This window comes from Aquila chrysaetos, chromosome 17 (genome assembly GCF_900496995.4).
Source record: "Aquila chrysaetos chrysaetos chromosome 17, bAquChr1.4, whole genome shotgun sequence".
In the NCBI taxonomy this organism is placed as follows: Eukaryota; Metazoa; Chordata; class Aves; order Accipitriformes; family Accipitridae; genus Aquila; species Aquila chrysaetos.
This window is the reverse complement of record NC_044020.1, coordinates 22,810,758-22,954,936: the sequence shown is the minus strand read 5'-3', so window position 1 is coordinate 22,954,936 and position 144,179 is coordinate 22,810,758. Positions and strand designations below refer to the sequence as shown.

General features: G+C 44.5%; 2 protein-coding genes and 1 long non-coding RNA gene across 5 annotated transcripts; all 3 read right to left on the bottom strand.

The window, feature by feature from the left end:
* Positions 1-23,415: 23,415 nt before the first annotated feature.
* LOC115352696 (potassium voltage-gated channel subfamily A member 1) lies at positions 23,416-33,477 on the bottom strand. Of its 3 annotated transcripts, XM_030041248.1 has the most exons (3): positions 33,122-33,477; positions 32,813-33,003; positions 23,416-32,057 (listed from the first exon to the last, which is right to left on the bottom strand). In XM_030041248.1, the coding sequence occupies exon 3, from the start codon at positions 31,589-31,591 to the stop codon at positions 30,116-30,118; it is 1,476 nt and encodes a 491-aa protein (XP_029897108.1). In that variant the 5' UTR covers positions 31,592-32,057; positions 32,813-33,003; positions 33,122-33,477; the 3' UTR covers positions 23,416-30,115. The 3 variants fall into 3 exon arrangements, with proteins under 3 accessions (XP_029897108.1, XP_029897107.1, XP_029897109.1); XM_030041247.1 differs by having other exon boundaries at positions 23,416-32,060; positions 32,813-33,477; XM_030041249.1 differs by having other exon boundaries at positions 23,416-31,891; positions 32,813-33,477.
* A 42,515-nt stretch (positions 33,478-75,992) lies between these two features.
* On the bottom strand, positions 75,993-86,830 carry LOC115352860. The gene is made up of 3 exons (XR_003927295.1): positions 86,630-86,830; positions 86,023-86,107; positions 75,993-76,149 (listed from the first exon to the last, which is right to left on the bottom strand). It is a non-coding gene; the product is annotated as an uncharacterized LOC115352860 (long non-coding RNA).
* A 17,626-nt stretch (positions 86,831-104,456) lies between these two features.
* Positions 104,457-131,222, bottom strand: LOC115352395 (potassium voltage-gated channel subfamily A member 6-like). The gene is made up of 3 exons (XM_030040512.2): positions 125,002-131,222; positions 124,607-124,693; positions 104,457-106,997 (listed from the first exon to the last, which is right to left on the bottom strand). The coding sequence occupies exon 1, from the start codon at positions 131,220-131,222 to the stop codon at positions 129,606-129,608; it is 1,617 nt and encodes a 538-aa protein (XP_029896372.1). The 3' UTR covers positions 104,457-106,997; positions 124,607-124,693; positions 125,002-129,605.
* Positions 131,223-144,179: the final 12,957 nt, after the last annotated feature.

Genomic DNA, 144,179 nt, shown 5'->3' with positions numbered 1-144,179 from the left:
AGGTTTCTTTGCTCTGCCATGCCCACAGTGCCTCAATGGGGTATTTTCAAGGCAAGCTCTCAGTCACCTTTAACACATCCCTGACTGTACTACCACCTGAAGGAATGGTCCTCACTTTTTGCCCTGCCCATAGCTTTGGGTAACTTGTTCTCCCCCCCACACCCCCAATTTGCACCAGCATCACTAACCTTCTAGCTACACAATGATCAGATCTGCAGACTGATCAAGCTGTAAAGCTAGTTTTCAGCCAAGCTCGGGGAGCTGATCTGAGTCACAGCATAGCTTCAAGAACACCCATGTAGATACAGCTTGTTGGGAGCTTTAGCTGAGCGCAGGCAGAACCGCTCCTTTTGGCAGATCATAATTCAGTCAGGATAACCTGACTGTGAAGCCACATTCTCAGTCAAACACTTCTTTTAACTCAGCTCCAGCAGCTGTAACCACAGGGCAATATACACTTAGCCAAGAGGTTGCAAAGCTCCCTGGACTAAGGACCATGTTTTCATGTATCTTTGTACTACCCCCAAAACCAAAAGGCACCCCAGCTCAAGTGACATTCTTGAGCCATCTCAGCTTTTAAACACAGTTATTATAATCACTATCCTAGATCCACATTCTTCATGCCACATCAGAATCCAGCTCTCTCCTGTGCAGAAAGCAGGCATATGTTTCACAAACATGTTTCACTCCTAAGCATACCCTGTCCCCAATAACCAAGATCTCAGTTCTTTTCCCTCTGAACCCTATTAGGGCTTTCTGCCATCTGCTACCTCTGTGACAGACACTTGTATAACTGACAGATCAAGCTAAATATAAGGTATCAACATGCCCATATGCTCCAAACATTCCAAGTATAGGCCTTGCATACAATAGGAGTACTAAATATAGTAAGAAAAAAAACATGTTTCATGTTGAAGTATTCTTCAGATTGATGACCCCTCAGCACAAGGCCTCTAATGCTTAACAGGGCAGGGAGGGGCCAACATCTCCTGAGGTTATTAGGAGATTAAAAGCATCATTTCCAACTCTGTAGCAATCCTTTCCCCCCAAATGAGGATACTTTGCCCTGACAAACAACACAGTTGAGCTTAACTATGTTTACCACCATGGGTAAAAAAAACCCAGCATGCTGTGGAAGCTCACTGTCAGAGAGCAGCACACTGCAGACAAAACCAGCCCAGCTTGGGAGGGGACCATCATGTTTTCTAGGCCTGTAGGCCAGGAGCAGATGTTCCTCATCTTGCTCAACAGAGCAAAGCTGACCTCTTTTCCCAGGCTCTGGGGACCAACATGGGTAGAAAAACTGTTCTGTTCTCCTCCCCCAAAGCCAGAAGGCTCCTATATCCTAAGTGACAGTGAAACCAGGGAAAAGAAACCCTTTGCAGACTGAAGAACACCCAGCAACCACAAAAACTACTGTTTCTGTAGAACTTTTCACCTTGAAGTAACTCAGAGCACTTTACATACTAGGAGTAGCTGCCATTTTGCCCACAACAGAAACCCAGCTACCTGTCTGGTGACAGGTGGCAGCTGCTTAAGTAGGCTATCAGGTGAAAAAAATACTGTAAGCATGGAAGTGGCACATGCCACTGAGAAATAGTATCATGAGAGCAGGAAGAGGCACATTTAAATAGGGGAATACAGATACCCACACTGGACTTCAACCAGCTACTCTGGCTTGAGAAGTCTGTTAACCACAAAGAGCCAAAACCTTCATTCTTTTTGTCTCAAAGAAACCATTGACAACACAAAGATTACACTGTTTTCTGGTACCACTGCAATGCACAGATGCAGTACTGCATCTGATGAGCCAGAGCTACCAATACCATGACCTCTTCCTCCCAGGTTTCACTCAGGAGTCTCTTGTTCAGGCACTGTTTATTTAACAAGATGACTTGTTTTATTTATTAAACTGCAACCCAAAGGTCTCACACTGTTTTGCAGTCCTGCTTACTACAAACAAAACTGCCTGGCTTCTGACTATGCATTTAAGTTCCACCGAAGACAATGACTAATCTTTGGGCGACTTCAACGAGCTTCAGAGTACACCCATATCTCCAACAACAGAGTTGGCTAAAAAGCTAGATGCTCTGCACCATCAGCCAGGAAATCTTCCCTTGCCTGCCTGTTCCTTAAACTGTAAAGCACAACCACACTGAACAAAACAGGGAGTGCACTGTACCTCTAAAGAATTACGTCTCTTACTTTGTTACAGCTTTCCCCCTTCTACATTTTGACACAAGTTAACAAGCATGAAGACATCTATACCCCATTTCTATGGGTACTCCTATGCTCAAAACAGATCATTGGTCTCAAGCACCAAGACCAAGGGCTGCACAAGCACGGAGAACAAGCTGTGAGCCAAGAGCGACTGCAACACAGGCATTGCCCTCACCAGCCAGGGCACAGTGCCATAGCACCCAAGCAGGGCCACCGTAACAACAGTGACCAGTTCTGTTGACAGTCCCATAAAATATGAGGTAAGAAGTCAGGTCTAAAGCCAATCTATGGACACCAGTCAGAAACAGCAGGAGATGTGGCCAGGGACAGGACTAGATACAAGACTACAGCATATGCATGAAGTCTGTGGTAAAGATTAAATCACCAGAGAGAGGTCTGAAGAGAAAATAGGAAACAAGTTACCTAATATATAGTTTTGAGATCCATGTAGGGGAGAGAGCCAGAGACAAACCTGCTGTCATGGTTTAAACCCAAGCAGTAGCAAAGCACCACAAAGCTGCTTGCTCACCACCCTGCCCCAGCGGGATGAGGAGAAAATATAAAGGCAGGCTCATGTGTCGAGATAAGGACAGGGAGGGATCACGCCCCACTTATGGTCACAGGCAAAAGACAGGCTCAACTTGAGGAAGAAACAAAATCAATTTAATTTACTACCAACCAAATCAAACTAAGGATATTAGGAAGTAAAACCAAACCTTAGAACACCTTCCCCCCCACCACCCCTCCCAGTTCTCTCCACCTCCTCCCCCAGCAGCACAGGGGGACAGGGAATGGGGTCAGCTCACCACACCTTGTCTCTGCCGCTCCTTCCTCCTCAGGGGGAGGACATCTCACTCGTCCCCTTCTGCACCATGGGGTCCCTCCCGCAGGAGACAGTCCTTTACAAACTTCTCCAGTGTGGGTCTTTTCCACGGGCTGCAGTCCTTCAGTCACAGCCTGCTCCACCGCGGCCTTTCCCACAGAGTCCTAGCCATCTTGGGGGGCATTCATCCCCCTGCTCCGGCATGGGCTCCTCTCTCCCCGGGCTGCAGGTGGGCATCTGCCCCCCCGCTCCCCTCCATGGGCTGGGGGGGACAGCCTGCCGTCTCACCACGGGCTGCAGGGGCATCAACCTCCTCCGGCACACCTCCTTCCTCACTGACCTTGGTATCTGCAGAGCTGTTCCTCTCCCATTCCAATCCCCCTACTCACTGCAGGTTCCCCCTCTTAAATCTGTTGTCCCAGGGGCTCTACCACCATCACTGACGGTCTCAGCCTGGGCCAGAGGCAGGTCCGACTTGGAGCTGGCAGAGTTTCTAGCAGCTTCCTGCAGGAGCCAGCCCTGTGGCCCCCACTATCAAAAAAACACATCACACAAACCCACAACACCTACCTGCAGCACATATCCAAAATCCATCCAGGAAAGCCAGGACAGCAAAAGACAAGACTACAAGCACACCTACAACATAAATCAGACTAAGCCTAGGTGCCCCCAGCCAGAGCTTAAATAGAGCTCCTGGGGCAATGGGTATCAGGTGTGTTGTGGAAGCCCCAGGTGAGTCTAATCAGGATAATTAAATCCTATTAGTGCCCTCAGGATCATGACACCAAGCACAGGAGGTAGCTGGAAATTCTAAACAAAGACAGGGAGAAAGGGCAGGCAAAATTCCTATCTCATTCAACACATCAAAACCTTCAGAATGCTGATAGCCACAGGATATAAATCCCATACCTCAAAAAGTCAACGCAGAGAGAGACAGAAGCTTCCAGAGAGCTTAAGACAGGAATGGCAATTGCATGGGGGGAAAAAGCTGGTCTGGGTATAGAGCTGGATCCAACAGTGACTTGGATAACAGCGATCTCACAGGCATCTGCTTGTTTGCTTTCTCCCCAAGTCACTCAAACTACTTAAAAGTTCCCAAATTGAAACAGCCCTGCTGTTGCTTATAATGTGACCTATCTCCAGCCTCACTCGGACATATTGAAAGCTACTTGTACTTCAAAAAACTATCAGCTGGCCAGTGTGGGTGGTAGAACATAACCCTAGTATTAGCAGCACCAAACATTACCAAAGAACTTGGGCCCCCAAAATTACTAGGAAAAGGACATAAAAATGGCTCGCCAAAATACAACTGTTTTGAGGCCAGAGTTTCAACAAGTAAGATGTGAAAAGTATCATGCTTATCCTCCATCTAAGAGGGAAAGAAGAGGACAACTGAAGTTCAGTGCTGCAGAGAGTATCTAAGTGATGCGCTGAGATAAATCATCACTGGAGAAGCTGTTACTACAAGGTGCCACAGTCAGAACAAAAGAGAACCACAGAATAATGTGGGGTGGAAGGGACCTCTGGAGGTCTACAGTTGAATCCAAAGTAGGGCTAGCTTCAGACCTAGACCACGTTGCTCAGGACCCTCAGATCTTCTCCTGTTTTGCAAACTCACATTGACATGACTTCCCAGTCATGGGAAGAAAGAGGATAGGGCTAGGTATTCCAAATTGTCACCCTCTTTTGGGTGCTTCAGTGTTAGTCACCCAGCTTGAGACACAGAGGGTGGGATTTTCATGCCTGTTCAACAGCTTGAACCCCACTCTTCTCTGAAGGTGCCAGAGGCAGCAAAGGGAGAAGATCAGGGTGAGAAGATTGTTAAAAACTCTGTCCATTAATACTATCAGAGTAAACATAGTAACAAAAACCATTGACATCACTTTGGACATTTTCACAAAAGTATTTATTTTTAGCCAAGTGAAACCCACAGAATGCTTTTTGAAAAAGAAGATGAAGGTTTTCTCTTTTTCCAGACAAGCTATCCTGCAGCAGTATCTGCTCTTCTCTAACTGATCTCACTTTATTGTTCAAACTGAATAATAAATATTTGCTAGCCTAAGGAAGTGCTGAAGATCACCGCTGTCAAACTGCATACTGCTGTAACTCCACTGAAGGATTTAATCTCAGTGCAATTTCCTTATGAAAGCACAAACTTTTCAGCAGGCAAAACAAGCTGTGAACATACTGTCAAGAAAACTTTTCAAAAGGCGTTCTTCAGAGCAGTTACAGAATGCTGACACAAATACTTGCAACAGCCTCACAGAAAGTCATGCACAGCTTTTGTGCCAATATTTTTTTCCACTGGAAAATGAAGGTATTTGATCTGTTTCAGTAGCTTTACTGATGCCTGTGTAAAACAAATTCTGTTAAAGGAGTGCTCAGCTGTTAACTGGGATGTAAATTTCTTAAGTGACCCATGCACTTTCCTTCCCCATGAATTTTATTTTATGTAAATTTTTTTTTTCCCTTGCTTTTGAAAGCAAAACAGTCAGTCCAAGAAAATCTAGTTCCCACCCAGATCAACATCTCAATAACCTCTACTGCATTTGGTCAGTAGGCACTTCTTATTATATATAGGTGTGAATCCAGGATTCATACTTCCATGACTATTGCCTGAGCTTCCCCAGGAGTAAGACTGGAGTCGGGCTTATGAACAGGTCAGGAAGAACTTCACAGTGAGTTAGTTCTTCAGAGACTTTGCATGTAATGCAACAATAATTCATACATTGTGGATTTTTAAATATCCAATTAAGACTCAGGACTGAACAGCGATTGCAGCAGGCCCTATGGGGACTATGCACATAAATGAGATAAATGAGTTTGTGTTCCCATGGTAATGTTCTAAACAAATCATTACAGTATGTCTATCAAATACTTCCAAGGACATTTGCAAATGATCATGGGGAGAATTCTTTTGGCAGAAGGAATGGATACAACATCATCTCCTTTCTACATTCTTGTGGTATCTCCATGGTATCTGGGCATCCTCCCACTGTAAACTCAGAGATGTGACTACTGTCTGCAACCTCTTTCCCAGAATGACCATAGGAGAGCAAAAGTCATCTCCTTTTCCCCAAAGGAGTCTGAGTGGGAAAACACAAAGGCTGATCAACCCCATGCATTGAAGGGCACAATTCAGAGACACTTAGAGACAGAGATGAAATGGGATAGCAAAGAAGGAAAGCACAGCTATTGGGACCGTGACAGACCTATGCTGACCCGCTCCGGTTAAGTGAACCACAGCCACTATGTTTAGCCCTTTCCACACACGGGTGAAACAGTGATTCTGCAGGCAGTGAGAACCATTTAAGCCCTCTCTGTGTTTGTGTGTATGGCGAACAGCGGTCACCTCTGCTCTGGTGGGAGTTCTTACTATAGCTGTGCTGAGAAAGAGGAGCAAGCAGGTAGAACTAAAACTGTAGGGAGACCTTTGTCTTTGGGAAGAGAGCATGGTTCTTGAAAACCCAGTCTGAATACACACAAACACAGCAGCAGTAAAATACCTGGTACCAGACCACAATCATTTTACCCAGCTCAGGAACACAAACTGCACATGCTGGAATAAAACACTGAAGCTAGAAGAAAGCAGCAGCTTCTCCCCTGTGCATGAATATGGCAGGAAGCATTGACATAGCTCTTCTATGTCATAAAAACCCTCTCTTCCTTCAGCGCTTCTACAGTCCCTGGGCTGAAGTAGTTTGCACAAACTAAGCCGCAGCCTCTCTGCACCAGAAGAGACTGGATGATGGACAGCACTGAAGTCCTCAGCATTCACCTGTCCCTTCAACCCTAGCGTTTCCTACAGCGTAATCTTTCTCCTGCAAATCATCTGCAGAGGCTGCTTTGTTACTGGCATGCAAAGGATAGGCAAAGTGATTTCTGAGCCCCAAGCTGCAGCTCCACTCATCTCAGAAGAATCTGTGTTGTCTTGCTCTCCCCTATCTCTTTTTACTCATGTAGCATCTATTCACAACACAAAAGTGTTAGCTGGAATTGACCTCTAGAGGTGCACTGAGTTTTGGCTGGGCTAGAGTTAATTTTCTTCATAGTAACTGGTATGGGGCTATGTTTTGGATTTGTGCTGAAAACAGTGTTGATGATAACCCAGGGATGTTTTCGTTACTGCTGAGCAGGGCTTACCCAGAGCCAAGGGCTTTTCTGCTTCTCCCCCCACCAGCGAGGAGGCTGGGGGGGCACAAGGAGTTGGAGGGGACACAGCCGGGACAGCTGACCCCAACTGACCCGAGGGAGATTCCAGACCATTCCATATGACATCACGCTCAGTATATAAAACTGGGGGAAGAAGAAGGAAGGGGGGATGTTTGGAGTGATGGCGTTTGTCTTCCCAAGTCACAGTTGGGCGTGATGGAGCCCTGCTGTCCTGGAGATGGCTGAACACCTGCCTGCCCAGGGGAAGTGGGGAATGAATTCCTCCTTCTGCTTTGCTTGTGTGTGTGGCTTTTCCTTTACCTATTAAACTGTCTTTATCTCAGCCCACAAATTTTCTCACTTTTAACCTTCTGATTCTCTCCCCCATCCCACTGTGGGGGAGTGAGTGAGCGGCTGTGTGGGGCTGAGCTGCCGGCTGGGGTTAAACCATGACAAGAGGTCAAGTACACCCACCTCTTGCTCAGAGCAAGATTAGTATCAATCCTAGATCAGGTCAGCTACAGCTTCATCTAGCCAAATCTTGGAAATTTCAAAGGTTGGAGTCACACCTTTCCGGGAGACTCATTCCGTTGTTAAACTACCCACCTGGTGACTTTTTTTTCTAATGTCCAACCTGAACCTCAGTAATATCACTGGAGACCACACAGAGGGATTTTTCTCCATCTAAATATCATTGCTCTTTCAGATAGCTCCCATCCTTATTCATCAAACTCCCACACTAACACACACCACCTTGCCCTTACATTTTCAAAGGTTTATATAGGAAATACAACTGTAAAGCTCATGTTAAATATGACCTAATTTCGTTCCAAGTTTAGCATTACCAGAAGGACAGTTTCAGGGATGGGAATTTCACGGGTTTGTGACTGTGCAGTCATGTGATTTTAAGAAATAGCATTCAAGTGCAACATTTTCAGTAAGGCACTGAAGAAGAGAATGTTTCCAAAGGTATTTCCAGGGGACCACTGGTTTCCAGTGTTCCTATGGTCCCAAAAGTTACCAAGGACCATTTGGCTGTCTGACACCAACACAAATTTGTGATTCTATTTCAGGCCAGCCTGCATCACAGAATTCCCACGGAGACTGTCAGACACCTTCCAAAACCTAGAGTATTATTTTAAGAGCATCACAGAGAGACCGTGCACAAGGTCAAGAGATCTGAGAACTAGGAGCATGAAGTGCAACACCAGCCCTTCCAAATTTGAAAGCAGCAAGCTGGGCAAGTCCTGCCTCTACATTCTCAGTGGAAGACAATAATCAAAGAAAACCTGCAAACTGTGAGGGTACAACTGTGCAGCTCCACTTGAAGCTAGCAGGACCTGTAATTATGAACCCACAGGAGAATATACCTCTGAGAAGATGCAGGGGTACTTACATCATTTTACTTTAGAGGAAAAAAAACCCCAAACCTCAGAATCCATGTTAGAAAGACTTGATTATGTATTCTGACAGAAGAACAAAATGAATGGGCATAAGGAGGCAGGAGATGCAGTGTAGGCGATTCTCAGCAAAGCACTTAACACTGTCTCAAAAATTATGCTTGCAATATAACTTGGACATAATAAATGGACTGAAAACCAAGTATAATCGCATAAACGAACAGTAGCAATGGGCTGCACTGTATCAGAGACCACTAACAACACACTGGAGGTGATAAGAGCTTTTTAATTACCTCAATGTAAATATCTGGATTTCAAAGGAGGGAAGCGGCTGCAGCTGGACAGCAAGAGAAATCAGAATGGTAGACAACAGCTATGAAATCCAGCTTGGAAATCCCACAAAGTAATCATGAAATCTGATTCTTCACTGACCAGTACATCAATACTAAAGGAGGCCCACAGTTTTAAAAACAATTTGGCGTAATAAAATAGTCTCGGGGGGGGGTGAGGGGAGGATCAGTTTGAATTAAAGAATGGCAGGTTGATACCGTTTCCACAGCAGTCAGTGGCAAAACTCAGTCTTCTACTGCCTTGTACACTCACACAGACTGAGAGTAAAAATAGTACCCCACCAGCACAGCCATTGGAAACATCTCATGGAGTGGGTATCAAATGACAATACAAAATATAGAGGAATTGTAAACAGAGGCTAGTAGTTTCAATGGGAGAAGGGTAGGACCACTAGAAGAAAGTGTCAAGAGACCTGGGATTAGCAATATTCGCACGGGCTGTGCATAAACTCTGTTACCTGATATGGCCAAGCTGCCAGTATCCTTTGCAGGGTTTGTCTACGCGGGGAAATGCATGAGTGGGCAGAGATACCCACTCAACCAGGGAGCCCTAGAAGCAGTTTTACAGCCACATCAGAAATGAAGTGCCCAGAAGTCAATTAACTAATTTAAGATACAGCTTCTCTGCACACATAAGGTCCATGTCTACATAGTGCTGTAAATAGCAACACGGTATGGATTCTCCAGCTGGCACTGTGTAGACATGCTGCACAGATATAGAGAGAGACTGTACCTCAAATTACTGCATTGATTTCTGGGATCATCTGTATTGAAAGCGTAGCAGCAACCTGGAACAATTCCATTCAAGTGTGACAAAAAGACTTCAAGAGCTCGATTTATGAAGAAATTATTTCTCCCCATCAGTCTGCCCGAATTTTATTCCCCCTTTTGCTTCCAGAGATCTACCCAGTCTATCTCATATGGAAAGTTACATAAAGTCCAGGTTAAAAAGCCGAGGGAAGTGACAAGACATCTGCCATGCACTTGAAAGAACCAGAGAGCAGGGTGGGGAATTAACTGTCACCGCTACAGGGAAAAGTCACAGTAAAAAGATACTGGGGAAAAGAAAATTTAGGATGTCACACTTTCCAATGATTAAACCCTTTCTGAAGATGTGTGAATGGCAAGGAAGGTTGCCGGGTTTTTTTGTCTCTCATATAAAACCAGCATAACTGGGCACCCGAAGGTCCCGTGCTCAAAGGACTGGATTTGGATCTTCTAGATGTATGAATCAGGAGTTACTCTTAGATGAGATGAAAATACTCTCTGGAATGGGCAAGCAGCAATTCATGGAGCAGTGAATTTCTTTATGCCCAATCACTATGCTGATGGGATTCCCCTTACTAGAAATTTATGGCTACAAGCCATGTAAACACTGAAAAAGTTCAAAATAATAATCATTTAGACTGACTGAAAATTATCCATCAAAGCCTTCTTCAGCAGAAAGATGGGATAAAGGTGAGTTAGCTTGTCTATAAAATGCTGAGGTTTACAGACTCGTATCAGAGTCTCTAAACCCTTTGGGTGAGTTTCAATAGGAATAAGTATTGCCTCTTGCTGCACCACATAACACAAACACAAGGCTTCCTTCAACTGCCACCAGTTTTACCGTGGAGGGACTACCTGAGCTGTTTTTATCACATACCTATAGAACCAAGACCTCCCTGTTGACCCGCCAGTAAGTTATATTCTCTCTACATGACAAGCTCTGCTCTCTCCCGCACAGCAAGCAGAGATGTAGCTGGACTGGAGCTGTAGGAGGTGGTACCCTCTGGAGAAGGTGTGCATGTGCTGCTGCAGGTCTCCACCATCCCCTTCTTTGGGAGAAGAACAGGGAGCAGTAAACATGTTAAGAATCGGTTTCACGGGTAAGGACTTGCATAAATCAGGGTGCTCACTGTAATGAAATCTGCTAAATGTGTGAAGGTTTTTTCCAGTTTTCAGCTCCCTCTCACCCTCAAAAAAAGGTAATTGTCAATAGAAGTAGAAGTAAAAATTACTTTTGGGTTTGGGGATTATTTTTTTTTTCTTTTTTGACAGCCAAATGTTTTCTTCTGGCAACAAGAGAACTCTTGGGTATTTTGCTGAAAATTTCTGGAGAAAAGAAAAAGCTTCTACTTCAAATCATGGTTTTCCATGTTTCAAAAAGCTTTCCAGCTAGTTTTTTCTAGCTGAGATTTTTATATTGTTGAAAGTAAGTAAACTGAGGAAAGGGAAAGCTCCTCTCTCCTAATTGAGCTGCTGGTTTGTGAAACCATCAATATTTCAGGAAGGGAATCTTTTAATTTCTTCCTTTAGGCTAAAGATTCATGTCTCTTCCTTCGGTCTGGTAAGCTGGGAAGTGAGCTCCGTTTGGTGACACACTCCTGCTTTGTGTGACTCCAGACCCCTTCTTTATTTTCTCTGACTCTTACACTTGCACCAGAACTTCTGCAACTGGAAAAAAGCCAACATCCTTCCTTCCACTCCTCCGGAAATTTGATTTTAGGTCAAAAGATCCCCTAAATCAGAAGAATCTAAGCATCCTTTTTTTTTTCTTTTTTTTCTGCAGAGACTGCTAGTCCCAGTTGAGGACGAAACTCCCAGCCTGTAACTCTGTCCGTGTTCCCCTACGTAGACAATGATTGACTAAAATTAAGACAAGACTGATTTATAACAATGTATTCCAGTGCAGAGTTTGCCCTTTGTCTGTGCCTGGATTTTTAACAGTGGCAGCATCTGCTTCACGCTGCCATCAACTCACAGCGATGTTTCCACTATCTCCTCAGGCTATGATGAATGTAATTTTTCAGTGTTTGCCTGAATCCCACACAGCAGTAATCAGCAATTATCAAAAACAGCAAACACAAATAATTAAGACATTTCCATGACATCCAAACACAGTCTTCCCTAGGATGTGTGCCTCACACAGCTATGGTTAGAAATGTTGTCTGAACCTCCCACGTGATATCATGAGGGAAAAAGCACCTTTACCTCCATGTCTTGAGCCCAACTCAAGCAAGTTGGACAAAACAGTGTGGATGAAGGCATCCAAGCAATCTGACATTTTTGAAGGAAACAAGGGGCTTAAAAGTGACACCCTCTGTTCAGGTTCCATAATCAGCCTCGTTAACATGGAGAAGCACAACCACTGGATTAACTCTGGCTGCGCAACAACATTAACTATCTTTAGTATCTGATGTCATTACATTTACTTTAGTATCTGATGTCATTACATGTACTGTGGCAGATCAGCCAGTGCCCTTCACTCCCTCACTACCAATTTCTCCCAAATACAGTCCAATGCCAAGAGATTTCAATCTTCATTGCACTGACACGTCTCGACACATTCCTGTTGTCTTATCTAGTTTGGGCTCCTTGGTCAGCCTCCATTTCTGTAATGCACTGCAGTCAGGAGTTCCTATAAAACTTTGACACAGAGGTTATATTTTTGCTAATGTGTAATATTTCCTACTGCTGATAACAGGGGGGAAAAAAAAGTAGGCTTTTTACATAATTTTCTAATGAAATGCATCTTCTTTTCCAAGTGAAATTGTTGGATAGGCATACAATTAGAGGGATACTAAAGAAGTATGCTTATATATTCAAGTGTACTTATCTCAAACTTAAATTCTAATGAACAATTAGTGTATATGTGTGTGCATACTGAAGGGCTAGGAACGCTGGCTGAATAACATACACACCCATCTCCCCTTTCCTCTCTCCAACTTATTTTTGCTGCTGAACTCACCAGACCAATTTACATCTGCATAACTGGCATAACTTAGTGGAAACCAATGGACCTACAGCAGTTCCCATTACCTGAGAGCTTTTATGCATACAAGGTACTTATAAACCTACCAGGTTTGATTAGACCGCTGGTCTACTGGAAGTCCAGTCCTGAGAACCTCTACTCCCAGAATTAGCATCTTTGCTCTTACGTTATCAACACCTCTGCTTTGATCTTTATGTATGTAAATCTGCACAGAATAAACTCTGTTCAAGTGAATTGAAACAGCATCAGATCAAACGGGTCTCCCCCATGTTAATAATTCCTTAAGGGACAAGAAACATGAAAGATTTTGCCTCCAGATTTTGTATTTTGTTTCTTGCCTTGACCTTCGGAGAAAGAAATATATCCAAAAGAACGTGTGTGTGTGTGTATATATGTATATCTATATATCAGGAATATTTCTCATTACTATAACTATCAGTTTAACTTTTGAAAGACACACTGAACCTCACCTTTTAGGTTTTAAAACAATCTCTATGTACCAGGAATCAGGATGAGACTGCATATGACAATATATAAGGTGATTTAGATGGTCCTACATGTATATTCTCTGGGGTTCCTGTGCAGACAGACAACTGGACTACCAGTCATACCTGCCAGAGACAGACTCCAAGCTACTAATCTGGCATGTATGTGCAGAGATGGGCCTCCAAGTGCCTCCATCTGAATTCACAGTTACTTGTGATCACACTGTTTCACTTGTGATCACACATCCCACAAAGATGATCAAAGGACTGGAGCATCTGTCATATGCTCCAGGAGACGTGGAGTGAGTTGGGACTGTTCAGCCTGAAGAAGGAAAGGCTCAGGGGGACCTCAACAATGTGTATGAATAACTGATGGGGGAGGGTGTAAAGAAGACAGAGCCAGACTCTTCTCAGTGATACCCAGTGACAGGACAAGAGGCAATGGTCACAAACTGAACCACAAGAAATTCCACCTAAACATAAGAAAACCACTTTTTTTTTAATGTGAAGGTGGTTGAACAGTGGAACACATTTCTCAGAGAGGTTGTGGAATCTCCATCCTTGGAGATATTCAAAACATGACTGGATACGGTCCTTTGCAACTGGCTCTAGGAGACTCTGCTTGGAGCATGGATGTTGGACTAGACAATCACCAGAGGTCTCTTCCAAACTCAGCATTTCTGTGATTCTGTCCTACTGCTGAGCAAACAATAACGACTTTCAATATCTGGCCCAACACAAATGAAAACAGTACTATTCCTCATCCCTGGTTTTCCTGAGAACTACACTTGCTTGTTGTTAAAGAGTGCAAAGACAATGGCAAATATCCCTTTCTGGCACTTTGTGAAGTCAGTATATTAATTCCCCTTGTATCACAAAGCTTCAAATACAGGTGACCGTGTCCTTGGAAAGCCAGTGTGAGGAAGCAGAAACACGTAAACCAGCTTTGTCTTCCCTACGTTATACTTTTCTGCTTCCTGCCATGCTACCAACCTGCATCTCTCCAGAGCAATGACCCCTCCCCACTCGCTTTGAGATTGCCATGACCCAAAACAGCTACAAGTCATCTAAATCACAGAGAAACTATGTGATTAGGCTGGAGCAAAGCCCTGCGCTTGCAGCTGGCAAAAGCCTATTGTGCCCTCTGAGAAAGGGTAAGTACCACGGGCTATGGAAATATTTGCAGATAACATCAATTCTGAACTGGGAAATCAAGGGAAGGTGAGGGGAACGGCGGGGAGGGGAGGCAAGGGGAAGGGAGGGCAAGGACCGGGATGCCCTACACAACTGTTCTTTATACCACATCATTTCTTCACCCTTCTAAGAGGACAAAACTCTGTTGATTCCATGAGCCACGCACCAAAATGTCCACGCGGCCAAGAGCTGTAAGACAAGTACCATGTTCCTTGGAAAACGGCAAAGAAGGGGAGCGCTGGGAGTGGTTTCCAGTCATCTCTCCTCTCCACCACAAAATGCGAATGGGCACAGCATTCGGTTTTGGTGGCAGCCCTTGCTGGCTTGCTCATTCTGCCATGGGAGCGAGATACAGATTACACGGCCTTGCTGCCTGCCATGTGCTGCAGTCCCATGACAAGAAGCAGGCCCACACTTCTTGCCAGCCGTATGTGATTAAAGAGACAACTAGCTGCACAGCTTTGTATCAGCAGTTAGGGAAGCCTGCTCTCTTACCCCTCATGGTGCTTCTGCCACAAAGGGCAGGCTGAAGTTCAGGAGACCGTAAGGACCGCAAGAAAATCCTGTGTGCCCTAGAGACCAGCGCATCAGGAATTTTCTATATCTCTATGGGCAAGGACTCTGCAGAGTCAGGTAGTGATGAAGGCAGTAAACTGCTAGTACCCAAGTTTTCTCGGAGCAAATTGTCACCCTGGTCATCTCTGTTGGACAGTATATTTGTGGGACATGGCTTTTTTATGTAGCTATGCATCCTAAAGACTGGGAAGGATAAAACAATTACTTGGTAGGCTGTAACTTAGTCACATTATGAATAGATTATAGTGTCTCTGTACAATATTTATGAGCAGAGAGACATTTTACCAAATCCATTTCCTAGCAGACCCATAAAAGGACTAGCATCTTACTGCTTCTACTTAGCTTTACTTCAAGTTACTCAACAGAAACCCTGAAAGAAAAAGTACAGCAAAGAACAAACCAGTCTTCTATACATCCCATAAAAAGTATTACCCTGGAAAAGCTCAAATGAATGAGAAATAGCAAGACCTTTTTTATCTCTGTTTCCCTGTCAGTCACAATCTCAGCTTCCACAGAGATCCGGTTCACACAAGTTGTAAACAAAATGAGGCAGAGAGCTTTTCTCCCATTTATCCATAAAACACCTGCCTCACTCCAGATGTTGCTGAATAGAAATAATCAGAGAGGGCTTTATTTTAAACACTAATCACCAAGATTATGAAAAAAAAAAAATCCTAGTTTTAACTCATTTTTAGTGTAGTCACACCCTGGGATCCAGAGCTCCATTTTACTTAGTGCTTCACACCAACAGTCCCTGTGTTGTGTGGGTAACAAGCATGCAAGTTTTATCCGAACTAACCGCAGAACATCATTCAAACAACAGCATCTACTGCTTTTCCACATGTCATTGTTAATATAATTCCTGCTCAGTAACATATTAAGAGGTGCTGAACTCAACAGGAATTTAGGGCACTTGGAAAGATCAGCTCGGAAATGCACGGGTATTCGCAGACAAATGCCCTCAATTGCTCTCTGCTGCCGTAAGCTGCTTTTGTACTACAATTTCATGGCTGATGCCTGCTCGTTTTCTTCACGCTGGTAATCTCGTGGGGGCACTGGCTTCCCTGGAACTCAACCCATTTAAACCAGTTGAGCATCTAAGTGGTCCTTAGCGTGCCTCCCTGCCACAGAGGCAGAGGCTTCATTCCCTCCCTTGGCACCATCCTGGAAAATGAGGAAACGCTGGCTCAGCCAATGCCTCATGCTGGGCTCAGTCAGTTTCTGACGTAACCTTCCCAGCTACAGAAGACTTACACCATGAGCCAAGTGGCCCAAACCACCCGCGCTATTCTGTGCAGCAAGGTTTCTGGTTGTTTAAAATGAATTAAGATTCCTCTGTGCCCATAAAAATTATCTGGTCAAGTTTTGTGTCTCAAGACAGCTGGCAAAAAGCTCAATCTTCTCCCACCCTGAAACCAACCCAAAAAATCCCATGAGATGTATCTAATAACTTTCTGTGAGATGTCGAGTCACATCCTACCAGCCATGACACTCTGAAAAGATCTCGCTGTTTTAATTGCTTTATCATCATCACTGCTCATCAGTGTTTCACCACAGAGTGTAGGAAGTCTTGAAGCTGGATGTAAGTTTTAGTACAGTTTAGACTGCATTGGAGAAGATTCACCTCCAAAGTGCCTGTAGGTTATGTTTGTAGAAAAAAATACTGGTATGAGTTTTTAACAATGTTCTGCGCAAAGTAAGATATAAGAGCAGATTTAAAGTATCATAGCAGAGATTTACTGTAGAGAAATAGTTACTTTCTTCCACTACACTTCTAGATAATATTTATCTGCAGGAGGTTTTAGGCTTTCTTGTAAAAGCAAATAAAGCCTGGAGCATATTAACTTCCACTACAGTAAATCACATCTTTTGATACTGCTACCTAGCTTTATCAGAGGAGTGTTAAAAAACTCTGGAGAAGAACAAGAATTAACAAGTTAACTTGCTCTGTAAATGTCTCCATGAAAGCTGAAATTTCTCCTGTATCTTAGATAATATCAAGTTAATTCTCTAGCAATCATTTATGTTTTTCATAAACTGTTTCAAATTAAGTTCAAATCTATCCACAGTGAAAGAGAAGAATTTAAGTCTTCACTAAAACAGCATCATGAGGTTATGAGGCCTATGGGCAAAATAAAGGATGTTCATGTATATATTTAATTACCTCCAAGTTTTAATTTTATTAACTTAAAGCATACATTCTGTGTGATCACAGAATAGTGTCCAGAGTCACAAAACACCAATAGATGAAAATGTACTTGCTGTCACTTTAACACATCTCTCCTTTAAAAGAGGGGTTTTTTTCCTATTTATTGTACTACAGTGGAACCTGATGGGCAAGATTCTTCCCTGTTGGCCACACAAAAGCTCTTATTTATGTAAAAAATTATCAGATATGAATAGGAAAGAAAGACCCTCAGCTGATTAGTTCAGAAGAAATAAGTTGTGTTGATTTGCACCGGGGCATTTTTCACTATATATAGGAGTAAAGAGCCGCACAAGATGCAGGTAGTGAAGTCTCAGTTCCCACGTTCTTCACATTCATTTGGGTACCCAAGTCACAGGAGTAAGAACTTAATAGGTATTACCAAAAAGAGACACAGAAGACAAAAGACCAACACCCCTCCACTCTGCTGCCTGTCTCCAAATCACAGATATTACAACCTGGGCGTGGAGTGGTTGTGTGGACATATCGATCTGTTCTGAAGCTGGTTGGAGTTGCTCTTTATGTTGGTGGATTTCAGGAGCCTTTTAAAAGTGTCATAAATGGATGAGATCACAGACATTTGAAGACCAGGAAAAATACATCACAGCCCTGTCAGACAGAATGCATGCTTTGAATATGCATTAGCAATAGTGGCTGTATACTATGCAGAGATAGCCAGCTTCCATTTACTACCTTTAATTAATAATTGAAGATATCGACTACCATAGTTTCAGATTGCTGTTTGGTATCCTCCGATATATAGATTGATACCCTATATTAACATAGCACGTGTCATCCTGAACAGCCCCCAAACCCTTTACCAATTTAATAAACCGACACACAAGCTCCCTTCCTATTTTTGAAACACAGCTAATTCTGAGACGAAACATGGCTGCTCATCAACGGCACACTGGAATGCTACCAAATGACGAGAACAGCACATGAAATATTTAGAGGGCAAACAGACACAAAGCCAAAGTAGACCAGAGCAGAACCCCGGTTCTGCCCAGGCACCAGGAAGCCATCACAGGCTTTAATGACACCAAGTTCTTATTGCATTTCTCATCCCGAGTGCCGACAGGATGCCCCTTACTGCCACGTTGGAGATCAATTCAACATTACCCCAGAAGGACTGAATCAGTGGCTTTGAAGTCTCCACACCAAACATACAGACTTGCTGGAGCATTCAGCAAAACAAATTTCGCCTAAGTTAGGGCATTCAATGGTTTTTCTGACAGACTAGCCACAGCACACAAAACACGGCAGTGTTCTGGTTCGTGCCAGTTTTATGTCTCAAACTCAGGAGGATAAACAAAAGCATAGGGGAATAAGGTGCAAAATGTTAGACCCAAAATGAGAGAAGCCAATGTGGCATGAAGTCCACTGGAAGCGGTTAGCCCATCACAATTTATTGAACAAATTTGTTCAGGACAAGCAAGTTTATATCAGACCAGTGTTTTTCTCATAGGCAAAAAGATTTCTCATTGGGTATTTGGAGCCTTAAAGTTAATTCATTCTTTTGTTGAACCATTGCCTCACTGAAGCAATGACCCAGGGTGACTTTGGGGTCTTAACCAGGCTCTCAGCTCTGTGGCCAAGAGTTCCCGTTCCATTACTACACTCCAATGACCAGTTGTGGCTGTTACTCCAGAACCGAATAGCCACCACGCTGCAGATATTACCCTCTAAACACCACACAGTTGCTGTACATACCCAGCGGCTGTTCCTGCAATATTCATACCTTACCCTCTTCAGGATTTAAATATTAAGTATCACAAGAGTTTACATTAAAGCCCCATTAGCAGTAAATGCTGTTCTCTTGGAACGCCAGCCATTTTTATCATCTAAATAATCATAACAAAGGCATGTACCCCAAGTAACAGAGAGCCTTTTTTATTTTTTTATTCCTTCTTAAATAAGTAATGTCAAGATAACTCAATTCAAGCAAAAAAAAGACAGTTTCAAAAATTCCCCCTCTTTGGGACGAAGCCATTCACACACACTTTGGGAAACATTCATTTCCCCTTTTACCTTTTCAAATTCCTGAAAAAAACAGTTTGCGACTGAAATAAACAAACTTAATGACACTAACTAAAGCTTCAGTTATCAGGGTAGTGGGAAATAAACATACCTCTGAGTATTTCAGGAACATTTGCAAGTGATTTATTTGCATCAAAAGCCATGGCAACAGTCAAAGTTCAGCAGGCTCAGCTCCTACTATCAATCCAGAACATGTAAGAAATCAAATGCTCTAAGAGTCTAGAAGATCCTTCATTCAGAATTTTATGTACTTGTGTTCAGAATGGCCAAGCAGCAATGATCTAAATATTTAATAAACTAAAAACTTATTTTTTTCCAACCTGAAAAAATAGTTCAAGTCTATATTGCGTTCTCAGTACTCATGGAAAAATAGCTGGAGAATCCTTTCATGGCTTCTCTGGAGACCTAGGGTTTCGGATGGCTGTTTTTTCTGTCTTGCTCACCACTGAATTATTCTTAATAAAGTTTAGCCTTATACTGAGCTATGGGCATAATTCAGGCCCTAGGTATCCCTTGTCAAACAGAAACAACTGTACCAAAAGTAATTGGGCAACTGTAAAAGTAGAACGTGACTCCGTGAATGTGGGTGTGTGCACCACCAGAGAGTGTAACTGTGGGCTTAGCCACTTCTTTCCCCGGTGAACCTGTCTGTACGTATCAAGGTGAAAAATATGAGGTATTTCTTACGGGGACTGAAATGACAAAGGAACCCCCCCACATATGCCCAGTATAGCAGGTACATTTGGATTGTCAAGCCCTCAGGCATTTACTCTCTTATTATTTGTGCAAATCAAAGATGTTTAACTAAATCTTTTGAAGCGACTGTAGACTGTATCAATGGTATCAGCCTAGGTAACTGTGGGACACTAAACTCCACTTCACATTGCATCTGGGTGTCACATAGCAGGCTTCTTATGTGAACTGAATACAGGTGAATCTCCTACTCCTCCCGCTCTGCTGTTAACCAAGTAGGATGGAAATGGTGACCCAGGAAACACATTTGTCCTCGACCTCTCCTCCTTTTAAGGATCATCCAGCCTTTTTTATGCAGCTTTCTCTATCACACTCAGTGATAACTGCAGGCTCCCCTTGCTCAAAAGCCAAATGTGCTAGTGTTCCTACCTAGTGAGAGGAGGTCACCAAATATATCACCTACAATTACATTTTCATCTTCTAGCTGTAAAAGCTTTCTATTCAAGAGTCATAATTGTCTTCTCATTGGAATAAAATGTGAGGTATTTTAGGAAGCTGTTAGAGAAGCTGAGTGGATTGAAGTATTGTTGTGCTAATTAAAGCTTCTTTGATTTTTGAACGCTTCATCTCAACACTTTATAAAGTGAACATTTTTATAGAAAGACCAACCATGGGATACAATGCAACTCTAAAAGTACCTGTTAGAAGCCTTGAGTACAGAACATTTCTCATCTTCTTGTCTTAGCATACCGAAAAGGAGCACAAAATCATGGTCTTTCTACAGTCCTCTGAAGTGAAAAGATACAATCCTATTTACTTCTGTGGGCTCTGGTTAACTTCAAGAGCACAACAGTTCCCTGTACATATTTGCAGAGCTTGGCTGTGGCAGTACATAGCAGCTGCTCTCAGGGATAGCACTGAATCAGACGGTCTGATTTTCTTTGGCAGTCAGGCCATCTGACTTAGACTGCTAGCCCTGAAGGCAGCTGCTCCAGATGCTTTAGAGGAAGGATAAAACTTTAACAGTGGGTAATAGCACACCTGTGAGAAAAGTTTCTTTTGGCTTTCAGAGGTAAGAGTCATTTTATGCTGTGGAGTATTAGGATTCTTATTCATTGAAGTATAAATATCTAGTTTCTGCATGGCAAGGGAGTACATATTCACACCTGAGACTCATATGTTTCCATAATGCAATTTTTTTGTAACCATTAATCAAACAGTACATGTAAGCTGAGTAACTTCCAAGACTAACTGTTAGGTAAATCAAATTCATGTTGAAATCATCAATATTATATAAAGAAGGTAACATATAAAAAGAGCACCTTGTTACTGAATGGACTGACCCTCTCTGTGTTGAAGTCTGCTGAATTAGTCTTTGCTCCCCTTATAACCTGAGTGCCAGTGCAGCTGAAGAAGAAAGAGGAGCCTATTCCATGGATCATCAACATGTCTGTTATCTAAGTTACATCTGCAGAGCCACAATTTTTTCCTCAGTGTAGGTTGCCTCAGAGAAAACCTACAAGATAAGGAGGCGGCTTGGTGTAACCAAAGGAAGGACTCAATACACAAAATTTTTTTTAATTGATGAAGCATAAAAGACAAGATAGGAGGATTTGCATTCGGGGGTGTAAAAACCCACACATCTATTTTCTTTTGAGATTAAGAAATTAACTCAGACACTCAACTAAACCCATACAAAATGTTGATTTTTTTTTTTTTTTTTAAATGGAGTCATTTTAGAGGAAAAAAACCTGTCCTAGGACCTGGTCCTGAATGTGCATAGTTTTGCTTGAAAACTTCCACTTAGCAAAACTGACCACATCACAGTAAGTATCTCAGTACAAGATGTACCAAGGGGTACAGAGACTGCACAGACTGTGGGAAAGATGAGGAATCATAAAGTATGAGATGTTATCTTGTTAGCAGCATGGCCAAAGGAAACTAGCAGAAGTATTTTCCACACAGAGGAGACAGCACAGATGGAAACAGGCAGGTCTTTCTTCAAAAAAATGTATGATTGTGATACAAGAATTGGCATTCCCTGTCCTAAGAGAAAGGAGCTTTTTGAGCCAGATCCGTGACAGGTATGATGAGACAGACCATGAAGGACCTCAGCAGTGAAGGCTCTGGGGGTAGTATTTCACAAGATGAAGTGTGGCCAAGAAGGGAGGAAACTAGCAGAGGGATACACAAATGGGTTATACGGCAAGTGAATTGTAGATTCAGGAAAACAGGTTACGCAGCAATATTACAATTTGATCCAAACAATGCAACGGGAGCTTTGCTAAGGACAAAAGGGAGAAGACTGATACTGTAGAAGTGATAAACAAGCATTTCATTTTTTTTACACAGAAAAGAAAAAAGGAAGCAGCAATGAGACTTTAGACACGCCTAGAGCCAACAAAACTCAATGACAGTGACCACACTCTTGAAGTGAGGCATGGACATGAGTACCTCGTTGAATTAAGACCACCACCACAGAGCAGCTAACAGACAAATGGCTTGGACTAGACCCATTTAAGACTGATAACGGCAAATCCTTACTGTCAGCTCAACAAAATAATTTTTGTCAATTTATAAGTGAGATTCAATAAGACTGACTAAATATACTTGAAGCTATCGATGAACAAGGATTTCATTGACGAAAGCTTTTCTTGACCAAGAAATGAAAACAAATAAGTAAATAAAACCACATGACAGACCACACAAAATGTTCTGCCTCATGTAAGGTTAGGGTATTTTCACTTCATTTCACCATAAGTAATCAGCGCTCTACCATGTATGCATCCCACTGTTACAAACCGCACCTATCTACAGAAAGACCTGGCAGTCATTATAGCTGGACTTCTAATACCTAATACCTTTGGGAGAAAATAATTAGCATTTATGTCATTGCCTTCTTTACATATAATACAATATTGATACATGGCAGGCATGACTCTAATAGACCAGTTTGCATGAAACGCACCTTGAAAAAACAAACTATTTTCCAAAGAAAACAAGACCGAGTCAGTTTGACTTGCTTACATTCAACACAAACCAAAAATTGTGATCAGTCATACAGTTGCTTGAAACCTGATTTCAAGTAAGCACTTGTATGCTAATGCTACAGGCAGCGGTTCAGATTCAGGAAGGTAGCCGTAACATGCTAATTGATACCCACAAGCCTTTGGAGAACACAATCAGTAGGCTTAACCTTATTTCCACTGTTTTTGGTGGAACTGCGTGCTGTCTCAGCAGTTAAGGCAGCAGAGTTTGGCCCCAGAACATTACTCACACGAGGCTAGATCCAAAGCCTATGGAAGCCAAACCCTTGGATTAATTGTACTGTAAAGCTTGAGTTGGCATTTACAAGCCTCTCAAAGCCCACGGCCACATTTCCCACTCACTACATCATTGCCATTTCTTATACCATTCAATAAGAAAACTATCAATGAATCAATCATTCATTTCAGATAGAACTGGCCAGTAGTGGCAGCAGAGAAACCAGACTAGAAAATAACCAGACAGAATAATCCTGGGTAAGATCCTTAAAAATTATCTTTAATTGATGCCAAGTATGAACAGATGAACAAGTACAGAAGCAGGTAAAATTGCATAGATGAAAACTATGCATTTCAAATAGTTCAAGAACTCATAACATTAGATGTTCTTAAAATGGTAAGTCAAACGATTTCACTACTGGAAGTAAAGTGAACTGTAACGTGACAATGAAGTACATACTTGACCCAAAGTGTAAGTGATTGGTAAATGGTGGAAATAAGTACAGCTGTGTCAGCTTAAATGGTTTGTTGCCCTGATGGTGCACTTTCATATGGAGACTATTCAGTTTATATATTTCACATCGGTCATATTTGATCCTTAAAATCAGAGGTATGTCTGAGAGGCCATATACAGTTCTATTGACAGCTGTTATTTATTCATTTCAAACCGACATACTGCAAAAACAATGGTTTACATGTGAAGGAAAGGAAAAAAAGATTTCATCTTAGCAGGTTATAGGTAAGGGTTTGCTGAATTTAGTCATAAAAATATCATTTTTACTTTTGTACAAAAGTAAAATATACATTTGATCCCAATTACATTATAGAAATGTCACTGAAACAATAACATGGATCAAAGACTGATGCACCTAAAGGAACTGAATGCAACGTCTTCATTTTATTATAGAAACTAGAAATGGAAAATGATTTCTTTTTGTAACTTGTAGTGACATTTGCTAGAGCCTGTGAACAGGTGAAATATACAGAATTACATAGATATTAACAGATATTTTGAGACAAATTTCAGTTAAGACCTCAGTTTCATTTTATTTCCTTTGAAAATATCAAAGCATGCTATGCCTTGACAGCATAAATTGTTGACCTCACCGGTGGCAAGTTCACCTGTACTGAGTGAAACAGTAGAACACGGAAGTTTCATTTTTGCAGATACGAATACTGACACCTTTAAGAATACTTGATAAGCATTTCAGGAAAAATAAATTCTCTACACCTGATTAAGTAAAGCCAGAACAACAGAAAACAGAAAAAGAAACTCAGCCTGAAATAAGTCCAACCAAAACTGAAATGTAGGTCCCTGGTTAAAGCATCTCCAAAAAGGAGCCTGTTTCAGACTTGTGATAGGCAGGTCTGGAACAAACTTGCCATGTTGTGCAACTGCAAGGACAGCTTTCCAATTCCGTCCAGCTCTGTGGCTATGGAGGGTAAATCACACTTTGGAGCTGGTTCTGCATTCCTGTGAGTCTGAAATTACTGTGACGATCAGTGGCATCAGGCTGCTGGAAGCCTACAGGATCAGCCCATTCCTGGAAAAGCTGCAGTACTTCCCTCTTCTTCATGTTAGGGGAAATTAATTAATCCAGAATGGCACCCCTCTAAAAACAGTTATCAAGCTAGTCTTTGGAAAGGAATATATTCTCTCCACGTATTCCACATGTATGCAGAAGATCTTACTCTAAAATACAACTTTCCATCTTTTTCTAATAAGTTTCAGATGTTCCTGTCCTGGTATTTATTTTATTTCGGCTAATATACGTGCATATAAGAAACTGCACTGTCCAAGTGTGAACTATGGAAAAGTGAAACTTGCCCTCAGTTCCTTATACATAAAAATAAGCAGGTTTTTATGTTACATTTGGGCTTCAGCTCCCTCCTAATAGAAACAAACCTTCTGTACTTCTGTCTAATGAAAACAATTGTCCCTTAGTAAAAAATTTGTCAATAAAAGTTGCCACTGCTCCAATTGTTGATTTGGGCCAATGCAGCCTCTAATGAATGATACACAGCTGATATGCTAAGGGTCTGATCCCTGAAATTCCTACTTGGGCAAAATGACTGCTGAAAACAAGAGGACTTTTGCTGAATTTTGCCCTGTTTCTAGTGCTTTGTACTGTCTTTCAAGTGCTTGTCTACGTGATGAACAGTACATCAGGTTAAGCACGTGCACAGTTAGAGACTTTGTAAGTGGAAATTAATTTCCTTGGGCCGTCATCATTGTCAACTTCCCAGAAGGCAGCAAGATTGATTCTCCTCACACCTACGGATGTGTAAACCAGGAACAAAGGAAGGAAATCACTAGAATTGTTACCAGGAACAACATGTTACCCCTCAGTAAGCCAGGCTGCGAATTTCCAGCACTCACGTACCGAGAGTTTTGTAGCACATGGCCGCGCTCTGCCCAGCCACCCCCTGCAAAGTAGGGTCAGTTCCATTACATTTAATGATTACTAAAGGCTTATCTATCTGAATGAACTTGTGAGGCAGATGAGGTAAACTGCATTAAGCCCCATTGTGTTCAGAATTAAAGCAGCCTTAATTCAATTCAGCTTACTTTCCTTCCAAAAAGAATGACTCCAAATCAGATTAAGGTTGCTTTTATACTGCAACAGAATGTCCATGCTGGACTTTAAAGCAGTTTAACAAATCTGCTTTAAATGCACACCTTTCATTAATTCAGATTAGCTTTCCTGAAGTCCCCAGTGGAGATAAGGCTTAAGAGACTCCATGCAGGGGACCTGCATGGGTTTGCTAGGATGCTGTGAACTCACACCCTGGCTTACTGCACCCTAACTTCCTCGTGAAGACAAGTAAATCCAGTTCGTTGTCTCTGCTGGAGCTGCCACGCAGAGCATTTGAGCTCTTGGCACTCTGGCAGCAGCCTCACAGTTCTGTGAAGGAAGGGGGTACGGGGCCTTTCATTTTCCCTCTCCTCCTTGCTCCTCTGCCTGTTCCCTAGTGCTCTATAGCCAAGGACGGTAGGACCAGATGGGGAATTTTGGCAGTGATACCAGCCTATGGGATTCCTGCCCGCTGCTTCTCCACTTCGTTCCTGCCTCTGCACTGCAGTGCACTGCTGCTTTGCTCCTGCCAGCTAAGTTCCCTCATCCCCTTCACCGAGTGGATGAAGAAAAGCTGTACGGGGGCAACTACGAAGCACAGAGAGGCACAGAGCAGTGGCTGGTAAAGGAGGCTTGGGTAGTGACTCCTTATGCTGGGATAGCTGCCTTGCCTCATCAAACCACAGCCCAGCTAGGACTGCCGTATCTACTGGTTTCTCTGTCCAGCGTAATGTGGGCATCGTTTCTGGGACGTCCCTACCAAATGAACGAAGGTCTCCTGACTCTTTCAGAGTTGCACTAAATTGGCCATCAGCTCATTTCCAGTCCTCATCCGCTGACATAAACAACGCCATAGAGGTCACGTGTGGCAAAAAGAAACATATACCAAAAGGGGGAGAAAAAAGAAAAAGAAAGAAAAAAGAAAAAGCAAAGAAAGAAGGAAAGAAGGAAAAAAGGAAGGAAGGAAGGAAGAAAGGAAGGAAGGAAGGAAAGAAAGAAAGAAAGAAAGAAGGAAAGAAGGAAAGAAAAGGATGCTTACTGGTAAGAACAGGCAGTTTGTTAAGTGCACCTTCAGGCCCACAAAGACATTTCAGCACTCCTGTGTAAAGGGGGTAAGAGCCTTTTTTGTCCTTGTTATTTTTTTGTGTCAAACTTGTCGAAAACGCATGCCTATGCTACACGAGGTTAATTCCTGTACTCCATATGTATTGAGATCCTTTGCAGTGAGCTATAAATGGACAAAGCAACATCCAGGCTCCCCAAAACACCCTGAGTCCTAATGATCCATCCCGGTCTCCTGACAAAGAAGAATTGCTGCATGCAGCACTTTTCTCTTTACCTGTGCGGAATGATTATCGTTCTGCTCATTAAACTAAGGTGTGCATACCCAGCTGTGGCAGAAGTTAAGTTACCAAAGTGAGGCCTCATGTCCCAGACGCTACTTTCTGATCGTCAGTCCCACAGCACTGAATTGATTATTGCTGTTTAGTTTAGTCAGTTGGTTGTTTTATAAGCTGAGTGCAGCATTCAAGTCCATTTTGACATGAGAAGTCATATCCTAGAATTCAAGAGTTTGGGAAGATCAGGACTACCAGAATTTAATGGGGAGAGAGGTGTACGATGGGCAGGGGTGTGAGTGGGGGACAGGAAGGAAGCTTTACAACATCTACCTAGAGGATGTAATGCCCTGTTTTATCTGATGCTTTGCATTTCTTGCAGGAGTTAGAGCTCCCTCAGTTCTTGATCGCCTTCTCATCATTAACATTCACAGAAGCCACACAGTGAGAAATAAAGTCAAGTCTTTCTGGAAGCCTGGCAGGTCAGGCTTGTGCGTAGCTGCAGAGTTAGGGTTGTTTTTTAAATCTAAGTGCCTTGATTTTATATATATATGTGTCTGCGTATGTGTGTGACACGCACATGCGCAGACACACACATATATATTTATACACATATATACATATATCAGAAAGATAGGGGAAGAAAGGATCTGTACAATGTGGAAGGAGAGGTGTTCAACAGCGGTTGGCCACATGCTAAGTGGAGAATGAAGATCCTCAACTTTGTCCATTTAAAAAATAAAGATTAGTGCCTACATTAGATCAGATCAAAGAGTATTATCTTCTAGGGCCCAGCAGTCAAGGCTGGCATATTGCACAAGATACCTTCTCCTAATGTTGCTTCCTTCACCAGATGATGATGGGAGTAGAGTAAGGTTAGGGACCAGAAAGTAGAATATGGCTCAAAGGATCTGTGAGGGGACTTAAGATCTGACAGCCTGCCGAAAAGGGGATGGAGGAGGCAGGGATGGGAGGGCACTGGAAAGCCTCTCCCACCTACCTGCTGGGGAATCCAAGGGAAAGGAAAGCACAGCCCTGCAGTCTGGTTGCCCGACCAGGCGATGCCGCAGTTCATGTTGGTCCCTAGTTCCTCCTGCATCCTGCCATGCTGGGACAGGCTGCCAAAAAGCCCTCTCAGGGAAAGGAAGGGCAGATACAACGATGGCAGCGATGTCTCTATAAACAGCCTAGGGAAACTTGAAGTCTTGCATAAACACAACTACGAGTTACTTGGCAGAAGCAAATGCTGAGCCCTGCAGCATCAGACTGGCTGGGGAAGGAAGGTATCCCATGGGTGCTGGTGGTCTCAGCCTGCCTCTTCTGCGTCCCTCCCACTCACACTTGCTCTTTCTTTCTTTCTCTACCTCCTTCTGTGCTGTGCCAGGAGGCAGCACAGACTGTCCTGACGGGGTCCGTGCCTTGCCCTCTCCTTCACTATCTCTGACCAGCTCAGTTCCTGGAGGCACTTTCAGCAATTTAGGGGATGTAAGATAAAGGCACTGCGCAACTACCTAAATCAATCTGTTGAGTCTCTTCAGTGAGTTTTAGGGGAATACAAAAAAGTCTCAACTAATGACTGCAAAAGAAACCAGCTGCTGCAATTTGGATGCATATAATAGATAAGTTTCATTTACATTCTGAGAATGCACCAAAAAGCATGCATCTGCACCTTTCAGCTATAAAGGATACTAGGTTTTAGGTGTTGCTATGTATAACTTGACTTCTTAATTTTCCATATAGCTGTCCCTTTAAGGGATGGGATATGTGTCTTTCCGACAACGCCTGGACAAAAGCCAACACATTTCCCTGAGCAATGCAGGAAAACAATCAGGTTTCTCTAATCAGTTCATTCAGGCCCTCAGTCTATCAAGCACTTTTTTTTATTTTGTTTTTATTGTTATTATTATTATTGTTATCATTATTATTATTATTATTATTATTACTGAATTCATGCATTAATTCAAGTTACACCTTAATCAAATAGGCCATAATGCTGAATATTTGAACATGCTTTGATCTCCAAAAGTTATTGTTCCCATTTGACTAACATACGCACTTAAATACAGTACTTTAAATTACTAGTCAACGATTTAATAAATTAAGGAGTGCACTTCTGGTGAATGCAAATCAAAAAGAAAAAGAAAAGAAAAGAAAAAAGAGAGATAAAGGACCTATTTTTAGAAGATTCAGTTCAAACGAAAGCTTATCCGCTATTGTCTGAGGTAACGTTTCAGGCATGCGATTATAAAATAAATAGTATCAAATTCAAACATGCTTATATTAAACTCTATTGTGCTATCTTGCAACAGAGGGGCTTAAAGTTTTGTATCCAGTTCTGGACAGGGAAAAGAAAAAGTGTGGTTAAATCATCTGCACGTAAGAGAACTTAGCAGCATTGCAGATGTTTTGTCTTCAGTTTTGTTTCTTATATTCCTTTTAGAACAGTTCTTCTATGGACAGCAAAAGAGACCAGGCTTAAGTATGTTTTTAATAAGGTGCTGTGTGGATCTGTAGATTGGAAGAATGGAATCTTTCACATAGGGGGTGGAAGGAAAGTTTGCGCTCCTTCATAGAAACCATGGCAAATGCTTGCTGCAGGTTTTTGCTAATCTTTTTTTTTTAATTATTATTATTATCTGATGCACTTTCTTGCAACTGTGCAGTTTTGCAGAATATTTTTACTGGAATCCATGCATATGCTTTATAGCTCTAAAAACTGTCTTGCTTAGTTTAAGTTAACTTCATCAACCAAAAAAAAAAAAAAGGGAGATGGGAGAGGAAAAGTTTAGGTCTAGCGTCATACAGCTTAAAACTAAACTAGTTCAAACGGTTATCATTTACCAGGTGGAAAATGTTTTTTAAAAATAAACAAAACCTTATCTTTCATGGATCCTGGAAGCTTCTTTATCGCTGAGCAAAAATTCGCAATGCAACAATGCATTTACGAGGTAAATAAAGCATTCAAAGACTATCAGTAAAGCATCTACAAAGTGTGACTGTGTCACTAAAGTCTTCAAGCTGTGAGTGGGGATTTTGGTTTTTTTGTTTACACATCAGTCAGCAGCTTGCTTTTGTTAACGCAGTTTTGGTTGGCTACAGTGCAGTTGCCAGTTCTGAGATTAGCCTCTCTAAAATTGTCTATGCTATTATTCATATCCTCTTCGATTTCCATGTACTCAGATTTGCTGATTGTGGAGGAGCTGCGGCGACTGAGATCACTGTCAGATGCTAAATTAGGGGAGCTAACGTGAAGTAACTGAGCCTGTTCTTCCCCTTCTGTTTCTCGGTGGTAGAAGTAGTTGAAGTTGGACACGATGACAGGTACAGGCAGGGCAATTGTCAGCACACCAGCGATGGCACACAAGGAGCCTACGATTTTGCCTCCAATTGTCACAGGGTACATGTCACCATAGCCCACAGTGGTCATGGATACCACCGCCCACCAGAAAGCATCAGGGATACTTGTGAAATGAGACTCAGGTTCTTCAGCCTCAGCAAAATACACCGCACTAGAGAACAAGATCACCCCAATGAAGAGGAAGAAGATTAGTAAACCTAGCTCTCTCATACTCGCTTTGAGGGTCTGTCCCAAAATCTGGAGGCCCTTAGAGTGCCGGGAGAGTTTGAAGATTCGAAAGACTCTTACCAGTCTGATGACTCTCAGGATGGCCAAGGAGGTGGCCTGCTCTCCTTTCTGAGTCCCCTCCCGCTCGGCCATCTCGGTGCCCAGGGTGATGAAGTAAGGGATGATGGCCACAATGTCAATGAAGTTCATGATATTCTTGAAGAATTCAGTCTTGCTGGGGCAAGCGAAGAAGCGTACCACCAGCTCGAAGGAGAACCAGATGATGCACAGGGTCTCCACAACAAAGAAGGGATCTGTGAAGATGTTGGATTTGTAGACCTGGGTGGTGTTGTCAGTGCGATGCACTGTATACTCCTTGTCCTCCTTCAGCTCAGGTAACGTCTCTAGGCAGAAGATCACGATGGAGATGAGGATCACCATGACAGAGACTATTGCAATGACCCTTGCAGGCCCAGAGCTCTCTGGGTACTCAAAGAGGAGCCATACTTGGCGCTGATACTCCCCCTCCGGCAAGGGTCTCTCCTCATCTTTGATGAATCCTTCATCTTCCCGGAACTTCTCCATGGCCTCCTCACCCAGCTCATAAAATTTGATCTCCTCAGAGAACATGTCCAAGGGCACATTGACCGGCCGGCGAAGCCGCCCCCCAGACTGATAGTAGTAGAGGATGGCATCAAAGCTGGGCCGATTCCGGTCAAAGAAGTACTCGTTGCGCAAGGGGTCAAAGTACCGCATGCGCTTCTTGGGGTTGCCCAGCAGAGTGTTGGGGAACTGGGCTAAGGTCTTCAGCTGCGTCTCAAAGCGTAGTCCAGCAATGTTTATCACTACGCGCTCACAGCACTCGTGGTCATCGTGGGCAGCGGGCTGGTAGCTATCCTGGGGGTGGCCAGGTAGCGCAGAAGTCTCATCCATGTTCTCTCCAGCCATCACGGTCATGGTGGCACACGGGAAGGGGGACCCAGGGGCAGGGGAGGAGAAGTGAGGGAGAGGGACTTGAGAGGGGGGAGGAGGGGGGAGGAGAGCAGAGAGCCCCAGGGCAGTTCGGGGGCTGGGGGGGGGGGGGGGGGGGCGAGGCTCAGAGTCCGCAGGGAGGGATGATGAGTCGGGATGGAGAGCTGGAGGAATGGATGGACAAGGAGCCTAAAGGATGGAATTATCCAAAAGGGGAAAGGAGAGGTGGGATGAAGGTAAAGGCATCAGGGATGATGGGAGGGTGAAGAAAGAGGGAAGAAGTACCTTTAGGGGGGGAAGAGGGCAGGTAAGGTGAGGGGTCCTGTCCCCCAAGCCGGCAGGCTGAAGGTCTGTGGAGTGTACCCCCAGGCTGGGGTCCCCTCCCCAGCCGTCTCCTTTTGCCTTTAACTCGATCCGTCCACTTTTCTCGCCGACTCGACCATCGCCGCGGCTGCTGTCACGAAGTTACCCACGCACGCACACACACACACACACACATACACACAAATAAATAAATAAATAAATGAATCACGGGGCGGCTGGGAGGCGAGTCCTTGCAATGCCAACTCAGCAAATTTCCATCGCCTTCCCCCCCCCCTTCCCACTGCCCCGGTCCTCTCCTCTTGTGCGCTGGGGAGGGAGGGATGGAGATACTCTGCTTTTGAAGGCATAAAGCTCACTTGCAGGATGGAGGCTGCCAGGGAGGAGAGAAACATAATAAACCAGCCCCCAAGCCCCACCACACACACACGCTCAGGCGCAATGGATTGGCTTTCACACCAGCAAGAATATCCCGCTCTGCCCACTACGGCAGCACATGCGGAACCCTACGCCTTGTTCCCACGCATCCCCGGACACGCACCGGGGCCTCCGAGGCGGGAAGGGGCCGATGTGGACCCTGCGGTGCCCTGAGCGCGTCGGGAGGGCTTCCCAGGCAACTTCAGCGGGGTCAGCTCCTGCGATAAATCTCCTGACCGCCACGCTCCCCGCTTCGCAAGGCGGTGGAGACTTAGCTGAGCGCTGACAACTTCATCACACCAACTGGGGGGATTAGGGGAGGGGGAGCAAAGCATCTCCTCTCTTGCTTTGCACCAGCTAAACACAACTGAGAGAGAGACAGGCGAGGGGAGGGAGCTCGTCATCCCAGACCCAAACTGTCCAAAATAGAGTCCAACAGCGCGGGGGGGAGAAGGGGTTTTTCCTTACCTGCTCCGAGTGAGATGCGCTGGTTAGGAGTAGGAGCCAGTGCCGGAATGCGTCAAGTCGCCTTGCAGCAGCATCCAAAAAAACCAAACCAAAACAAAAACCGCAGCGGCCAACTCAACCCTCCTCCTCCTCCTCCTCTTGCGCCCCTCTTAATAATACAGCGATCGCTTTACAGGGCTGCCTGCGAGACACTGAAATATTCATACACTGCCTTAGGCTGCACCAAGGGCGAGTGGGTTTAATTAGTTTCTGCCGAGAACCGCAGTGGGGGGGGGGGGGGGGGGGGGGGTGGAAAAGAGTGCAAAGTACCTTTTTCAAAAGGCTGGAGTTAGTAAATAAAATCAAGGAGTCCTAGAGAGCCGCTGGCTCTCCTGCTCTCTTCCCTTAAGCCAGCTGGAAAAGGAGCCGGGGCTGGAGAGATGTAAGCGAGCCGCAGTCCTGCAGCCGCATCCCCGGAGTCGGTCTTGGCTCGTCCCGGCAGCAGCAGCAGCAGCGGCAGCAGCAGGAGGAGGAGGAGGAGGAGGAGGAGGAAGAGGAGGAGGAGGCAGGAGCTGGACGCGTGTGGCAGGAGCGAGAGGGCTGCTGAATGCAGAAGAGCAAGGAGCAAACTCGAGCCATTTCTTGACGCTGCAGTATCAGCAGAAACCTGAGAGCTCTTTGGTGCAGCTCGGGGAGCGGGGCGGGGGGGGGGGGGGGACACGGGGACGGGGCCGGGACCCGGGACCGGAGGGAGGAGGGGAGGCACGTTGCCCTCCCCCCCCCCCAATCCCCTCCCCGGGGCCGGCCGCCCCCGCCGCCGCCAGCGCGGCCCCCGCCGCCGCGGTACGCTCCGCGCCGCCCCCCCCGCCTCCGTCCCCCCCCTTATTCCCCCCCCCCCCCCCCCCAGACGCAATGCAGGCTCAAGCGGGGCTTGCGGACAGCCAGCGGGTCCCCGGGGAAAGGTGATGGGGGGGGACACGACGGGACAAGCGACCGGGACAGGTTGCGCAGAGCCCCCCCCCCCCCCACCCCGGACCCCCCCTTCCCCGCAAGCCCACCGCGGCACCGGAGCGGTGCGGGGCTTTCCGCATCCCGCCCGGAGCGAGATGCTGCAGCCTGGGCTTGGGGCTTGGGGCTTGGGGCTTGGGGGGGGGGGCTGCAGTGTCCGGAGCCCCCCGTGGTACGGAACGGAACGGAACGGCTCGGTCCGGGGTCGTGGTGCTGCCGCCGGTCCCCGGTGCCGGTCCCCGGTGCCGGTCCCCGTTCCCGTGCGGGCGGTAGTGGTTGGGACTGGGCAGCCGGAGCCTGCTGGGGATAGGGGTGGAGGCTGGGTGAAATTGGGAGGGAAGAGTTAATCGGCAGGCAGTGTATTACAGGGAAATTGCCCTTTCATTGCTGCTTTATCCCACTGAATTCATTTAATTGATGAATCACATAACTTCGAGATGGAGAAGACCCATTATGTCATCAGCTTCCCTCCCCTGCCAGTGCAGGATTGTTCCCTACAGTATAGGATCATGTACATTATATAAAAGCCTGCCGCTGGCTTTGTCAGAGCGGGAGAGGTGATCAAATACAACCTGGGCCTGTGTAATTTGAAGCACTCCAGAGCTAAGTAACACCAAGTTCATGTTTAACAGACCTGGTCTCATTAGCTTTCCACTGCATAATACATTACCTTCACTTAAGATCACCACCTTGGCAATCCAAATATACTTAACCACCTGACCTCACGGACGGTTGCTGTCTCTTCTTCCCTTCGCCTTATTTATCCCCATGTTTTGTTGTTTCAGGGTGGGGGTTTTTTTGATGGTGGTTTGGGGTTTTTTGCTAGAGTACAAACCATTCTAAAATCCTCTAGCCCTAGCTGGGCTGTAATCACAGCTACTTTGCATGCTGCATTCATCAACCCCAGTGGAAACAAAAGTGCAAAGAAAAAGAAACAGATTTCCTGTCTAGCCTGGTATAGGCTTTTTTTTTTTTTTTTTCCCCCCAGTGAGTGTCACATATGCTGAAAGTTTGTGAGAAACTTCTGGTGAAGTTCTGAGCGAGAGAAAAGTCTCCTTCTGCCACTCCTGGGCAAAACAATCAAAACACTAACTAAAAAAATGAGAGAGTCTTCTCCTGGTGAAAATCACAGCCACTAATTTTCTGTCTGACAGCTTAGCAGCTCAGCATCAGCACCCAGTCTCGGACCCAGCAGCCATAGACCCTGTACAGACTAAACCCCCCCCAAAAAAGAAAGGTGGTCCCTTTGCCTAAACTAACCAGGCTGGTTTTCAACCCTTCAAGAAAGTCGGCTACAGCCTTTGACTCAACATCCTCTTATGGCAGTGAATTCCACGCCTGGATGACATGCTGCACAGAGCTGACTGCAAAGTATTCGGAGAGCTCTGCATTCAGTGCGCTTGGAACTGCTTTGCAGAAATCACTCTGTGAGCCAGCGCTCGCCCGCCTCTGGTGCAGTATTATATCCCCGTGTACCAGTTCAAAGACGAATACGTACGCTCAGGAGTGGGATGAAAACGCAGCTCTGACAATCAGAGGCCTGAGTTCAAGGTGCTGTTCTGCCCTTGGTTTCCTGCACGATTGCAGGCAAGTCCATTCGGTCTGCTTTTCTATCTGAAAAACAGGACTTAAAAGTGCTTCCTTTGCCTGTCACAACTGCTTAGGCTGTTTGTTCCTGAGGGCTGTCTTAGCACAGCAGAACCCAAACGGTCATCACAAGCTGTGGGTACACCAGTAGCAGAAAAAAAAAATTATATATATAGCGCCCTTTTTTTTTTTTTACATTACAGGGTAGGGAAAGGACAAATCGGGATATAGCTACCCCCCTCCTCATTTTGAATAGCTTTGAACTCTGTGATTTCTCATTCCAATCTAACTAACATTACTGACAAGCAATCATGCTGGAAGGTAGATATCTTTCTAAGAAAAGTGGACTATTAGCCATAGGGTCAGTGAAAATCTTGTCAAGGTACAGAGACTAATGAGCTGTAAAACTAGGGCTTGCAAAGAGGTCATACATTACACGTTACAGTGCTAAATAGCTTGAATTAAATGTTGAGGAGTGGAAGGAGACTCCAACTTGCTGCCAAATTTGAAGTCTGGCTGCTGCTATTTCATACTTTCTCTCTTACAGAAAATGGCCACCAGCAGTTGAACTGGTAACACCCCTCCCAGCAAGAGTCACACTGAGAAGTTCTGTTCAGGAACAAAAGTTGTCATAGGGAAACTACGAGTTGCAAACAATCAAAAGCCCAACTTTGTGTAGTAGTAAGTCTGGTGGTACGATGCAAACGGCGTTATCCCTCTCCGATAGCCGTTCGCTATGAGAAACACTTCCACTTGAGCTCCCCCACGGAAAGTGCATCCAGCCTGACGTGGTAGCGTGGATGAGCACGAGCAGATGGGGAAGCAGCAGGCGTTCTGCGTTGCACAGGTTGAGGAGCCCTACTGCCATCTTTGATGGCTGCTGATGTAACTTTTCATAGGCAACCAGAACTGATAGACTCCTTGTGTCAAAGGTAGGTCAGCACAGCAAAAGCAGAACCATTTCTGCAAGTCTAAAGTCTTGCCTTGTAAGGAGAGCTGCAGGTTCCTGTGTTTCAGTCTGGCAAACAAAAGATTTCCCCTGGCGAGAGAGAACAGAATTGTTATTATTTTTTTTTTAGAGACAGACAATCGAGTTGTTGATTAAAACTCGTAGTTTATTGTAAAGATTAAAGAAAAAATTGTACTGAATGAGTGTGAATCTGAAGCTGGATTAAAAAATAACCATTGGTTTTACACAGTGAAATAGGCTTTAAACACTGTCACCAGGGAACCTGAAAACTACTGACTGAAATCAATGGACACAGAAGCAGAGTGGATTTCCCAGCATGACATCATTCATGTAGATGTCACGAGTGACACTTGCAGCATGCTAAATCTCCTCGACATGAAGAGACAGTTCATGTGATAGAAACCATTGCAAAATCCAAAGTGGCAAGTGATGTCCTGGTTGTTTGAACCTTATGGATCTTCACAGGGGTTGTAGACCCAATTCATCCAAGTCTGGAGAACAACCTAGTGACATTATAGCTCCATTTAGAGCTGCATAAACCCACAAATGAGTTGTGCAGGTGTTACCACAGACATCATTTAATGGCCTTGGAGACAGAGGATGCTATGCATGAAGGGAGATGTTTTGGCCTAAATTTGCCTTGCAGAGCCTCTATCAGTCATAATGGTCTATGAGACATGGAAAGAGTCAACAGATAGAACCAAAGGTGAGCTTGTGGTGTTGGCAGTTGGTTTTTTATTCCTTGGGGGGAAACAAAGGATCTTTTAAAAGGTTTTTATCTTTTAATACTGATTTATGAGCCTTGTTACTATCCTGCAGTATTATTAGGCATTGTTATGACTGGGATAATCAAATCTTATGCTTCAAAGCATACTGATAGCTGATGGGAGATGACAATGACTTTCGTTCCCTCTTGTCATATCGTTTCATTGTTTTTCCTGCTCCTTTTTAAAGCCTTAAATATGGGCTCTCTATGATCAAAAGAGGCAATGAGTAGATCCAGTCCTGTTGCTACACAAAGGGAAGATGAGAGCTTGGGAGTGCATCCCTGTGAGGAAGAAAGCAGAAACTGCCCTTACTCACATGATAGTTTTGCTGCTAGGACCAGCCTGGAGAGAAAAGATGCCACTGCCTTGCCGCTTTTTATCCCACATCAGTGGATTGGATATGGGCAAAGTGTGGCATTGGAAGGATGGCTGGGCAGGGGAGAACAGAAAATGTGCTGTATTAGGAAAGGGTTGAGCCTGCTTTTGTCCTCCTCCAAAGCGGCTGTATAATCAAACAAAATGGAAGGGCAAAGTGCTAATCCACCCCACAGTGCCCAAGCTACACTACAGAAAATACCAAGCTCTTGTGGCCGTGTACCCATAAGAGGAACACCCTCCTACATGAAGTGTAATTTAAAATACTTAGCAACAATATTTTCATGGTTTTAATATCACTTCCTCCTTCTCTGACCTCCTTTCCTAGTCCTAGATTTTCTTTCCCAAAGTTTTGTCCAACTGGCTGCTTGCTCTTGAGAGAACCCCCTGCTCAAGCAGGCTGGTCTGGCCTGTGAAAGGAAGAGAGCATATTTTATCGAGACCTGCGCACCAAGTCTTTGAAAATAATTTCTGTTTCCCATTTTGCACGCCAAGAGCAGCACTTGGAGAAGAAGTCCTGAATGACATAGCAACAGCTTCTTCTTTCTGTGATTACCTGAGCATACTCAGGTATTTAACACACACAACTTCTTTCTTAACAGTACCCACTTCTGGCTTCCCATGACTGTATTACTTAGTATGAGACCTTATATAAGCACTGGAGCAAAACTTTGTTCAGAAATGCTGCTGGCCACGGGGTATAGAGACCAGAGAGTGAGCTTTCCCCATGTGACTAGGGGTGAGCATCACATGAAGTGCTGCTGTCAGAGAAGGGGAACACCTGAGGAGGACAGAACACCACCAGAGCAAGTACATTTCTGTAAAAGCAAAAAGCAGTTCTGGCAGTGGGTCCTTGTCATACACAACCGAGAAGTCAGCTTTGGGAACACTGAAGTTTCTCCTCTCTGAGATCATTTGCAGGATGATTCCAGTTTATAGGAAAGATGCTTCAGCAAAGCTGACACATATCTAAAGAAAGCCCACTCATATGGCATTTCTACTTGAACTGCCCAGGAAAGAACCAGAAAGTGTCCATCCTTACAGCACAACAAGCCTTGTTATGAAACCCCAAGCCTGAGGCTGAAGACCTCATGTTCATGAGGTCATCATGTGAACACGTGATGAACACAAGCATCATCATTTAGTTGAGTTTTCTGAGAAAATAAAGTATGGCTTAGTAAATCAAGGCATTTCAGGATACTCGCAGTGCTCGACTAACATACCAGTCTTACCACAGCCATAATTACAGCTATCCCACCAAATCAGAGCCAAGTTTAGTTCTAGCTGGGCTGCAAGGTCACCTGCAATAAAACCCCAGGAACACTCATTAACAGCAATATTAGACTGCAGTAATGGGACTTATAATTTACAGTGATGATTTACAATTGAGGCTATTTTGAGGCCAGTGGACAGATACAAGCTCTTGGTAAGCTGCCATGAAATATGTCACGTTATCACTTGGTCTTATGATAAAGAACACTCAAAAAGTCCATCCATTGCTAAGCAAGCAATGTGGTAAGCATAGTACACCACCAGAATATCTTCAATCTGAGAAAGCAGAGAGAGAAGTCCTCATGGGCCCCATTTAGCCTTCCCAAAAAGTGTCACCTTATGGTTTAAGGAGACTGATGCCTACCTCAAAAGCTGACTATGAACCTGACATTCAAGCTACTAAAACATGAAACTCTGTTGGCATTCTCAACGTTACTGAGGGAAAACTCTGTAAAGGAGAGGTGTCAAGAGACCTACAGAGAAAGGAGCAGAGAATTAATCAATGACAGTGGAAAAAGGAAAAACAACAGGCATCTGTGTAAGATGAGAATCTACACTGATGCCAAACCAGTGTGTACAGGATTGGAGAGAAGTCACCGGTCTTTAGCAGTAATAGAAGTCAGGCTCAATTTGATGCATCAAATTCAAAAGTATTCAGTGTTTCTTATGTGTTAGGACAGGATCTTGACCTGGATTCATGATCACCTTTATCACACTTGACAGAGGGTGAATGCTGGGAACATGATCATGATTAGAGTGTTCCCAGCAGAAACTGAAACGTGCAGTAGAGGGACTCCCAGGCCAAAGGCTGTGGCTGGTGACACTTTCTACTGTAACTGGAAGTGTTGAAGAAGAGGGAGTCCCCAGCCATGATTCCAGACTGTGGGGCCCCAAGGAGATGCTGGAATAGCATATTAGCCCAAATGCAGGTAAGCTGAAGCTTGCAGAGAACGGTGACCTGAACATTTGAGTGAATGTGAACTTTTGAGTGCTTCCAATTATACCTCAAATATCTTAGAGACACTAAGGAAATGTCCAGAGCAAAAGCAGTGAAGGATTTCTAGCAGTTCATAGAGAAGACAAACTACTAGATTCTTCTTGTTTTTCTTTCCGCCTCTCAGGACACAAGAATCATCTAAGCGGTTAACGCACACAGACACCATTTGGCAGCAGTCAGAGCCCCGTGTGATGGGGTAAAGGCAATCCAATGCAGGGAACCAGTCCCAAATTGCTATAAACCCCTGGAACAGATAGAGCCACAGAGAGCTTGGAGCCACGCTGCTGCAAAGTCAGCACCTTGAGCACTTACTGGTGGAGCCCTGACACAACTGGGATGGAGTCAGATCCGTGAGGAGCCGCTGCCCCTGCGTAGGGGGTTGGGACAATCCCATTGTGTCGCTTTGGGCCACGGCACAAAGATGCAGCGTGAGCTCCAGCGAAAAGAAAGCGTGCTGAGGAAGTGCCGAGTGCTGTCTCCTGAAAGCCGTCTGGGTCGGGTGATAAAGGCATTAAAATAGTTCGTACGCAGAGTGTGTGGCTGTACTGGAAGGAAGAAGGACCACAGGCATCGCCCGCCTTGTTACTAGGCAAAGGATTGAGTGTTGTTTGTGTGTGTGTGTGCGCGCACATGTGCAAGATGGGATTTTATTTAAAGCAGGACAAGCAGTAATCCCTGCAGATATAAGAGCTGACATCAGGAAATGAATAACTTCATACCTAGGGATAGAGGGTGCTTTATTTGAGCCAGACTGTTTCCATTGGCTAGGCACCAATGCGCGTTGCAGAGCATATATGACCCAGTGTGACGTGTGTGCAGGGTACACCTATCAGTTACGATCTTTCTGCCCCTCCAAGACACCTTTGCAAATGGTCATTTTTAAGGACAGGAGATGGACAGTCTGCTTTCTGAGGAGTGGCTCTGGAGGAAGATCTGGCAAGAACTGATCAGGAGTCGACAGCACCTTTCCACAGCATGACATGCCTAACACACTCCGCTCCGACACGACTCGTAGCACGCTGAAGCAGAATTTATGTGATTCAGCACTTAACAGGGCAGATTTCAGCACCAGATGTCTTGCCATGGGTATCAAAAATGAAAAAGAGCAAGAGCAAACAAAGTTGGCAGCATAAACAGCGCAGGGACTGATAGCACACCCAAGACAGTCAAGAAGAGATCTTTACCTGCCAATGCTGGGCCACAGCAATGCTTTTTCCCTAAGACTAGTCAGAAAGCGAGGAATGCATCTACTGAAGAAGAAAGTTTGGAGGGGAGTGGGTTGCACTCCAGCAACCAGGCTTTAGAAGCAGTTACACTAAACAAGGAGCTCACAGAAAAAAAAAGGAAGAAAAGAGACAGTCATTTGCAGCTGCTGTTCAGAGTGGAGCAGATATGAAGACTGCCAGCGAGTAGCAGCATGGGTAATGGCCAAAGGAAAGCAGCTGCAGTCTGGCAGGGATCATAGGTAATAACTACAGTGACAGGACAGTTACAAAGGAAAACTGAAGATAGCTGCAGAGCTGGGAGAAACGACTTGACACAACCTGAGTGAAGACCAGCCAAGTGCAGGACCTCACAGGAGACATCAGCACCAAGCTTCTCGTGCGGCGTAGCAGCACGAATGGGAACTGGGGAATGACCTGAAAGGTGTGGGGGAAACCAAAAGCCCTGCGGTAAGGGGCTCCATCTGCCTTGGAGGGACTCAGGATCTGCAGCCTCAGCTCTAAGTCTACAAAAAGCTTGAAAGAACCACACAAGGGCAGAAAATGCTGAGTGGACAGTTCAGGTGCCTCTGTCCATGGCACGGGACTGGAAATGCTCCCCGCTACTGTTGTGCTTCCGTGATGAAACCTCCCAGTGCAGTTGCTTTGCAGAGCTACTTTGGCAACAGGGCTTCCTCTTGCATTATTATCAGCGCGCTGGAGAGGCAAAAAATGCCTAGCAGGGTGTGTTTCAAATGTATACTTACCTTATAGCCTCAATTTAGAGTTACAGTTGTATGTCCTCTTTCAGGAATAGGATGGTTTCTTTTTGAAGTGCTTGCTGACCTGCCTGGCCAGAATGGTTGTTGTATACTGGAGAGACAGCTGAAGTGAAGCAGAAGCAATTATTTATAAAAAAAGAAGGAACTTGAATAAACAACAATACTGGCAGCTACTATGTATTAAAGTGAAAGACCCAGATGCTTTGAAGCCTTGTCCTCAGGTGATTGTAAGCGCTTCAAAATAATTCTAAGTCTTACCCAAAATGAAGGCAGCTAGGCACTCCTCAGAGACTATCAGTCCATCAATGTCCAATCTTTTCTGTGCCTTGGGCACTGCTATTGTTCTAGCTTCTCAGTCATGCTTTTTTGTGTCTTGTCCTACTTATGTCTGGGCCAGGGTCTATTTTGGACTCCAGAGGTTTATGACCTATTCTTTTTCTGCAGGACTGGAGCCTCCCCTCTTCTGTGCTGCCTATGGCAGAAGGGAATGGTCCGCTTTCCGCTGGGTGTATTTCTTAAGTGCTTTGTTAGATCCTAGCACTCAAGTTCTGAGCACCTCTTTTTATCATTTATTTTCCCTTGAAGTCTCAAAATCAAGTCTCATGATGTTTAAAATGCCACTGAGAGCTTAGTGAGCACATTGCAGTAGGGCCATTACACTTCAGACAAATCTTTCCCTCCCTACGTGGCAACTTGCTGATTTATTTACAAATTGCTTGCCTTTTGAATTTCTAAACTTTTTGCCCCATTATGTCCCACATTTCAAATCCTTGTGCATTATATAGAAAAAGAGAAAGGACATTCATCTGCATTACCTCCTGTCTGTGTCCCATTGCCTCAAAGCAATAGTCCATGAGTTAGTATTCAACACTGTACAGCAGTATTTTCTGACTTTAATACTGTCTAAGGATTGATCCCAGGATAATGATCCCATTGTACTATGCAGCAGAGAAACACATTGCTAATGCAAGACATGCCAGGAAGAGCCTTTCAACAAGGTACAGACAGCAGTAAGTATGGCAAGATGTATGTTGTAGGGCAAACATAACAGCACAGTGCAAAATGTCTTCCCAGCAGCTACTTTAAAATGTTCTGCTAATAACAGTGTATTATAAAAGGCAAAGACGCGCACTAGGATTCTCCAAATCTGAGTCAGAATATCGAACCTCTGCTCTTACTCAACCTTACCGAAGATGATCTTTTTCCTGCACTCCCCAACATGGGACTGCAGGTCCCCAACATGGGACTGCAGCAACATAATCCTGGGTAAACATCTCAGCTGCTGTGTTGTATGGCAGGAGCCAGCAAACCCACTCGTAGAAGGATGCTAGGCGTCTGCCTGAAACCTGAAGGTGACCCAGTAATTGAACTAGCAGACGTGCTGTTTGGGGAGGCACAATCCTTGTTCCATGCTCAACCCACTCACTACCTGTATTTGGACTCAGAGCCTGTCATCCAGACATAATCTTTGATTTCCCTTATCCTCATCAATACAGCTTAAAAACATAAACCTTATGCTCGCCTCTGTCCTTGTAAGCCACCACCTTGCCTACGGAGCCTTCCATGAACAGGGTGAAATGAAGGGCACCCAGCCTAGCTGCAAGAACAGATGATACTCACCACCCAGGCCTCCTGCGTCTTGGCATGTGTTATGTGGCAAATCCATCTCTTTTTTCACTGCCAATGAATATGGATTTTTTTTACCCATTTGTTTATAATTTTACAGAATTCACAAGCTACAGCTTACATAGCTATGGACAGATTTCAGGTTTCCTTATGAAAATTTTATCTAGGCCTGTATTAGGTCACTGTGCGTAGTTCTGTGAGGCCGTTTTCCTACAACGTCAAAGCAGTAGAAAAGTAATTATGACATTTTGTTTGATTAATAAAAAGAAATGGAAATATAATCATTAAGAGTTGATATCAGATGATACCCTTATCTGTAACACTAGGTCTATGTTTGGGTATCTTGTATTGTGGGGAAAAGAGCGGAGATTGAAAATGTGTTGAATATAGCAACTGAAGATGGTGAATGGTATAGAAAAAATGAAAATGTGTAAAAACAAAGTATTTCAACATAAAACAAGTCCTTCTTTAATTGGTCACTGCAATTTATTACATTTATCACAAATTGTGAGTAGTTTCAGATTAGCCACAGCTGTAAATTTTTGAGTTAACTTTATTTAAAAAAGGTCACCTTTCTAACACACAGGCACTTGTGAGTATGCAGATCTCATTGGGTTGCTACCAGCTGGAAAATCAGTGTGTGGAGCCGAACTTTGACCTTTCTGCTGCAAAATCAGAGGAAACAATCAACTGAAGGAGATAAAGGAGAATCCTTGTTAAAGAGGAAGTAGTACATGGCAATAGGGAGCAGAAATCAAATTCGCTTGTGCAAAGATACGCTTTGCCAACTACCCCAGGAAGGACAAAGGACTCTACTTATTTAGCCAGGGAGATGAAGAATCTGTGAATTGTAACTTGGAGCATTAAATTAATCAGAATACTGTTATGTGTTATTACAGCAGTTGTTTGAGGGCCCACTCAGGTGTGGAATCCTGCTTTGCTAAAACGCTGTATGAGCAGACCGGGCTGCTCTTTTACGCCAGCCAGAGGAACAACAAAGACATCCAGTGACATTAACACCAAGTAAATACAGAACAATCAAAGGAGCTATTTCTTCACATAATATGAAAGTCACCACTGTATTGAGGACAAGCACAAGTCATATGTTCCTCTTAAGTCCTACTTAATCCCTGCTTTGAGGATTTAAAGGACATTCAAGTGATTCATAAGCCCCGTGCATGTTCTCTGCACAAGAATGATTTTTACCCACCATATAGTCAGCTGAACCCTGGAAAATTCTGCAGTGGGTTGCATCAGTGGAATAATACTGCTGTGTTCAAGAAGGTCTGGCTGATGCTCTGTCTGACCGTTGCAGCTGTAGCTTTAACATCTAACACACTGATAATCAAAACTCATGGTTTATGGTGTGCGCTGATTCCCCAGAGGGTTCTGGAAGTAATGTATGTCTCTTACCGGCATCATTACATATCTGGCTGGGAAAATAAGTCGAGGAGGAGCTTTTACCAAAGCATCAGGCACCAGCCAGGAATAAAGGCAGGAGGTCTCTCCCGACAGTTCATTGATCTAATCCAGCATGGCAAACTTTCTGTTTTCCGCAAAAAAAAAAAGGATAGAAAAATGTCTGTTTGTTTGCAGAAAATATGGCCAATCGGGAAATGGGCCAACATCAGCAAGGCAGTGCCTTAACATTGCTGCTTTTGAAGGTAACAACCAAACTGCGAAAGATGGTTTCAGATACATTTTACATATTGTATGTGAATTTATTTTGCTTGGGTTTCTGGTTTATGCATCATTATGGTAATCTGTTATTGTTCCTCCTGCATATTTTTTTGCAGGCCCTTTGGCAGTGATTCTTGCATCTGTCACAGCTCAGTTTTGCAGCATGCAGCGGAAAGGAGATTATCCTGATCTATAATTCTGTAAAATGACGCTCCTTAAGATATTGTATAAGCTTATAAAGGTGAATTTACGCTTCTGGCTTTTACTTCTCTTTCTTTGTGTCTGAGCCACTTTGATGCAGAAGAATCTTTCAATAAAAGGAAATAAACACACACCCCCACCACTTGCTAGGTCCATGAGCTCTTAGAGTTTCTTTGTAGGGGGACTGATACTTTTGTTTCTCCTTTCTTAAAAGGAAAAAGAAAACACCTGAAGAATGTACATCTGACTTTAAAATTGCATCCTGATTTTGGTAACAGCTTAACAGCCAGGCGAACAGAAATTCAAACACTGAGAGATGCAGAGAAAAATTGGTAATGAAAAAGTATCAGAGACAAACTCCGGCCAGAGCAATCTTTTTTTCATCCACAGAATAAATCCGAAAGTGGGGGCAGGAGTGCAAGCTCACAGAGTTACTACTCTTCTCTGTTAGAGACACAGTGTGGTCCTTGCGAATATGAAGGAATGGCAACATGTCTGACAGCAAAAAATGCTAGATGCTGAAACCTAGATAAAGTTCTAGATGCTTGATGCTAGTGCTAGAACCCTGGTTCCCACTTCTGACCCTCAGCAGCAGTGTCAGCTTGGTCCAGACACTTTCTCTTCTTTCCCTTCCCATCTTTCCTCTTGCCTTTTCTATGTAGGCTGCAATCTCTCTGAAGGAAGAGTTTACTACATGTCCATGCCATATCTAACTCAGGTGACCCCAATCCTGTGCCAGTAGAAGAATACAAAAATCTTCAGCTTAACACTCAGCAACACGGCTGGAAAGCTGGCGAGGGACTAAGAGCACTGTTCATTCCTAATGGAGCATGACCTCTGGCTCTGTCCAACGTTGATCACTTAAGAAAAGAAAACTTTCCTAGCTCCTTTTGTACTACTTTCCCTACTGTGGTGTTCTTTTTTGTTACCGGATAGTTCCTCAGCTGCGGCAGAAACACTCACCGCTCTGTCCCTGCTGAGAGGAAAAGGTGCTTCCCTGCCATTAGAGGTGTTCTTAATGCAATTATTATAAACCAGAGGTCTCTCCCGTGCAATGAGGCATATTGCATTTACTCTAGTTATTTAGCAAGAAATGGTGATCCAAAGTTCACCGGTCCCACTGCAGCCCTCCTTTCCTTCAACACCTATCTTAAGTCCTCTCCCATGTTTTCATCCTCCAACTTGCAGCCATCTGCAGCCATGCTGGAACACCTTTTGCTTTGCAGCAGATGGCAATGCAGTACTGCCCGCTGCCAACATAAGCCGGTTCATTTTTCCATCATCTGCATCTTACTATGAAGCAGCAGAAAAAGAGGAAAAAACCCACTTGGCAGATGATCTGTGGCAGATATCTCCTGTTGTGGGGCTCTCAGCAATCTGAGCACATGGATTCAAATAACTAAGAAATAAGTAAACGAAGAAGTCTAGAGACAACATGCAGCTGGCCCTTATTATGGTTGACATAATCCTAAAGAGAAACTACAGAGTTAGTTAAAATCCCAACCCCTGATTCTTAAACAACTCTTATTTTCCCATGCTCTTGACAGGGGAGAGAGAGAGCATGTGCCCTCCACACGGTATCTGAATGGAACATTTTTCTTGAAGATCTCCAGCTAGATTTGTGGCATTGCACCTTTCATATGTGCTCTCTTCCCCCACTCTTATCACATCAAGTCTCAGCATTAGCCTGCCTTTTGCTGGATGACCGCACATGATGTTGCAGAATTAAAAACTTGAGGTTTTAACAAACAACTCTAAACAAACTTTTAGTTGTAGCAAAAACTAAAGCAGCCTTCAAATGGGGAGTCTGATGTCACAGCAAGGAGTGCACAAAATATCTATAGACAGCCTGAAAGAGTAACTCTGAAGAGGGTGAGAACTACCTTTATTAGTTCTTCAGCTACCTGTGGAAAGCCAATAATAGTGCAGAGATGTGCAAAGGGAAAAAGCAGGGGTCATTTAAGAAATTAGTTCCTCCGTGAGTCAAGGACACAAGTCAACTCTACTCAGGACACAAGTCAACTCTACTCAACATGCTCTTTGACTCAGCTTCAGATCTACATTGCCTTGTCCCTACCAGCATCCCCAAAAAGCGATGCCTGCGTCCCTTAGATGTTTCACCATTTTTCCAGTTTCTTGAGGAGCAGCTGTAGCACACCGTCAGCCTTTCCAGTTGCTGAGGCAGAGCTGGCCCAGCACGTGCATTGCTTTCACACAGACTCTAGTGAAATTACTCCACTGGATCCTTGTTTTGGCCCTGATTTTTTTGTCTGGTGAACAAGGCAGGCAATGGAGATAGCATGGTACTTCTGGGACAGGTCTCATTTAGATATCTCTTGATGAAGTTTCTGAAAATGCTGTCTAGGGTATTCTGGTACTGCCAGAGTGTCATCTGTACCAATGGTGATGCCATTTCCGACATTTTTAATAGAACATGGTATTAATCCGACTGACCTTCTGCCAACGGCAAAGCTGAGAAAGATTGATTGTGGTGGCACTGCCGTTTCATATCGATACAGCGTTTCTTAAACTTTCTCTCATCCTTCACATCCATAAGATTCTCTAGCCTGAGGATGTGATGGGACAAATGAAACAGAGAAGTGATTACAAAGTTGGGGACAGCTATCTCCTTATGGCTATCAAAACCCAAAGAAAAATAACAAGTACTTGTGGTAAATGCCTTCCCAGAACAGCTGTGAAGCTACAAATCTGACTTTTCTCTATATGGCATGGAGTTGAAAAATAAATCCTGAAAGCAAATTATGTTTTGCTGCGTGCTTATTATTTAAACACTCAGAGTCATTTCAGTTAAAAGTATCAACTAGAATTTTATTTCTCATTCCCTCTATGTGTTTTTAATCACTTAAATTAAGAAAAATCAAGAGCATTCAACTAGCTCAGGCCCACATTGTGCTCAGTTTAGTACAAACTCATATTTTCTGAAGACAGGAATTTCCAATTTCCTCTTTTGGAGCTAAGCAGCATTTCCCATGGCCCACTGAATGACTTCAAAATAACAGACCAAAGCTTCATAAATACAAACACAGCCTTCCTTGCCCTGTGAAACTCTGAATCTCTTAGAAATGGGTACTCTATGCTCCCTCAATAATAAATAGAGAGAGATGGACACTTCTAGATGATGATTCCCATTCCAAGACATGAAGAATTTCACAGAGGTCCCTGTTCCTGCTCTTCTAACCTCGGTCCCTTAGATAGGGCTTCAGCAGAAGAAGAGAGCCAGAGCCTGACTCAAGCTCTTGGTGCAGTGCAGAGCCATGGCCTCTGGTGGATTTGCTCCTCATTGAGGATCCCAGAAGGGGGAAAAAAAGGGGTCAGGTATACCTGTCCATATAGCAGGGGTTAGGATACTGGTCTCAAGGAGGAGCCTCCAGCAGCAGGCGAGTTAGCAGAGCTGAGAGACAGAGAGCAAAGTAAGGACTTACCGTATGTTGCGCTAACCTGGAGTTCGCTCAGTGTTGGCTTTATTCTATAGTGAGAGTTTCTAATGAGTATTTTAGCTGAGTGGGAGCCACCCAGGTCCCACAGAACTCAGCCATGCTCACTTGCTAGCAGTTTCTGGAGGAGAGGGTGCATGTCTGTTCCCTTTGGCATTGCCTTGGCAAAAGCAGCTCTTCACTGGCAGTGTTAAACCAATTCGCAACCTGTGGAATGGATCGCACTACAACTACATTAAAGCAATTTGGGGATCTTGGCAATCCCTTTTATAATTTTAAGGTAAAGAGTTACATTGATATTTTCAAAGGTTGATGACTGTCTTTGCACGTGTTGCAAATTTCAGCTTCCTTTTTTTTTAAATGCAATTGAACCAGGAAATCTGTGGCACAAAGCAGTACATTTCAGCTTAGTTAGAAACATCATTTTCCAGGGCGTTCGACAAAGTGTTCAAAATAAACAGATTTCTGCTACCATGTACAGTAAATGCAATGCTATATTGTAAATCAAATTAGGCAAAAGATAGCATCATTTCAGCATCTGAAATAAATATTCAAGCACTCAAAAAACCAAACAGAGAAAAATGGGAAATGCAAAGGTCACAACTAAAATGTCGATTTCAACTTCTTGTGTCAGGAACTTTTAAATTTAATTTATAATATAGATCAGCAATAACTATCCTGGTGCATACTTGTGAAACATCCAAATAAATTTTTGTTTTGACTTGAAAAGAAAAAAGACCATGCAAACTATTTCGGCTAAGTCTAAGGGATCATTTTATGTTTCCAAATACCCAGAAAACTCAAGGCACTTGCAGTCAAAAGCACTTTTCCCAACACAATGGGATTCATATAGGCTCTGCAGAATTTTCCCTGAGCTGTGCTGGAGTTTTTGACTCATGTGAATCAAGGTTGCTGTGCCTGTGCAAGTCTGTGCAAGTTGAGGATATTGTCACCTCCAGCTGGTCATCCTGCCCTCTGCCAGAGAGTTCTACCTAGATAACAGCAATAGCAGGCAGAAGTGTATACCTCGAGCAAACTCACCTACCTTAGCAGTTTAAGTTGATATCCTGGAGTACAAACCGGAGAAGTTAAGGAAAGAGAGTGTTTTCCTATGCTGCTTCTACTATGGGTGAAGCAACAGCAGAAAGTCAGGATGGACAGTTGGAGTCGTATTTCAAAGCACTGCAGTTAGACTCTCCAAAGCTTCCAGAGTCCAAAACCATTTTATTTTCCTGAGCTGCAAGAAACTGCTGGACACAGAAGTCTCTGCATGGGTGAACCCAGGCATTGGTCATCTGGATATAGACAAAAAGTGAAAATTACAGGATACCAGGCTTCAGTCATGTTGTCTTAGACAAGACTCCATGAAAACAGGAAAGTATGGATAGAAACCTGATGACTAATTCTAAAGATTTATCAATTCAGTGCATCAAAGTTTGACACAGTCCAGACACTTCGGACTCTTAGAGACAGGTATTTTCCTATATATTTAGTGGTTTTCAGACACTGAACGTCTGTCTTTAACAAGCTATTTTTCCCCCAGGGCTCTGAGTTCCTGTCCCCAAAAATGAAAATAATCACACTAAAATGTTGTACTTCCGAGGATATTTTTCTCAAACCTCCTCTGTGTATGTTTTAGGCTTAAATGAAGATCACTTAAAAATATCACCTCTTAAAGGTAAAACTAGCAATAGCTTCCATGTCAGAAGCAATTCATGCTAACTTCATGCTTTGAATGCGAGGCTATCCTTTAGGGATATGTATATACAATGGAAATGTACAGAGATGGAAATGGAAGTAGAAAAAAGCCTTGAACAGCTATTTCACACAAGCTCTTCATTTGAGCTTTCTTATCCATAGAGAGCGACGGTGTAAAGTTCAGTGGCCTAAACTGAAATTGTGCCTACTAGTATTTTGCTATATTACGTTTTCTTTCTGTGACTTTACCGAGTAGATCTTATAAATCAAAATGCAATTTCAAACACAGTTATTTGCCTCACAGTGTTATCTTTTTCTAGTCAACATTTGTTATGCTAAATGATTATCAAGGCTATCAGCACATTTGATCTTGCTAATAACCACGTTTCAAGCCAATATGAGCGAAGATATCTCTATGTGGCTGATAACTCAGTTACTTCATTGCCAGATTTACATGAACTGTGGGCACCAACCAAAAGCCCCAGGATTCAAATTTACCAAAATTGCAATCTACCGTCTTAAACTGAAATGTGAAAGATGCCTTTTAGGACGATCAAATCAAAGCAACATCTGCCTCACTCCTCCCTTCCCCCACATGCAGATACTACAAACAGCAAAGAAAATGAACTGTCGTCACGAATGCAAAACTCAGGAGCAGTACTGCAGTAGTGTTTCTGTGTGTGGAAAACACTACAATAATCTAATTTGCACATCTGTGGATCAAAAGATCCCAACCACTGGAAACTGTAATTCTGATATACTATTTGGGAATCTTCAGTGGGCAGCTTGGACTTGATTAGCTATTCTATTCCATTGAGGAGTGAGGAAGTTTGTGAGAAAGTGATTTTTTTTTCAATGTAAAAAGTTATTTCTGCAATAATCTCGGTTTTGGAGAAAACTTTATCAACATATATGTTTTGGATTATCGGGAAACCCTGAAAAAAATTTGAATTTGAACCTGGACTGAAATAAACTTCTTTGCTGGACTACTCTTACTCTTCTGTCTCAGATCAATTCAATGTTAAACTGTAGTACTCCAGAAGAAGCATTGCCTCCTGGCAATTGCAGCTTGGAAATCTCATGCCCCCATCTTCCCCAGGTTCATTCTGCACCTTCTAACGTGCAATTATTGTGGTAATACCTCGTGGCTGATACAAAGGGAGATCACTGAAGATATAGCCTGTCCAGAAAACACTGGACATACATAGAAGACAACAGTGAAAGCAGGTCTGGAGAAAATGGATAGAGAGCAGTGTGCTTTGCCTAGCCCTGAGAATGAAGAGAGGGAGCCAGGGACCGAGTGTCTCCCTGATTCTCTCTCCCGTCTCAGAAAACAAGCAGGTCCCAGAGGCCCAGATCCAAGAAACACCAGTGGAGGGTCGCTGCGCAAGAGGGCAAGATGTGCAACGGAGAATCAGATGAGCTTTTGTGGTCGATGCAAGAGAAATAAGATAGAGTGCAGATGGTGAAACTGAACTGAGGCCCGGACTCTGAGTTATAAAGAAGTGGGGATGTGAGGACATGCTAGTAGAGCACAGGCTCCATTTCTTGCCCTGCTTTACCTTTGACCAACCACACTCCATCACAGAGAAAGAAAAGCTCCAGTGTTTCTCACTTTGGGATATTAAAGTCTTTGGAGAGTGGCGGAGGGGTAGGGGCCGGGCACGTTTTCCCTAGGTAATCTTAATGCAGCCCCTGATCTACACGCTATTATTAATCAAGACTCCTGGCTTTACATCACAGAGCTGAATAAAGACCAGAAAGAGGTGTTGGCAAGAGAAGGATGAAAGTGCAGCAACATTCTCCATGAACTCAGTAAGTTCTCTGGGGAAAGCAAAAAAAAACCCCAAAGCAAGCCCTTTGAAGTTATTTAATAATGACTGTGAGATGAGCTGACTACTGGGTTGTCTTCCGAGATTTGAATGAAGAGAAGGTCCTCAATACCATCAGACACGATTGTCTCCAGCCATCAGAACTTTTCGTTCAGAGCTGCCCCTTGTTTGTTTTTTGTGGGGTTATTTTTCAAGGTTTAGATTCTGCAGTTACTGAGGCAGACAGGCTAATGCCACAGGCTAATTAGGAACTGCAAACTGACTGTGCAAAGACACTAGCTAGATATCATTGTTTTCAGGGTATATAAAGCGTCATGGATAGACACAAAATGTTAGTTTCATGCCTGTGTGCCCAAGCAGGGCACTAGTCAAGCGACATTTTCATGGGATCACAAAATGAAAGTCATACCAGGGCATCCTACTTAAAAGAGGATTACAAAATGCATCAAATAATGTTTATCCAGTCATAGCCAAAATAACACACTTTAATTACACAGAGCAACTCGCAACACCCCTATGGGATGACACACAAATGGTGAAAATGGTAACAGCAGAAAATTCATAGTGTTGTACTGGAAGAAGAAAGTAGGTTTGGTTGGGAAAACTACAACTCTTGCAATTAAGCAGTGTTATCTCTATTAACATTCTTCATGCTGTTGCATTATGGTGTCAGGCTAACCTCAGTGCTCAATGTAACTTCCCTTCAGTGCATGGAAAGAGAAAGAAATGAACTTAGACCCAAGCCAGCAGAGAAGCATTCACCCATGTAATTTTGTTGGCTTCAGAGAGGTTGAAATAGGTGGGGTACTATATACATCCAGGTATTATAGATGCACTATAATACTGAAAGTCATGTGTCCTACAGTAACCCTCAAGGAAATTTGCCTTTACATCTGGTGGAAAGAAGCCTATATATTTACAGCAGACCTGCCACCACCTCAAGCCATAATTTAGATAAAACAACACAGGCCAAACATCGCTTTAGCCTTTTGCTCTTTGGATAATATTACCAGCTCTCCCAGCCTTCAGTATAAGGAGCTTAACTCTGCAGCATTATTGTGACTAATCTCATCAGAGAATACTGTGGCAGCCAGGCTCCCCTAAGACAGCCTAGGGGAGAATCCCAGGGAACAAGTGAAAGGCAGATGGGGAAGCCCTGCATAAAGAATATGAAATAAACATTCAAGAGCTCAACAGATATCCCAGATAAAAAAAAAAAAAAAAAAAAAAAAAAAAGTCTAGTCTCCAAGCCTCTTTGGACCCAAAAATATCAAAATCCCATTTCTATTCTTTTATAGACTGATGGAAGGTAAATGTGTGTCAGAGGGATCCCGTGTGGACATGAATGTATATGGGCATTTACTACTGGGCTTCCCATTAGTTTAAGATCCATTTTACACTTCAGAAGTGCTACTATAGTAATGGCGGGTTCACCAAATAATGTGACTCCATCATCCTGAAAATTACTTCAGCCTGGACCTCAAGGCAGCACAAAGTTCCCTTATGAAGAGATTCATTGAAACAAGCCTTCCTTTTTATTTTCTTTCTCTAGGAAAAAGAAAAAAAAATCACCTGGCTGGATGGAATGGGATGATAGGAGGGGAACTCCACGTCAGGTTGTGATGGAGACCCAAACACCTAGGACTTTTCAGATTTTTCTAGGGCTTTCAAAAGAGAGCAAGACAGACACTTACATCATAGCAAGGCCCAAAGAGATAGATCCAGCTCACTGGAATAAATGGGTAGAGACCTCAGCAAGGTTATGAACCTTCAAGAGAGAAAGGTGCATTGGTGGGAATCTGCTGTAACTTTTCTCTGGCTACAAGCTTCCAGAATCATCTAAAATGTGCTGTCTCCAATGAATTTCATCCATATGCTGGGAACTCACCTGCTAAGGCAGCATTTTTTTAGTAAAAAAAAGACAATCTTATGGAAAACTTGGGTTTCTGGAGGTATGTGGGCTCTGAAAAATCAAGGTCACGGAAGACTGGACAAAACCATATCTGCTCATGATCCTGGTATACAAGCAGGCCTAACCTTTTTCAGAACTGTTGTGAGACATGTCAGAATAGGGATAGCTGGCTGGGAAAAAACATAAAAATGCATGACAGAGTAAATATCCATCTGTATCTGTCTATCCATCCATTCACTGATCTTGTACACATCCTGACAACAAGATGCTTCTAGCTTCCTTTCTTTCTCCCCTCACACATCAATCCAGGCAGTTACTGGACATCATAATTATAGTAAGCTCTTAAATCCCAATAAATACTACCAAGCTGGCTACTCAGAGGCTTCCATGCCATCAACTTTCTAACACAGTAATGATGATTAGACTATATTGCGTCTGACTGCTTTTAGAGGTTTACGCTTTGATTAGACTTGGGGGGAGGAAGAAAATACTGGCAAAAATGGGAAAGAGATATTTTAGCTTGGAAAGAGATTTAGAGGATATGTTTCCAAATTTTGACTTTAAAAAAATTTGGCAAAATAAACACGTAGACATGCCTGTTGTTAGGATCTGGTGTTCCCTCAAACACGGCAGCGACAGAGAAAATGATGCTTCCGCTGCTGTGTAAGGTCTGGGATACCAAGTGATATCAAGTGATAAACTTAGTTTATCACGGGCTGGCTCATGTCCTGCAACATGAGCTGTTTCTCACCCTGTGTTTGTCAAAAGGGCAAAAGACTTGGCTTACTATTCACATCATGATTGGGTCTAAATTGGACTGCCCAGCATCTCCAGTGGAAGTGCTCAAGGTGTTCACTACCAAGAGCAAAATCAAGAACCAGGGTGGGGGGCAGTGAAAACAGGACCAGGAATGTAGCACCTCCCGCCCTCCACCTGCACGTTGGGCAGGCATTGCCTCAGTCTCCTATTAGTCCTAGACAGTCCCAGCCTGCCTCCTTCCTCCAGCGCATCTGGTCTGCATCCCAGTCCAGAAAAATTGTACAGCTACCTCCAAGTTTGTTGTCCGTCATAGGTCACCATAAAGTCTAGGAAACACAAGCTAGTTCCTCTTCCGTCCAAAACTTAGAGAGCTCAAACATTTCCCCAGCCCCTGGGGCTCAGAGGAAAATGCCTTCTGTATCTCAAATTTCTCATGATTCAGAGCTTACTCAAAGAGACCTTCTCTCCAGCACACCTCACAAAAGGCACCATTTAGTTTTGCAGCTTTAAGATCTTTCCCTTGTGCAGCAGCAGCAGAGTAGGACCAGGATGAGAAGAGGAGGGAAACAGGCAAGATCAGTGAATGTTTGACACTCCAAATGGCTGAAAGGTGCGGGAAGGATCCTGGCACATGGTGAGTCAATAAAAACCTGGGAAGGGTTGATACAACTGCAAGTGAGAGCAGCATGCTTTGAGTGGAGGAGGGCTGAAGGGGATCAGTAGCATTGCAGGGGCTAGAAAATCTTTAGAGGGCTACGGGTGAATACAGTGGATACAGAAGGAAGCTTCAGCAGATCCTTCTCCTGAATCCAATAAATGACTCTTACAGAATCTGGATATCAACATGTACATCAGTACCAAGTCATCCACATACATTTTGGTTGCTGTTAGTGCTGTGAAGCTCTGTATGCAGCAAATGGTGATTCATAAAGGGTGTGTAAGGCCCAGCAGTCTGTGGCAAGAGTAGTGGAAACATGCCAAGGCTGTGGCAGCCTGTGTGTTCTCCATGTCACAGGACTGGAGTGACTTGCCAATAACTTTTCCTCCTCTTTTTCCGTTAAAGTTTGTCCAGATGTCCGCAAAGGGATGCCACACTTCTGGCCATAATCAAGGTTCATTGAATACCCAGGTGATTTTACACCAAGATGCAGCTTCTGGTTTGGGGCAGAATTGCTTCTGAAGAGCAAAGATAAAAAATACCAGCAGTGTTACGTGTTTCTGTCCCCGGTGCAAGTATTGCAGTAGCTGTTGTAAAGAGTGAATACGTGTGTTCACAGGCTGACATATGCATTCATCAAACACTCACCTAAGAATTTCCACAGACAGTTTTGTAAACGTTGAAGTCAATTCCAACAAAAAGAGTCTGAGTTCACTAAATATGGTCTGTGTTTCAAAATTTTTCCCAGTTCATCTCCAGTGGTTAGCACTACTTAATAGCGCTTAATAGAAATTTAGTCTCTGGTTGTGCATGACACTGAGGAGGACACAACAAGAATTTAGAGAGTTGTGTTGGCTTTAGTAGGGCATGCAGGACTTAGCCTGTAGAAGCGATGTATAGGGTTGGGCTTTATGAACCGATAGGGTAGGTGTATAAAATGGCACAATGATATGGCAGGCAGGAATAAAGGCCAGTTTAATTCAGTTCCTGGCTATGAGATGGCTTTATCAGGTGACTGCAAATGCATATGATTGGGGCAAAGTGAAAGAGGCCAAAGATACATCAGCTGAAGAGGAAGTCAGTTCAAATGGTCAGCCTGACTTTCTTCAGTAAATTGCCATTCAAAGGCTTGACCACTGAGGAAGAAAAAAGGTAGGTCTTGTTATTGAGGTTATTTTATATTCCTCATATCATTCATGACTGTTCTACAGAACGAATGTTTATGTTTCTACTACTTTGAAGTGCAATATATCTTTCAGCCCATGTTTATTTGTTGTTTATATGCCTACTCACTTCCACCGTCACTGAGTATATTTAGAAATAGCTGTCTTCATAAATTTCAGCATCTCCCTCTGTGAAAAATGGAGCCCCTTCTAGAACAGAACATGGCAGCCGTTTAGCAGCACACAACACTCCTGTGCATCGCTTCAGGCTACGAAGGACTGCAGATTACCATATCTAATTGCCATTGCAAGATGAAAGCTTAGATACTTAGGCTATAATTAACCACATTGAATTTGAGCGGTAAGCTAAGGTTAATGGTCCTACAACACTTGAGAAAAGTGTAATTGATCTCTTAGAGAGCATAAGTGATTAGGATATCAGTTTGTGTCACTGGAAAGATAGTGCTGTCAACACCACAGTGTCCACTAACAGCGTACACAGTGCACCAGTTCAGTACCAACCTAATGAAATGGATGTGCTTAATACCACATTTTCCAGCACGTTACAAGCATGGACATAGACTGACTCCATTATCTTTTGTGTTTGTCACAACCAGATGAACTGCTCAAATAGGGATTCATACATCTCAAAATAATCCTTTCCTCCACCTCCCAAGGCCAGGTGATGCTGCTGTCCCCGTTTCATTGGATATGGCATTAAGCAAAGAAGCTATGTGAGCTAAGCCTGAGACAGAGCTACGCTGTATTGCCTAAACCACAAGCGATTAGCATAACACTGCATCCGAGATGGTAAAGCCTGAGCCACAGACGATATGGCAAACTGAGATCTCTGTGTTAATGTGGACTTGCACTTACAGACTTGCCCTAACACCACAAAGAAGATAACTTGTCGGAGGAAGGAAATTAAAGACAGATCAGATGAACCCCAGGGTGAGATTCCAGCATGGAAGAATCCCTCCCTGGAAATATGAGGGAAAGAACAATAAAGAATTTTTGTATGATCAGATTCACCAGAGTTACCTTCCAGAACACTTCAGCATTTGAGGAAGAACTGTTCAACTGAAAACCTTTCCTTCCCAACAAAACAAAACAACAAAACAAAACAAAACAAAACAAAACAAAACAAAACAAAACAATGTTTATGGAAGTATGGAAGGCTCTTCCATTTCTTCACAGGTTTATTTCAATTCGCTACCTCAGTTATTCCATCACACAGACTGATTATTCCAAAGTGATTAGTGATCTTTGTAATTGCATGCCCTTTCTTAATACAGATGCGTGCCTAAATTTCCTTCTCAACAATTAGTTGTATTTCTACTTGAGCTTTTCACTGTAGAACAGAAATAGATCTTATCTGACTCCAAGTGGATTGTTAGCAATAAGCAGATTAGATAGAAAACAGATGTTGGGTCAGAAAAGATGTAGTTCTACTTGTATTTTTAATCAGAACTAGTGGTTGTCCCTAAATTAAGAAACACTGTTCACTGCAGGCAGCCAGTGTGAACCTACCCAGGGCTGAATATGCATCTAAACTGCTGCTGGTGTAATTTTGACAAGGCTACCGATTCTGCCCCAAAGATAACCTCAAAATATTTTTTCCTGTCAGTGTCTGCCTGGCAATGTCTCAGATCCCAGCAGTAATGAGTGGACAAATCAACTTCTAGAGGAGGACCAAAACTTGCGATCTTTTCTTTTGCCCCGAACCTCACTGAAGTCAACATCACACATCAGCCAGACCCTAACACTGGGGGCTGCTTCATGGACAGGCTCAACCCTACGAGTAACCCCGTTTGACTCCGTTCCTGCACTACCACGGAAAGGGTTCCTGTGGGAAAGGCCCCAACACACAACTAATGTAGGAACTCCTCTGGAAAGGTATCGTTTTCGACAGAAGCATTTTCTGCGGGTTTAGGGCTTTGCTCGTTCATGCACGCAGGACCACTATTTGTTGACTTAAAGGAGCCATTCATCAAATGCACAGAAGATACATTCCTGTTAAGAACAGTCCTCCCTCGACATTTTTCATCCTACTGCCCTTGGATTTTAAGAAGATAAAAGCATGTGTCTCTTACCAGATGGATACTGGATTCTTGCAGCGTGGGTCCAACAGTCATGCAGGTTGTACTATGCGTTTGGTCAGGTTTGCCTCGTTTCCCTGGTGTCACACATGCACCTGAATACCTCTGTAAGAAAGGGGGATGTGAAAAAGTGATATTCTTCTGTTTTCTAATAATGGAAATTTAATTTTGTGGACAAATGAAGACAGTTGAATCACAGCCACCATCTACCCATGTTGTTAGAAATTTCTCTGAAGTCATCAGTGTTATGCAGAGTAGTAGTCAATGTGGAGAATGCTTACAAAAGCTCTCAGTCAGAGCTCTGGCAGAGTGAGCTGCAGTTGGGTAAGATTTTAGCCTCCACAAATCTGTATTCCCCTTTTCTCTGCTGAGCTAAAGCATTAGGCATTAAAATGCTGACCCAAAATGTAGAATTTCTTGCAGGGTTGTGGTTTAAAGGCATATGAAATGTGGCAGTGGAGACTCAATCTCATGTTTTCTTAATGGCAAATGAAAGAGAAGAAAAAAAAAAGATTTTCAAAGATGCAGTACTGCTTGGGTTATTCAGTCAGTAGCAGAAACTTGTTAACAGAAGAGCAAACAACAATGTACACTGAATATTGGTAGCACCCACAAATTCCAGAATACCAGGTATTCCTGAATATTTTGGGGCAGTGTTTTTATTTTTAAGGCTAAAAGAAAGCTTATGACCTTGTGCTTGCATGTCCATATGACAGAGAATCTTGCCCATTAGTTCTTGCATTAAGCCTGCATCTTGCTGAACCCAGAACAACTTACATTAAATGGCAGCACAGCGACTGGGAAAGGTGCATGTTAGTATTTTGCCAATTTAGCAATAGTTCAATGCAACTTTAATCCCAGGTATGTCAGCCCAGGATGTGCTGGGCTGGGAAATCTGTTTAATATGTTTTCCATTGTTTTCCCAACACCACTTGAAATTTCATTAAAGCAGCATTTGCTTTTTCTACAGTTCATTCCTCTGCTACAAATATCTTTAACAACAGGCAGTCAAGCAGCATAAGACCACATGTGGACACCACTAGTCTTTATAGAAATGAGCACAACTCCCTTGTTTTCCATCAGTGGCGCAACCATACCAGATGGCATGGCCCTATGTATCTGAACAGATCAGCACAAGGTGCACATTGTTAACGTTCACAGTAATAGTGTTCATCTTTTCTTCATCAGTCAGCCATCCATTATAAAGGTTACAGTTAAATTTGCCGTCCCCTCTGGAACAACTGCAATTCTGAACTTGCACACCTATAACTGAGAGCTTGGTTTTAACGAAAACAACAATAATGAATGAAGCGAACACCACTATGCTGCAGAGGGAAGTTCTATCAGGCATGAAACATGTTGTCTAATGTGGTGTGATATATGAGACACCTTTTGTCCTTATGGCACTTTAATTGCTGACTGGAGCCAGCTTCAGTTTATAAAGGCTTATCGAGATCACACCTCAGGATAGGGTGGTTTCAGGACAGATGACTTTGCTATTATGTCACTTAACAATGATTTAAGACAGGGAAAAATAACTTTCAAAAATGAAAGTGGAAGTCTCATACGGGAAAGCAAGTAGCGGTTCAAGCTAGGCTTCTTTCTTGATGTATATCTAGTCAAACGAACTGAACCTCTTAGGGGCCAAAAAGAAAAAATCTGGACTATGCCTTTCTGCACCCCCATTCTCCCAAACTCCCACCACCCCACATATATACAAAACCAGCCTAAAATTTCAGCAGCAGAGGTTCAACTAGCAAATTCTTGCCTAGCTCAGTAGCTGGCCTTTAATTTAAAACAAAATACCCAAAACCTTGAGCAAGCTGCTACAATGCATACTGTGCATTGCTGTCACCGCAAGTTGATGTAACAAGCCTGGAAGTCCAAGCCTTTTCAGATGGTCACAGTTTCTAGTATTTAATTGTGCCAAAATTCACTTAGCCTTTGAAATCAGACAAGATCAAGCTTATGAAGTGTGGGAAGCTCCTCCAGCATTCATTCAGTGGCAATTTACTGTAACTCCAGTAATGAGTTCCTCCCATGAGGCACTTGCACATCTGAAGTACTATTTCCTGAGGCTGTCATGTCATTAATTTCCAGTGTTTATAGGCTAGTGGAGCTCTTGAATTTGCTGGGTGTCAAGGCTTTGAGATTATAATGCATCTACTGCAGTGCATAGTGTGTATGTCAGGTCTTCAACGCAACCTGTAGTTCCTCTTCAGAGGGCATTTGCATGGAGTTCAAGCAGCATTTAGGAAAAGAGGGAGAAGGGGAAGGGGAAAAGGAAGGAGAAGGCGAAGGAGAGGGGGAAAGCACTGAACCTTTAGTATACAAAACAAGGGCATTTACCAGAATCTTCAGCATCTTCTATTTTCTTTCTCAGAGATGGCATTTTTATGATTGACAGGCACATGGTGCATTTGATACAAGATCTGTTGAGCTGAATCTTTCCTTCAAAGGACAGTGGGAACCATAAGTGCTGGGCAGCCCACAAATCTGACTTGTCCTCAGCTCATGCAAAATTTTAGTTTCACTCTAAGAGTGGATGGCAGAACACTAGCTGTCTGCTGTGAACTAAAGCCACAAACCATATCTGCAGTCGCTTGTAATCAGGATGACAGGAAGCCCACTTTGGAATGCACTGGATGAATTCCCTGATCATATTTAAATTTGTTTTGTATGGCCTTGTTAGTTCAAACACAGATACGTGAAGACATTTGCCTTGTGCCACCATTTCCTGCTCCTCTCTCAGATGTAGCACTGCAATACTACTGAATTTCCTATCAGATTCTGCTATGCATATATTATTTCATGTGTTATGCAAAGACGAAAGGCTCTGAACACTGGCCTTTTAGCAAGATTTTGAACCCTCTGTAAAGGACTTCAAAATAACTTGTGCCCAATCCAATTCATGCTAAAGCCAGTGGGGTCCTCCTGACCTGAATCGGAACGGACTTTATCCCATAATATTGTGGTTGCAAATTAATATCATCCAAGCAGACTAAAGAAGTCCTGAGGAAACAAGAAAGTAATCAAAGGCCTCAGCTTGTTGTAGCCCAGAACAGAAAATTATTTCTAAAGATTCTTTTAAAATGACCATTTGAAACAGTCTGCAGCCATACTAATGTCCGAAGCAAGTCTCTTGGGTTGGATAAAGAAGAACTACTTGCATTCCAGCTGAGCAGGGACTCCAACAACTCAAACACTGGATGCTCTGATGTAGAGCAGATCTGAAAATGTGTCAGGTCTATGCATTCAGAAATTTTAATTATCAGCTTGAATTCCAGTGTTTAAAATCAGAGTACACATTTAGAGACGTGAATACAAATACCTTGAAGAAATGTGCTTTCAAATTATCTTTTTAGCAGACAGCTAAACACCTTCTTGTCAAAATTAATTTTTTAGTTTGAATTTTCAAATTCCCTCTAAGACAAATCAGATGGAGTGTTTTTTCTTATATTAACCCAACCCGAGTTCAAAATTCTCATTTGTTGAACCATGTGAACCATTTCAATCTGAGTAACTCTGATAAAACTGCTGCTATTTGTTGGTGCTGTAATGAAACATTTTGTTTCAGATTGGAGCATTTTATTATTTTTTTTACATTTAAAAATAATTGTTATGGCTGAGAAGATTTTTTTACCTTAGAAGTTTTTTAATCAACCGAGGAAACAAAGAATGTAGTACTCCATCACCTCTTCTATGAGTAACTACGAAGAGATTTTAAGGCATCAGCAGTCTGCCTGTGAAACTACTGATTCTGACCAGAGGAGGGAAGATGTTGAAGACAAGGCAGCAGGTTAAACAGTGGAGTAAGCAGCATGTCAGGAAACGCAAACAACAGTGTCATTTATTTTGCCCCGAAGCCTTTTCACTTGACAGAACTGAAAAATCCCATTTTATAGGAGGCACCCATAGGACTTTCAGACTTAAAGTGATCACATTTTCAGCCTGAAAAATCAGTATTTCCATTTGAATGTGTGTGTTTTGAGGAGGGATGGCAATGGCACTTAATCACACCATAGGATTTGGATCACAGCAGGAATTTATCATCAGAAAATCCCTCAAGAAGTCTAAGAAGTCCCCAGGGAACATGCGACAATGTCATTATTTGATAGCTTTGTTATCGTTTTTTCCCGTATTCCTCTCTTTATGAATCACATTTTTAGTTTCTGAAGGTGGTAAATTTTTCTTTATAGTTCTCTTTGAAATAATTACTTTTTTTTCTCACAAAACCAACAGGTTTATACCTACATCTTGTCTCGTGCAGTTTTGCCTTTTGCAGCCTGGAATATTTGTGCATTTCCATAAAATGAAGGATACAGATCACTTATCTGTTGATTTCTAATATTGCTGTAAGGTAGCAAATTTGTAATAAATTGTTTTGTGATGCCAACCAAGGCAGTCTAAATGATCTAGTAGTCCCTGCCTAAACAGTCTACAATCCAAACAGATAGAGAGGTTGTTTTATGGGAAAATGAGACATGTACCTAACATGCATATCATATGATACACACCTGAATGTTAGACACAACAGCCTGTATCTGACTTGTCTATCAGCACACAACAGTTGTGGCAGAAGCGGGAATTGGTCTCAATGTTCTTGCACAGGTGATCACATAAAAAAGAAGCGCCAATACTAGGATCCTGCAGCTATTTTAAAATAACTTTCCAAGTTAAAAAAAAACCAACATAGAGCGTTGTCTGAAAATTGACTGGAAAGACACAGAATATTTGTTGAATACAAATTTTAACCAAAATATTACTTTCCTGAAACCTGCAGTTATCCTTTTAGGCCTCTGATCGAAGTCCTCTGAGTCTTAGGAATGTCTGTTCTTCATGGAGCTTGGACAACTCACAACTTTTGTTTGTACCCTTTGATATCTGACACAGGCACCGTGCCAGACAAATGAAAGTAATTAGCCTCCTTTCTAGTCATGCTCACTTGGAGGCTGAGCTCAGCCACCCACCTACTCACAAGTCCTTGTCAGCATGTGCATTTTCATCTCTTTTGTCATCATCCTTGCATCCTGCCATTTTCAACATTTCATTAAAGTCAGTCTATATGCCTGCTGTCTTTCTTTTGCCGAAGAAAGCTCAGCACTGCAAATCTTGATAAGTGGATTTAACCTTCAGCATGACTATCAAGTCTCACATGATTCAGGCACAGAGCTAAGCTTTGCAGGATAAAGGGCTAATTAATTTAATTGTCAAACAGAAAGAGTGAACTCCTACTCAGGTTTGCCTGAAATTGTCTGTTTATTTATTTATTTATTTATTTATTTACCATTTTGGTTTGAAACCAGAAGGTAATGGAAATGTGAACAATAGTTCCCCTTCTTCCCCTTCTTCCCTTTAAATTTTGATTTGTCAGGCCAATTTTTAATCCTGTCTTTTACTGCATGTGGAAACCCCCCACACACACTTTCCTATGTTTCAGATAGAATTTCAGAGACTCTACTTATACTTTAATCAAGAAGTGATGGGATTAAACAACAATTAATACATGTTATCCTCCAGTGTGAAACCTTTGTATTGAATACGATAGAGTTAACAAATTGTTCTGTAAAAATCTGTTCTGAAATTGGATGGATTTAGCTAATCAGAGTGCAGACATGTTTAGTAGTGACTGACTCAGGATTCTGATAGCCAAGATCTTTAGAACATGCCTGATTTTAAGTAGCAGTTCAATTTATGTAATATCTGCTCAAATGGTTAAGGTTAAAAACTTGCATAATAAGAATTTGGCTGAATCAGGGCCTCAGATATAAATCTAGTTCTTGGAAAAAATGTTCCCAATTTTTTTTTTCCCTTTTCCCCCCCAGGGAGTTATTTAGGCTTTTTGCAAAATTTTTGTATTGGAATGAATGTTAATACTTTTCAACCTGTAAAATGCTCTGATTTAGCCAACAGTTATCCAAAAGTAAGTAGAAGCAAAAAATTTATCCTTTCTTCAGAATATGTTTTTCCCAGCTTTATTTTACATCCATCCTCATGATACTAAAGATCACCTTTAATGTAGAAATATCCTTTTATCATGTAATTCAGTGTGGAATTGGTCCAGCACTCATTCACTACTTCTGTCCCAGAGCAGTGAAGGACCATACTTAGTAACATATTTGCTATTAGTTTTGACCACTCTGGCATCTAATAACAGAGCTTCTGCAGCATCTTCTGGGAGAATAAAACCCATAGCAGAAGGAAAAAAGCCAACTAAGTCAATCATTCCAACTCTGCATTGGTCTTCTGTAGATTCCTTGCACCCTCATCAACTGCCTTCTTGTCCAATATTAAATGCATGAGCAATTGTGCCCATCCTCAAGACTTGTTTGAGGAATTTAAAAGCGTTCAAGCAATAACCACAGTGTAGAAAATGGTAGAGAAAAGCAAGCCAGCAGGCAGTACCCCTTGTGAGCCTTTTTTCCCCAGTAGAGGAATCTGTGGTCTCCCCCTCTGCGAAATGTCCAAATGCTGTCCCGGGATGGGAAAGGAGAGACAGAACACAATCACGCGCACCTCGTTTCTCTGGGAGATGGAGCAGCAATTAAGGTTCTAAGTGGCAATTTGGAACAAGGCTCTGTGGCGGGATACAGGACAGAGATAAGTTAGTCATGAGCACAGATGAAGAGTAATCCTGCATTAGTCACACCACAGATAATAAGAGCTGGAAAATGATGACATGTGAGCCTCATGTTAAACCCACTTATGCTTAATTCTCTGCGCTGAATATAAATTGTTCTAAAGAACAACTCATTCCTACAGAACAGTTCTTCACATAATGCCACTAACATCTCTGTCACCTTGATTTAGGCCATTTAAATGTCAGTAAGACAAGTTAAAACTGCCTGAGGGCAGCTTTGTCCTATGCACGAAAAATTTTGTTCTATCATATTCTATTTTTCTGCAGTGCCTCATGGAAAGATCTAACTTTGTCATGCAGGGATAGATTTACGAGGAGGGGAGGACAGGGGCTAGGAATGGTGATTCTCCTTTCTCTCCCTGGTATTCTTATCCAATGCAGTATGTGCTGTAATGTAAGGAATTGAGATGTAACGTGACTAGGTGCATCTCTGTCTCTGCCACCACCCTGCCCCTGCTGTATCCAGCCTGCCATGTGCAAATGCTTCCCTTGTATTACTTCCATCCCTGAATCCCTTGATTCTCCAGAGGTGTGTTTTTATGTCCCAAAATGACAACTGATCAGCCATGGATGATGAGGGCGCAAAAGTCAAGTCTTCCATGCAAATACAAGGTGCCCAGCTGCCCTCCAACAGCTTTGAATGCCAAAAGATCCACAATTTCTACACTCAGACAGGATTATTAGAAGTTGAAAACACAGAAAATACTATAAATCCACGGCAGTCTGGCAAGCTCTGTCACAGAGGAACTGGGTTTTGAAGGGCAGAATATTCCCGGGGGGAACAGAGAGTTGGTGTGTTGATTTTTGAGAATGCAAGTTCAACAAAAAAGCTGTAATGAATTTTTCTTTTGGCAAAAGTGGGTGTAGATCCTGACAGGATTAAAACCTCAGAGGTAAAGGTTTAAAACGTTAACAGATTATTAGCAGCATAAAAAAAAAAAAAGTGCAGAAAGCTTCACTGTTGAATTAATTAAGTGCTGCCCTCTCAACCGCTTGCAGCCCATTTGAAAAGAGGCTCTGAACCACCTGCCTCATGGTCTCCTGCCCTGCAGCCGTAGGGTTGCATGGCCCAGACACCGCTCGACCAGGTGCCCTCTACCTGCTGAGGTTACGAGTTTGTCCCACCTGCAGGAGAATTTCAGAGCAGGCACTCCAAGACACTTTTGAAGTTCAAAGCTCCGAGGAGAGTTAAAACACATCCTATAAACCAGCTGCCGTCGGGTCCTGCGAGGGCTGTTCCCACTTCTGCAGCTTTCTCTAACGGTAACGTGTAGCCTGAGACTTAAAGGAAATATACTTTACTGACTCTCCTGGAGAGTGAACTTCTGAAGCACTGTTACAGCATTTTTCCCTAATGACTTTGTATATTTGTCCTTGAAGAACAACAACAGCTTTGTGGCTGAGGGGAAGAGAAAAATGTTCTCTGAAGATGTTGTTTCTGGAGTTTACTTTTAGAAAGCCTGGAGTCTGCTCCCACTAAAGTCAGCAAGAAAGTTATCGCTGGCATCAGTAGGAACAAGACTACGTGTGGCAGTTTTACATTTAGACTGGATTAGGAAGCCTTTTGTTCTGGTCTCTGGTTTGCATGTCTTGTTTACGCAAGGCAGATAATGCCAATAAAAGGACTAACCACTATTAACAAACAGCTGTAATAGATAACCCAGTAAGTATGGGATGTATTGTGTTACAACAGAGAAGGGGATATTTGTAGCTAAGTGTTATATTAGGATGTTGTTTTCCCATAAGGGGAGTGAATTCTCCAGGCAGTTGAATCAAAGCAGGGGTCTAATTTATTTGCACCAAATCACTCCCATCCTTCTGCCCCCACCCTGGAGGACCCTCTCTCTGGAAACAAAGGAGCCTGAAGATACTAGTCTCCTAGCACAGGCGCCTGGCTGGTGAATATGCCGAACACTTTATCTGTAGGTTTCAAAGGCATTTCCTGACAGCAGAGGACTGATAAAACTTTTGTTCAGTCTCGTGGAGGTAAAAGTACTGTGACTGACACAATAGCATCCACCCGTTGCCTGTAAGAGCTGACCCCTGTTGCCCCACGTGCTTCCAACGTTGCCATCTTTCCTTTGCACACCCTGAATTTCTCTTTGGGCTCTTTCTCTGAGTCACAGGCTCTTCATTTAGCCATACAAAGGTTCAGCTTTGCACAGTCCATCTCTCCCCTGCACCCCCGTCTGCACCTTTCTCTCTCAATCAGTTCTCAGCCCGAGCCTTTCCCTTCCATTTCCCAGGGTCTTTATTTACCCAAATTCACCTTCCTCCCTACCCCACCCTGCTGCACACCCTCTTCCACTGTGTCCTGGCTTCCCCTTTACATTTTCATCAGATTAGCCTGCAGCCTCAGACTCCATTCCCTCCTCCTTCTCAGGGTTAAACTTAGTATACCCTGTATCCCCTTTTGCCATGACCTTTTTTGCTTACCCGCACCAATACCCTGATCTGGTATCCAACAGGTCTCCGCCAGACTGCCATTTCCAGGTACATCAAACATCAGGTTGTACAAAGCATCCCCATGAAGGTTTTGAATTGCTAAGTAGGAAATCCAAGGCAGTGCTGTGTGAACTGGGGCTGTGTTCTCTCCAACAGCATGTCTGGTACCTCAGGGTCTGGGCTCACTATCCACCATTAAAATAGATTAAAATCTACCACTAGGATGGTCAGGAAGATCTGTTTTTCTCCAATGGTCCTTTCAAGAATTGTGACTCAAAACTGGAGTACAGGGCACCCCTACCCTCAGAGAAGCCCTTTCTAGCTTTACAATCAACACATGACGAAGGTAGATCTACATTTTTTGCAGGTGTGCAGTCATCTGCTCGCTGCCAAAAGGGTCACCTCCATCTGCGGTGTTATTTGGGATCAATGAAGTTTTAAGATTGAGCCAGTTATTTCATTCCTGAGCCTCGTAAGAGTAAGCTGGCAATACTGTACTTCCATGCACTCTCTTCATTTCTCCCTGTGCCACCCCCTAAGCCCTACCCTAGCTGTCACCACCTCCTAATTCACGCTCGAGCCCTGACAATCGTCACTCCCTCCACTCTGCTGGCCCCACACACCAGGGCAGCTTCTTCTGCCGTCCTCCTCCTCACTCATTCCTACCCCAGTTCTGCTGTCCCCTTCAGCGGTGCCGGCGCTGAGGCTGAGCAAACCCATTGCGAGCCACGCTGCTGCTTGTTACTTTGCCGCCTCTTGGATTTGGGGTCCCGTAGGGTGCTTCTGCCTCACCCCCAGGCTCCCTGTGCGGGGGAGAGCGGTGACCCCCCCCCCAGGCATACCAGTCCCCGGCTGCACAGGGAGCAGGGGAACTCAAACAGAGCTGCCGGCGCCGTGGGATCTCTGGGCACTGTGGTGAGGGAGGATGGGTGCTGAGAAGTCCAGATGTAGCTCCTTCGGAGGCATGGCCAAAAAGTGCCTTGGGACGTGCCCCGTGCTGCTGCACATGTGGGTTTCATCTCCAGTGCCTCCCCCAGGGAAAAGCTCTAAAAGATTTTAGCGCCGTTTGCTAAAAGGTTTCTGTTATTTTCTGTCAACCTGCATGGAATTTCCTTCATTCTAAGTGTCGTCTGCATAACTAGTGTATCTTTCACCAATATCTTCTCTCACTAATATCTCCTTTTCCTTTCCTCACTTTCCTCTCTTCCTTCCAGCCAATTTGCAAACCTGGTGGCCGTGGTAGGACCCATGAGTCTCTCAGTTTAGACATACCAGACACACAGCTACAGCCAGACAGAAGCCATAAATGAAATGCTGGTTGTCTTTAGACAAAAGTGAACAACTCTCTGTCCTCTTTTGTCTCTTCTAAGTAGCTTTAATCCCCTGCTGCAAGTCACCACCTTTATTACAGCTGAAAACCTCTGCCCTCACTTGAAGGGGTCAGGGAGGCAGCACCCTGCTTTGCAAACGAGGTCATTACAGGCAAAGCTGGAAATTTAACCCAGTCACTGATACAACTGAGCTGACTCTCATCTGTTTTGTTTCTCGGGATGCGCCAAGTCTGTGTTTAGATGTTCTGTCTGCAACTACAGCTCTAACCCTTAAGCCATGCTCTCCTTCCAGGCACAGATACGAAGTCCAGGAGATAAAAATTGGAATCCCCTCCCTGTGCCTTCCCCGAGAAAGGATGAGGTTTCTGTTCCCTGCAGAAGGCTTTAAGCAGAGGATGGTTAGCTCATGTATGTTGCTTGCTGTTCATTAATCTGGAGTGCCAGGCTGCAGCAAGCCCTAGTTTGTATTGCTTGTTAGGTTTTCAGCAAAGGGCTTACTGTTAGAAAATGTGGGTATGACAAAAAGAAACCTTTCATGGGAGTGCTTTCAGTCAATGAAAGCTCTGGGGAGACAGAGCTCTTGGATCCAGGAGGAAAACCCTGGTAAAAAGGGGTGTGAAAGAGCATATTTTCCTTGACTAACCACATACATAACAAGGGGGTTTATTTCTCAGCACCTGGATTAGGCAGGGAACTTCAGCCTGAGTCTCCTGTCTCTCTTGTGTGCGAGCAAAAAGCCCCTCTCCCCATCCGAAGGGTACTTTCTGCCCCAGAGCAGGTCTTTCACAGTTTTCCCTGCTAGAGTGTATCTAACCTGCATAAATACTTAAACACTTGCTGAGAGAGAAGAGTGTTTTGCAAGCAATTGATTTGACAGTGCTGTTGTTCAGGCATTCACACAGGATGTGGGAAACTGAGGTTCAGGTCCCTGCCTCAATGAATATTTAATTATTTATGGAAAGTGGAGCAGCTGCAGTAGGAAGGAGTAAGAGACAGTAATGGCTCTGGGGTTGGGGCACTTACAGAGGACGCTGGAGAAGGCAGAGCAAGACCTCATCCCTGGGTCTCCCATGTCACTGGTGACTTCCCAGCCACTGCGGGCTCACTTGCTCTCGTACTTCAGGGGAAATCTTCAGAGATTGCTTCTGACCCACTGCAAAGATTTTGAAACCTCTCTGTAGCACAAATTACTCCAGTTCTGGCACGTCTCAACTTTTCAGACCTCTGTATTTCAGTGTTAATATTCCATAAAGTCTTACACTGTAAAAATATTTAAAACACAAATGAAAAGATCTCTGTCTTCCCTGTGATCTGTTAGGGAAGCAGTCTGAATAGTTTGCTGTATTTTCAGCCTGAATTCCAGGGCTTACTGATCTGGGCTTCTGAGCACTTTTGTGGCTGAGAAAAAATAATTCAAAAAAAAAAAATTAATGGGTTTTATATTTGGTTTGGACAGTCATAAGTCTTGAGGTCAGGCTTGCAGGAGCAATTTCCGTAGAGTAACACTCCCAAGCTGTGTCTTATAAAGCCTTTAAGGATCACGAAAGGAGGTTGTAAAAATAAAAAAACCTACTGTGAAGAAACATGAATGTATGTTCTCAGACCTCACCACAGAGATGCAGGCTTACCGCCTATAGGCACTATTCATAGAGTCCAGGAGCCTGGGCTCAGTATTCAACAAGAAGTCTACATGCAGGAGAAGGAGTGGAACACTGTGTGCCAAGTAGGATCAACCTCTACATTTCGTGGCATCTCTGGGCATCCATCCTAATCCTTTCACTCTCCCTCAGTTTCAGTCACCCCCTTTCTATACTTGCTGTTTACATCGTGTCAGAGAATTCCTTCCATTTATAGTGTCTCAGGACGTGAAATCCAAAAGCTTCATCTTTACTTCTCTTTACCCAGTCATCCCACGTCTTTTTTGCCTGGTCACTGTAGTCCTCAGCATGGAATTTAAGCCTGTTAGATCTAACTTTGATGCTCACATACTCGCTGCCCTCGAATATAGCTGTCTCTCTCTGCCTGACTTCAGTAAACATTGTTTTTCTTCAAAGTTTCCACCAGCTAAATGCCTTCAAACCATAAAATTCTCCTTAGAGCAAATAGATTGTACAAGCTCCCGCGGCTTCCCACACTAACTTGGAGCTCACATTCATCTTTGTGATCCGTCATCTTGGCATCATCTTTCTCCCTGAACTCTCTTTTTACCTCCATTCATTTTGCCTGCAGATCTCCCTGTCACCATCACCACAATATATCCATGTGCACTGCTGTCTCATCTTCCTAGTTGCTGAAATCCTCTTTAACTAGCTGGTAAGGAGTATAAAACTGAATGTATTGCATATCCATCAGGGACAGGGCTAATTACCCTTTGAGATAGGGAAATGACATGAGTCAGATGTGGAGACCCATGACCCACGCGCTCCCCTTCTGATCAGTGACCATAGCAGAGGGGCAGTTCTGGCTCAAAGTATCTTACGAGTGCTAAAGAAGGGCCAAGATGAGGAGGACTACTTGCTGGTAGAGTAGGAAGCAATGGCTCAGCCTTACTCATACCCGGTCCACCCAGACATCATGAAAGAGTGAGCGTGGACCTGCACGTGGACACCATGCTTGTTCTGGTTCTCCTCCTCCGGCAAGTTAGGGCAACGGTATTATAAAATATACAGTTTTAAAATGGCAGAGATTGAATGGGAGATGTTGAACAAAACCCTTCCTCAGTTTCAGACCTGATCCTTGTGGGTGGGTGAGGTACAGGAGGTTCTGACTGTTTCGCCACACTTTTGTCCTCAGATAATTTAGTTACATCTGCACTGTACAGAACCAGCAGCGTTCTCAGGCAGAGATGCCAACTGGCATGGAAGGACCTACATCTGCACTTGTAAACGATCATGTCCATCGACATGAGATGGCTGCATGCAAACTGGAGTACTAGTTAGGACAGGTCAAGTTCTTGCCTGGGTGCTTGCAAGGCTTTGCTAGCGCAGGCGGTCGCATTCCAGCACCCGGGAATGCTCCCAGACATGTGTGGGTTTACCGCAACAGACACAGCCTTTTTGTCAAATCCGGGAGGATCAAGGACCTCATTTGTCATCTTGACTCAATTCAGAAGAGCTCTAGCTTGTGTGGAAGGGTAAGATACGCCCTATTTTGCTGTTTTGTGAAAGGCCATTTAGAAATAAACATGTAGCAGAGGAGGCAAAATTTGATGCACAATCCATCACCCTGACCTTTGCAGGAAATAAAGCTCTGCTTCAGAGCTCATCAACCACAACAACTCATGGCCTGATTTACTGCTGGGGTACCCTACTATTATGCTAATGTAACTCCATTGATTTCTGTAGATTTACATTAGTATTACATAGGAGTAACACGATAATAAACATAGCACTCAGTTTGATGAAGGTACTGTGTGACAGAAAGCTTGCCTGTGTTTTCCAGTTTTATCAGCTGGCCTAATAAAAGCTACTACTTCTCCATATAGTCCTTGATGCCATCAGTCTAAGCATGGTGTTAGTTAAAAAAACATGGTAAATGACCTTCTCTTACTGACCTCTGAGTGGAAAGGTATTTGTGAATTACTGCTGGGAGGTATTTCAAGAGAAAAAAAAAAAAAAAGAGAAATTAAAATCAATTCAGCAAATCCCTCTAAGCAGCATAAATAAAGGAAGATTTGTAAATGACTGGTCCGATGCTCAGCATATCTATCACCAATAGGGATGCTCTGCATGATAATATTTGCCTGTATTTTTCCGGTTGATTTGTAACTGCCCTGGAGAACAGTGAAAGTTGGCTGAAATTCTTGCACTGCCACTTATTTATCTATTTGGGTTTTTTTGTTTATGTACTGAACACAAAGGTTCTCCTTTGGGCTTCTTGTTCTCTGACTTGTTACATGCTGAAGAAGGGAAAACATTAACCCCTTGACAGCTGCTATACTGGTTTATCATAAAGCTGCTTAAAACACATTAGAATGAAAGAAAGGCTATCGTGGAAAAAAGACACAGGACAACTTAGAGTGAAAAGATGTAATAACAACACCTTTGCAAAGCAAAGTTCAGAAAGCAGAATTTAGTGTGTGAAACAGCAAAACATATACACATGAATTTGACCATGTGACTAAGAATAAGAAGCACAAAGATTCTTCTTGCTGGGAAAAAAAGAAATCAATGGGATGTCCTCAGCTGGAAGAGCATATTCATTAAATTTCTGGCAGTGGACTCTCAGTGGGATAAAGAAATGGGTCTCATTTCTGACAGGACAAGCCACAGTGATGAGTGGCAAAAATGTGTAATTCCAAAGGGAAGAGGACAATAACTCTTTAACTGCTGGCAACAGAAGCAGAATAATTTCCAGCAGGGGAAACCTCTGGCATCACTGGCAAGGGGGTACCTAGCAGTCTGGAGTTGTGCTACTTGCTCAGTATACTCCCAAATTCTGACAAAATACAGAAAGCTGATTCCCAAAGGAATGTGAATTGTCCTGATTCCTGCAGCTTGCACTGCTGTCTGACTCTCAAATGGAAGGAAGACACATCTAGCTGGTTCTTTGTACCTTACCTTTTTTCCAGCAGCCTACTTGGGTCTGAATGTCTGGCATCTGAGACCTGCACTGATTAATTTCCACCACAAAGTCCTGTGTAGACCTTCTTTCAGGATGACATCTGTCAAAACAAAGCCATGAATTCAACCACTAACAAAAGAAGCTTGTAATATCTCATTGTGCTGCAGAGGCAGTCATATTAGCTGCTTGCAGACAAAAAGGAGTGTGTGCATATATATATATCTATATACACACACACACATAACATGCACATGCATATACACATATATCTCCAGTTCAGACTGACCTGATGTATGCAAAGACCACTGTAATCACAATCTGCTGTATCGTTTCTGTGGGCATGTCCCAGCATTTAAACTGGTCATGTATCTTTGCGTTGAATCTCAGGATGAGTTAGTGGCTGTACTACACCCTGTGTACGGAGCACCATTGAACTGTGCTACGCCCCAGCAGCGGAGGAGGGAAGAGGAAGACCCTGGCAGCTGCCAACATCAAATAATACCCTTCCCCACCTCCCTCACTCCATGGTCTAATCCTTAATGCAAACTAGAAATGAAAGCTTTGTGTTTTTTCAAAGGGAGTGTCAGGATTTTGGCAGAACTGGAATAGGACTAAGGCAAAATGGTTCCCCACAGAGCAGAAGAGGAGCTAATTTAATACTATGGGGCTAGAAAAACAGTACCACCCCATTTCTAGGGAATATTAGGTAATCAGCGACACCATTTCCACGCGAGCTCAGAAGACCAAACAGGAAAATGATCTTCTAGAGCTACTGAATTTCACTGACCAAAGCCAAAATTGGAGACTCCAGCAAGAAGGCAGCTGTGGTTAGTGCAGAGTAGTGAGGGCTGGAACTGCAGTACCAGAAGCTGTTCAAATTCAGCTAATACACTCACAGAAGCTCTGAATTACAGGTTAGTTGGTAGTCATAAAACGGATCGAGAACTGACAGTAATTCGTTATTGAGGAAATAAAGTAATGTTTTCCTAACCCTGCCTCCATCAGCTCAGGCTCCAATGGCTGGCAAGGCTGCTGAGGTACAGGCAAGGCTACCCAACTCCCAGCAGCAGGGTAGAAGTCAGCGAACAACGCAGGAGGCAGAGATTCAGTGAGGGACAGTGGAGGTCAAAACAGTATAAATCTACCAGAGACAAGCATTACTTAGGTTCCCATCCTAGGTTCCAGTTAGCCTTAGGACCTGTTGCAAAGGACCTTGTCTCTTGCCTTTCACCCAAGGAGTTCAGATGCTGCCTGTGGAATGTTTAGTTCCAGCTGAAGAAGATGGGTTAGTCCTCCAACACACGTACACGCTCTCGGTGCACTCTCAAAGGTTTTTGGTCTGCCAGACCACGAAGAGAAAGTAAATAACACACACAGGCTGGCTTCCCATTGCAAGCACCCTCTGCAGAGACTATCCGACTCTCAGACCACAACAGCAGAGTGTTGTCGGTCCCCAGCAGACAAACACGATCACCTCAACCAAGCTGGGTCCGTTCCTTGCTGCTCTCCTGGGGGTAGCTCCAGCATTAGCAGCCACTTACGTCAGCCCCCAAATCTAATCCTTCAAATCCCACTGCAAGATTTGGCAGACAGTAAGATGGGGAGTTGCCACCCCCCCAAGTAAAATGAACCCCGTATCTCTGCCTTTGGGGGCTATGACAAGAGCAGGAGCGTGGGAACTGCCAGCGGAGCTACCCTCACCCCATTTTCTCAGGCTGGAAGGAAGGAGCTGGCTAGTGATGAGCACAGCAGAATGGCTGCGGGAATCTCAGGCTGCGCTTCCCATTTCTTATTCCCTCCGGGGAGCTGGGAGACGGGCAGGGGTGAGTCTCAGGGATGGGGGAGCAGAAGGATTAGGCACAGAAAGCCTTCAGCGTAGGTGTAGGAAGCACAAGCGCTGTACAGCCGTGAATCCAGTGCTGACAGCTAGCACAGCAGGCCTGTCACGTTCATCACCCTGCCTTTAATTACCTCACTACCAGCATCTTTTCTACAAAAGCTCTTTCACACCTTCAACAAATGTGTAACAGTAAACAAACTCCCACTATGGGTAAGAAAACTCCGCCAGTGTAAGAAACCTCAAGCAGGTTTTCTTAAGCTGAGGAAAAGTGCAAAAAGTTTGTGCTGGCTTGTTAAACTGTATGTGCATAAGGACTTTGTGACCTGCTCCCACCTTTCACTAGATTTGGCCTGTCTTCCCATAGGTTTTTCACAAGTACCTTGCAAAGTATCAGTTTTACTCCCTTCAAAGTGAAACGTCTTTTCTTCTCCAGGATTTGCTCCACATCCATAGGATGACCCAGATTCCATTGCTCCTTTGATTCATTTCCAGGCACCTAGAGTGAGGCAGTTAAACATGTGAAAACAATTGGGATTTTAATCCGAGCTTTACATTGAAAATTTTCAACATTTCCTTCTTGAAACAGTAACATGCAATAAAGTACAATACATGCCTCCCGCCACTAAGCAAAAAACAGAGTCTACAAAAAACTGTATGTTTCGAGCAACTCAAATGCTGGGAGCCCTTGGGCCCAATGCAAGCAGCATGCACCTCAGTTTGTCTCTGGTTCTTCAGGGTATTTCTGTCTGAGTGTTAATGCTCGGTGGGAATTAGATCATGAAATGACCTGAAAGAAGGGTCAGAGCATCAAGGTCTCTATATTGACCAAAAAGGGGTAGAGAAACTGTTGCCATAAGAAAGTACCTCAGCCTTGCAGCTGGAGTAGAAAACAAGAAAAAAGTTTCTCAAAACTCCAAGAAAGTCCTTTACTACATAGACAGCTCAGGCTGATGCTGAGTTGAGGAGGGACGAAGGGCTAGGTGAAGACATGCACACAGGAACACCACTTGCACCGCATGGTGGTTGTATCACCTCTGCACTGCACTGCAGAGAATATCTGCACTGCAGGCAGGACCACGGTGGCAGGTTCACACACACGACTCCTACCAGTGGTCTTTGTACCGGGAAACGAAGGGCTTGGGGGCTGTCTACATGAGCTTCTCAGATCTACGTAGCAGCAGAAGTCTCATGAGAAAGAAACAGTCATTGCTTTGTGAAAGCTGGTTGCAAATACAGATTGCTAGTGCCTGGCACAACGGGTGCTGACAAAGGTACTCTTTGGAGCCAGCGCCTTGCTTTCTCCAACAAACTGTCGAGCTAAGGGCAAGATACATAAAATCGCTGCTTCTAAAAGGAGGATGTAAGCCTCCAGAAGCAGAAAGTGGGGCCACTTTCCTGAAGATTTTGGCAATCCTCTCTAGGAGCAATCCTGATATAAAACCACTCACCAGTACAAAGAAAAAGAACTGCTTGTTTTACATTTGAAAAGACACCTTCATTTGTCAGAAGGGAGCAGAAAGAGTAGAAACTGTTGAAGAAGAAAACATCTTTACTGCATTTAAGGACACTGGGGAACACTGGAGCTATGGCAGTGTTTCAGGTCTTGAAAAATGGCTGCAAGGGAAAAGGAGATAGCATTTGTTTCAGCTAGACATGGAGTGCAGAATAATTACCTGTTTTTCAAGGATTAAAAAGAATCATTAAAAACAAGCTGAAAGCAAAGACTTCCTTGACAGGCCTAAATCCACGAAAGAACAGATATAACAATGGATGGGTCATGAGGAGAGGAAAAGGATCTAGCAAGCCCCATCTGGGCAGAGGCTAAGCCTGGGACACTTCTGACAGCAACAACTCGGTGACCTAACAGACACTCACCATCATGTCAGGGAAGAGCTGGTGACTCCGCTGTCCCCCTGCCTTCCCGTGTCACACAGATGCAGGACGGGTGTGGGAAATGGGAAGAGTTTTGTTAAGGGAACTATGAGATGCCACCGTGCTTGCCTCAGAGCAGATCTCTGCAGATGTTTGAGATCTGTCCCTGTCTGAGAGGCATAAATAATGCTGTGTTTCAACTGGTCCAAGAGCAGGCAAGTTTCAGAACTCCTGCCTAGCAAACAAAAATATGAGCCCAAACTGAAGAAGTTCCTGTACAGCTAACCTATTAGGCTTCACGCACATACTTCTTTACAATCCTCTCTGTCACTGCAGACTTGAAAAAAACCAGCAGCTAGACAAAGTGTGGTTTCATCTGGAGATACTGCTTCCTAGTCCTTTCCATCCCATAGCTTAAGTTGCATTGTGAGACCATTAGATGATCATGTTAGCCTTTGCTAGGAAAACTGCAGCATAGCACACTATCTGATAAAGATATCTTCACTGAAACAATTATAATCATCACTTTTGTAATTTCAGAGTGGGACAAGCCATGTTTAATATGGCACCTGGCTGTGATTAAGTCCATGGAGGCTGTAGTGTTTAACTGCAACTGATGGCCTTGTCATCGTCTGTGGCACAGTTTAATCCTCTGGCGACTGCATACTTGACTGCAACAACTGACCATGACTCATTCCTGTCTTCACTACCCAAGAAAAAAAAAAAATCTTTTTTTTTTTAACTAATGGCTCTTCCTTAGGTAGAGTCTAGCAGAGACCAACAGGAGGCACAAAGCTTTTCGCAGTGCAACTTCAGCAGGTTATGGAATAGAGTGAGTCCTCCATTTCCATTTATTGCTTCATTTCCTTGATCTTTCTAGCACTAAATGGTTACAACTGTGTCATGCAGGTCCAGATTACAGCAGTTCTGGGAAAGAAAAAGATAATGTCGGAACAGTGAGAAGACTTTGGTTTCTCAGAAGGCTACAGCGAGTTAAATGGGCGCGCTGCTCGTGGGGACAGCATTCAGGTTTGTACACGCAGATGGGAGGATGGTGCCACTTCAATGCAGATGGTGAGCTGTGTAAACAAGAAGATCCTGTTCTGCATCAGCCTGCTGATGTGCCACTTGCAAAAGGGCATCTTCAGGCTGATCATTACCAGTTTACAGCCCACCCGTTTCCACCATTCCATCAGTGTTGCTTGTATAAACAGGGAAAAGGCACTGCACCCGGCCAGCCTCCTCTGCTCCTTCAGACCCAGGGAAGCAGGGAACCTACACATTTACTGCTCAGAAAGGCACTTTAGTGAGATGGGAAAATATTACACATAGCCATAAAAATAGTCATATCTCCTACCCTACAGCAACATTATTTCAATGTGATGGATGGCGTAAACCAAATAAAGTTATGTTCAGAGATGAACCTCAACCTTCAGGGCTCTTTATTAGATACATAAAACTTGATCCAACTGGGCTCTCAAGCAGCTGTTTAAACATGCACGTAGTCTTAATGAAGCCAACAATGCTCCTGATGTGCTTCAAGTGCTCTTTGCTGGATGCATGTCTATACAACTCAGCTCTATTGCCTTTAACCACAGAGGTATTCAATGGGCCACCTGCAGACACAGGTGCCACACGGTGGAAGTTGTTGCCAGTTCTGTCACCCAAAGGGAGATGGGTGCATGCTGTGGACCAGGTTCAGATAGCACTGGATTTTACTCAGCTTCAGTGGAGCTACTTCCACTCCAAATGTTAAGAACAGCATCAGAGTTGAGCCTCTTCCCAAAAGTTACAATGAGCTTAGCTGTTGTTCATATATTATTCACACATTCAACCGACAGCCCAGCAGGCAAAACCAGTGTAGTGCTCAAAATGGCCTACTTTACTACCGTCGCTAGTAGTAGACTGTGTGACTTATGCTGTGCATATGGTAACAATATACTTTTTGCTAGGTTATAATTCTCAGTGCAAAACTGCACACAGCCAACGGACATGCACAAGGCAGAGTATATTTTAGCCCTGGTCTTGAAAAAGGGTAGCTATAACTGGTTTTATTATATATGTGAAATTCCAGGTGCACAGCTGGCCAAAGTACCAACTAGTATTTTCAAACTACATGGGATGCCCAGCAGTGATGTTCCAAAACATCTTTCCCAGACTGCTACCAGTCTATGCAGCTCATTCTTCCTTCTTTTCATTTTTCCTTCTCTTATCAATGAGAACTGGGGCAGGCTTATATTTACACAACCTCATTTGCCATCTCAGCTGGGGAGAGATTGAGCTCAAGATGAAGACCATGCCTGTGACAGTGCCTATAATGCAGGCTGGTTCTTTAAGCTTGGTCTGCAGTTGGAGCAAATCCAGCCAGTGCAGGCTCCTGAAGCCCACTGACCCAGCTGACCACCAGCCAAAGCCTGCTTCGGACAAGCAGAACCTCTCTCTTGGCTCCATTGGCTATGAACAAGATATCCATGGCTCAGTTCAGTTGCTTAATCATGGACATCTGATGCCGTCTGAGATGGCTGAGGATGTGCCTGCTTTGACTTTTGGCTACTGCTTCAGGACAGTGCCATGTGCCATGCCTGTAAGTCCCCAGGCATGTCTGGGATACCCTAGGAAGCTCGCTGCTTATTTATTTCAAACCTTCTTGCTCTAGAAGAGATGCTGTGTGTCAATGACCAGAGGATTTTACTATGTCCTCACAAGAGAGAGGTGCCCTGTGTGACAGAACTTACCACTCATATTAACACAAGTAAGAGTAGCATTGCTTTGAAAAGAAAAATCCTGTACCAAAGAGCCCCACTGCTTCTAAAAGCTATTAGTCAAGCTCTGGTTTTAAAACTTGTGAATTAACTAATTTCTTAAAAAAAAAAGTCTAGTGGTCAGGCAGTTCAAAGAAGCAGTACATTCAAAGTGAGTCATTCACAATATCCAAAGGAAGTCCATTTTAAATGTATTGATGAGATTATTTCTTCCAGACCAGCAAGAGTCTGAGACACTCTGCAATCCAGAAACAGAACAGACTATGCAATTTATTTATCTGATCTATGCAAGCTAACGTAACTAGGATTTTAAATAGCAATTTATTGATAATCACCTATTTATGAGCACCATAGAGTCCCCTGAGATTGTGGCATACTTCTTCAGACATAAGCGGTCAGACAGTTAAGACAATCTGAAAGTAGAGAGGATGCAAACACAAGTATCCTTTCACATTATTTTTGCAAAGCAATACAGAAGGCACTGAATTAACACTAAGATCATCACTTCTGTACACAGGGCAGTCACGCAGTCACTGTCCAATGTTCTGTTCCTGGATGTGTGCCTGACCTCTAAAAAGCATTTTGATTTGCTGTACCCCAGTTTCTCCAGTGGAAAATGGCCACTCTGATGCTATGAACAAGAAACGCTATGTGAATTAAGCTAATAATCTATTATCTCTAATTCTGCCTACACTCAGTGAGGTTTGTTGGCACGGCAGACTTGTGTGGGTCAGGCAGGCATTCTGTTTGCTTGCACAGTCCTGGAATGCTAGTTTGCAGAGGTGGGTGTGTGGGTTTGCAATTATGGTGCTGTTGACTCTAATCCATCCAAAAGAAGACAGCATGATTTGTACATAGCTCTGAAAAGAGTTCTTGTCAGGCTTGCTACCATCTGGGCAGAGAGTCATTCCTTGAACAGAGCCAACCACGTCAGCTGCAGGGAACGCCAACCAGAATAAGCAAATTTTATGAGAATGAAGCACAAATAGGTGTGTTACTAGTTTCAGGACAAGGAGGCTGGCTATATAACCTGAAAAGCTACTGACGATATGCAAGGAGATAGCTGGATGTTCATTCCACTGCCTGGTCAAGGTGAAGACAGGTAGGAAGGTGGACACCGTCTTACCTGAAACTAAAACCCAGGCAAAACTGATCTCTGCTTAGATTTGATTACAAGCATGATTCTCAGGTTAGGTTCATCAAAGTTCCCGGAAATGAGCCGAGTATTGAATGAAATGACCGCTCAGATTTCCAGCAGTTCCAAGTTATGTTTAGAGTCAACCTAGGCTCCAGGGTGGAGGATCTATGGTTGCAGAAAGGAAGGTTATGAACCTAAGGGGTTCTAATCAGAAACCAGTGCAAACTAAGATCTGGAAAAGTGCTGCTTTCTGTTCTCTGTTTGGCTATATGAAGAACAAAATGGTGTCAAAATGAAAAAGGTTTTCTAGTAGAACTGCTTAAAAGTGGAGACCTGCATGATTTTCTTCTGCCTTTCCACAGATTTTGGATATGTGTTCAAGCCTTTGTTAGCATACACCGAAAATCAGAGGGGAATTCTGATTTGTTTTGTTTTGTGGGCATTGTTATGTGGCATGTGTTTGGCTGGTATCCACTTTCCAAATTTGGAAATGACATCAACATTTGCATTTTCTATTCTTGTTTTAAGCCATTCTGCTTTTAAACTCAGGCTCACTTTCAAGACTTGAGCTTGAGTTCCCTAATCCCATGTGTATTTCAAACCTAATTTTCTTTTCTTTGATGGAGTGAATTTCACTTTTTATTTTCCCTGATTACAAGAAGAAAAATGGAATATATGTCATTTTAGCAGACTCTTCCTAACTACATATACCTAGACAGAGAAGGGCGCAGAAAGGACCACGTGGGTCTAGCTCCGTCAGGATTAAAGACACCAGAAGTGCACGCATGGGAGGCAGTCTGCCAGGCGTGCTTCATGCTGTGTCTTACTCTTTGTAGCTATGTGTCAGGTCTTACGTTGACATCTGTCTCTATGTTGACATCTATGACTCTAGCAACTGAACAAACAAATTGAGTCAACAGTGCCCCCCTACAGAGATCAGCATGAATCCCATCTCTGCACTGTTTTCTGCTGCATGACATGGTATTATCAGCGCAAGAGGGATGCTAACTGTGTCAGGATACTGCTGCTCCCTTTTCCTCTGTAGCCCGTGCTCCAAGGCTCCTCCACCTTAGACTGCTGAAGCTCCTTATGCTCCCCCAGCAGCCTGTAAGAAGATGCACGGTGGCAGTGCTGTTCCTGTCAGGGGAGCAGGAAAACAGGGCTGATGTCTTTCCCCCTTGCTGCTGCAATGTCTACCCACAGTCCTACAGACGATATGCTGTGCATGTGCTAAGCAGCTACGCAAGAGCTGAACCAGCACCGCAACTGATGGGTTTCAGAAAGCACTGCTTACCTCTGAAAGGCAGCTTCTAGGGTGATCTAGTACTGGCCGAGGGAAATACAATAGGATATTAGTCAAATCCTTCTACACCTGCGACCTCAGAAGGCTTTTGGGCGAATGTATAAAACCTGATGCCTGCTGCTCATGGATCGAGCTTGTCACCTTTCATGTAGGTTGCAACAGAAGGGTTTACGCGTGCTGCCCACGTTTTGGGAACACAAGTACTCTGCACATTCTGCGGCAGTGCAGATTTTGTGGGGCTCAGCTGAAGTCAGCTGAGCTGTTCACATGTCTGATGTCAAACCATTCTTCTGCACATCGCTAGACTTGGCCTTCAGGAAACTGTGGTCTACTCAGTGGAGGACTACCTCACCAACAGGGGCTGCTTCTCTGCTTTTCTTGACTGAACTGTGCAGAGCATCTGCTGCAGTGTGGGATGGTCATTTGGCTGGAATACCACTTATTTATGCTTTTAGATCACTAGATGGCACTCGGGTCAATCTCTACAGCCAACCTCACCAGGACAAGGGCTTTGAAACATCACTACAAACTCTGCAGGGCTGGTTTTGATGTGAAGGATACAGGATGTTTCTGCTCTGGACCTCATCTGGCCCTCCACCAAGAAGCCAATCTTCAGATTGCCCTTGCTGTCCTTCCCATCTTGTTTAGTATGAAAACACCTTCCCTTCCCCCAGAGCTGTATGAGTAGAAGCTGTGAATATTGCCTGGCTCCACCCATCTTCTGTTTTTTATTTGAACAGAAATCTATCTTGGTCCTTCCAAACAAGCCAGCCTGCCTTTTCCTGAACTGTGGGAATGGCTCCAGCGAGCTGCAGGTACGTCACCTTCATCTCCCCAGAGCAGAGCAGCTCTCTGTAGCGTTGCTTTCTGGTTTCATACCACAGCTACCCTCCAAGTCAGGAGACTTGCTGGAAAGTAGGAATGGGCAGGTAAAGAGAAAGAGTCCAGCTGAGGTTGTGCCATGTCCCAGCTCACCTTCTGTTCACCTGTGTGCTGCCCTTGCTGTAAGGCAGGACGACTGGGCGGCCAGCCCCAGCATGCTGTGTTCGCTCAGCCTCGCTATGTCACGCTTTACCCAGGTCTCAGGGGCAGTGATAACGCAGCCTGCAGTTTGCAGGCTATGACTAACTTCTCTTAAAGAATAGTCCTGCCCTGGCCTCTGCCCAGCCAAGTTCCAGCCACCCTGTCTGGCTGGTGTGCCTGCTGGTGTGCTAGCACCATGTTCTTCGTGCCTGCAATCCCATTTCCATGCACACAGGACCAAGAAGGTTCTCCAGAGCCAGACCTGAGAGGACAGAGCCTCCCCGTCAGCACCACTCCCACCCCCTCTGCAGATTTGTGCTGCTGCTTCCCACCAGCAGAAGGTAAACTGGAGCACTGGAGTGCAGTGGTGTCAATGGCGTGGCAGGACAGAAGAAGACAAGGACCTAAAGACCCCCTAATGACCACAGGAGTCTGCAGCAGCCTAACTGCCTCCAGTATTTGAGGTCTTTGCCTCCTGGAAATAGTTGATAAAGACCATATAGGGACCTCTATTCTAGTTTTCATCATTTGGAAGGACAGCAGCACTGCTCTGGAAGGCAGTCTGCAAAAGATTGTGTTCTGCAGAACAAAGCCCATCCACTGAGACCAACACCAGCCAGCCAGTCTTTTATCCTCAACTAGCATCCCTTTGCCATGCAGCCTGACAGTCCTAGTAACCTATGGGCTTTTCTTTCATGCCCACAAAGCCAGGGTTGGCTGTAATTCATGCAATGTTCTTGCAGCTTCTTTCTCTGAGTCCTGTTTTCTCTAGGGGCTGCTCTCTCTATATAGGTTTGCTTTAGCAAAGATAGAATAAGGTGTAAAATTCCCACCTTCTTTCAGAGCCATTCCTGCCTTTCCATACTTTCTAATGCTTTTCTGGCTTTTCTGCACTTACCTAGCTATTACTTTTGCAGAACCCATCCCCCTTCAACACTAATTTTTTTCCCTTTTTCTTGTGGTTCCCTTTCTCAATTATTTTTTTGGCTTTTCTAATTAATCTCCCTGCAATGCTGAGATGTTAGTAAAATCAGAGGGAGAAAGGATTTTGTGGGACCCACAAATTGCTTGAAAGCTAACAACCTTGCTAAAGCAGATTTAAGAGATGTTAGGTACAGGCTTGCTCTGTGTGCAAACCTTGACTCAGCATATATGCAAACAGGCTCCAAAAATAGACTGCGCTTTCCCAATTCACATGTGATGCATGTGCCATATTTCTGTGCTGTGCTTTCCAAAAATAGCATTCACACACGATTGGTTGGTCTAAATCTGTGAGTATTTAGCTGCACGCTTTTTCAACACAGGCATCAAAGCACCGGGCTCCACAGCCTTTTCATAGAGGGATTTTTCTCATGGGCACCTCCCCCTCTATTCACAAAAATAAGGGTTATGTTCCCTCCCCTGTGCAATTGCTTAACATCCCCGTGGCAACTGCAAAAACCCCTCACGTGGCAAAGTGACATTAGGTGTTGGCTGAAATGTATTTTTAGCTTCTTTCTGTGCTCTCTAGCAGCTGGAAGCAAAGAGGTAACCCATTACCTAGAAGCTCACCAATCCCCCTGAAACACCAGCAAGGGCTCTGCAGACCAGTAACCCAGAAACTGCAATCTGACAAGCAGAGGTTGTTTGCACACAGATCTGAACAAAGAGCTTGGTTAGAGACTAAATGAAAGGCTTCTCTCCTGTAATTCAGGGGAGCAAGTGAGTTTCTGGGTTATGTGCAGATGTCGGCCAAAGAGAGACTGGAAACCAGGACTGAATGGGCAGAGCGCTGGTCTGGTCACAGGGAGCATTTCTTTGTGGAATAAAGCATCTAGGGAGCTGGGGAGCAACAGCTATGCCAGTGCTGCCACTTAAGGATGGCCCTAAATCCATGCCCCAGTGCTAGCATGTTTGCACCATCTAGCAGAGACTGTAGAACTCCAGGGCATTACAGATCAAGGGATGCCTCACAAGTTTCCAGCCACACTTCAAATGTATCTCTGATACACACCCACTATGCTACAGGCACAAGAAGAGTACATAGGAAGAATCTATACCCTGGGTAGTGACACTGCAAATTTCTTCTTAAGAATCCTGGTGCTAAAGCAAAAATGGCACAACCACATAGCAAAAGCACATAAAGTCACTATGCCCATTTGAAAGCACCCCAAAGGGTACCAGATTAACTCTGTCCCATCAAGCTTTATGTCAGAGCAGGTGCTATCCTTCTTCCTGCAACTACCATGTGTGCTATCAATAGTTCAGCAGAAACGTGATCAACATCCATACCTTGCTTCAGACCCAGCCGGTCCTGCTGGATGATCCAATACTGCACCGATCCCATATCAGCAGTCATGAATTGTGCAACCACGGCCTGAGGTGAAAAGGACAAACAGAGGTGATATATGAGTCATATCACTTAGCGGATATGGTCTTCAAATGCAGCAGTGATAAGAACAGATCTGCAGCAAAGTACACTTCATTATCTAAATCTGCCTCCCATCAGGCAGATAACACTGATGTGTCCTCCAAGTCTGAGGAAAGGAATTTAACTTGCAGGAAATCCAGCCCCTTAAAAAGAGCCTGGGCCAACCTCATTTGGGGCCAATACCGCAAGGTGCAAAGTACTTACTGACAGCATACCGCACCTCCCTTTCCCTTATCTAAATAGCCTACTACTACCACTACTTCACTTATCAAGTGCTGCTTTATACTTATTGAACTCCAACAGCTTTACTCCTAAATACACCAGCATACAAATATGCTGGCATGTCTCAGAGCTGGTACTATTGGTGGGGTTTTTTCATGTAGCAGGAACGTTTAAAGATAAAAAATAATGCAGTTACTCTAGGGGCAGAGAAAGAAATGAAGGAGCTGGCAGCTCAAATCACATTACCTGCTGGTATCTTTGCTGAGTCGTCACAGGCTCTGACCAAGGGTCCTTCACATCGGCTTCAGCACGTGGTGGAGATGCTTAGCTCTTACAAACTGACAATTTAGAGGAAACTCCCTGAGGGTTTACAGCTTTCTCTCTGTTCAGCCATCTTCACTGCAACACCAGTGTCTAACACAGTATTGTTTCCCAGGAAAATAAAGAGTGAATTATTCCTCCCTCCTGTCCCAACCCTTTGACTCCCATCCGACTTTGGGCCCCCCCCACAAATCCCTGCTTCAGAAAAGCAGTGCTACAAACTGCTGATACCCGGTTTGCAGCGGAGGTACAACAGTGACCTAGGACTGGGCACGGGTCACGAAGGACATCTAAAAGGATATGCCCAAGACGGAGGAGGCTCTGCACCATTTCAGCCCCGTTCCCCTATGAGCAGAGCAGGTTCATCTATCCATGAAACACCTCCTCTGTTCAGCAGTGCCAACAGCCCCGCCGAGCTGGCAGAGACTGTGGGGTAAAGCAGCACGAAGAGTCGGTGTGTGACAGACAGGCTGTCTCCTCCGCTCCTCGGTCATCACGTAGCGCTGGGATGTCAGTGTGCAGATGTGGGTGGGTACGTGAGCGTGCTCTCGATTGCCATTCCCTCCAAGGAAAGACAGCCGGGTTTGTGCGTAGTTCTGAATAAATTCCCTGCCAACCTCACAGCCATCTGCTATGGCAGTTGTACCCTCAAAACCAGTCAACCAGCTCAGCTGCCGAGAGCACGAACCAGAATCGGTGGCTTCTCAGAATTTGGGATATGGGGCAGAAGGCTGCTGACAAAATAACTTGAAGTCAGGCAGTTTTCTTGGGGGCTTCCAAATGATCGTTCTTTGCCCAGTGGGATTATAAGAAGAGTGTAAGGTATCTGCAATGAAATGCAAACCTAAGCAAAACTCCTCTGGTTTGGCTACAAACGCAAGTCTCGGGTTAGGTTCACAAAAGTTCACAGCTCTCCTGGTAAACTTGAGATGGGCCTTTCGTGAACCAAAACTGAATGCTAGGCAATTTAGAGCCTTCAAGTAATCAGTGAAGTCAAGTTGTGAGTGAGGAGGCAACAAATAAAGGGGCGGGTTCAAACAAGAGGAGGTGACTCTCCACATGGAAGAGCTGAGTTGTGGAACTCCTTGCTGCAAGATGTTGTGGGTGGTAATTGTTCACAAGGGTTCAGCAGGCAGCTGGACAAATTAATGGAAGAGAAATCCCTTGGAGGTTTATAATTGAAATGAATACCACCAGCTTGTGAAGCTCCTGAATGTTTCATGGTTCAGGGAAAGGACTCAGAGCAAGGACTGTGCAAATAACACAGCCATTCTTGCATACTGTACATTATTTCCTTGCCCAGCACCCATAGTGCATACCAGGGCTCAAACAAGCAAAAGTATTGATGATCTCAAATTTTACTGAAACAAGGAAGTTTAGGTTTCTAAATGCCGTTGCGATTCTGGAGAAGGGTGGCTCGCCACCTCCCATGGAGACATTCCCTCAATCCTCCCATAGCATTCACACAAGAAGCTGATTGAGGAGGTGCTCTGCACATTTCCGTGGCCTGTGAACTCGGTGCTGAAAGGCACAGCTGAGCTCTTCCAGCTCAAGGAATGACTGCACGTGGGTTGAAGTGCAGGAATTGTCCTCTTGGGCAGTGTTGTCTGCAGCAGGCAGTATGGAAGAGACATTGGCTTAAGCATCCATGAAAGAGATTTAAGATAGACATTGTCCCTCACATTTGTGAGGAGATCGGAGCACGACATGGGCAAATACTGTGTTAAGCTGATGTGTGGTAGCTTATGAAGCCACCATAGCTCACTGGTAAATCTGAGACTAGCTTCCCTCGCAGACAAATGTTCCCCCACATCAACTAGTTTGACTGACGTCGGTGGAGCAGTGCCAACTTACACCAGCAGTACATCTGCTCCCACATCTTTACATAACTGTTCCTGACTTTTTCCTTTTTTTTTTTTCCTCCCCACAGGTAAAAAGAAACTGTGCTTATTCCAGATTCGTTTGAGAAATGCCACCGAAATTGATGATATAGTGATGATTATTACTAATATTTGCTACTGTTCATATTTGAAGCCCTTCAAACTCTTCCTTACATTGCTTTCAGAGCTGGGCTGTTTAACTCATTCCCAATATAAAAGGCAAGAAAAAGAGCTTTAGAAAAACATTAAACACACTGCAAGACTTGGACCAAACCTAATTTACAGTCACTCTAGATGATCTAATAATGTACAGATCAGGTTCATGCAGCAGTGAGCAATCTGACGGTCAGACCAACGGTGTTTCAGAAAAGGGGAAAGTCATGAGGCAAGCAAAAGGATGCTCTGTGGAAATAAAGCACTTCACAGTGGGGCTGTATTTGCAAAAGCATTTTTCACATTCAACGGTAATGTTTTTCTGCTTTAAAACAATACCTATTGCAAATGCTGGATATATTTACTATGGGCACCACGTTGACACCACCCTAGAGAAAATAACAATGGTTTGGCAGCCTGCGAAGTCTTTTAAAAATAGACTGTGAAGCCCCTGAGAAAATGGCAAGCTCTAAAAATAGGACTAGAGCTGAGGGAGGGGAAAAAAAAAGAAGAAGAAAAAAAAAAAGCTTTCCTGATGCTAAAGCTTAGGGTCAGCTATAAAACGTGGGGTTCCTTCAAGGACACGCAATGAATTCATTGCAGTGCTCTGCAATGATGAAAAGCTTCCTCTCTGATTCCCTCCTGTGCTGCACTGGTCCCTCAATGAGGGGAAAAGAGAGAAAAAGGCAGAATTTTAACAAATGCAAGCAGGTGCAACCTGGGGACTTCCTCCCTTTTTACCCCAGCCCTTGATAAAAGCATCTCACAGAAGCAGCATGGATCTATCTTTGCTTCTCCCATGGTCCTCTCCCTCCACACACCCCTGCCTCTGTTTTCTAGTGCCAATGCTCCTTCATGCAAAAAGGGATTTTATGAGCACATCCTTGCTGCACTGGCACAGAGACAGACCTCGGGAGGCTGAGAAAATCATTGTAATAACCCAAATAATTTTAAGCAAGTGTCCCAGATTCTTGTTTGTTCGTGGTGCAGGAAGCTGGACATCCCATTTTCAATTTGCATGCACAAGCATTAGGATAAGGCATGAGGCTTCTGCAGGATTTTAGACCCCCTTTTTGGCCCACTACCATGGTAATTTTTAGTATCTTTCTGTCATATTTGTGAAATAAAACTGGAGCCCTCCGGTGGCCAAAACCTCACCGGTAACCTTGCTGGAGGCTAACTAGAGATGGTCTCCAAGTTAGCTGACCTACTTTACCTTGGCACTGGCCAACAAACACTGTGGAAAGGGCTCAACAGCTGAAGTTGGTGGGATATACTGGGGCAAGGAGCAGTCAGAGCAGACAGATGTGCGGACTGTGGACTCCCACAAATTAAAATCCTGGCACATCTGTCAAATCTGTGAGGTGCCCACAGATTACCCCTGGCCAGATTTCATCCTCATCACTAGTTGAGAAGGCACTAATGGAAAGGGGGAGCTACTTAAAATGGCCACGGTCACTTGTTAGAAATAACCTGATCCATCTCTCACTTAGAGAGTTGCAGGGGAGGAAAACCTAGCCTGACTTCTTGGCAGGAGTGCAGTAGAAAGGCAAGTTACTGGTACAGGAGCAGTCAGACACCCCCAGAAAAGCCACCCTGTCACCTCAGAGAATAGTCATGAGCCTCCAGGGAATTATCTTCCTTTAAGGTAGCCACAAAATTCAGCCAAATGAGGTTGCCCCTGTGCTTTTGGCAGCTGCTTTACAAACAACTGCTCACTGTAGATGTTTTGGTTGCTTGAGCACTTACCTAAATGCACTTGTCCTTTCTCGAATACACCGCGGATTTACCAGGGATTGGACTCAGCAGAAGCTGAGCCTTGCGTTGTAGGGTTTCCTAATGGTGGTTCCTGAAGGCATGACATTATTTCCTTTATGGGATTATTTTATTTCTGTGACCCTCCTTGCCAGATGGCGTCCAATGCAAAAGAAAGAAGGTTTGCTTGTCTAGAGTTTCCTTCCTTGAACTTTGATTACCCTAGTTTTGATTTTTTTGCCCAGAACCACAAGAAAATCGATGTACCTCTGGAGCCACGGAAGGGAAGTACCACGCAGCCTCCCGACCTCCCGTGATTGTCGGTGCCATCCTCGCAGGGTGGGCAGACTCTGAGCAGCAGATCCAGGCTGAAGGATGTCACGGCAGAGCCCTCGCTGACAGGCTGCTCCTCTGCAGGGCTACATAAACCTCAACCTGCCCCAACTCTCATTGCTCCTGGGAGAAACACTACAGAGCACCAGGAAACTTCACCAAGCCCGGAGCAAGCGCTCCCAGGGGAAACACCAGTTCTTTTCTTTATCTGTACCACCTAACCCTGCAGACTGTGGGCAAGGATAGGGTGACTTCACCTCCTGGGCATGCTGAATGCCATTTACCTCCCTCTCTTCTTGAGATTTATTGCCTCCAACATAACTTCATTTCAGCAAAAATATCCCAAACCCATAAAGTTGAAAACCAGTTGAGCATTTCACTGGTCACTTGTGTCACCTTGCAGCAGAGTGATCCTTCTCCAGCAGGTCCACAGGCACCTGCGGTTCCCCAGAGAGCTCCAGCCCACTGTTTCCTTGCCCACTAATAGGTGTCAATAGCGAAGGAACGCTCCATTCTGAAGAGCTTCCAGCCACGAGGATGGTATTCCCAGCAAGCACAGTGGACTGGCACTCTTGGACACCAGAGAGAAGGTTAACATTTCAGCCCGTGTTAGATCTTCTCTCATGGATCTTCAAAATCAAGCTGAATGCGTAGATGCAAAAAATGAACACAAAACATGTCAGCTGAATTACTTCCCAGAAACCTTACTATACTTAAAAATGGCATGTAACCAAGGGGAAAACAATGTAAAATAACAGAATAACCTGTAGAAATGCAGTTTTGCTGAGTTATGAAGTCTGGTATGGTTTTTTGCAGATGAATTCCCAAACCATAAGAAGGTTGGTAAGAAGGGTCACTTGTCCATTCTTTGCTTCTCCCCCACCACAGATATCTCAGTCCTCAGAAATATTTTCCTGATGCTGCAAAATCCAAGTATTAATGTTAGGTGCTCTGCAAAAGTCCACAGCCCTAAGGACTCTAGAAACAGTGAGCAAAAGAAAGGGTTTTTTGCCCCAACAGCTATGGCCACAAATGGCATTACAATTATCCCTTCTATTCCGGGAGGGCGAGCTTACCGCAAAGGCCCTTGGACAAGGAAAAAGAATGATCTTTCACTCTGCCACAAGCAATCAGCAGAATGAAAGGGGAGTCTGCATTTGGAAGAATTCAAGGAAGCATTTGGCACAGTTTTTAAGACAAAAGAGAAGATCAAACAGGTGGGGAAGAAGAGGAAAAGGTGGAAAAAATTTTGAAGATTACAAAGGCACAGCTGGAGAAACTTCCTGAGGGTGAAAAAGTACCACAATTGGCTAGAAAAAAATGTTCAGATGTGTTATACCCTGCTTTGAGATCAAGAAGGCAGTGAGGAGAAATGAACATAATTTAACCAAGAGAGCAATTAAAGTGTCTTCAAACACCTTAAAACAAACTGTCTCACTGCAAACTGGAATTACTCCTGTTCTATAGGGAAGTATTTACTACAATCTAAGACAATAAATCACTGTTTTAAAAAGAACAGCTTGTTCACCATGCATGGAGCCAAAGTCAGTCCAGTTTAATGACTTGCAGTACACGAGCTCTAGAGACTTCTGGCTGCATTATTCAACATTGATATACAGCCCTTGGAAGAGCAGAAACAAGTCCTCATGCTAGCAGCATACAGATGATATTCAGGTGGGCAGGTATGATGACACTGAGAAACAGATAAGCAATCACTCAGGAAATCCATGTCAGCAGGACCAAGGGAAAAGGAGCATCTGCCTGACCTTGGTTGGGAAGGAAGGTCACGTTAACTTATCCATCCCAGTGTACAGCCGGTCGGCATGGAATCCTCCAGCTGCATCCCTGACCAGCCCCTGTGAAAGAAGTTATCTCCAGTCTCTAGAGGAAATTGTTTGGAGACTTTTTTTCTGGCACATATCCCATTCATGCCACTGCAGTCTGTAAAGGGAAGGCATGGACTGAAAAGACAGCCCCAGAACTAATCCTGGGCATAAGTCCTCCATGTATTGGATGAGACCAGTAGAGAGTAACTTTACCAAGACAAAGCTCTGCCATGGGTCTTAAGAGGAGATGTTTCATGTGTCCTTAAAAAATTCTTCGATTAGTAGCAAAGAACGTTGTGTTGCTCTAATTGCCAGATTAACAGCCTTTGTCAGCTTAACCATTCCCAAAAGATGCAGTTCAGACAATAACAGGATAACCATCCTCCTCACAGTCCTCCTGGTAGAACTGAGACACTACCCAGCAGGGAATGTTACTAGAGGTCAGAGAGGAATTGGTTTCCTGCATCTACCCCAATACAAGGTTTTGTGGTGAGACTGTCGGATTCGACAGCAGCACTGCTGGTGCATTTGGTGTAGACTGACTTGGCCAAGGTAAGAAAATGCTTTGACCCCTACTTGGCATGACTTTTGGAGTAAAACGCTAGCGATTTCTCGTTAGTTCCCTGAGAACTTCATCACATCATTAGACTCTTCCCTGTCTGAAATGGTTTGCTTTTTCTGGTGGAGTAAAACAATCCCTGGATCACCACAAGGCCACCATTGCATCCCCAGCACACCTCAGGAGCGAGCTCTTCAGCGAGTTTTGTGGGCTTGTTCCTCTCTCTCTGACTCTACAAGCAATGTTAGTTGGATTAAAGTCCACTTACCTGGCTTGCACCAGATCCCAGCTCTCCAGCCAGCAGAAAATCTAGAAACACCCCACCAGCCTCTTCTCTAAGCCTCTAATATGTCCTTCTCTCTGCCATACTACCTTAGCTTTTCCAGCCTCTCACCATAGGATGTGGCTGCTCCATCAGTGAGACATCGGTCCTATCTCACAGGAACCAGCCACTTTCTGACACTGAGAGCGCTACAGCTTTTAGATACAGGGAGCTCATCAGCTCAGGTTGCCGTCACTCACTGCTTCAATTTGTATGCACGGGATTCTATTCACCGAACTCCTACTGAAACCTGAAGGAAAGATTTTAGATGCACCTTAATAGCTATTCCCTCTATTCCCTCCAAATACATTTCCTTCTCCCAGCAACTGATTTCCAAGGAAGCTGAGGTTCAGGAGCTGTTTCCTACAAGCTGACAGCAGTTTGGGTGTCCCCTAGTGGCACTAAATAGAATTTCAGTCACTAAACCCTGGATCTCTGTAAGAGCTGACACCCTTCCCAGCTTAGCACGCATCCTTCCCTGACTAGTCATTATCTGCTTTGCTGTGGTCCCTTAGCATCCCCAGCCGTGGGCCACAGGACCAAATTCTGACTAACTTCATTTGTGGCAGCCACAGGAAAAGAAAAAGAGTCTCTCTTGACACCAGATACATTAAGACATGAAAGGTCCGGTTATTCTGTGCTCTCTTGCTTAATATGAGCCTGAGCCATGCTTGTGTTTGTGGCTTGTAGCAAGAATGTTCGTCTTCAAACAGCTGTGTGACTGTGGGACCAAGGACTTGTCAAATACCAGAACAAAGGTATCTGTTGCCACTGCCCTAGAGAGAAGATGCAGATCCACCACAGTGGCTGACGTCAGAGCAGGGCTTTTGTCCATGGAGCCATCCTCCACAGCTAAGAGGAATAAAGACTTCAGTGTCAAAGAAGCAGAAGAGCACCTGCTGCAAAATCTCTAGGCTACATATCTGTCTATAAGATGACATTGTATTTAATAATGAAAAAGGGTTGAGAGTATTACAGTACTGTAGTTATTTCATGTTAATACATTCCACCATGATTAATAGTAATAATAAACTAAAAATTCTAAAGTGCAATATGACAGAATATTTCTGGTTAGGAAAACTGATTTTTTTTTTTTTTTTCCCAGAGAAATTTTAAATGCCATCACTCTGCCATGAGAAAGAGCTTGGTGACAAATCTTGGTGGCGGAGTTCTCAGCCCTCTGCAGCGCAGCCCCAGCTCTGTCCACTTCACACAGGGGGAACAATCCTGCATTTCCTTGTCCATAGAGACCTTCCTTTCAGTCACCCAAAAGCATATGCTTTAGTGTTGGCAAGGTCAGCTCTATAATTACCCAAGTTCCAGAGGCTGAGTGGAAAAGGATAACCTTTCTTTAGCTTTTTTGCGTCATCCTATAACCTTTAAATTGGAACAGCTATCAAATTCAGTGGGAGATTTCATATAATTTTTTATGAGACTCATTATCTGGGGAATACATCTGCCATCAATTTTAAAGCCAGAAAGGATTTCTATGATCACGTAATGTAATGTAATTAGAAAAGGGAAGGGAACAGTGGAAGCCCAACCTACTGGCAAAGCAGCCCTGTAATGCAACTAGCTCTTCTCCCACTGTCACCCTTGCACCTTTCCTGGCCTCTAAATCCACAAGTTACCCTGAAGGAATAACCTCAGCAGGCAGACACCCCACAATTCCGTCAGCGAAGGCTTGGCACCCCACACTAGTGAGGCAAAGGACCTGCCTTTCACCACTGAAATGTAGTTAGTAAAGGAGAAGTGAATACAGCCCAAGCCTAAAAGACATGACCCTGTCATATCAACTTACTCATCCTGCTTGGGGAGTTCTAAAACAGCTGTGCCCCATAAAGACAGATGCATGGGCAGCTCAATAGACACTGCCTAATTCATGAACAGCAGAAAAAAAAAAAAAAAGCAAACAGCTACTTAGACTGTGCTAAAAAAGGGGGAAAGAAAAATCTAGAGAGTATCCTAGGGGCAGAGTCTGTAGGCATAAGTACTTACACACCTGAAATAGCACTGCAGAGGAAAAGAAGAAAATTTAAAATAAAATAAAATAAGATAAAATAAAATAAAATAAAAATCAGGCATTCAGGCTTTCTGCAGCTCACCTCTGAATGCATCCTGCGCCCTCTCCTGGAGTGCTGCCTTCATCCCAGCCAAGCCAGTGCAGAGAGAAAGGGAAACAGATCAGAAAGGATCAGAGCTGGGGAAAGGCAGGTGCCATTTAGAAGGGAGAGAGTTCAGGGGATATAATGTAATATAAGGGTTATACATGAGAGGAAAATGGAGCACTACACAACAGCTGATGTGGGTGATCTTGCTCCCTGCAGGGTGCCTAGAGGGGAGGGATGGACAAAGGGGTTTGGGGCTATTTTAGCTCATTCCACAGCAGAGTTAAGAGAGTAGGCTCCAAAATTTGGATACTACAGTGGAGCAGGCAAGCAGAAGGGGGGGTTCAGAACTCCAGATTTACTAAAAACTTGAGCAGAAGTCTCTGGCATCAATCAAAATTGTGCCAATCTATTCTCCAAACACAAGTCCAATCAGTAGTACCAATGAAGGGTGCTGCCAGCACAACTGCTAGCCTCTGGGGAAGGTTCCTCAATCAAATCAGAGCAAGATAATGAGAAATAAACCCAAATCTTAAAATACCTTACCCCTACCCCTCCCTTCTTCCCCAGGCACAACTTCACTCCTGTTTTTCTCTACCTCTTCGCCCCCAGCGGCGCAGGGGGATGGGGAATAGGGGCTGGGGTCAGTTCATCACACACTGTCTCTGCTGCTCCTTCCTCCTCAGGGGGAGGACTCCTCACAATTCCCCTGCTCCAGCGTGGGGTCCCTCTCATGGGACACAGTCCTCCATGAACTTCTCCAACGTGGGTCCTTCCCACGGGCTGCAGTTCTTCACACACTGCTCCAGCGTGGGTCCCCCACGGGGTCACAAGTCCTGCCAGCAAACCTGCTCCAGCGTGGGCTTCCCATGGGGTCACAACCTCCTTCGGGCATCCACCTGCTCCAGCGTGCGGTCATCCAAAGACTGCAGGTGGAGATCTGCTCCACCATGGACCCTCATGGGCTGCAGGGGGACAGCCTGCCTCACCATGGTCTTCCCCACAGGCTGCAGGGGAATCTCTGCTCTGGCACCTGGAGCACCTCCTCCCCTCCTTCTGCACTGACCTGGGGGTCTGCAGGGTTGCTCCTCTCACATATTCTCACTCCTCTCTCCAGCTGCAGTTGCTGTTGCACAGGTTTTTTTCCCCTTCTTAAATATATTATCCCAGTGGCCTTACCAACGTCGCTGATGGGCTCAGCCTTGGCCAGCAGTGGGTCCAAATTGGCTGTATCAGACATGGGGGAAGCCACCCCTGTAGCCCCCCCTGCTACCAAAACCTTGCCACTCTTGTTGTGCACTTCTAGAGAACCCAGGGAAGAGCAGCTGATCAGATCTTCAGCTTTTCTTTCAAAAGGTGGATTTTCCTTGGAAATCATGCTTCTCGAGACATTTCTATTAAATGAAATTCAAGCCAGTAAGCCCAAAAGATCTGAATTCACTGCAAGAAGTTCTCATTGAGTTTTATGAAGCCGCAAGAGGCATTATATTGCAGCTGGTTGGCATAAATTTCATCCAGGAGTATCACAATCAATAACGTGGTTTATGCTGGGAAGGTATGAGGCCCAAAGTCTGCCAAAACACTCTGGCCTCATGCAAACTGTTCATTTGGGGATGATCTAACTCCCAGACTCCCAGAACAGCTCCTCAAACTATTACGGAGAGTACTAGCTGTCATACGCAAAATCCACATCAGGGACCGCTGCAGTCAGTTGGTCCCAGTATCCAGCACTAGTCAATTTAATTTATTAGCACAGATGTCACCTAATCATCTTGTGGAAATAAGCCTCAGAATCCACCTTTAAAGTCACTCCAAGTGCTGTACGTTACACCGTTAAAGTGTATCGTCTTCTCTCATCGGAAGGAATGCAGAGCGGATGAACATGGTGCACAGAGCCCTGAAGATGAACCTCTGCTGCGTTGTGCCTTGAACAGTCGTTAATGCTGCTGCGGAGAAGTGAAAGGTTTCCTGATGCAGTCACATTTTCCAGGGAAAAGGCACTAAGCAGGAATCAAAACTGCAAAAAAAATTAAACCAAGACAGGCCACAGCAGATGCAGCCAAGAAAAGGTACGAAGATGTCAGCTTGCCCCCTTCCCTTTCAAATACAGGCATGCTGCTCTTGCCAACGTGACTGCAGTGCTACCCCAGCCCCACACACCAGTGTAGGCACAAGCAGAATCAGCCTGTGTATATTATCTTTTTCTTCTCATGTCTTTACTTCTTCCTGCTGCAGCGTCCCCCCCTCTATCCCATCAGTGTTTAAACTAGACCACACCAAGTAATTTAGTGTGACTGGAATCCAACGCACCCGTCTCCCTGTATACTCCAAGAAAGGAGCTCTGAGACATCTGACTTCACGTGTGAGGGCCACAGTGCATCTCACTCTCATCTGCATGAGCTATGGTCATGGCTGATACGGTCTGGATCTTTCACAACCCTGATATCAGACAGCATCACAGCACCACCAAGAATCATTAGCAGTCTCCTCCATCACCAGTCCTCAGCTCCTTGCTTGTGTCACCTCATGGATGGAGCAGTTCCCCCAAAACAGGGGAAAGTCCTCCCTACTTCTGGAGACTCTACCCATAGTTCGAGGTGTCACTGAGACTTAGACCTTCACCCCACCTATCCCTGCAGCCTGTGAGATCCACATTGCTCTCAAGGGACCCTGTTTCCCTGGCCAGGGCATGCAGAGAGCCGGTGACTCCCGACGTATGTTCTGGCACTCTGCTGGGAGAAAAGGAGTTCTGTAAGCTAGCTGGAAGGGTAAACCCCACGAGCCCTCCTCTTCCCCACTGTCACAGTGAGGAGACCAGGCACCACATCAGAAGCAACTCCAGAAGGAGGTACAGAAGCTGAATCATAGTAGGACTACAGGGTACCAAGCAGGTCCTCACAGGGCAGCAGAGAGTTGGGCCCCACACTAAAGACCCTGCAGTGTATTTGCACCTCTGCCACTTGGTGGTGCCTCCAATTTGGAACTGCAGTGCTCCCAGCTTGGTCACCATCAGGAGTGCGTGGTATGGACAGAAGTCCTAGATGCTTTCTTCCCTCCTTATGTGATACCCAGGTTTGATTCCCATATGGACATATAAAGCAACAGAAGGACTATATTGAGTATACAAAGTAATCAGAAAGTGAGCAGCTGCAGGAGGTAACCAGTATGTGGTTGATTTGGAGGAAGCTACAACTACACATCCCTATATAGTGAAGCAGTTTAGGAAAGGAGGTGACTTCCTGAAACACAATATCTCCTTAACACCTTCCCCAGATCATCACTAAACCTCTCCCAACCCAGGGATGTCCCTATGCTACCTTCAGCCCTTGCTTGACAAAGATGCATACACACAGAGCCTCCACAGACACCTCCAGCTCCCAAACAACATTCAGGTGCAAATGTAATGGCATATTTTGCGCTACTGAGCACTTAGGCTTGGATTCTCACTATTCCCAAGCTGCTTCCTACAAACCACTGGGGAAGAGGTCCTGCTGTTCTTCACCCTCATAGCTGCATGCCAAGAGGCATGCTGTGATCAAGTGATCATAGCAAAACAAGTCTTATATGAGCATTTGCTACTCCCAAAGGACTTGCTGACCCTAAGGACACCAGGCTGGGCTCACAGTCCACTCCAGGCTCTCTGACTGCAAACGTAATAGAGATCGTGGTTACATGATGCATCTTTGACTATTACAAAGTGGCTTGAAATGGTCGTTTTCTGGTCACCATCAAAACATACTTTAAAGGGTGATTTTTTTCTATTAATAACCAAGGAAATTATTGCCCTATGAGTATGCAAATTGCTACTCAGGAAATGGCCTGTGCTATTAGGAGCTATTAATGTTCACAAAATCAATACACAGGCTGATTGTCTGCTCCATTCAGAGGCAAACACACCAGTCACACTGGCTTAGATTGGTCTGGGGGATGGAATATGATTTCTTCCCTTTTAAAGGAGCAAGTGTGTGCTATACAGACCTTGTGTTACCTGATGGTGTCACCAAGAACATCATCACTTCAGCTCAATTCTTTGGAGGTGGTAACTAATGAAGACAAATTTGGCCAGATCACAAAGACAAATAGATGTGGAGCTCCCATCTTTCTCTGGAGAGCACTTCTCATCTCCCTTCTTCACAAACTTCAGCCTCTCACGGTTGTGTCTACTGACTTGCTAGTTTCCCAGGAGCAGACATTTGCTGCCTACAATAAATTTGAAAAGTAAGGATGAACTCTAGAAAGTGCAGCTAGTGTCCATCAAGCTATTGTTCAAGACTCTTTAACGGTCTGTGGACAAGTTTTAAGGAGTTCATAAAGGTCACTAAGGAAAAAACAGTTGGTTGCCAGTAAGCTGGTATTTACTGTACTGCTATTCTCATCTCCACCAACAATAATTAGGAGATCTGCAAATCAAAAAAGATTGGAAAACAGTTATCTAACTCCATCAGAGCTTGGGAAAGGTCAGATCTAGATCTGTTCGAAGGGTAAAAGCTATATAAGCCCATTTAATACCATTTACTATTGAAGTTGATCTGATTTTGGTCTAGATACAGGTTTTCTGTTTCTGCCAATCTTCTGCATGAATATTAGCAAGTCTGAAGAATGACCACAAACAGACACCTAAAGAAAAATAAGAACAGAACAAACATATATGACACTTCCCCATCTTTTAACAGTTTCTAGCTCTGGGGGGTCTACTGAACCTGATGTGTTTTGTTTATTTAGTAATCTGCAATCAATCTCTTTAACTAGAGCTTTCAGCTCTCCCCTTATTTCCATGTAAGTTTCTTGCCTCCTCACCATCCTTTGTCAATGAGATCCCCAAGTTCTGCTTCTCTTTGCATGAAGTACCGCATCCTTCTTCGTGTTTTGAACCTGGATCCCAACAGCCTCATTTGATTACTCCAAGCCTAATTACCCCAGAATAAGGGGGGGGGGGGGGGGTAACTCTTAATCCCTACTCAAGCTCTTCATGCCATTCATAATTAGACCTCTGTCATACTTTTCCCACTACCCATAGTCCCTTTTCCAGGTGGAAGAGTGCCAGCCCACTCACTCACTCCCCAAACAGAGCTGTTGCTTACATTGATGATCCTCCTTGCCTTCTCCAAACATTTTCCAGTCATGGTCTGAAGATGGGGTACCAGGACTGCAGATGGTACTCAAACTCCTAGCAGAACCTTACACTTGATTTGTTATTTAGACTGCTACTGAGTGCTGTGGTGATTTTTGATGGAGACATCTATCATAACCACGTAGTCTCATTCCTGATTGGCAAGGACCAACTCGTCCTACATTTACGTACACAGAATTTTACCTGCCTTTTCATTGAACTGTCACTCAGTCTTGTAAGGTCCTTCTGCGACTCTTTACAGTCAGTCCTTTTCCTTACTGCCCTGAAGAGCTTCGTACAATCAGCAAAGCTGATCACCTCACTGCTCACCCCCTCTTCCAGGTCATTTATGAAAGTGTGTAACGGCACAAGTCTCAGGACAGACTCCATCCAACAGTGACTTGTCTCCATTCTATCAGCTGGCCAGCGACTCTACCCACTGTTTCCCATTTTTAACCATGCCAGGTTCTTCCCTCATCCCATGGCTGTACAGTTCCCTCTAAAGCCTTCTGGAAATCTAACCTAACCAAACAGACTTACCATCAGCATTGTGCTTGTTTGCCCCTTCAAAGAAATTAGTTTTCTAAGGCAAAAACCTTTCTTAACAGAAACTGTGTTGACTTTTCCCAAGGAATTTTTTTGTATTTATCAGGCATTCATTGATTCAATTCTTTGTTATGTTGTCTATTAATTTGCCTAGTACAAATGTCAAATTTATCAGACCACAGTTCCTTAGATACCCTTGTGGAAACTTTTAAAGAATGGCACCGTGCTTGCTACTCTCCAGACTTCAGGCACCAATGGAAGTCTAAATGGATTATGCAGTGCCATAAGTAATTCCACTATTTCTCTTGAAAGTCGTGAGTGAATACCACTCAGTTCTGGCGATTTGTCAGTATTCATTCTGTATGTCTGCAACACAATTTCTGCCACAGTTATTTAATAGGAGAGATGCTAGTCTATCTTTGATTTCATTTCTTCTAATTCAATGACTCTCCAAATTGTATTCTCTACCGGGATCGCTAATTCACTTCTAGGAAAATCATTATAATAGGCCAATTATGACAGCAAATATAAATGCTGTACTCAAAATTAATAAATTTATGCTCCTCACTGCTCCTTCTTTTTCCTGCTGTTTCTTTTATACCTATACTACCCATGAATGCAGTTATGATCGCATACTCTGTGGGCTCTGTGGACCTTTATGGCAGATGTAGCTCAACTGATCAGTTAGCCTTGCACAGCTTATGCCTTCTTCAATCCTTCCTCCAAAAACAACCTCCCAAACTTACCCTGAACCCGACTGGATCAAAAAAACTCCTTGGCTCATCCATCATACAGCAGTTAGTTACACTGCAGTAAGTCACACTAAGAGGGTGTCACAGAACTTACCATCATGTTTGAGGAAATGTAGGAAGACAGATTTCTGGGGTTCACAGACTCAGTCCTGGAGTAGCTGTATCTTCCACCAGGACTTTCTGAATCCCACATTTCAGAAGGAAGCCAGGTAATAACGTCTTTTCCCCTCTGCATCACTGAAAATGAAAAGGTACCCTTCCCTTCCCTTCTTTTTGTGCAACTAGACCACTAGCCTCGATTTCTGGCTGCTTCCCTCATTAGGGTAGCAAAGATCAGATTGTGTCCATGAGCCAGGTTGCATGTCATGCTGTCCTGTTAAAAGACAGCTTGTCCTAATAGATAAGGATGTAGCATTAGGGATGGTGCTGGCATGCACGGAAGAAATGGCTAACGGTCTCATAGGCATGAATGTGAAGAGTGCAGGAAATTGTGAATCATTGATAATACAGCATCACCACACATCAGTGCAGTATGGTTCTGTGCAAAATTATGTGTTTCTATGGGGTGACTTTTTTATTCTGTAAGTATTTACAAGACTGGAGGTCAGGGCTAAGCTTACAGCCTGACTAGAAATGCTTTTATCTCCATCATCCATTTGCAGTTCTGATGACTTACCATCTACACGCAGCCTGAGAAAGATGAGATAACTGCTCCTCCCTTGGCAGTACTTCAGATATTTGTTGCTTGCTAGATAAAATGGGCATTTTCATAGGAAAAACTTTTTTTTTTTTTCCTAGGAGCATTTATCCTAGGAGCATAATTAATAAACAGAATAGGGGGAGAGGTGGTGGTGATGGGTAGATAAGGGGGTTTGCATCATTGGACATGACTAGATCTGAATTGTAACCCAAACCTGATTAATTTTAATTAATTTTTTTTTGGCTGAACAGAAGATGATTTATCTGATACTATTGCCTGTAACATACCTGGACATAACACATCCACCTGTAAAATGCTTTGGCAGTTGTGAGCAATCTCATTTCTACATGTTGCTGCAGGTTTCGACCACTGCTGATGCAGGGCTTGCAGTGATAGTATCTGTAATGATGGGAACCAAGACACATTTTGGTTCCTCAGTGGCATCTGTACTGTTCACTTTAATGTAGAGGTTTCTGGGATAGTAACTTTCCTCTTTCCTCCAAAAGAGGAGCCAAGAATCATCTGGACTGAAAGAAGCGGAAGAAATGAAGCAAGTGGGGTCAGCCTGAGACTGTGGTTTAAAATAAGGCAGCTGAGAGAACAAAGGCTTTGTAAGACAAACAAAAGATGAGTGTAAACTCAAATTTGAAAGCAGAGTCCAGGGCTCAAGGAACTAGAAAGACAGCTAAGGACCTTATATAATGGTGTGTGAGGCTGTGATTAGAGACAGTCAGGTCTTTGGATGAGTGGCAGAGAGCAGACAAACACATATACTCACTGGTAACAGCACTGTCACAGTGTCAAGCTAGAAGAAAACAAATGCTGTGTGTGAACCACTGCCCTTGCTTCATTCAGCAAGATACAGACCACTGCATCTAGTGAGGGAAACAGGGTCTGGTGTTCTCCTTGACTGTTCTCTCATCACTCTCTTACAGTGTGATCGTAAGGCAGACAGAATCCTCCCTGGTGGATAAATTCCATGGACATGGACTTACCTTTGCGGCTGCCAAGTCAAGGAGCAAGTAAAGATGTGAGGAGCAATTTGGAGATTACCATTGAGCGTTCCCAGATGCGGTGAGCTTGATGAATCAAGCTAGCTCTCCGGGGAGGTAGCAACACTTAGAGAAGTGCCTGAGTCAGCTCGATTTTGCGTAGGTTTCCAACTAGACCCAGAATCTGGGAGATGCAAAAGCACCTCAGAGGTACCTTCAAAACCATCTTTTCTTGGGCTAGGGCTGAAATGGAGCCAGACATCATACAGAGAAGGAGAAAGTCCTTTAAAACGCATGCATCCTTTGGTATCTGTAGGGCCATGAGGCGAGAAGGGGAGGGACAGAGGCAGCAGCATCAGGTGTGATGAGACACACATCCCCCCCACCAGCACTATACTGATCTCTAGCCATGAGATCACTTCAATTTGATGTAACCTTGAGCAGCCTTGGCTGCTCTGTCACCGAACGGAGGGACCACCCCTGCAGGACTAGGAGGAGGACATGCCAAGTTACCTTTGCACCTTTCCCTGTGGCAGGTGTTCAGTGCAGTACCGCAGGAATTACCTCTGAGGAGGAAAAGGTGCACTTCTGCAAGTGGCTGTGAACTGTCCTGAGAAAGCTGCACAGCTGTATAAATTCCACATCAAATATTTCACATGAACATAATAACGTCCAAGAGTGCAACCAGTCTTTTTGACATAAAAAACACACTGCACTTTAAAAAATATTGAATTTATTCATATGTCTAGCCTATTTAACAGTGGATCACACTGGTAGGAACAATCACAAATATCTAGTTACATGGTTTCATCAGGTTCTGGCCTGTGCAACGTTGGGTTTGAGTCAAGCGCATATTATGGCATCACCAATAAGGACAATGATTGCTGTTCAAAGCTCGGTTGAGTCCCATCTATTTGGTCAACTTTCAAGCCCAATAACCTCTTCTCCCACTGTGTGTGGGATTCTCTGCAAGGAACTTGTATTCTCAAAGTCTGAATCCAGCAGCCAGCCTGAAGCACATGCTCCATCTAAAAATTCTGTTTACTTCATGTCCTTTATTTGAAAGGCTTCAGGTTTTCAGTGCAACTAACAAACAAAAAAACCCTACCCCTACAATTTCTCAGAAATGTTGGACCAGACTTGTATAAATCAGCTTAGCTCCAATAAGGAAGCTGGAATTACTTATCTCACCACATGATCTGGCCTACAAATCCCAACTGCCTTCCTTGAAATAATGCACTGGAGCAAGGTTTCCCGGCAAAAGAAAAGCAATCCTGTAACTAACATCCCTGCTGTTTGTGCTGGCACACAGCATGGTCTAAAGTCTCTGACCTGCGTGCCATGTATCTGAAGGGTACCCATAGACTTCTGCAGCATATCTGCACCTTTCTAAACGCAGCCTGCACTTAAGTTGACTCTGAAGACAACTGCCCTTGCAAAAAGGGTCCATGGCAGCTCTGGCTACCCGTGGTCAGTCACACAGCCTTGCCACACGCATCAGGATACCCAGTGACTCAGAGATGTCCCACACTGCATGCTGGGCCGCACTGAGACGTAGAGTAGGCCTCTGTATTGTTTGCGCCCAAACAATATGAACGCGGAGTGAATGTTGCCTCCTGAGAACTGTGGGCTCACATCCACGCTCAGGCCTACTGAGCAGACCTGCTCCAAAAGCATCTTTGGATCTGGCACCTCAGGGTTTGTGTAAGCCCAGTCCTACAAGCCTGTTTGAGTCACAGGTAGTCGGGAAGTCACAGCTCATCAGAGGATCAGACGCTCAGCCAGCAGCTACAAGGCAGTACTACAGTCCTAGGCTGTTACAGGTGCCGAAAGCTGCCGAATTAAAGCTGCCTTCTACCTCTTTTCCCTCACACATTGACTGTGACGACTGCCAGACAGGCTAAAAGCCGTTCATGAAAATGTAGAGGGTGTTACTGATAAAGAGTCCTAGGGAAGCTGGATGCCCAGCATCCATCAGAGTACCTTCTGAAAATCCCGGTCATCACGCTCAGGGTATCCTTTACACCACTCTTCCTCTCAGTCGCTCCCTTCCCAGAGCCAATTCTTTCTACCCACTCTCCCACTCTCCTATGCAGAGAGCTGGCAACACGCACAGAGCAGTTCCACATTCGGTTCTGGACACTTGGCTGCAGGACTGACCTTTGCTGCTGCCAAAAGGAGGGGATTCCAGGCCAGAGCATCCCTCTCTGCCCTTCACTTTTCAGTGCTAATTGGGTTTTCTATCAGTTTCAGCACGGCACAGCGTGGACTTGTGGAGCTTGAAGAGCAACAGAGGTTTTTATCACAATGGTGCAACGGGAAAAGACTTCAGAGCATTTTCTGGGAACACTGCACACAATTACATTACATTTTCAGAACTGTCTGGCTATTGTGCCTTCTAAAACACATGAAGGACTACAAACAGGGCTATTTCAGTGAAGCTCTCTACAGCCACTGAAACTAAGTCACCACCTCCTTTAGAGCAGGCAGTGGACTCACATGTTCACAACAAGAATTGACTGTACATACGCTAAAGCAAGACGCTTCATAGGTAAATGAGAAATACCTCTAGTTTGGGCCCATCCCTTAGATATCAGATATTATGCATGAACAGGATGATTACTACTTGTAGAGCTATGTGGAACATCTACCATTTATCTGAGTTATTAAAACACAGTTTTAAATAGCACAGTAATCCAAGGCCAAAAGACAGGCAGACAAATGGACACTTTGGCCACTTGTTTGATTATCTAGAGAAAGCTATTTGCTCTTCTAAGGGCTGACCTTACGCATTTACCAGGACTGGATCCTCCACTTGAAAAAAGGTTTAAAAGTTTCAACAACGGAGCCTTTTGGAGGTGCCCTGTGACAATTTCCAGCTTCCCACAGGACTCGGTGCTTGTCTGGGGTTTTTGATGAACAGCTCATAAATTGTTGCTATTTAGCTACTGGCAACTGAATCCTGCTTTATTTAGTTTTCCCAGAAATGAGACACATTTGAATCTTGTATGGGATTCTCCCTGCCTCCTCCCTTCAACCCTTGTTTACATCTAGTTTCAGTTTCCTGGAACTAAGAGTGTTAACCTGTTTAAAAACAACAGCAACAAGAAAACCAGAAAGCAAGGAAACCAGTTTCCTGTCCATAAATGTTGTATTCCCCGCACACAGGGAAACTTCACCAACTCTACAGTAAGAAGATGCAACAACGTCCTTTGCAGCATCCTGACGTGACAGCCTTGCAGCATCCAGAATCCAGCCTAGCAAGAAAAAAAAAATTGTTACGTGTTAAAAAAATGCCCCAAACAAATGTATTATTTTGCACGGATCACAGTTAAGACATGTCAGCCTAAGGGTTCATTTCTTAATGAGAATGTTTGAAGGGACTGGATTTGAGATATTTTTTCAATATAACTGCAGCTGGCTACAATGGAACGTGCTACATTTCTTTGCTTACCTTGACACCTATTGGGGGGATTTGATTTGTTGGGGAATTTTCCTTACAGCTGCTGGGAATTATATGCATCACTTCTCGCATGAGATGAAATACACATATTAGAAGGTTGCAAAGTTTGATAGGATGCATTGCAGTGCTGTGCTGCTCCAAGGACGGAGACCCAAGGTCTGACCTTTACTGTAACTGGGACTTTGTTAATTCCCGTAGCCAGTTTCTTGGTGTCTAATTTTAAGTCCTTTTAAGACAGATCTATATTAACAATTTGGCTTATAAGCCTCTTCCTCCATGCCAGGGTCAGGAAAGTCAATCAGAGCAAGTGAGGGAATTTTTTTAATTATTTTTTTTTTAATCTGATCCGAAAAGATTTATTGAGGCAACAAATGGAAAATGTGTTGGAGCTGCAAGGACTTTTCTTCATTTAGAGACTTCTCCATTGTCACACTTTGATGCAGTCCATTCTAGCTGCATCTAGGTCCATCTGTGCTGGTGACACATGAAACCTAAAGGGCTATTCATAAGTTATTAAAGACATCTGCAGTCCTCCACAACAAAGGAGAGAGAAAGGGAAGACAGAAGTGACGGGAATAAATGTGGCACTTGGGCCTTCCTAAATTGGTCAAGGTCTGTTACAATCTGAAAAGTCACAAAACAGTTCCTCATAACTCAAGCAATACTTATGTTTCTTTTCCCTCTGTATATCAACAGTGCAAAGCCTCAACTCTGCTAGTCTAACATGCCCCTAAAAGTTACCTATTGCATTTTTCTTTACACAGGATGGCTTTTGTGTTCCTGTGATACTGTATTGGGTTTGCACAGCAAGGTTTTGGTAGCGGGAGAGTGCTACAGGGGTGGCTTCTGTGAGAAGCTGGTAGGAGCTTCCCCCATGTCTGACAGAGGCAAGGCCAGCCGGCTCCAAGACAGACCTGCTGCTGGCCAAGGCTGAGCCAATCAACGATGGTGGTAACCCCACTGGGATAACATATTTAAGAAGTGGGGGGAAAAAACCCTACACCTTCTGCAGCCAGGAGAGAGGAGTGAGAACATGTAAGAGAAACAGCCCTGCAGACCCCCAGGTCAGTGAAGAAGGAGGGGGAGCAGATGCTCCAGGCGCCGGAGCAGAGATTCCCCTGCAGCCCGTGGTGATGAAGACCATGGTGAGGCAGGCTGTCCCCCTGCAGCCCAGGGAGGTCCACGGTGGAGCAGATCTCCACCTGCAGCCCGGGGAGGACCCCACACCAGAGCAGGAGGATGCACCCTAAGAAGGCTGTGACCCCGTGGAAAGCCCACGCTGGAGCAGGCTCCTGGCAGGACCTGTGGACCCATGGAGAGAGGAGCCCACACTGGAGCAGGTTTTCTGGCAGGACTTGTGACCCCGTGGGGGACCCACGCTGGAGCAGTCTGTGCCTGAAGGACTGCAGCCCGGGGAAGGGACCCACACTGGAGCAGTGTGTGAAGAACTGCAGCCCATGGGAAGGACTCATGTTGGAGAAGTTCATGGAGGACTGTCTCCCGTGGGAGGGACCCCACGCTGGAGCAGGGGAAGAGTGAGGAGTCCTCCCCCTGAGGAGGAAGGAGCAGCAGAGACAACGTGTGATGAACTGACCTTAACCCCCCAGTCCCCCTGCACTGCTGGGGGGAGGAGGTAGAGCAAATGGGGAGTGAAGTTGTGCCCAGGAAGAAGGGAGGGTTGGGGGGAAGGTGCTTTAAGATTTAGTCTTTATTTCTCATTATCCTACTCTGATTTGATTTGTAATAAATTAAACTAATTTCCCCAAGTCAAGTCTGGTTTGCCCATGATGGTAGTTGGTGAGTGATCTCTCCCTGCCCTTATCTTGACCCACAAGCCTTTCGTTGTATTTTCTCTCCCCTGTCCAGCTGAGAAGGGGAGCGATAGAGCAGCTTTGGTGGGCACCTGGCACCCAGCCAGGGTCAACTCACCACAGATACATGGTTAGGATGTGATTTTAAATTAATTAGGACTCCTGAGTCCTAAACAAAACTCTGAGGTCCACACTTAATTTAATTGTGCGAGTAGTTGACAGGGCTAGTCATGAGCTTAAAGAAGTTAAGCCTGTGTCTACCTAAACGCTAAGAGTAGCTCAAGCCCTGCATTGCAAAGAATTTGCACCATTTATATTTTTATACAGTTTTTTCTACCAAGACAATTCCATTTCCCACTCTGTACAGGAGCCTGAAAGCAGCTTATTCCACCAGGAAAACCATACACTTTCTAGTCCTCGTGCTCCCGCAACTCCTGCTACTGCTTGACAATGACTTAAGTAGCCAGAAAAAGAAGAGCAGGACCAGGTTATAAAAAGAGTGTACCAGTGAGAAAGCCCTGAGCCACAAGGTAGGTTGCAACATTGCCAAAGCCCACAGGAGGAGAAAGAAGTGGGAAAAATATGAGAGACCTCTAGGGAGAAGCCTACAAACTGAACAAGATCTGTCAAGAGCTCTATCTAGATTCAGAAAGGAGTAAATGGCAGTGGTACATAAAATATTGCATGGTTATTTAAATATAAATATATATAAGCACATTCACACTCACACAGAAGCTACATATTTAAGCAATGACTATTGATATATAAGGAAGTGTAAAATATTACAAGTAAGAATTTGTAAAATGCATTCATTTTTCAAAAAGTTTTCTAAGAAAAAGCCAGCTCTATCAACAAAATGTAAAGCCCGCTTGCTTTGAGTTCATCAAAACTGTGAGAAATCTCTGATTTGCAAGCTAAATCTGTGCTGATCTTCAAAGCAAAATTCCCTCACTGAGTTTTCTTTCATGTAAGCTTTTTCCTGCAGAATTATATGTTGGAGAGGGAAGTTTTCAATCCAGGGATCACAGAGAGTGAACAAGATAGAGGTATGAAGGCTAGCTTACAGTTTTCCAAAAATTCAGAGCAACAATAACTGGATACTAGTGATTGCTTGGAGTTTAATAAGAGAGAGACCCCATCAAACAATTCACAGGCAGAGACAGATGTCTGCAACAACTGCCTTAATTGAACCTATGTCAAATCACTGGATTTTCCAGCAGGGTGAACAATCACAGTGGGGTTTGTTGGTCTGATTCTACTCTTAGTTTTATATTGATGTATCCGATGTGGATCTTCCCCAAAGTCAATAGAGATGTTCCACTGGAAAAGAGTAGAGGATGAGTCTACATATTCAATATTGGATATCTAGTATCTCCTTTTATGCATCGTGTACATTAATAATCCAACAATTGTTTAGAAATTGTAAAATATACTTCCTTATAGCTTGTTTCCTGATCTACAGGGAGAAAATCCCTGCTCCTTTATGGTTTATAAATTCACTTAGTAAAGCTCCTTAGCAGCAAACAAGACTCCTCTTGCACTGGAAGTATTGCATGGTTAAGGTATGTAATGTCATCTGCCTGTCCAAAGCAAGGATTATGCAAAACTTAAAATCAATAGCAATAGAAATGGTCCCAGTAAATAAAGACAGACATGACATAAACAGGTTTTTGAGTTTAGCATGAAAAATCTTCTTGAAGTATTTGCAAATCCAGAAGCCCAAATCTAAATTTTTCTGGACCACCTTTCATCAAATGTTGTATAAACAAAGCAACTGCAGGGATCAAACACTACAGCATTAAGCAGATGTCTGAAAACAACTCAGAAAGTATAACTGATATAACTGAAAATATTGCAAAAAAAAACCAGTTTGGCCACAGGACAGCAAAACTGCCATTTTAAATCTGTCAAATAAACAAGGGATTAGCTAGTATAATACAGCAGTAAAGGGCTGACATGAAACCAGGGTCCAGATCCAAGTTTATAATAGTGTTTGAAAGCACCATTAAAATAATGATTACTATCGCTTACACAGAGAAAGCGATAGGAAAGATTTTTGACTGGGCCAGAAGAATGGCAGATGGACTGAAGAGGATTTTTGTAAGCCTATAATTCTATAAATGTAAAAGTAATAAAGTATCTAAAAGGAACTGACATGAAGTAAGGCAACTTAAAGCATGAGATAAATGAAATACTGAAGTACTCCTTGCCAGCCTACGACTTAGTCATTACTCAGTTATTGCTTACTTACTTTTAAATACTCTTTTAATATAAAGTACAAAACTAAACCAAGAATTTCCAAAGTGGCCAGTGACATTGGACGCTCAGCTTGGCACTCTGAAGGGGCTGAATTTCAGAAAGCAGAATGCACGTCTTGTACAGGCATCCAGAAACAAAACCTACTACATTGCTGCCATTTTTTAAAAGGTGGGCCTCATATATGTGTAGAGGGATGCAAAAGATTAATTTTGGGGACCCATTTCTCTATCCCTTATTGCCCTTAATTTTGAGAATCCGATACTGATGCCTAAATTCATAGTAAATAGCTCCTAACTCTTCAGTGAGGCTTTCTGAAACCAGCGACATGAAAAAAGGGACTATGCTTTGGAATGGAATCTAAACTTGCCTGTGCAATTTTTCAACCCCGTTTACAGACACCTTCTACATTCATGATTTGAAAAGATGCAATAATCTTCATATTTAAAAAAACCTGCTGCCTCCTTCTACCATACAAGATCCTTGAATCCTTCTCAGTGATGATAGATGCAATCCCATCCAAACTATATGTGTAAAGTAAGAGGGAGATCTACACATAGGAACAAGTACTGGCAAGTTAACTGAGAATAATTTAAGGCTTTGAGTGTCTGTCACAGTTGAAAACCCTGGGGATAGCAAAAATGTAGGGAAAGTTACCTCAAGTGGATGTAACTCCACTGAAGCAAATTTTATTTGCTTCCGTTATAATAAAAAGACACATGTGGCAGCCAGGCTATTATACTGTCCAAGGATAAGGGAGAGGTGATTAAACAGACCAGATCCAATGTATTTACAGTACCCATCTAAAAACAGAGAAGCCAAAAAGAGCAACAGAATTGTGAAGCAAGCAACTGAGTTTCTAATGAGAGGATAAAGCTACAAACTCATTCCAGTGTCCTGCTGCAGCAAAGGCAAGCTGATGCAGTGGACATAAAATCAGGTGATGTTACAGTTCAGGTGAAAAGATGCAGCACTGCCTCATGTGAGATTGGTAGTTTTAGCTTGCCTGAGTGAATGAAAATATTCAGGGAAATTCCAAATACTCCATCATCCTTCCTCAAATTAAATCCCCAGTTTAACCACACAGCGCTGGCCATATGCAGCTCGCACTTCTCTCCCTAGGAGCCATCTGGAACTCCCTTGAGGAATCTCAACTTTCAAGCAAATGTTCTGTTTAATTCTGACATTAACAGTTAAAAAGACATTGTTGGATTTAATGTCTTTTATGACATTGTGCAAAGACTATATTGACTTGCTCCAGAAAATGGGTCATGTGGCCAGGTCCCACATCAATTCCCTTCTATGTGCCTAAATCCAATGTAGCGACGCTAAGTGCTTGTCCTGAGCTGCCAACAAACTCCGGAGACACAAGAACATAGAAAACACTGAATTTCTCCACATGCCTATGGCAAATGACAGTGCCACTCAGGCTGTCTTGTTCTTCAGGCCTCCCAGGCACATATCACCAGCCCATACCTTGCTATATGTATTGCTTAAAACCTTAAGCAAGAGGTCCAGCTCTGCACATGCCAACTGGCTGTACTCCACACCTAGCACCCTGACCACCGCTACCTCCTCTCCCATCACACCAGAAAGGGAAGAGCCAGAGAGGGTTCGTTGCTTCCTTTCATAAAACAGCTCAGGCGTGAGGGCTCTCATCCAGGATACCAGGCACCTTGTTTCTGTGCTCTCCTCTATTGCAGCTGCCTCCAAAGAGAACTCCAAAGCTGCAGGCATTAGCAATTTGGCCATCAGGTGCTCCCAGAGCTGCCTGTTTACGTGGTCCTTGCAAAGCGTTACAATTTCAAGATCCGCTGGCAGAATGACAAAACAAGGCAGATCCACCAAGTTGTTGGTGGGAAAGCTCTCACCCAGGAAAGAAGGAAGGAGCAAAGAGCAGGAGGTCTCATTCCTTGCTCCAAGGAGTGCTCATCCTTCCTCTTCTGCATCATTAATCCTACGTCCCACAAAGCTTCAGCAGCAAGGACAACATCCCGCTGCACCCCTAAACCAGCCGCCTCTGCTGCCTGGTGGCCAGGGGGTTCTCCTACCAGCGCGGATCCTGCACAAAAAGAAGCTGCCCTCTCTCTCACATCTTGAAAGAGCCAGTCTATGCTCAGCTTAAAAAAAAAAAAGGCTGTATCTCCGTTATCAGGGGAGGTTTCTGCCCTGCGAGTCCTGCTTCTGCACAGCCAGGGTGTAGAGCTTCATGAACGTTGCGGCGGGTTCATGGCACACCCCAGCACTGCCTACCGAGATAGCTCTCCAGTAGCAAAAGAAACCGCTTAAATACTTCAAATGCCGAGGCAGGCACCTCTCCTCATGCAAAAGGAGCCTTCATGGCCAAGCTCATCTCTGCCACAAGCTGCCAACCCCCTTTCGCAGCGCAGGTCGCCCATCCAAGCGTTGCCTTGGCAGATACCTCCACGGCCCACAGGATGGCACTGTGTCACCCCACAAACTCGTCACTGGCTTTCGGTGGCGTTTCCTGACACCAGCAGTCAGTGTAAGGCAGACTTTTTCACATCACAGGTTTGGGGTTTTTTTTCCCTTTGAATTTTCAGGCTTTTCAGAATTCAACATAACTCTGCAGATTCTCCCATGCCGGCACACCAGCTGATCCTCTGTGTCTTTGCTCAGAAAGATCACCATCTGCTTTCTGTGGGCATTTTGCTTGAATAAACAACAGTAAGCTTAACCCCCGAAAGGGTTAGCCTAGTAGCTACACAGCAACCTCCAGAACAACCGCTTCTTTTTGCTGCTGAGAAATTGTATTTGGTAAGCCTGAAACTAATTAATAACAGCTACTGCTTACAACACGCTTTATATGTTCAAAGTACTGTACAAAACCAAATTCAGTTAACAGTCTTGCTAATTACCACATCATTTGCATTCTACTGAAGATCAGCGCAAAGCTGAGTAACCTACAGCTATCAAACATGAACTGAAGAGGGCTCAAGCCTTTACACGCACATGCATGGACATACTCCACACATATGCTCCAGCTCAATTCATACAGCATCCACACAGTTTCATGACCCCCTCCCATTTATGGGTCAAAGATGGAGCCAAACCACAGACAATAAAATTTGGACTGCGCACCAGACTTCAAAGCCTTCTCAACAGTGTTTGAGGATCCTAAGACACAGGGTTTAGAATTTTCCTAGACTCACAAAGCATGCCTTCAAGAAAAATATTCTGGGACAACTGCAGAGTCAACAACTTTAAATTAAAATTCAACAAGATATGCTCGTCCTTATTAAAATTTTTGGAAAGGATCACCAAAGTCAATTATTTCAGCTTAAAGTAGCAGAGAAGATGAAGTAACTTGAGTTTTACTTGAGCCTAACCTTCCTTACCAGCTTTGGCTTCAGCTGCTAGCCCTTGCAAAAGCCTTATCTGTTTTACCTTCATTGTTGTTTTAAATGCTTTTTTGCAGTATGGATATACCCAGGGAACCAGCACACAAAATCACAACAAAATATTAGAGCTGGGTCTAAAGCAGAGGCAAAGACAACAGTTGCTAAGGACAACGGGCTGCTGGGGACACCAAAACAGCCACGGTTCCGCCGTCTGCTCTGCTTATACCCGAGCCCTGGGAAGCCAGGCTTGCGGATGCTGATGAGAAGCGTGGAAAGCGGCTTGGGGACGAGGAAACTGCTGCCATGGTTGCGGCAGTGGTAATAGTCATCTCCACTCCTTACCTCTCCCCTCCTTCCAAGGGTCTCCAGGGCCCCTCTGGCTCAGCTCTCCTTTCTCTCTCTTTCTGTTCCTCCCCAAGGCTTAACTCTGGCCCCACATATGCATCAATATATAATTTTGCCTTTGCAGCTGACACCAGCCCGGCACGGTAAAACGTGAATAAACTGAAAGCAACCACATGAATTTATCGGAAAGTTGCCACGCTTTGATGAAGTCATGGAGTTAAAAGAAAGCACGGTGAGGGAAGGCATTGCTTTGGTGGACTCCACATGTGGAGGTGTGAATGGAGGTGGCATGGTGCAGGTCATACACTCAAGGGATCACCAGGGCAACAGTCACCGGGAGACAAGGAGTGTGATCAAAAACAGCAAAGTAAATACAAGCAGCAACTTCATTTCCAGCTCGCCAGTCCCTAAGAAGTGGGTGATTTGGGTTCAAAGGATCCTTTGCTCCCGTCACTCTTTCACTGTCAAATACTAATCCAGCTTAGAGCAAGAGGCAGGATTTTCAAATGTCCTTGCTATTGGCCCAACTCTGTTTCACTAAAATCACTAGAAAAAATTCCCAATGGCCATGGTGCAGTTGGGCTTTAACAGGCTTTTTTTTTTCAATGCTATCTTCTACCAAACTTCTGTGAGCGAGACTTATCGTATCTTCTGAGTGCCTGGCTGGTCACCTGCAGACCCAGTAGTCAGGTTTATGATTATTGCTGGAAAGCACGGAAAGAGGTGTAGGGGCACAGGGAAATACAGAGGCAATGTCACTGAAGCAAGTAAGGAGGGTCAACATCCCATTTATCCTGTTTCCAGCTGCGAAAATAATGATGCCCCTTATGGAAGTTACAACCATGTGAAATCAGAAACAGGCTGACAGAGAAGCTGACTGAAGGTCCCACAGTAACCAGCTGTCCCAGCTGCAAACCTAAGTCCAACTTCCCAGCCCGGCCTCACACCACCTGCTTGTGACTCCCTGTAGGAAAAAGGGTCATTTGCATTCTCTGGAGAAAATTGAGTTTACCAATGAATACGTTGATTTTTCCTATTGATCCTTATCACTGATAAACACCCAACTGCATGCTGAGGAGAGAAAGACTTTATTTCCCTTCTACAGTTGGGGAAATCGAGGCATGGGAAAAATGAAATGTCGGATCCATACCAGATCCAGGCCCAGATTGTGCCTGTGAGCCTCAGTCTGTCCCCAGACTGTTATGGTGCTGTGGCAGACTGGATAGCCAAAATTCAAAACCATTCCAATGGGAATTTTAGTTATGCTTCAAGACACTGAATTTTCAAGATAACAGGTCTCATTTCCTAACCCTATGGAAAACTGACCAGCTGAAAACCTAAAGACTTCTAAAACATCCTGTACCACCCTGCCTAGTTGGCATCAGAAGAAAAATGTGCTGATGTACGAATACCAGCTGAGAATTTGGCTCCACTTGCCTGAAACCAACTCTCTGCATCAGTAGGGGTGTTAAAGTATTTTGGCCATCAAGAAAACACTTCATGCATCCTGGTGGGCACAGAGACATGACAACGGGCCCTCTCCAAAAATGTAAGTGACTCAGGCACCTAAATACGCTATAGGACAGGAAGGAGTTTGCAAGAGGATTCATCTGGGCCTTTTTGCCTAAGCTTGCTTCTGAATCACCAATATATAAACCATGAGGAACCATAATTGCTATTCTATGTATCCTTGTATTCCTCTGAAAGACCATAAAGGAACAAAAACTAGAAAAGCATTTATGAGGATTAGTTCTTAACAATGCCAGTGAAAATCTGTACAGAAATGATCTTGCCAGAATCAAAGTGCAGAGTTGACTGCTCAGTACCAGTGAGCTGCTAGCATCCAAATCACCTTCATGCTTGGAGAGCTAATACAAATCTATGAGAGAGATGGTGAACTCCTCCCATCTCCAGCATATTTTCTTCTGCTGCTTCAATACCTTGGTCCCTGATAGCAATTCAAGGGGTGAAAAAAGAAAAACCTGCATAAATTTACTTGTTTTGGACTAGCTGTGAAAAGTAGATGTCAGCCTCTTATCTCCATGGTGCATTCAACCGGCTTTCAATTTACCTTGCAGTAAGTCAGCTCTGGGCTTTGTCAGATATAGAAATATTTTGCACGCTTTTAATTATAAGGCAGCCTGCAAGGGAACAGAGAGTCACGAATAAGGGGGTTGCACTGAATATTTTGTGTCTGAGCCTGAAAAATAGAAATCAGATCAGCATGGCCAAAGCATTGGCCCAAAGCCAACACAGAGCTAGGTAACAGCAGGACTTGTTAGCATTTAGATATTCCGTGAGTTTCATGCGTAGGGCCAAATGATTTTCTGTGTTTGTTCGATCCTCACTGTCCATATGTTAGTTACTACTGTCATGACAGTAATACAACACGGTGTTCTTAGGGAGCAGGGTCCCCAGCTGTGCCTGACATATAGGTCTTAGGTGAGAGATGGGGCATACTCAAAAAGATCTCCCTGTCTAAATGGTTTAGGGAAGAGGAACAACTAAACAGTGTAATACTGTCCCATTTTATCAAGGCACTGAGATATGTGGGACATCCGAAGGCCATGTGACAGTACTGGGGACTGTCCTCTTGACTCCAAGTCCAATATTTAATTACAAGACTTTCCTTATTAAGTGGCCTCTTAACTAACAAAAAACCCCGATACAACCTTTTGATGCAACTTACTAATAAGCAGAAATGCCAGGGCCAGAATTACCAGCGGGTGTTTTTTCTACTACATAGGTTACATGATTGGGGGATGGAGGATGGAGAGGAAAGCTGCATCGGTCTCCAAAACCCTTCACAGCTATATCACAGCTGCAGCTGGCTTGATCAATATGTATTCAGACAAATTCTATGGAAATGTTGATTAACGGTTACTATGCAAAGAAGAGCTCACTACTCATCTTCTCTGAAATACACGTAGCTTAGTCTTAATGGCAGTTCACAAATCTGCGCAGGTTTTTTTAAAGAGCCAACGAAAAAAGGTAAGTAATGAGGTGAGCTACAGCACACTGCAGATAGCACCTTCTACTTCCATTCTTCCCAATACACCCAGAAAATTATTAGTAATAATTTATTTTTTCTTTTTTCTTTTCTTAGTACATAATCTATGAGTAAAAAGACCCTAAAAGATTAGCTGATGAGTGGAAACAGGTGGAGCTCAGAATTCATAATGACATGTTCTAGCAAGTCAAACCGTATTGTAAAAGCAGTCTGGACTCATTAAACAACTTTTTTACTTGTGTGGGTTTTTAAGAACAACTGGCTTGCCTCAGCAATAGTCAAAGCACTGGAACATCCCTTCTGTCACTACTAATACATGCGGTAGTACCCATACCATTTGGTCTGTCATTTCATCTCTTTTGGAGCATCTCAATATCACCTAACTGAATTCAAGGAAGTATTGGAGCTGACACTGGAGCCACACTGCTAGTAATCAGGAACAACCAATGGCTACCACTACATTGCTTGGAAAAACGTTTTTTAAAAATACACTCTCCTAAACCAAGGACAATCCCCTCCCTTCAGAAAAAAGAAAACAAACAAAAAACCCAAAAAAACCCCCAAAACAAATCCATATTATATCTCTCATTACAGATCAAAGTCAAAAAAGACATAAATGCAAAATTTTGTATTTTACCTTGTTTACATATATTTCCTTAAAAAAAAAATTAAAAAGCTGAAACATTCAGAACATTAAGAAAATGATCACGCACGTGACAAAATTTTCCAAACATGCATTTTCTAAAGAATACCAAAATGAGCTGAAATGAAACTCCTCTCACAAATATTGCTGAGTTTGAGGAAGAGGCATCTTTTGATGGAAATATGTCCTACAAAAATGTTTGCAATCCACTGCAGAAAACTGTAACAGATCATCAAATAACAGACTAATGGATAAGCAATAGTGAATAACCCCCAAAATGTTTCTGAAAGTCACTGTGCCACCTCCAAGGGCAGACTACAAAGATCAATTGCTTTGTGGGTATTATTTTGTAAGCATGAAAGCCCATAGTCTACAGTACTAAAAGGAACGTACCTGACAGTACTATTTCTGATACATTAAAATATGAGATAATTCAGAGCTTGAAAAATATACAATATATTCGTGGTACTTATCTAAAGAAAAAATACAGTGATAAAGTAGATGTTCTAAGTTTGTCCGCCTGACACCAAACGGGACCAATAGGTAAATATCTACTCTGTACCTTTCCATTTTAGGTACTGATGATGAAGTGGGATTCAAACACAAAGCAGGTCTGTTCCTCCATCACTGACAAGGGAGCTTGTGCACAGAGCTCCTTACTGTTTAATGACAGCACTACCCTTAAAAATACAAACCCATTATAAGAATGCAGGTGTTGACTGAGGAAGGTTTAAAACTGAAGCATGGAAAGGGCAAATAGGGTCAGAACTTGGTCACAGGTTAAGAGCATGTTAGTGTTTCACACACTGGATAGAGTGTTCTTGAGCTGCTAGCTTTGCATGCAAAGCCAAAAAAAAGAACCCGTGTAAATACTATTTATGCATAAATAAATCAGACTGGCTTGAAGATTCACAATAAATGCACCTCCCATGCTTCTTACGTATCCTCATGAATCCTCATCACTTACTTGTAGGTTTTGTCCCTGTGGTCTTTAACTCTACTCCCTGTCAAAGTCAACACCTCCTTGCTAAAAGACACGGTTGCCAGGGCCAAGAAGAAGAAGATTTGTTCTGTAGCACTAAAGGAGTCATGGGTTCTGCTCATTTAGACTCTTGCTTTCCCACCACTCTCCACAGCTAACTGTGCCTTATTCTGTTCCTACTATAAAATCAAAATGTGATGATGCTCTCTCACCATTGGAAGGTTCTTCGAGCTCCAAAGAGGACAATTTTACCCGTATAATCCCTTTGCCCTGCTTTTTGCTCTGGGTTTGTGTGGTGATTGCTGCAATAGGATCTTCACCACTAATATGTTACATGCCTCAAGACCTCTGTACACAACAGCAGTGCACGTGATATAACAACAGTAAATTAAGAAGCACATAAACATGCTGATGGTGGTGTCTTCCATCAATTTCAAAGTGAACTGAGCTCAGAAACCAGATGTGACACTGTGTTCATGGTTCAAATGAAACTCATTGGCTCACTCTATATTTGTTTTAATTCCTTTCTAATTTGGCTGACTGCTGTAACTCAAGAAACTATGCCAAGCACTTGGGACAAGCCCTTAAGACAACTTATGGACAACTGGATTTGTGTGCACCATCCTGCTAATGTCATTGATAAAGCTCAAGTGGTATCCACATTCACATGCTTTCATAATGTGCATGGTTATTCGTAAAATTTCCTTTGCTTTGCTTTTTCTTTTTTTCTACTTAAAGGAGAAAAAGCAGAGCTATTTCAAAGTTAGAGAGTAGAACTAGCTAGCCAAAATATAGATACACATCACAAGATGATGGTTTCCTCACAGAAGCGAACAAAGAGCAGCAAGAAGCTAGAAGGCTCAAGGACAAAGTATAAGGACAGATTCTTCTTGGCGCTTTTCTGACATGGAGATGGATGGATGGGTGAAGCTCCCACCTTGGTCAATGTATATTCTATCTGCTGAGCTTAAGGGGATATTTTGTGACTTTTCCACAGGATGAAATGAACTGAAAGAGGTAAGAGAGGAAACGTGAATCTTTATTCTGTCTTTGTCAGAACAGTGCCTGAAATTATTCTGCTAACGTCTTCAGGCCAGAGTGGCCATTGTTGTCAACTGCTCTGACCTTCCATTCAACAAATGTTGTTGAAGATCATGCATCTGCATCCAACTCAGATAACCTGCCTGAGCTGCAGCAGAGCTGGCTCACGGCTTTTCTCAAAATTAGCTACAATGCACTGTTCCAATGATTCCTCACGGTAGTGAGGAAATACCAGAGACCCCAGGAAGGAAGAAGATCAGCGTAGAGCTGGAGAGCTCTGGATAGGGAGAAAGGACCAGACAAGGTCAGCAGAGGTTCCAGGTTAAGGGGAAGAGCAGCGAACAGAGATCGGTGGCTTGTTAAAGGGCATGAACTTCCCCTCTGTCTCCAGACCAGCTCCTAGAGTGATCTGGTATCCCCTGCTCCATCCTACCCCACCCCTAGGACTTCTTTCTCTTCCCGCAGTCCCATGGAGAAAAAACATCTCCCAAGACTCACAGCTCCTCCCCTAGTTCTCCCTCCTACCCACACACCTCATGTATTAAATAATAAAATCACCAGGATTTAGCATTTTGTAGCTAAATGGGTGCAGTATGGCAAATGAGCTGGAGGACACAAAACATGAGGGAAGATCTTACAATTTCTCATCTATTCAGCATCTCAAATACATCCCAGGTGTAGGAGAGGATTCTAGTAGACAAAGCCACTGAACTCGTGCTATTTCATCACATGTAACTACTTCCATATTACCCCTTTCATAAATTTAAGTCCATCTGAAAAAAAAGAAAAATTTGTTTTTTGCTTTCACTTCTCCTATTCAGCCTGGAACGAGCGAGCTTTCATTTCTCCTTCTTTGTCTGTTATATTAGAAATCACCCTCTTCTTTCCAGGGTAAATATATTCATAGCCAGTTTATGCTCTATTGTTCAAACACCAACACTGCCTTTTAGCTTAAATAGCTCTTACCTCTTTTGGCTACTCTGCCCCCAGTATTTTTGTAACTATAGGTCTTGTCAATCTTTTGCTGGCCTAGAAAAGTCAGGCTCTTCCAGCTTCCTCTTGCAAAGCACTTTCCATTCACCTGATCATTCTTGCTGTTCTTCCGTGCATCCTTCCTGACCAAATTTAGGTCACCAAGAATGCACACAGCATTGCAGATGAGGCCGTACAGGATTAATATTTCCCAGGTGGGACTGAACGTGCTCCTTCTGAGACTTTCAGAGACTTGCGCCTGCAGTTTTTGTGGCTGCGTTACTCTGGTGGCTCAGTAAGTGACACCAGCACTCTGGCTGATCTTAGCACCCCCAATCTTTCTTTTTGTCTGTCTTCCCCAACTGATAAGCTTGCCACCAAAATCCCTATCGTAACTTTAATTTCTGTGCTATTTATGCAAGGATCTTGCCATTTCTTTAAGTCAATTATTGAGTCAATTAGTTCTGTGTCCTAATCCACAGTCTTGATGATGCTGCTTAGGTTGCTTCATTGCTAGATTTCATAGTCTCAGCATTACTGCTAATATTTTAAACAATCCCAGGACTAATCCTTGAGGAACTCCTTTAAGAACCTCCCTCCTGTCTCACGCTGCTTATTTATTCTGTTCTTTACTGACTCTTTTCCTTCTATTCACCCTCATCTGCCCCATCTCAAGTAGTATTTTTCCATATAGCATGCTAGTGGCTTTTATATGAAGCTTTTTGTCCATTTTCAGGGAAGGCATGACTGAGATCAGCAGAGTTAGAGCAGGAAAGGAGTAGCCCAATTTGTTTAAACTTAGTATTCCCTGAAAATGGAGACTCTGAAGCCAGCAGATGTATAGCCAACCTGCCAGGGCTGCAACAATTTTCACATAGCCATAACAGCAAAAAAACTGTAGGAGGGGTAGAGTTTGTCTCTGTGTCTACCTCTGCTACCCTTCTGTTATTATAGTACTTAAGACTTGCAATATTATATTACTTAAGACATTTCTTTAGCTTAAAAAACTCTGTCTCCTTGGAAAACATATCCAAGCAAGAGGAAGCTGATGGAAATTGGGATGGGAAAGCAGTCAAGAATCTAGGACAAGCAACTGCTCCATTCAACATGGGGAATCTGGTGACCACGCACGCCCCACAGCAGCCTGACTTCTGCTCCAGCCAGGCACGTGAGCGTGATGTCAAGGACGCAAAGAGCTGAGCACGGCACAGCAGACAAGCGCTCGCCTTCCCCTTATGGTATGGTAATGATGCACCTTCCGGAGAGCACCCTAGCAGATAAGCAAACAAAAAGACTGTGGTCCAATTCTGCTTTCACCGGGGATAAATTTGGAGTCACTTCACTGACGTCAGTGGAGTTATTCCAGAATTGCACCCATGTAAAAGAGGGCAGCATCTGCTTCCTGAAAATGGATGCCATCAAGCTAATTGAAAACAACAGATGCATCAACGAGCAGCAAGAGGAGACAGTAATGTTCCAGTTTTCTTGTAAAATACCATTTAATTTCTCTCCAGAGAATGTAAGAGAATAAACCAATATGTACTCTAAAAGCTAAATCTTCTGTTGGTGTAAAATTGTATACAACCTTTTAGGTGAATGGACCAATGTGTGTCTACAACACCTAACGAGATCAACTCTAGACATCTGCATTTACAGCCCTCTTCTTTGGGCCTGATTCTTCTCTTACCATTTCTTAAATCAGGATTCACACTGTTCATATCCATAAGGATACATTTATCTAACCTCGGGCAGACAGCTGAATCAAGACCCCTGTTTTCTTTAAACAAACAGTGGCTACAATACCAATTAAATTTGGTAATTTAATTGTTGAATTTGGTAATTAAATGGATAAATTTGTGATTTATAGCACTTTTTGACATAGGGTCCAAAACTTTACACCACTGAGTAAGTATCTTTATATTCCTTTAGTGAAAGTGAAGCCAAAGAAGGACTTACTGAACTTTCAATGATATTTTGTATGAAGACAAAGGTTTCCCCTGAGACTTGTCTCTAATGAATAGGCAACAGGGCTTCAGTATTTTAGGGTGACCATGGAAGTTGATGAGCACTTTCCCTCCTATAAATCCTTTCCTTTCTTTCACTAAGAAAAAGTTATACACAGGAAAGTTCAGTCTATTGCTTCAGCCCCTCTTAATTTCCACTACAGACAACACGGATATTTCCTGCACTGAATGTTTATCAATGAATGTTTATACTTTAGGAACGTAAAACCCACACTGATCACAGTTATGTGTTTCCCAAAGTGTAAAACTATGCTATGATATTCAAGCTCTAGTGCCAGCCAACAGAGCCCAGACAGACTTCCCTGAGCAAGTGAAAACCCAGCCAATTAGGCAAGGCACAGAGAATTAATAAGTACTAACAGCATAAGCTACACTGGAAATCAAGGTTACTGCAGTCCCTGTCTGCTTTCCCCCCAAAACATTCTTCTGGGTTCACCTCCTTGACTAGGGTCTTGCCTTACTTAGGACCTGACCCTGCACAAGAAGAGCTCCTTCTTGCAAATTGGTGGGTAATTTCATCACCGACTCTTTGGTGGCAGCTAAGGACACTCGGCATTCACCGGTTTGTTTTATCAGAGGATTAAGTCTTCTCATCCTGCAAGCACCTGCTCCCCTCCTTAACTTCATGCGTAAAGCAGATGACTGCAAGTCAGGGATTCAGCTGTGAACCTGCTGATAATATGGCTACAAATGTCTTCAGATTTGTCTAGAGTGCGAGCTCCAAAGAGCAAAGATGAAGACTGTGCTTTCGGTTACAGCAATGTCAATAGAGCTATCTTGTGCTTACAGGGCTGCAGCTGTGGGCAGAATCTCATTTAGTCTTAAACATCCCTCTGAATTTGTCTGCACATTTCCACCATTGAAAAAAAAAAATAAAATAAAATGCTATTGGTCTTACTTTTGTCAATATAAACAGAGAAAAGAGAAGCTTAACTTTGCTGATTTTGGTAGACTTACTTGGACTCAAGTCAGATGAGAGCTTTTGGGAAAGCTGTAGTTAACTCCTGCTGTAATCTGCAGATCTTTCCCTGATGTAAACAGGACCTCAAGAAAAGAACAAACAAAAATAAGCATTTTAACAAAAACTACATATGTTTTGACTTGATGCAGAAGATTGAAGTTGGAGCCCAATCTAAACCAAGGTAGTTGTACTAAATGGAGTTTTGCCAACCTGAATCAGCAGATGGTGAGGATCTGGCTCATACTATATTTTTGCAGTTTATAATTATCTTTCTTTCTTCACCTAAAACCAGATTCTCCCTTTAGGCTGCAAATCTTAATTAGGAAAACCTTCCTCATTAATTGCAAGAAACTCTTAGTCATTAATTTCACAGAAGAAAAAGAAATCTTACCTACTTCTGCTATAGCAGCAGACGCTGGAGCTGTTTGTTCCTTTGCTTTTAGGGTTGATGCTATTCTTTCCATCACAGTATGGAAGACATCTCAGTCCTTACCCTGTGTCTTGCTGCCCTGAATTTCCTTTATACTCATTCTTCTTTATCTCCATAGGGATCTCTGTATGCTGAACGGGAGGGCCCAGGAAAGAACACCAAGTCCAGTCACCTTCACCCCCACAGCTGCCGTAGCAGTGAATTTTTATCCATGGAAGCTGGATCAAAAGGGACAGGGCCGAAACAGAAAATTGCTCAGAAATCCCAAATTGCAACATTTTCCAAACAGCAACAGAATAGGAGCTTCATCTTGGAGGTAACTGCAGGAATCCACCAGTAATGTAGACTTTGAAATACCGCTAAACAGCTCTCCATGCCTTTCACGCTTACAGTCTTTTGTGTGGTTGATGAGTGCGGATTAAAAAAAGGTGTCCTCAGTAAAATTCTTCCTTTCCTTTCCTTCCCTCCCCACCTCCAACAAGATGATTTCCGCCCTGTCCCGCTTTGCTGCAAAACATCCTGTGGGAAAATTATCTGGGCAACCGACTAGCACGGAACAGCCAAGGGTTCCGGAAGGAGCAATAGTCTCTTCCACAGCCAAACTATTTCCTAGTGAGATTGTTGAAAGAGGAGTTTCTGCTTTTTTTAATGTGATGCTTTAGCTTGTATTCCTTGTCACCGGGCTCCAGGATGGCTCTACATTCACAGGCCAGTTGCCCCTCAGCTCCTTGACTGCGAGTCCTCAGATTGCCCTTCACACACTCCCCATTTCTCTGTGCACAAGGATATACCGATAAAAATCCCCTCCCATCTCCTGGTTTGCACTCTCTGCTTTCAAACAATGATAACTGTCTGTCTGGAGTTGGACAGGACAGTTGTACATGTTATAAGGTGATGGGATCATCTTCAGTAAGCAAACAGCTGTAAAGGTAAGGTACTAATATCTGTGAACTGAAAAATATTCAACGAGTGCTTTTGCTTGTAGCCAAAGTCACAGGGTAGAGAGAAAGTCTGGGAGGTTGTTATGGAAACAAGTCCCTGGAGGTGCCTACTTTGCTTCACGAGGATGCGCTCTGCCTTCCGAAGGAAACAGCTAGACAGACAGACAGATTCGTGTTTCGAACATCCAGGAGTGAGTGCTAAGAGCTAAGAATCCGAGGCGAGATTTTCGAAAGCATCTCTGTGATTTGGCGACACGAGTCCTCTGTAAAGTCGATGGCATGTGTGCCACTATGTCACTTCAGTCACTTGAAAAAATTCTGCAGGCTCCTTAATAAAAATGCCAAATTCCAGAAGTTCTATAATATATAGTATTATTGATGACTCTGGGACTTCACTGCCTTGCTTTTCACGAGATGCTTAGAGAAGGATTTACATGCCTAAACATAAGTTCCAGGTTACAGCTTCCAAGCTTCTGCTGGCTTTTTGTATTTCTCTTAGCTCTAACACAGGAAACCCAGGGAGCAACCACCACTCCTGTCTTCCACATTTTCATTTGCACCTTCTTTTCAGAACCAAAAACTGTGGATTGCAAAAACCGCACAAAGCTGTCTGTTTGCGACAAGGTTCCTCCACGCGGGTGTTTGGTGTATGCATGTGCATGCGTGCACGTGTCTGTGTGCAGGCAACGCTCCAGCTAGAAACTCACTGCTGAATTTCACCTGAGAGCAGGAAATCTCTTTACAAAAGACACGCTGGGATTATGCTACCAGTAATTTGCCTCACATCTGTTTTTTTGCCGGAGTCTCCCTGCCCAGCCGTCTGTCGTGCTGGTCGGGAGAACAACCTGTTCTGAGCAGGGAGGGCTCCTGCCTGGCAGGAGCAACGGGGTCAGGCCCAAGGGAAGAAAAAAGCACGGGAATTTTCTGACGTAGGCTCAGCGTGCCTCATGCCTCCTCCTGAACTTGTGCTTAACCTGAGTTTTTTATATCTTACTTTGGGGAAACTTTTATCAGCTGATACACTCAGGCATAAAATAACCCCAAACATGGGCATTCTGCTAGGAGACAGCAGCAGCCTTGAAACATCCCTCTTAAATAGCAGGTTCTCTTGCTAGTTGCTAGGGCATCTGCTAGGGCAACACAAAATTTGAAGAGTCACTCTCTTGCACTCACAGAAAAGATTTCATTACAGTGACCCTGAAACACAACTAAGAACAACAGCAGCTTTTTACTGAATTAACTCACTGACCAAGACAACTTTTTACACAGTATCAGCAGAGATGCCACCGCGCTGATCCTTCCTCAGTCCCACTTACTTAGGTAAGCCAGGCTTACTTACCCACCGGCTGGTTACGTGCTTCAAGGGATGCAGGAAGGCTCCCAAAGCCCACACAGTCACAGACATTTGCCTCGGTCCCGACGAACCAAAGAGGAATTAGGCACCTATGTATTCAGGCAAACTCCTCTCAGCTATAGAGCCCTCACCGCATCACACCTGTGTCTCCCAGACTGACCTGCAGTAACTGAGACAAGTGGCATTTTGCTACTGATTTCAGTGAGAGAGAGAACAGAGGTTTTAATGTAATGGTTGCGTGCTGACCCCGAGGGAGATCCCTGCACATTAAAAACCTTTGAGAAGACAACGGGACTCTGGAGAAATGCAGCAGTTAGGATTTACACAAACAACTTCTACCATATGATCAGGGCCCAGATGAGGAGAGGCCACAATAAAAGCACTCTAGGCATGGAGCCAGATCTCAAGACAAAGAAAAACAAGCAGGGTAACGAAGATGCAAACAGATCCCATCTCACAACCAGCTCTGTAGCCAGTTGTGACTATATTAAAGTGTATGCCTTTAGCATTCTTAGCCTTATGGTTGAAAAGCATAATATATACCTATACATCAAATGTATTCTATATATTTTGCATCTTGATATTATGTCTGGTTTATGTATTACATGTGTCACATGCAATATGTAGTACATTCTAATATGCATATCATACAGTATGACGCAAGGCATTAATGGCTGCCTTTGCTTTCATACACATGCACACGTGAATGCAGAATATACACTCAGATTTAAAACAAGAAAGACTTTTCCTTGCAGGAAAATTTGCCAATAGAATCTGAAAGCATCCATTTCCCCTTCTCATCCACTGGCAGCATTTGAAACACTTTAAAGTTAGATGTAAGGCAGAGCTGATTAAAAAAGGGAAATGATCTGGGGAGCAAAATGTGCGTCTTAAGATGCAAATCTCTGGTCCCTTGGCAAACCCAGCACTGCAGGCCAAGCGATGCATTTTGCATTGCTAGCATGAGTCGCTCTCGTAAAACCTAGTGCGTGCAAAAGACATTGCTGTGCCTTCTATCCACGAAATACCAGGAATCGGCTAGATCAGTAATACAGCAAAAGCACCTCTTCAAGGCTAGCTGTTCCTCCCCTCATTTGAAAGGCCTGGGGTATGCTGTTGGGTTTGTGCAGATGGCTTAGGGAAGTTTGTATCCGTGCCAGCCTAAATCTCAAATGTTGACACACTTACCCTGGGGCAATTTATGCCTGTGACCTGCTAAATCAGTGCAATCTTCAGACAGCACAAGTGTAGCTGTCTGTGGTCAGGGTGTTTCAGCAATGTCAACAAAATACCAACGTGCAAACTTCCCTCAGCTATACAAACGCTTCAATAAAAACGCAGCGGAGTCAATTGCTCTCACGTGCCTGAATACAGAACTGGGTATCGGAAGCATAAAGTACATCTCATTAAACGCTATTGTGTGGCGATAAACTGTGGAGATAACAAACGATTTTACTCAAATGTGCCTTGCATCAGAAGGCACTTACCACTATGAAGATTAAGTTGGTACTGTAAAAGCCAATTAACATCAGGGCACTGGCATAAATAAGGCTGAAGCAAGCTCAAAACACAGAGCATCTTCACCAAGCCTGTTGATTTCTATAAGCCTGTTTTTGGTAAACGGTATATGGTCGCAAGTAACAAAGAGCTTTTAGACCTATGCACCTTTTTTGAAACACAAACCAAGAGGGTCTTTAGCATGCCAAGAGTTGCAAAGGAGGCAGGCGGCTGCCTGCTGACTTTCCCCTACAGCTGCAGAACTCGCTGTGATGCTGGCTACAGCGTTTCCATTATTCAAAGGCAATGGCATGGCAGGCGTGACCGATCCCCCAGCCAAGGGCACTGCGCTGGCACAGGAACTAAGGGCACAGCTCGAGCCAGATGTTTGTAGCCCCTTTAACTGTTTACTCCCTGCCGAATCCTTCAGCCGAAGTAGTGGCAAGGGCTTCTCTGCTAGTGGAGTAGGAAGGCTAGGTTTCAGAGCAAACATTGGATTAAAGCAGTCTTCAAAAACAGAGAAAGAAATGCACGAGGGAGTGGGGGATGACAGCTAGCGCTCCACGGAATAAAGCAAGAACATTTCCGCCTGCACACGGTAATGAGAAACAGCAAATCGGGACAGAAGAGCCCATTATCACAATCATTCTGTTTACGGTATCACAGTTCACAGTCTGGCATGTAAATGCTGAAAAGATCCAGCTGCTAGTAGGAAGACGGCTGTGCAGCAGCAGCTTGCAGCTCTGTGTCTGGACCCAGGCTAACAAAACCGATCACACCTCTGTCAGCATTTTCTTCTCTTTATAACCCTGGTTGTTGGGAGGAATGAAGTTGGAATATTTCATGGACTCCAGGTCTTCTGCCTCCAGGAATTCAGATTTGCTGAGAGACTGATTACTGTCCCCCTTCTTGGGCTCGGAGAAGGGTGACTGCTGCTGGCCACAGGTGACGTGGGTGTACTGGCACTGCTCTTCGTGATCAGTCTCTCGGTGGTAGAAGTAGTTGAAGTTGGACACGATGACGGGGACAGGCAGGGCGATGGTGAGCACACCCGCGATGGCACACAAGGAGCCCACAATCTTGCCACCGATTGTCATGGGATACATGTCCCCATAGCCCACGGTGGTCATGGACACCACCGCCCACCAAAAAGCATCAGGGATGCTGGTGAACAGGGAGTCGGGGTCATCAGTCTCTGCAAAGTAGACAGCACTGGAGAAGAGGATCACGCCGATGAAGAGGAAGAAGATGAGGAGGCCCAGCTCCCTCATGCTGGCCTGGAGAGTCTTCCCCAAGATCTGCAGCCCCTTGGAGTGCCTGGAGAGCTTGAAGATCCTGAAGACTCTGACCAGGCGGATGACTCTGAGGATGGCCAGGGACATGGCTTGCTGCTGGCCCCCATTGTTGCTGCTGCCGCCGGGCTGCTGCTTCTGCTGCTGCTGCTGGGCCAGCTCGGTGCCCAGGGTGATGAAGTAGGGGATGATGGCCACGATGTCGATGATGTTCATGATGTTGCGGGAGAACTCGGGCTTGCTGGGGCAGGCGAAGAAGCGGACGAGGAGCTCAAAGGAGAACCAGATGATGCACAGGGTCTCGATGAGGAAGAAGGGGTCGGTGAAGAAGGGGCCGGCGCCGGCGGCCGGGCGCAGGGGTGGCGGAGTCCCGCTCGGCGGCGGCGGCGGCGGCAGCAGCAGAGCCTCGTCTCCGGGCAGTGCCGCCTCCCCGAAGCCGGGCTGGACGCCCTTGGGCTCCTGGCGAAACTCGGGCAGGGTCTCCAGGCAGAAGATGACGATGGAGATGAGGATGACCAGCACGGAGACGATGGCGATGGCCCGGGCCGGCCCGGAGCTCTCAGGGTACTCGAAGAGCAGCCAGACCTGGCGCTGGAAGTGGTGCTGGGGCAGGGGCTTCTCCTCCTCTTGAATGAAGCCCTCGTCCTCACGGAAGGTCTCGATGGCCTCCTGGCCCAACTGGTAGAAGCGGATCTCCTCCAGGAAGATGTCGAGGGGCACGTGGACCGGCCGGCGAAGCCGCCCCCCGGACTGGTAGTAGTAGAGGATGGCGTCGAAGCTGGGCCGGTTGCGGTCGAAGAAGTACTCGTTGCGGAGCGGGTCGAAGTAGCGCACCCGGCGGCTGGGGTCCCCCAGGAGCGTGTCGGGGAAGATGGAGAGGGTCCGCAGCTGCGTCTCGAACCGCAACCCCGAGATGTTGATCACCAGCCGCTCGCTGCTGCAGCAGCTCCCGCCGCTCCGCTCCTCGCCCGGCACCTCCGCCTCCGCCTCGCCTCCTCCACCACCACCACCACCACCACCACCACCTCCTCCTCCTCCTCCTCCTCCTCCTCCTCCCGCCCGCGGGGCCGCCAGCGCCAGCGGCTCCTCCGCCCGCATCCCGCCCGCTCTGCCCCGCTCCCCGCCGCCTCGCCCCTCGCCTTCAGCGGGCGGCACCGCCGCCTCCCGCCATCGGCCCGCCGCCCCCCGACCCCCCCCTTGCCCCTTCCCTCCCTCCCTCCCTCCCGCCGCCCCCCGCCCCGCCTGTTGCGCTTCGGTGCGGCCGCGCTCGCCCGGCGGCTCCGCGGGGCTCCCGGTGCGGTGCAGCTCTTCCTCCTCCTCCTCCTCCTCCTCCTCCTCCTCCGGTGCCGGTGTGTTCTGCCCGGCGGCTGGGCACCGCGCTGCTGCGCGGCTCGCCCGGCTCTGCCCTCCCCGCCGCGCACACCCACACCCACACCCACGGCGTGGGGGGGGGGGGGGGTTGTACGAGCACCCGCGCACCCGGGTACGCGGAGGGACGCGCGCAGAAACACGCACCCACGAGCGGAGGCACGGAGGGCTATAGAAAACCGGAGCAGGCAGAGGCAGCGGCAGCACGGACACGCTCGGATCCGGGCAGATGCACGCACCCACGCAGCGAGACACGGGCACGCACCCGTGGACGTGCGCGGAGGCTGGTGCTCGCCCCCTCCTCCTCCTCCTCCTCCTCCTCTTCCTTCGCCGCGGCGGTCTCAGCAGCCCCAGCCCAGGGCAGTCCGGCTTTTTTTTGGTTTTGTTTTTTTTTTTCTTTTTTTTTGGGGGGGGGGGGGGTGTACCCCCGAGGGAAAGCCGCCGCCGGCTGCAGCTCTGCCGGCCGGGCGCTTCGCAACAGCTTGTTCCAGGGCTGGCACCGCCCTCGCCCTTCTTTGCCCCCACCCCTCCGCCCTAAAAACCTGCCCCTGCCCCCCCCCCCCCCCCGGCCCTTCAGTCAAAAACCCTGGCGGGGACTGGCAAACACCTCGGGCTCCGAGCTCGGCCGTGGGACCCGGGAGAGCTCGGCCGTGGGACCCGGGAGAGCTCGGCGGCGTTCCTTGTCCCCGCCGCAGGCTGCGGTTGACCTTGAGCCAGGCGCTCCGTGCCCGTGGCTCGCTGGCCTCCTTTTATAAATGTCATTGCCGTGATGCAAGCGCGACAGCGGCATCGGACCATCCCCAGGTGGAGACAACCTGTCACACGGTGAACAGTGCGACTGGGGAAAGACAGACACGGGTGAATACAGCTTCTCTCCTCTCGTTTGGGGCAAAAGGAGTTTGCCCCTTCTCCCAGGTACCAAACAGGTGAGCTTGCTCATTCTTCTGTTTACCACCGCACAGTCAGCACTCAGTCTCCCTGGGAGCCAAAACGGCGTTTGGCAGGCAGTCAGCTCTTTTGGCTTTAGAAACCTGTGGCTTGCTCCATCCATGTCACGCTTGGCATCTGAAAGCATAGAGAAACTCATGACAGTGTACTTTCTCCCTCCGAAATTGGGGCTAACAGGTGAGGCTGCTTCCGTCCTTCCCAAGACAAAAGTCTGTCTTTCCCTTGAAAGCCCTTTGTCAGTGCTAAATATTATTAAGCAGGCTTTTATCATCGTAGTATCTGCTGTCTTTGCTGGCTGCGAGCCACATGCTTAGCCTACGCTATCTCTTAGCAGCACAGATCTAGAAGAAAACATTCCCCTCTTTACCCCTCCTCCCAATTCCTCTCTAACTAGTTGGCAATATTCAGTTACTTCAGGCTCTGGACATTTAGATCGGCTGACTATGGCTGCCTTGTTTGGCTCTGTCCTCAGGAAGGAGGTGAATGTGATTTAAATATCGCTTAATCCTTTTTCCTTTCTCACTCATTAGCATTGAAGATGGCTGTTGCAAAAGGAAGCATATTTTTTTCATTTATATGAAGATGGCTGTTGCACAAGGAAGCATGTTTTTCTTTCATATTATACGCAATTAGGGTATGGCAACCAGATGAAAAATACTTTGCTGGAGAATATACCTTTTCTTTTAAAAAAATGAATCAATGTTTACCTTTGTAATAGTAAAATGCTTCTTGCCGAGATTCTTTTTTTCAGCTATTACAATGAATTATTCATTCACAGGATTATTTGAATCATAATTATGATGTATTCATTCATATGGTTAACTACTGAGAAACCCTTTAAAAACAGCTTTTGGGAGGGACAGAAAAGCTCCTGAGGTTTGCAAGAGGAGACAGGGCATGTCTACAGTGCAATCACTGCTGTGATTGAGCTCATCCTGTGCTTGGTTTAAACGAGCAAGCTTCAAGCAGCATAGCAGAGACAGCGTGGAGCTCCACAACGGTTTGCAGGACGATTTTGCAGCCCACGCAGACATTTCATGCTGCCACAGCTCTGGTCTTCACGTTACCTGAGCTAGCAGTGTTACAGATAGCTGAGGTGCCTCCACGCTAGCTGCAGTCCCATCCAGCCACGTCTACCAGCTCTGCTCACCTCCTACCACAGTCCAGCTCTGAGTAGGCAACAAGACTGCTGTATACCTCCCGGTTCTCGCTCCTGAAAGCCCTTAAAAAGTCACTGTATTTCCCTCTGTGTACTCACGCTGCACCTCAGACTCGGTATTAAACCCATAAGCCTTTGCAATGTGCAACTAAACTCTTTTTAGCACACAGCCTGTTCCCAAACTGAGCTGCACCACACTGCCTGTGCAGCCGCACCCCTCACTTCTATATTAAGAGGCGATGCCAGCTGCCACCGTTCAGCCTCCGTGCAGATCTTGCTGGGCCAGCGTCTTGCAATGGTGCACAATTTGCAAAGCTGGAGAAGAACGGCAAGGGAGACCCAAAGATGTCGGGGAGGGGCAAGAGGCGAACCCCGAAGCAGCACTCCAGAAAAGCACACAGCAGTACCGTAACGCTCTCTGCAGAGTGATTTGGCTGCTAGGTCTGAAGCCAACACCACAAAACCAGTGCCACCTAAAGGTGCCACTAAGCTTCTCTTTGAGGTGGTGGCTGTGTTCACATCTCCAAGCTCAGGTATGGCGTGTTGCTATGGTTCAAGATTTTAGGATGACCACATCCTCCCCCAGGCTATATCGGTCACTAATGCCATGGTGCACAAATACCCTTCAAAGATACATGGGAAAAATTGTTGCTGACTCTAGCGCAGCAGGACATTCTGATTCTGGGCTCTCATCCTACTCCAGAAGCTGGAGGGACATTTCCCCCCCCCAAGCCTGGCCCTTACAGGTGCCTCTCAATCTGCGGCACAGCAGTTCAGCTTCAATAAACCAAACAGTTCCTTGGATGTCTTATGCACCCCCTGAATGTGGGTCAGTATATTGGGTAATGCTACCATCCTTGGACTCCCTTTAGCTCCCTTTCACTGGATGTGATGTGCTCAGCACTGCAGCTGCCGCAAAATTAGGGGTATGTAGCATTTTCTCAGGAAAGCCGAGCTCAGAGACCCTTAAGGTAAGCACTCCAAAACTAAGGTACCCCAAGTGGGTATCTAGATCTGCGTCTAGCGCATGCAGAACTTCTTATCCACTTTCTTCCTTTCTGGGTTTCCCAGTCACCCCATCTTCTCCTGAACTTTCCAATTCTCTCCTCCGTGGCTCCTGTGCTACCCCTATCTCCTGCTTCCTACATTCAGGTACTTTTCCCAGTTATGGAGCACCTCCTCCCTCTCACCCTACTAGTTTTTTCACTTACTTGCAGGCCAGTATCAAAGTCAGTATACTTTTCATGTCCCTTTTCCAAAAATCCTGTTGGGACTGGACCCTGCCCAGTAAGCATGGAAGATGGTGTCTGACTGCCTGGCTCACTAGAAGGGGACACTGGGCAACCAGGAGAACAGCTAGCCATGCTTCGCTCATGTGACCTCTTGTAATACTCACCTATAGCAAACAAAGAGACCAGAAGAAAACCAAACAGTCCTTCATACCTGCTGTAACTTCAGTGAACTATGGACCTCTGAAATCCTGCGTCAACACCTTAACATGCAGCCTAGGGGGTACAACATAACCTCCCACGGGCTTGAGGCCCTGAGGTAGAATTCATCTCCCAGGAGCCAAAATATTCCACGTGTAAAACAAATCCCGATGGTCTAAAAAGAGCAATAGCCAGGGAAATTAAAAAAAAAAAAAAGTAATGTAATAGCTGGCAGAGCATCCACATTTGAAATGGTCATTTACATTTATGCACAGTACCAATTACAGCCAACTTCATACCTCCCTCCTTACTCAGAGTCATAAATCTATAAATGAGACTGCCAAACAGGAGAGGAAAGCAGAATTAGCTTACGCCCTGAAGCTGTTAGCCGTACCACTCAGAAACAGGAGTTCTCCTGTTTTGTTCTCTTACCAGAAACCAGGAACAAACCTATCTGTTTATTAACATCCTTGCAGGCATCAGAGCAGCAAACTGAGATGGCAGCAAATGCTAATGGCCAAATTCTTTAGTGCCTTCAGCCTCTTTATCCTAGTCTGAGTGAAGGTGCAGGTCTGAACCATTACTCTCTTCATCTGGCAGAATGCTAGACACACTTATGCTAGGAAAGAGGAGTGACTTCACTGAAGACGGGAAATGAAACATTGGCTTTCGTATTCACATTACACGGTAAGAGGGAAGAAAATATATGAAGAATTCTCAATTTGTGTAACTGCAGATCTCAAAGCATCAGATGGCAACATGTTGGGTGAATAGGATTTGGGCATCTAACAATACCCATGTATCCATCACACTGCAGTTTCCACCGTTGCCACAATGGGCAGTGATAAGACTTCCCAGTTTTCCCAAGACAGAAGCAACCCTGACTACTTTCTGATAGGAAAGCATCCATCCTAGTTCTCTGAGCTGCTGACTCCTTTCATTCTTCGATATAAAGTTCCCTCCTCTCCCCATTAGTTACACATTTGAAGAAAAGCCAGCAAACTCAGTGGAGATGTTATTATAGAGATATAACATCACCCACAGCACGATGAATCCACCTGTGTGCACACACACACGTATTGACACATGCACACTTGAATGAACTGCCTCCCTGTACCATTAAGATCACAGTTGTAATTTCATAACAAAGCGGTGTATAGTTTCCAATGCTTTCACATTTACAAAATACTACAAAGGCTGTCTCTACGCAATGCTTTGAATAGGATGCTTGTCCCACCGTTAGCTGATGGAGGAAGAATTACACTTCCATGATAAGCTGAAGATGACAGTCCCATTCACTGTATCACCCAGGACTATTTCTGGAGCACTACCTTTTCTGTGCATTGAATGAGGACACGTTCTTGTACTGGCAAAAATATACCACCATGTAAATAAAAATTGTGTCACAACACTGGAATAAAGGGAGAAGGGGAAGGGAAATCAGGTTGTACCAGAAACTTTCATGCAAGCATTTCCTAGCTTTCAAGTACTTACCTCTGTAAACATGAAGTGTCTTTAATGCTATGTTTGTCTTGGGCTTTTAAAAACCTAAAACTGAAAATAAATTCCCCAAACTTTTATCCTACAGATGGTGACTTTTAAATGTCTTTTAAACCTCTATTTCCAAATCCCTTAAGTATTTTCCATGTAAACCTGTGTTTTTCTTAGATGCCCTTCACAGAGAGACCCCTTAGAGGTATTTCAGGGACTCCAGGGCTCTATTGCTCACAGGATGAAAAACATGCTGGCCTGCCAGACGGTCACAATCTTTAGGTTCACAACACAACTCTATGGTGTGTGAGCAAATGAATGAGTGGGACAGAAGATAACAACGGTATGCAGACCCACCACCAGAAAAAGATGGAGGGTTTCGCAACTATTTGCTAGGCAGCTTAGAATTACTGAGAGGTACAAACACTATGTCCAACTTCAGATTCTGCAGTGTCAGCCGCAATTTTTTTGAGATGTCTGTCCACCCTTCAGCTGGACTTTGTCCGCTTTTGGTTCCGTTCAACCCCTTTTGCTCCTGCACTCTGTCATTCAGTTTCCATCCCTTAATTTATTTCTATCCTACAGTCCCTGAGCTGCTCCCAGATGTTTATCCTGACAGCCTGTGCCTTGGCTCCTGCCCATGTCCCATCCTCCTGTTCCCATCTTCTATCCTGTCCCAGCCCTTTCAGTTCACTCTTCTATCCAGTCCCTTCTGCTCCTAATCCTTCTGTCTAAGTTTGGCTCAGTTCCCCAAATCCCAAATATTTCAACAGAGCCCCCCTTCCATGCAAGAGAAGGACATTATTTCCAAAATGACAAGCAATTCTTTAAAATCCTGCTGTGGCATTTGATACATCTGCATTTGTGTGCAAGTGATATTTACAGCCCTCCTAGTTCTTCCAAATGCATAGTGAGGAAAATTATTTCAGCCCAGGTACAGAAAGCCCTTGCTAGGAGTCCTGGCTAAGATCAGATTGCACATGCTGCCAGCGGCACAGCTAATGATTTTTAGCTGGTGGTGTTTGCAACGGAAAATTTTATAGTAGACTTGTGTTTGCATGCATATAATTCAATGGAGGTTTGAGAGAACAGCATCATACAAAACACCACCACTGTCAGTTATTCATTATCGAGCTAATATTAACAAAGTGAGAATATGTAGCTGTACATTGGAAAAGAGAAATAAGTGACATTACCTTGTAAGGGATCCTGTAACTTTCTCCTAAGTGGTCCAGTTAATGATCCACCTCAGTGCCTTGTACCCAATGTATGTGGAAGGAGAAAGCATCTGCTTCATTAAGGTAATCCAGTCAAGGACCCTTTCAATGCAAAGGTGATTGATAATAAAGGGGAAGAGAGAAAGAAAAGCACACAGAGACACAAATCTGATAGAAAAGGGATAATGGAGGCAATGGCAAAGACCAGAAGTCTTCAGCCACAGACTGACGGGCCGTTAAGAAACTCCAGGCGCAGCTTCGGAGAGGGACACCCTGGGCTTTGCAACGGCCAAGAAGGGGGCAACAAGAGGAACGGGAGGAGTTGGGATGCTCGAGGGGGGGGCTGTGGGACTGTGCAGAACTTGCTGAGGAAAGTTTAGGGGCAGGGGGGCGACCAGGGAGGAGAGGGTCTAACGAGGCGCGCGTGGCGTGAGAGCCGTTGCCGACGGCGGGTCCGCGCTCGCCTGACCCAGCCCCGCCGCTGCCCGCCGCGGTCCGGTCCGTCCCGGTTCTCCGTAAGCCCTTCCCTCGCCCCCTGCCCCTGCGGTCTCGCCCCCCGCCCCGCGCGGGCCGGCGCCGTAAGGACGAGGTGCCAGCGACCGGGGGCACCCTGCGAGGGGACGCGGCGCCGGGCGCTGGGGGGAGAACGCGCGCGTCTGCCCCCAGCCTGGGCTGCGTGGGCTGTGGTTCTGCAGTTCCCTAGCGAGCTCTGAGTTGCGCTAGCCGGCGAGCAGGAGGCCCTGGCTCTGGGCAGGGGGTATCAGGTGGGCAGAGGGTCCGTGCTGGTACTCAGGGAATCCTTGAGTGGGTGCGTGCACGCTTCTGAACCTGGAGAGTGTTGTGTATGTGTCTTCACTAGTCAACTTGAATCCTGAGCAGCCGGAGAGGTGGCAGGGGACTTACCTGCCTGTAGCTGTGCGTTATGTGAGTCCTGGTAGAGTTACCTGCGGGTACTGCGGAAGGCAGCGCCTTGGCTGCAGCACTCTGTAGCTAGCCCTGTCAGTGTGTGTGTCTCTTGGGTACCCACTCAGTGCTGGTTCAACCGGCAAATGGAAAAACAACAGCCATGTCCACTGGCCCGGGACGGAGAACCTTGGATCTCTGGGCGCGTGGGGTTGGGCTCCAGCATCCAGGCAGGAGGAATCGCTGGGTCCTGGAGCTGCTGGGGATGGCGGCCACTTATAGCATCCCTTAACACCCATCCCTGAGAGCTTGGGGTCAGCCAGTGGATCTTACACTGAGAGCATCTCTAGAGATACATGCACATGCAGCCTAATTAAAAAAAACCCAAAGCCAGAAACAAACACCTCAAAAACCTGTGGAAACTTGTTACTTTTAAATTTGGTACTTCTTACAAGTTATAACAGGTTGTTAGATGTTGCCTGTATTGTAACCTCCTTTATTTTATGCCACCACTGCATGTCACTATTGAGAAAGAATGATAAAGATTTTAGTGAGATTTGTATAGTTCTGATGTGAAGGGAACTCAATATCCCCAGGGCAAGCCCCCGTCCCGTGTCCCCCCCCACCACACACATACACAGCGCTGTAAAGAATATCCTATCTGCACAAAGATCTTCCCCCCCTGCCATGGTTCCATACAACTCATTTGCCCCCAAAAAAGCATGGCTGGCTGTCCTCATCCTATTGACCAATAATCCCTCTGTACATGTAAATACCGTGTCTCTCAGCCCCACATCTGCCCTGACCTGTAAAACATTGTCACCATCCTCTCTCTGAGTGGAAATTCCCTATAAAGGTTGTCTTTCCATTTTTCTCTCACTAGGCATTGTTAGGGTCAGTGTAGGCAGTAGACTGACCAGTTGCACACAAGAGGGAAAGCAGAAGGGAATACACAGCTCTTTCTGCTTGCTCTCCCTGTCCATCCATCCCTATCCCACCTGGGAAGAGGAGAGAAAGAATTTGGCCTTTCTGTAACTTAGAACCGCCCTTCATAGGGATTTCTGTTCACCCCTGGAATGGAAATGATGAGACTTCCAGAGCTCATGTGGCCAAAAAAGGGTCATGTTGCTACCCGTGAAGCCAAAGCTGGCAGCACTGTGTTCCTCCTCTCATCTCAGGCTGCCTCTCCCTTCATCCCACGCCGTGCACTTCCACACCTGACACACGCACCTTTCCACTTTCCCAGTGTCCTTCCTGCGGGCACGGAGGGCACTGGAGAAATAGCTCTCAGGTCTGGCACCTGTTATCCCATCCATCCCGCACGGACAGGAGCAGCAAGGTCGTGGTTAGCCAGTACAGCTCTTCCCACTGATGTGGAAACATCTGGTCTTCTCGGTGCGAAGAAATCCTCAGGGATTTTGGTAGTAAATCTCTGACAAGTCTCTAAGGAAATGCATGTTAAAGGAATGTATTGAGCAAATTTCTTCAAGGATGGCAAAAAGCACATCATGACATCAGAAGAGCCTCCCTGCTGAATTTTGTCTCTCTGCTCAAAATGTAGTAGAGCTTTGCAGCAAAATGAGTGTAATAATTTTTGACAGGCAAAGCAAAATATTTTCCACCAGCTTTGTTTCAGAAGCAGCCAAATCATTTTTTTTCCTTTGTTTGTTTTAGCAGAAGCTTTCCAAATAAAAACAAACAAGCAAATTACCCCGAGGTAGACAACCGACATGAAAAAATGTTATTTGAACAGTCTTAAGATCAACAAGAAACCCTCTAGCTGGAGCAGAAAGGGCTTAACCAGACTCTTCTACGATAACAGTAGTATGATCATTGTGCTCAGTGACAGGAGTTTGGGACTGTTTTCACCGAACCCAGTGAAACCGAGCTTAAAACCCAACAGAGGAACCTGATGTACAAAAACCAGTATGCAGACTAATTCCATTCACGCAGTCCTCCCACCTTAATTGCTACAAAGAACAGAAATCACTTCCCCCCTTCTTGACCACTGGAACAATAAGGTGATCTTCACATATGAAGCAATAAGAAACAGATATAAGCATCAGCCTTGTAACGAGCCGTCTCTTCCCCTGGATGAAAACTGCTGAAAATCAGTGGGGCTTTGCAAAGAAGCTGAATAAAAACCATGAGGGCCACTGATAAGGTGAGGATGAAATGTCTGGTAGGAATTACCCATGCCAAATCATCTCTGTTCACTCCTGGGCTTTCTGGAAACCACTGGAGAACCACAAGCTTTCAGTCTGAATCAGATTTCAGGGCAATGGGAATGGGCTCTGTAAGTAAACAGGCAGAAAAAGGAAGGCTAATAGGTAAATGATGCCATTGCTCAGTGAGGCAGGAGAGTCAGGGACAAAGGACAAGAAAAAGACTGAGGTATTAATTGCCTTTTTTTTTTTTTTTTTTTGCATTAATTGTTACCAGCAAAGTTGGACCTCAGGCCTCTTAGGACACTGAACCTAACAGCAGAGTCTGTGGGAGTGAAGCATTATCCTCACGGAGGAAGATGGAGTTAGAGAGTACTTAAGCCAACTGGACATACGCAAGTCTACGGGATCAGTGAGGATGCTTTTCATGGTGCTGATGGAGCCTGCCAATGTCATTCAAAGGGCAGTTTCTATCACCTTCAGAGGTCATGGTGACCAAGGAGAGGTTCCTGTTGTCTGAAAGGCAAATGCAAACCCCATTTTCAAGAAAGGAGATTCAGGTAGCTACGGGCCAGTCAGCCTTACTGCCGTCCCGGCGAAGGTTCCAGAGAAAATCCCGCTTGAAACCATTGCCAGCTACATGAAGGATGAGAAGGTGATTGGGAGAAGCCAGCATGAATTTATCAAAGGCAAATCACGTCCGACCAACTTTATTCCCTTGTATGATGAAAAGGCTGGTTCACTGGAGGAGGAGAGAGCAGTGGATGTTGCCTACCTTGTTTTATCAGCGATACAGTGTTCCCTTGTGCTTAAATGTACAGTATATAGGAAACAACAGCCATTACCCTTTCCTTGGTGTATATACCACCACTGTGCTACAACTTATTGAATCCTGAAAAAAATGTGTTAAACAGCAATGGACATAGAGAGCTATACTGCAGATCTGTCTGATACAAGTCCCTCAATTTTAGGATTTTTCAAGATTCGGAGCTTGACAGAATCACAGCTTTAAGTGTTAGATGCAGTTTAAAGCCTTGTGTATTAATCTGGGAAGCAGATCTGGGATAACTTTGTTATAAAACTTCCTAGAGAGTGAGGAGTTCCAAGGAAAGGGTATATTCTCCAAGCTCCAGCTGCTCCTTGCAGAGCACATCTACAGCACTGATATCTAATTATCTAACTAGAATGTGGCCAACCTGAGAATTTCAGGAAAGGCTCCTCAAAAGGGGAGGAAGAGTTTCAGGATCAGCAAGAGCAAAGGAAAAAAGCATTCTCTCCTAGTGCTGGTGTCAAACTATAGATATGTAGTTTGGCACCTAACACCAAATTAAACCAAGTATTTGAGCTCTGTGCGCAGCTCAAAGCAATGAATCACACTTTTTTCCATGACATCTCTGCTATTAGAGCTGTCTTACCCACTTATATCCAACAGTTTCTTAATGGCTGCCAAACCAAGCCTCAGCTCTTGGGAGGAGGAATAACAGCAGCACCAATCTTTTTTTTTTAAAAACCCTGAATAGGCAAAAGCTGCCTGCAAAATAAAACAGGGACCTTCCTGAATCACCCTTCTGAGTTTAATGAGATATCCGTACAGTTAACCTTCTATATCCTTGCCAGGTCAAGGCTTGCTGTGAAGATGTCAACACCCAATGGATTATGATTGTAACGAACAAATATTACACAATCTTGTACTCATGAGAAGCCTTATATAGTAACTTAGGTACTGTTGTAGGGACAGGCATGGGAGCAACTTTCCTTGGCTGGTGGAATCCCGCTAACCTCTTTGGGATCGCTCAGCCAGCATGTCAGTGTTCGTGGAGCTAGGCTCTAAATTTGCTGAGGGTTTTTCTGATGAGCAGTCTTGTAAAATGCTGTTCCAGCACAGGGGATGTGCTCATAAAGGTGTCAAACAAAATTCCTTAATTATAATGTTGATGCTTGCTTCTTTAGAAGACAGGGGAAAGAAAGGAGGGGGAACACCCTCTTACAGCCTCTGTTCTCTCTCCCAAGACTGAACAGATTTTAATTTTTTACTCTAATAACCAGAACTATAAAAGTCTTTTTCCTCTCAGAATATCGAACATCTTTTTAATAACATGTAATGAAGAGGCTGTGGTTAAATAATGCAGTTCTTTTGCCCCGGTTCTGATACCTTTTTTATATTGCTCATCTAAGTCACTAAAAGGAATTAATATTTTATTGCTTTCTATGAAAAATGCATAATGCCTCTCCCATAGCTTTTCAGCAAGGTTTCAAACTCTAGTCGTTGCAGTTCAGAACAGAATTTCTTTCTGACTTTGCTCTCACTGGAGTCAATTAGCCAGTAAAATCCCTAAATTATTTGTTAAAAAATTAAGAGGAGCCTTAAATTTGTCATGGAAATTGGTTTTGAACTTGCACAATCAAGCTACTGTCATGTTTCAGTTTTACAGCCCTGAAAAAAACAGAAATTTCAGTTTCTGCTTGTACACATCATCATATGCTGCCCCTTTCTAGAACTCTGGATTGAGTACCCCTGATTCTTAGGAAGGAGGCTTTCTTTACAAAAATATAATCTCCTAACCCTTTTCTGTTATATTCTGTCTGTGCAATAGGCCAACCAAACCCTGAGAACTAAGTATTTACGAACAAGACATCAGACTAACACTGTCAATTAAGCAAATATAACCAAACTGACAGGTCTATGTAATCAAAACTATTGTTGACATCTTGACGTTGGATGAAAAGTAAGCAACCTTGCTTGATTATATGAAGAGCTTAAGCATCCCTAAAGCATCCAGATTAATTGCCAGACATCTAAAAATAAATGAAGTATTCCAGGCTTTTAAAAACAAACAGAACCCCTCTCATTTCCAGTAGGTTCTCAGGAGCAGATTCTCTAGGATTTTTCCCAAGGGAATCATTTCACATAACGATAGTGATCCTAACCCTGCAGTTTTTTACCCAGTTGTGAGGCGCTTCTTAGCCTTTTTAGCATAAATAGCACCTAACATGAGGAATGGTTTGACTAAATGATTGGTAAATGTGGAATTCTGGACTTCAGATCTTTTGTAGAGACGTTGCTATTAATATTTAAGAATAATAAAAAAAACCCCATAGATTAGCTCAGGACAGAAATAGCATTAACTATATTTCATTTTGTAAGGCATTTTGAGCTGTCATCAGAGCCAGCTATTGGAATGGAGCCTTAAGGATCCAATCTATTTTTGTGAGCCCAAAGTGACCAATAATTCTGTAATTGCTGAGGTAATTCTGCAAATGCTGAGGTATTTGCAACACCTGATGGCGAGGCTATAGGGACCATTGTAGCCCAGTACAATGTTCGGTGTATGCTCCCCAAACAATGCACAAGGAAAGTTAAACAAGAAAAATAT

Coding starts and splice junctions, on each gene's coding strand:
- LOC115352395 (XM_030040512.2), bottom strand. CDS start 131,222: ATGCGGGCGGAGGAGCCGCTGGCGCTGGCGGCCCCGCGGGCGGGAGGA.
- LOC115352696 (XM_030041247.1), bottom strand. CDS start 31,591: ATGACCGTGATGGCTGGAGAGAACATGGATGAGACTTCTGCGCTACCT.